Below are 121,896 nucleotides of genomic sequence, written 5' to 3'. Positions count from 1 at the left end.
GAGCCAGCTACTAGAGAAACTAGCCACATGTTTAACTCAAAAGAAAGATCAGCAGTAAACTGTACCAATGATGTGAGTGCTCAGACTCGATGGAGTTGTAAAAGCAGTGTCATTCAAGGGGATGCTTTGAAGAGATTTTTGTGTTTTTCCAAGTACATTCCATGGTATACTATGAGTGTGTACTTATATAATCATTTATTGATAGTAGCTACATATACATAGTCATAAGATGATATGCTATGTTTAGATAACAGCTTTAATTTTCTCAAGCACCAGAAAGGCAGTGCGTTCTGATGGGAAGAGAGATGGACTTTGAAGATTTGGATTTGCGTTTTGACTCAGCCACTTAATAGGTATTTGACCTTAGTCAATTAGCTTCCCAGGGCCAGTTTTCTCATCTATAAAATAGTAACAGTCGTGTTTGCCTTGCCTACCTAAAGCGCTAATTGTTAACATTGATTTGTAAACTGCAAGGCATCATATAAATGTGAGCTATTACTATCTTATCTATTATCATATTTTCACTTGATCCTACAAGTGGACAGGGTTGGGTCTAAAGCCTAGGTTTTCTGACTCCCAAGGCCAAGGATTCTTTATATTATATGCCTTACCTGAGGTAAAACATTTCCCAGGACCTTAGGACACTAGAAATATAACAATATGTATTTAACAATTGAATGTAGTTCCATTGGGAAACAAGAAATGATAACAAGAGAGATATTTAATGTTTAAAGGAACAATTTTTTTGAAGAGAAGAAAAACTAAACTTTTAAAACAATACATTTTTACTCCCATACAATTTTAGGGACTGTTTTTGTCCCCTACTCATTACTTCCCTCCCATCTCTCATGCTAAAATATGAATGAAATAATTGAATCAGAAAATGGATAGAACTTCACTCCCTAAGGTAGATACTGCTTTCCCTAATGTATGTGGCTGAGCTTTTTGCTTTCTTCTAAATGAAACTAGTTCCAAACCAAAAAAAAAAAAAAAAAGGTTTGTAAAATTAGCAAAGTTAGCATTTTTGTCTCTGCCTGTGTCCTCAAGCCTCTCTGTAGGTTTCTTGCATGTGTCTTTCTCGTTTCTAAGACTACAAAGCCCCTGCAACATGGCTGGTGGCCGGTAATGACTTTACAGCAGATTCTGAGTCATGGCTCAAAATAATTGACCCAACTGAATGTAAGGTCTAATGTAGCAAAGTGAGTAGAGGGGGTGAGGAGGAAGAGAGGAGAGAGATTAAGCAGCAAATATCTATTTTGCAAACCCCAATTTTTGAAATGGTGATTTAGACCTTTCAAATTATATTCTAAGAGTATGCTTTGGGAGGTGCCATTAACCTTATTCTTATCACATTCTTCTGCCAGAAAGTCAGTGAAAGCCAGGTACCTGCCAGCTGCCTGCTGTTTATGTACAAGGGTAAGGTGCCCCACCCCCAACAACAATCTGCAATGATGTCATTAACACATTGCAACCCAAACCCACTGGCAGTGAGTTGGGAAATCCCTCTGTCTGCAAGGGGTCATAGGAGAATGGCCCCTGTTGATAAATTTTTTTCTTAAATTCTTCCTTTAATGTGTTCTTTTAACATCAGTGGCTGTTCTTGTGACTGCTTTTATTTTATTAGAGGAAAAGAAAGATAGATGCTCCAGTCACTGACTCCCAGTTTTAGTCTTGGGACTGGCAGAGGTTATAGTTCAATGGGGCACACTGGTCTTTAAAACCTGCTGGGCCCCTACAGTATCTGGGCAGAGGGGTAGGGGTGTGTGGGGGAACATAAGGTACACTCTTCAGGGCTTTATTTGTCTAATTGAATCTGTTTCATTAGAATACTCAGAGTCTGCATGCTCAAAAAATTACATTGCAACCACCTGTGCCTAACCTCAAAATAAAGCATAAATGGGGAAGGGATTCCTAGGGTTTTGCAACATCGTTGGGGCTCTTTCCTTCAGGAATCCCTCCACTTGTCAGGCATGTTGCTGCTGCTTCCAGAAGAACCCATGAACCTGAGCGTGCTGGTCATCTAGGAGTCTGTGGTATAGCTGCGGGATTCTCGGATAAGTTGAGTTTTCTCATTTGCGCAGGTAGGCTGGAGGGTGATGGGGAAGTCTGCCTCTAAAAGAAACAAAGCAACATCCTCTTCATTAGATTTCCTTTCAAGGACAAATGATAAATGCTTTTCAAGAGAAACTGATTAGGTATATCATTAGGTGTATATATACCTATATATATATACATACATACATCATATATAGGGGCAGCTGAGTGGTACAGTGGATAGAGCACCAGGCCTGGAGTCAGAAAAATCTAAGTTCAGACATTTACTAGCTATGTGACCCTGGGCAAGTCACTTAATCTTGTTTGCCTCTCAGTTTCCCTAGCTATAAAATGAGTTGGAGAAGGAAATGGCAATCCACCCCAGTATCTTTGCCAAGAAAACCTCAAAAAGAGGTCATGAAGAGTCAACAACATTTTTTAATATCTCTGTGTTTGTGTGTGTGTATACAGACATATATATAGACATACATATACATACATGTATGTCTATACATATGCATACATAAATATATATACATATATGTACGATCTATCCATCTATCTCAAATACATTCTGGGTCTTCTTCCATTTGTTGGTTCCCTATGAGAAAGACAATGTTGGCTGGCATAATTTGTCCTACTGGCCGACTCTACATTTCCCTCATATTCTCAGTCTCTAACCTTAAAACATCACAGAATTTTAGAAGGGGCTATCTATTCCACTCCCTGCTTCACCCTTTCATTTTACTGAAGAGAAAACTGAGGTTGATAGAAAAATTACTTGCCCTAGGTCACACAGCTAGTTAGAGGCAGAGTCAAATGAACAAGTATTAATTAAAAGCTTACTCTGTGCCAGGTATTTTGCTATACCATGGGAATACAAAAAAAAAAAAAAAGGCAAAAGTAGTGCCTTCAAGAAGCCCCCATTCTAATGACAGTGACAACATGTAAACAACCCTGTGCGTTACAAGATCTATAGGATAAATTAGAGGAAATCTAGAGGAAAGGTACTAGCAATGGAGTGGGGTAGAGTGGGAGAGAACTGAAAAAAAAAGCATCTTGCAAAAGGAGGGTTTTGAGCTGTCTTTTTTAAAAATAAACATTTTTATTTAAAGTTTTGCGTTCCAAATTCTATCCTGTTCTTGCTCCTGGTTCTGTTCACTTCACTATACATCAGTTCATACAAGTTTTCCAGGCCTTTCTGAAATCATCCTGTTTGCCATTTCTTATAGCACAATACTATTTCATCACCATCATATACCACAGTTTGTTTAGCCATTCCCTAATTGATGGGTATCCCTTTGATTTCCAATTCTTAGCCACCACTAAAAGAGCTGCTATAAGTATTTTTGTACGAATATGTCCTTTTCTCTTCTTTTGGATGTCTTTGGAATATAGCCCTACCAGTGCTGTTGCTAGATTAAAAGAGTATGCAGTTTTATAACCCCTTTGGGGATAGTTCCAAATTTTGAGCTAAGACTTGAAGAAAGCCAGGAAGTAGAGATGAGAAGGAAGAACATATGGGGTTTAGGGGACAGACAAGCCAATCAAAATGCATGGAATCTGGATATGGAGTGACCTGTTCAAAAAACAGAAAGAAGCCAATGACTAGAACCAGGTCTGAAAGGGAATTTGTGCCAGTTTGAGGTCCTCACCTAAACATATTATCCTTTTAGATTCTCAACCCCATTTACTAAAGAACATTGCCAAGGTCAGTCATTAGCATTATCACATGGAGTTGAGTTTATCTCTAGCTCTTTTCTTGAGTTTTATCTTTTGTGAATTTCTAGACGTCTCTACTGCTCTTCTTCCAACCTTTTGGCTACTCTATGGTAGCTAGACTAGGTGATTTGCAGATGTTATTCCCCCTCCTCCATCTTTTTCAGTTTAAAGGCTTTTTTTTTATTAGATTTATGAGACTCCAGGGCAAATACACTTTTACCTGCCCTTATTAGGTACACTCTATTCCTTCCAAGAATCTGCCATATGTATATTTTAGTTCCTGGTCCAAATTCCAAATTGTGTTCTAAGATGCCATCTTCTTAAGCAACTGCTTCTCAAATCTACATTTCACTCTTGAAACATTTGTTGAATAGCAGATGTGATGAAAATACCACCTGTGGCCCTAAGGCTTTCGGTCTTTTTTTGCCTAAGACTTCATATTCCTTAACTGGGTTTTCTAGATTTCTTCTGACAGTATGATCAAGTATGACTCACCAGAAGTTGATATTAGTCATCAGGTTTGACAAGCCTTGGGAAGCCCTGTCACATCCTGCATAGATACCCTGAGAAGACAGTATACTTCTGTACTGTTATTTGGGAGATCGATAATAACTGACTCAGTACCCCTAAATGGGAGATCAGCAGTCACCCAGTACTCATTTCTTTTCCCCCTTAACTAGGGATTCTTAACCTGGGATCCTTGGACATTTTTTTAAAGCAATAAGCATATTTTACTTGTAATCACTTTTTTCATCTTCCTTTCCATTTTATTTTATTGTATGCAATTGAAAACATTCTTTTGAGGGACCATAGATTTTACCAAACAAGATTAAAAACCACTACCCCAAACCTTACTGTATGATTTCTCAAGTGAGGGTACCTGTAGACTATTCCTTGGAATTATTTTTCCAGCTGTTTCTTCCTCACAGTCTAATTCCTTCCTCATTAGGGAGAGCCCTATATTTATGCAGCCCTGTCCTAACTGGGGCATGGCTGGGCTGAAGGCTGTGGCCAAGAACACAAAAGGAGAAAGCTGAACCTGGGGAAAGAGGGAGTGAGCATGCCTAACATGAGGGAGGCGACATATCATTGTTGTGGCTTAGTCCTGAATGACTCTTCGGGATCCCCACTTACACTTATGTACACTGCTCTACTCTTTCCATGTAGACCCTGTATCAGACAACTGTAATAATAATTGGTGTTCCTCTGTGCCCAAAGGGCTATAGAACTGTGCATACCCTTTGATCCAGCAATAGCACTGCTAGGTCTATATCCCAAAGACATCCAAAAGAAGAGAAAAGGACCTATTTGTACAAAAATAACTTATAGCAGCTCTTTTTGTGGTGGCTAAGAATTGGGAATCAAAGGGACACCCATACATTGGGGAATGGCTGAACAAGCTGTGGTATATGATTGTAATGGAATATTATTGTACTGTAAGAAAGGACAAGCAGGATGATTTCAGAAAAACCTGGAAAGAATTACATGAACTGATGTGTGAACAGAACCAGGAGAGCATTGTACACAGGGACAGCAATATTGTTTGATGAAGAACTGTGACCTATGATTGGTTGAATAATGTTAATAATTATGTGATTTTTTTTTGCCTAGTCTTTCCTAAAGTTTGAAAACTTTGGATAGATATGGGTATGAAAATTAGAAATGGAATAATTGGTAGGATGGGACTGGAAAAGAATTCTTCAGCCAAGGTGGATGCCATCTTTGAATATACCCTGCTCTCCCAGTGGTCTAGAGGCATACAGCACATTTGTACTGTGGTCAACAGTAGGAAGACAGATCCTTAGGTCTTCTTTCCAATATTTTGGGAAATGCTTGTGGGTTTATTACTTTAAGGAGTTCTCCTAAAGTCTGGGTACACTGCATAATTTCACCTTGCTCACTAGCGCCTTAGCAACCTATGATTTATATTTTCATATGGAGGAAGGTAATGAATGTATTTTAGTTTCATTACAACTCTAGCCCCCACATAGGGCTTAAAAATCATTACTTTCTCTAATTCTAAGGGGATGGGGAGACATGTTTAGACCCCTTCTTCTGTCTTTTTCCCAGGGCAATAAAATGCCATGCTGAGCCTCAAATATAAAATATAGAGAGAGCTTAATATCTTGGCCAAGAGCAGGAGTTTAATTACACACCATACGGCATGACCTCAGTGGTTAGAGAACGGTTTGGGTCTTTTCCAGGGGGAAAGGCAAGAGTGAGTAAGCTATAAACATATTGCTGTGTGTGCTGCAACTGACATCTTGGGCACAAGGTCACACACTACAACAACTGTCTCTCCTTTAGAGACCATATCAAAGAAGTGTGGGGAGAGGGGGTGGAATTGAGGGGGTGGAGGGTGATGTGATGACTCTGTGAAGACAGTACTTCATTGAGCCCTGATGGGGAATTTTTGTTGCCTGATAATTTCCCCTTTGGGAAATTTAATTCAATTCTATATTTATTAAATACCTACTATGTGAAACCTTGCTCACACACACAAACACAAACACACACAGAGGCAATGTAGTGATTAGAGAGCCAGAGCTAATATTAGAGTCACAAAGACCCCAGTTTAAGGCCCATCTCAGCCTCTGTGACCCATGGGCACCCTCTAAAGGTATCAGCCATTACCAGTCATCCTGACTTTTGTCCTGCCACTGGATTTCCAATGGCTCATGAAGAGAGAGTGAGGTTCATAGCCTGACACAACTCTGCCTCACTTAAATCCAATTCACCAACGAATCAGAACATCACCCCATGATGTTATTGGTCCTATTTGAAAACGAAGGATGAACAACAACTACCAACCTGCATTGGTAGAGAGTTTCCTCATTTGGGGCATTCCCTAGATGAATGAAATCACAAATCCTGTCCCTATCCCTATGTGAAAGGGACTGTGCTAGATGTTGGGGGATACAATGATAAAGATATAGCATCATTTTGGTTCTCAAAAATCCTGCGTGCAAAATCTCATTTGATCCTCATAACAAGCCTGTGAAGCAGTTTATTCCCATTTTACAGATGAAGAAACTGAGACTGAGATGAGTTAAGTGTTTTGCCAAGGCACACAACCCAGCATCTGAGGAGGGATTTGAGCCTAGGTTTTCCTGGGATACAGCATGTACACAAAGAAGTACCACACTGGCTTGAAGAGCAGTCACCTTTCCAACTTGCTGTCCTTGTCTATAAAGATGACCCAGCTGACTCAGAATCAACAGAGCAAACCATCCACATCCTCTCCTTAGGCCCCTTCCCATCCAACAGCATGACTCTTCAGCAGGGCAGGCCAGAGTAAAGGATAGTGTGTTTGCGGGAGGGTGTTCCTCACTGTGGATTGCCCTGGGACCTTGCCATGGTCTTCCCAACAGAGTCAATAACAGACAAAGAAAAGGCAAGCAGGCTACTATCATAGACATAGGACTTCTGCTTCCCATTCCAGCATTCTTTCTATTATAATAAATGTAGGACCCTAAGTGGATACAGCTCTCAGGACTGCTTAGGAATCCTAAAATTACAAAGCCAACTTCTCCAACAGACGAGAGAGGCCAGGCACTTCTCACTGCAGTATCTAATGAGACTATAGGTATCATCTGGCAGAGACGTTGGTAAAGGGTTCATTAAATGCTAATAGCAGCAGAAGGCAGCTAAATGGGGCAGTGGATAGAGCACTGGGCTTGGAGTCAGTAGGATCTGAATTCAGTTCCAGCTGTGTGAGCCTGGGCAATGTGCTTAACACTGTCTCAGTTTCCTCATCCGTAAAATGAGCTGGAGAAGGAAATGGTGAATCTCTCCAATGTCTTTGCTAAGAAAATGTCATGAAGAGTCAGATACAACTGAATAACAACAAGAAGTAGCAGAAATATTCCCCCAACATAAAAAAAAGATTGTAAATCAATTAAAATTAAAAGTGTTAAGGAATCTTAAGGCATCTGGAAAATATTTTGAGTTGTTTAAGGTAAGTCAGTGGGGGAAAATGGGATTTAATATTCTAAACTTTGATTTGCATGCATTGAAGAGTAAGTATATAGTACATTCCATAATGTCTTTAGCAGGGAGATATCAAGCATCAGACTTCAAATTAGAAGCGTATGTCTATAGTTAGCTCCTGTTCAGCTTCATGTGGCTTGGGGAGACAACAAAGTGCTAAATGGATACCATTATTGGCAGCCCTGAGAACTCATCCTATTTTAGTTTTAGTTTTGCAAATTAGAGTCTCTGAATAACAGATAGGTTTATACCCACACATGTTTATACACATACACATTAACAATGCTTTTTTCAAAATCATTTCAGAGTGTGGAAATGAAATCATCAGTGGTCATCACAGGCTGACCACATCTCCACTGCATAAGCAAAGTGTCATTTGTGATTGTTATATGTACTCAAAACAAAATCCCAGCTTTCATTTGAAGGAACAAGCTGGGTAATTCATGTAAAAGCATTCCAGCCTTCCCTATATAATCTAATGGAAGTCTTCTTTCTCTGGTAATAGACACTGATTATTCTGTTCTTGTATCATCCTCACCTAATGTAGGTTATGAAGGGGTAGTCTGAAGGGAGAAAAGGAAGTGAATTTAAAGAATAAATTTCAAAAAATATAGGATATAGCCCATCGGGAGAAACCTCTCTATTCAGAATCTCCAAATGACCCTCTAGATGGGGTTTAAACTAGAAAAACAATTACTGCCACCAACATCATGCATTGGAGAGATTGCTAGGTTTGGAGGTATTGGACCTGCCTCTTGTTGTTTATGGGACTCTGGGAAACTCACATCACTTATTATGCTTCAGTTTTGTCAATATGTAAAGGGTACTGGTTAGAGTATAAGCCCATTGAGGGCAAAGACTTTTGTTTCACTTTTCCCTGTGTCCTGCCCAGTGCTTGGCATATACTTAATAAATGTTTGCTTACTGATTTACTAGGTGACCTCAAAAGTCCCTTCCTATGCTAAATCTTTGATCGCAGGATATTATATGCAAAGAACTGGGTGACTAGTCAGATATGCTATAGAAGCCTGTACTTGGTGAGAAGTTGGATTATATGCCAGCTAAGGTCCCTGCCAAGTGCTTGAGATCCTATGATTAGCCTTGAAATTAAATGAATGAACAAATTGATGATTAAATAGGAAACTCACATTTGCTGCCTTTTCCTTTTGCCTTCAGAGTCACTAAAGCAAAGTTCTCAAAGCCAGAATGTCATCTTTTTTGAGGGGGGTGGGACTATGGCTCCCTATCTCATCTGGCTGGAAAGTCAATGACCACTCACAGGCCCAGTACCCCACTACTGAACTACTGATTAATACCTAAACTTTACTCTGTGCTGTTTCCAACCTGGACCAGTTTGTTTCTCCTTAGGAAGTCTGGTGGGCCCTCTGCCACCAGGGGCTCACCTTATTAGTGCCGGACTTAGTGTGGATACCCAAACAATGGGCTTTAGCCCCATTATAGCTCAGAACACCTGAGCTCCTGTGATGCACCAGCCTCAGGCTCCCTGGTAGCCGGGACTACAGGTGTGTGCTCACAAGCACTTTGTAATGGGCTCATTAGAGGTAATTTGAGAGTTGTACTTCCTGATAGTCCCCTTTCAAAATTTCCTAAATGTCATCTGGGCAGGATTCATCTGGTAATATTTCCACACATGAGCTGAAATACATAGAAGGAATAGTCATCAGGTGGACTTCCTCTAACATTTTATCCATAGAAGAATTTTCTTTCATTGTGTATTAAACTGTAAGCCAAACTAAGTCTTTTGTAAGTTTTACAGGAGCAGGAAATTTCAGTCAGAAGAGACCTCAACAGCCATCTGGTTCAAACTCTACCTGGATAGGACTGACACTATAATATACCTATGTGGGCAGCTATTTGGTACAGTGGCTAGAGTACCAGGCCTAGATTCAGGAAGATCAAAGTTCATGGGGGCAGCTAGATAGGGCAGTGGATAAGCACCGGCCCTGGATTCAGGTGTACCTGAGTTCAAATCCAGCCTCAGATACTTACTAGCTGTGTGACCCTGGGCAAGTCACTTAACCCCAATTGCCTCACCCCCCCCCAAAAAAAAGATCAAAGTTCATATCCAGCCTCAGACACTTACTAGATGTGTGACTGGGGCAAGTCACTTAACACTGTGTGCCCCAGTTTCCTCATCTGTAAAATGAGCTGGAGAAGGAAATGGCAAAGCACTCTATCTTTGCCAACAAAATTCCAAATGGAGTCACAAAGAGTTGGATACAACTGAAATGACCCAACAATAATACCCATGTGGTCATCCATCTTCTGTTTTCAATCTTCCAATGAAGAAGAAACTATTACCCCCACCCCCAATTTTATTTAAAGAAAGCTTGACTTTTTAGGTTTCCCTGACATTAAGTTAAAATTTAGCTCTTTACACCATCCACCCATTACTTTTGGTTTTGTCCTGTAAGGCTAAATGTAGTTAAGTCTCATCCCTCCTCCATATACCCTTCCATACCCTACGAATATGGTGTTTTCTCTTTTCTTCTCTAAGCATCCCTAGTTCCTTCAGCATAATCTCATAGAGCAGGGAGGTAGGGCTCTTTGCCATCTTGGCTGTCCCCTATGGGTGTTCTCTGACTCATCAATGCCCCACCTAAATGGATTGCCTCGTAGACAGGAAAAATTCTTAAAGAAAGAAAGAAAAAGCATTCACACATAGCCCAAGTACACATAAAAAAAGGAATGGTCTTTTCCTTCTGGACAAAAATAACAATAGACAAATGGGACCTGCTCAGTTTCTTTTAGTCTATAATCTGACCTCTGAAACAAAATTGTGCATGTAGTCATGCCAGGTCTGAGAACAGTGAGGGGTATGCAGATTAATGACCAGTCTTTCCAGTCACCCTGGAGGCAGGAAACCTGTGAGGAATTTGGCTCCTGCTATGAATACCTGTTCCAGGAAGAAATCTGCCAGAGAGACACTTACAGCAGGGGCCATTCATTGGTGGAACTTTAAAAAAAAAAAACAGCCCACCAAAACAACAGATTTAACAAGAGGAAAGAACATGGCTTTTCAGAGAACTCTGCACTGCACCATTTACAATATGGAGTTAGATTTACTAGCTTTGGTTTCCCTACTACTAAAAGGAAGTGTAAGGTAGGGTTTAATCATGGATGGCAATACCATACTCTTCTAGAAACAATCCTTAAATTGAATTAAAGCCTGAATTTGGAGCCAGATAAATCACTGGCCTAAAGGTCTACTGACAGTATTTCTTATGTTTGAACATACAGAAAACTTTCAGATAATGAGGTGAAATGTCTTAGTTGGAGGGAAGAAAGGGAAGGGGGGAAGAAAGAAGGAAGGAAAGAAGGAAGGGAGGGAAGGGAGGAAGGAGGGAGGGAAAGAGAAAAAGAAGGGAGGGAGGGAATGAAGGAAGGAAGGAAGGAAGGGAGGAGGGAAGGAGAGAAGGAATGAAGGGAAAAAGAAAGAATGAAAGGAAAGAAGGAAGGATAGAGGAAGGAAATAAAAAGAAAAGAAGGGGAGAGTAAGAAAAGAAGAAAAAAGGAAGGAGGAAACAAACATTAAGTGCCTACTATGTGCCAAGCCCTGTGATTAAAAAAAAAAAATTGATCATTTGATCCATACAACAACCCTGATTTAGGTACTATTATTGCCCCCATTTTACAGTCGAAGAAATTGATGCAAACAGGGTGTGTTAAAATTGTATCTTGTTCTAGTGGCCCTCACCACCACTCCCCCTTCTAGTTGGTATAATAAGTAAGCTAATAAGTAGCCAGTGTGAAGGAACAATAGCAGGAAATAAGATTGCAAAGGGGAACCTAGAAGTCACATACAAACCATCCCAAAGATTAAAGGAGAATAACAATTTACAGACTGTATCATATATTGGCCAAAATTCACATCCTGGTAATGTGTGCTGAATCAGCAGATGCCACCGAGGCACTATCTGTCAAGGTTCTGGTCCTATAATATGTAAATTCCAGCCAAAATCCAGACCTCCACAGTTCCAGGACAACAGAACCTCAAAAGGTTCCAATAATTCAGAGATGTGACTTGGAAGTTTTATTGATTACTTTGAGATGATTCGGGTATGTTAAGGAGCTAATCCCAAGGTGGCACAGATAGTTGGTTTGTTTCCCTCCCCAAAAAAACCTTTATAAAAGTGAGACCTCAAACTTCCTGCTCCCTCAAGCGCTTATTCATTGAGTCCATGCTGCCAAGTGCTTCCAATTCTAAGCCGTGGTTTTGTTGTTGTTGTTGTTGTTGTTGTTCAGTCAAGTCCAACTCTCTGTGATCCCATTTGGGGTTTTCTTGGCAAAAATACTAGAGTGGTTTGCCATTTCCTTCTCCAGCTCATTTTACAGCTGTGGCAAACAGGGTTAAGCAACTTGCCCAGGGTCATGCAGCTAGTGAGGGGTTGAGACCACATTTGAACTCAGAAAGACGAGTCTTTCTAACTCCAGGCTGGGAGCTCTATCCGCTGCCTCACCTACCTGCACTGGTTATGTGAGTGATATTCTCTGCCACTCTCTCTTCCCCTCCTCTTCCTCATGTTACCTGACTTCATCCCCTATCCCCCTATTCCTGCCACCCTCTATCTCTGTACCTCTATTGCCTCTTGTCTCTGTATGTTTTGTGGTTATTAAAGTGCAATTGCTGGGGGCAGCTAGGTGTCACAGTGGATAAAGCACTGGCCCTGGATTTAGGAGGACCTGAGTTCAAATCCGGCCTCAGTCACTTAACCCTCATTGCCCTGCCCCACCCCCACCCTGAAAAAAAGGACAATTGCTGCCTTATTTCTCAAAGTCAATTGTGGTCTTTCTTGGCAAGTACCCAAATGACTTGGCATGCTTGCTCCCATTTCATTTCATAAACTAATCATCAATTTACAGAAGTTAAGTGACTTGCCCAGGGTCACACAGCTAGCAAGTGTCTACGGCTGGATTTGGATTCAAGTCTTCCTGACTCCAGGCCCATCTCTCTCCACTCCCTCTGCAGGAGTAAAAAGTTCTAATTATAGCAACATTGTAATTGTAAGAAGAGCAGAGGTGATGAAAAAATCTAAACCCATCTTGTTTATTCAGTGAGGTTTATTTGGGGACATGTTAGGTTTTCTTAGCATAAATTTTGTGAGATTCTACCTAACTTTTTTTTTGCCTTTTGTGGGGCAATGAGGGTTAAGCAACTTGCCCAAGGTCACACAGCTAGTAAGTGTCAAGTGTCTGAGGCTGGATTTGAACTCAGGTCCTCCTGAATCCAAGGCCAGTGCTTTATCCACTGGGCCACCTAGCTGCCTCTCTACCTAACTTTGAATTCTTTTACACCATGAAATCTAAGTGGGATGAGCCTGAACAATCAATTTATTGATACACACAGGGAGAGGTGGTTTAACAAAGTAAATTAAAATTAAACACTCTTATTCCTGCTTTCTAATTTAACGATGGGCTGTCCCTAGGAGGATGGATCCAGATTGAGAGAGGCCCTGAGGGGAGGAATCCGAGTTCCCGGAAATCTAGCCTACTCATGGGTTACCCTCAGAAATAAGCTCTCTGAACTTCCTGCTGCCCCTCTTTGAATATATTCCTTTCATTCTTCCCATGGACACCAGACTGAAATAATACAATAGAGAAACATCAAGATGTCCAGAAGATTTAGAGAACTTTGATTTTTTTTCCATTTTGTAGTGTTAGCCTGAGAATCTGAAATGGTTTCCCCCTGAGGAATTCAAAGCTAGGTCTGTCCTTTTCCTTCTATCTCCCCTTTCCCTCTCCCTTCCCCCATCATCAGGATCTTAAAATCTAGAGCTGGATGGGGCCTTGAAGTTTTCACAGATCATAGACTTGGGTTTGAAAGGACCTTGGAAACCATCTGATCCAACCTCCTTATTTTACAAATGAGGAAACTGAGGCCCAGATAAGGTAAATGACTTAGCCAAGGTCACTTAGGTAACAAGTAGCAGATCAGAATGTGAACCCAGGTCCTCCAATTACAAATCCAGTGCCCCATTATATTGTGTCATGTTGCCCTTCAGATCAGATATGTTCTGAACCAGGAGCTCTAAGTGATTTTCAAATTTATGAACAACAACCCACATGGTTTTGTACTTACCTGTGTTCAAGGCATATAGGTATAAAAATATTGCCTTCCCTCTCAAATTTACTTCTTATTTATCTTGTATAGAGCTTGTTTGTCTTATTCGTTGCCTGTTGTTTCTCACATTAGATTGTAAGTTGAAGATAGGGACTGACTTTTGCCTTTTTTTGTATCCCCAACATTTAGTGTACAATGCCTTGTACATTTTTTTTTGTGGTTGTTCAGTTATTTCTGTCATGTCTCACTCTTCATGACCCCATTTGGGGTCTTCTAGACAAAGATCCTGAAGGATTTGAACTCAAGTCTTCCTGATTCCAGGACTGGTGCTCTATCTACTGTGCCACCTAGTTGCCCAGCCTGGCTCATAGGAGATGCTTAATAAAGGTTTATTGACTGACTGAACTGTCATCTCCCTCTTTTCCCCATGTGCAGTCCCTACTATTTACCCAAAAGGAACAGCCAAATCTAGGATTCCATGAAGTCCCACCGAGTTTGGTGTCCAAATACTGTAACAGCACTTCCTGCCTGCCATAGCCAGGACTTCGACAGAACCACCCCAGGGTGATATACCTCCATCAAGGTCCATCTTATGGTACCTTTTTCCATGTCACTCCTGATTTGCTCCTCCAGGTCCTCCGGGGACACATAGACTTCTTCTCCTACCCTTGGGGACTTGGGCCGACAGCGCCCACAGCAGCAGTTACAACAGCAGCAGAGGCAGCAGCAAAAGTAGCATCCCGTCAAGATGCCAAAGAATACAAACAGAGTCTGGATGAGACAGGAAGAGAAGGGAAAATTCCAGAAGAGATCATTGGAGTCACAGCGTCATAGATTTAGGGTAGGAACAGAGCTCAGACATCACGGAGTTCAGTCCCTTGGCTTTACAGATAATGAAAATGAGGTCCAAATGATAAGTGTTTCTATAGCACCTACTATGTGCCAGAAACTGTTCTAAGCACTTTACAAATATTCTTTCATTTAATCTTCACCTAGGATAGGTGTTGTTATTATGGCCATTTTACAGTTGAGGAAACTGGGGCAAACAGAGGGTGAGTGACTTGCCCAGGGTCAAACAGCTATTATCTGAGGTCAAATTTGAACTCAGGTATTCCTAATTTCAGGCCAAGCACTCTATTCCATTCAACCACCTAGCTAAGTGACTTGCCTGAGGACACACAGGTAGTAAATCAGTAACAGAGCAAGATTCTTTTTTTTAAATTTTTTCAGAGCAAGATTTTTGAACCCAAGCCCTGTGATTCCAAATTCAGTGTTTTTTTACCACTATACCATGCTTCCAGAATACCGCTAAGTCGGGGATACATAGATGATTAGAGTTGGTAGAAGTCTTAGAAATAATGAGAAGTGTAGTTTCCCTTCAACATTGAGGAAGTTAGGAATGGGGCACCCCCTCAATCTGGAAAATCTGCATAAAATTTTGGCCCTCCTTTCATACCAGAGAAGAAGTATGAATTATTGTGGCATTAAAAGATAAACTATGTTGATATTATACAATACTATGCATATATTTTGTACATTTCTGAGTTTCTAAACTTTTCCCTGTGTTGTCTCCTGGCCTTTGCATGTTGTCTGCACCTTTCACAAAACTCCCCCAAAATTCCCATTTAATTTCTTATGCCAACCCAAGATATATCAAAACTGCAGTGGGGAAAGTTACAATGTGGAAGGGACAACGATAGTAGCTAGCATTTACACAGAGTGTCACAATACCCTGTTGAGCACTTCACAGTTTGCAAGTGCTTTACACACGTTATCTCATTGAATCCTCACAACTCTATAGATGCAATAGTTATTTTTTCCATTTTACAGATGAGGAAACTGAGACTGAGGTTGTGAGTGAGATGTTCCCCACCCCTTAAATATGAGATTTAATTGTGATATTAATCAGTATAATAGACTACAAATGGTGATTTACTCAAGATTAAGTGTTCTTAGATTTCTTAAATTAATAATACTATAGCATAGAGCATAGATATTATGTAATTATTCTTTATGTACATGTATTTTTTTTTTTTGGTGAGGCAATTGGGGTTAAGTGACTTGCCCAGGGTCATACAGCTAGTGTTAAGTGTCTGAGGCCGGATTTGAACTCAGGTCCTCCTGAATCCAAGGCCAGTGCTCTATCCACTGTGCCACCTAGCTGCTCCTACATGTATTCTTTATGTATATATTCCTTAGTGGCTTAAGCCAATGCAGTAATGTGTTTTCAGGTATCAATGAATTGTGGACTTGCTCTTGTTCTGGATAACTAAGTCCCTTTTACTGTGTTCATTGTGGTACATTGTGGTTGACCAAGGCCCTAAAGATAGTATCTTCTAAGCTGAAGGGACCAATCAGCATTAGCTATCATGACTGACCAGGCCACCTTGTCATGTATATGGACACTTACTCCTCAAGCTGATGTCCTAGATGGTAAACCAATCAGCTGAAAGGACATGACCTTTGCATCTAGAGATGATGTCCTCCCTGTCCATTAGCAGTTAAAGGAACATCTGTAATTGTCTCAGAACATCTATTGAATTCATGAACTGTACCAATTGACTTTGTTATGTAGGTGAAATGGGAGGAGTTATGTCTTAAAATAGTAAGGTATATAAGCATTTAAACCTCATAGGGGTATAAAAGTCTGAGACAGTACTGCTTGGGGTCTTTGCAGGCTTACCCCTAACAGAGACCAGCTTTATTGTGAGATAGGCCCTCTCTCAATAAACCTATTTTATACAGCTTGGAGACTTCTGTTTTCTTTTCTTCATTGGACTTAGAAATTTTCTTGACAAGGTTAAATGACTTGCCTGGGGTCACATAACTACAAAGTAGAAATCATAGATCTCAAGGTAGAAGGGACATCAGAAGGCATCGAGTCCAATACCTTCATCTTACAAATGAGGAAACTGAGGCCCAGAGAAGTTGTGACTTGGCCAAAATCACACACATAGTAAATCTTTTCTTTCTTTCTTCCTTCCTTTCTTAATTTCCTTCTCTTTCTTTCTTTCTGTTTCTTTCTTTCTTTTTCTTTCCTTTTTTTTTTGTGGGGCAATGGAGGTTAAGTGACTTGCCCAGGGTCACACAGCTAGCAAGTGTCAAGTGTCTGAGGTCAGATTTGAACTCAGATCCTCCTGAATCCAAGGCGGGTGCTTTATCCACTGCGCCACCTAGCTGCTCCTACATAGTAAATCTAAGAGCCAGGTTTTAAACTCAAGTCTTGGGATTCCAAGTTCAGCACACTCGCTGATATCAGAATCCCCCAGAGCTGGGCAAAGGTTTCAGAGATTAACATATTCCCAGTTTACATATCATCCAAGACACCGGCCTCCCCTGCCATCCTGAGCCTCACCCCTTCAAAGAAACCATAGATGCTAGTGGCCTCCAGAAACATGTGTTTCTCATCATAGAACATAATAATCAGCATTCAAATACCTCTGAACTGGGATATCTAGATCTCCTCAGAGATGTACTGGTAAACTTATCTGTAGTTCACATGCACATACATGCATACTCCACTATAGTTTTCACACAGGTCATCCCCTTGTGATCGAACCCTGGGCTCCACCTCCTAAAAAATCTTTCTGTGCCTTCAATGCCCAGCTCAGGCTGTGGACCTCAAACCCTCCACTCTCCAGCTGAAAGTGATCTCAGATCTCCTTTAAAACATAAACACTTGATGTGACTCTCTCCTTTGCCCTTATCACATTCTACCTCATTTCACACTCGTTCATCTCATCGGTACAAACGCATTTCCTCTTTTTATGAAAAGACACTTGAGGGGATGGACAGTGTTGCTTTTTTATGTTCCCTGGGGTGGGTGCTTAATAAATGTTTTTCCAAAGTAATTGAAATGTTCTCCCCTCTCCTAACACGCTCTCCTAGCCCAGATAGCAAGAGAAGCTGCAGGCATTCAGTTCTAAAAACAATGTAATCTGTTCCATGTTCTTCAGATTTTCTTGTAATATTATCTCTCTTTATATCTAGGTCATGTATTAATCTGGACCTTATCTTGGCAAATGGTGTAAGATATTGGTCTATGCCCAGTTTCTGTCATACTGCTTCCCAGTTTTCCCAACAGTTTTTACCAAATAATGAATTCTTATCCCCAAATCTTAAGTCTTTACACTTGTCAGATTATATTATTTGCTGCCATAAATTGTACATCTTCTCTGTTCCATTAATCTACCTTTCTATTTCTTAGCCAGTACCAGATAGTTTTGATAATTACTGTCCTATAATATAGTTTAAGATCTGGAACTGCTCAATTTTCTTCCTTTACGGTTTTTTCATTAGTTCCTTTGATATTCTTGACTTTTTGTTTTTCCAAATGAATTTTGTTATTATTTTTTCTAATCCATTAAAATAATTTATTGGTAATTTACTTGGGGTGGCACTCAATATATAAATTAGTTGAGGTAAAGTTGTCATTTATTCTATTTGCCCTGTGTACCCATGAACAATTTATTTCTCCAATTATTTAAATCTGATTTTATTTTATAAAATGTGTTTTATAATTTTATATAGTTCCTAGGTTTGTTTTGGCATAAATAAATAACTTTAAATATAAAATTTTAATCACAAAGGAAATAAAAAAGCCCATTTAAAAAATTTTTTAAATTATGTCTGGTCATTAAAAAAAAGCCATAGGCTAGAATGAACCAACTAGCCCAGGTTTGTTGGATCCCTAACAAAAGAGAATTGCTCTCCCCAAAGGATAAGAATATTAGAAATCCAACCAGCATCACCTATCAGCCACACAAGCATCAGGGCAAAAACACCAAGACAGGAAATTGGGAGACAAAATTCATTTTCCCTTTTTGATTTGGGCATGACTCAGCTGAAGCACATCTTGGTAGATAGGAACAGCACACACTTGTGTAGACAGGGGCACGGCTAGGTGAATGAACTCATTTAACTGAGAATGGGTGACAGTGGCAATGAGGCCAGGTCCCCTAAAACAACTCTGCAAAGGACCTTTACTCCAGGCCACTGTTCCATGGGGTAGGGGTGAATGGGGTGCTTCTGCTGTGCACCCTGAGAACTCTGTCCTTCTCTGTCCCCACCCCTGCCTCTGACAACTAATATTTCATTAGTTCTAGACTTGAAACTAGGACTTGCTGCCTCCAAGGAGCTGAAAGAAGGGGGAGAAGAGATGGGAAAGGGAACAAGCATTTATTGACTACTACACGTGAGGCACTCTGTAAAAATAGCACCTTACAACTATTATTTCATTTGATCCTCACAACAACTCTAGGAAGTAGGTGCTATGATTACCCCCATTTTACAGTTGAAGAAACTGAGGAAAACCTCAGGTCCTTGCGGTACATATTAGTTGCTTGTGCATAAACAAGTCACTTGCCTTCATGCATTAGGAAAAAAGCCATCTTTGCAGAAATATCATCTGGGTTCATATCTCTTTTGTGCCAACTTATCTGTGAGATGACTATATTACTTTCCCTGTGTCTCAGATAATGAGGGGTTTGGACTTAATGACTTCAGAGGTCATCTCTAAATCTATGATCCCATGTTTTTAGACCAAGGGAAAACAGAGGAAAGAAAATAATTAAAGATGCAAGGGAGGGAAATGTGATGGAAAAGTTCCCAGAGAAGTCTTGAGAGAAAGGAATCAAGAATACAAGGGAGGGGGAAGCTAGATGGCGAAGTGGATAGAGCACGGGCCCTGAAGTCAGGAGTACCTGAGTTCAAATCCAGCCTCAGACACTTAACACTCACTAGCTGTGTGACCCTGGGCAAGTCACTTAACCCCAATTGCCTCACTAAAAAAAAAAAAAAGAAGAATACAAGGGAAGGGGGGCAACTAGGTGGTGCAGTGGATAAAGCACCAGCCATGGATTCAGGAGGACCTGAGTTCAAATCTGACCTCAGACACTTGAGACTTACTAGCTGTGTGACTCTGGGCAAGTCACTTAACCCTCATTGCCCCACCCCACCCCCCCAAAAAAAGAATACAAGGGAAGGGTTAGCCTTGGGAAGGAGAAGGTTTACTTTTCCTTCTGAGGAAGAAATAAAGAAGGGAAAGACAAATGAAGATACAGAACATCTTGAGGCAGAGAAGAGGGAAGTTGAGGAAATTTATACTGACTGGCCTTGAACTCATTAGGTTAAGCAGTGAGATTAACCTGCCTTCTTCATTAAGGTTTATTAGTCGATCTCTAATTTATAAGTGAGTTGTGTTACACATGTTCATTTGTAAATCAAATTGTTTGGCACATTTCCATTCACAAGAAAAAAGATTATAAAGAGTAGTTGAGTAATGAAATTATGTGATACATCTCAAAAACTTTAAAGCACCAGATAAATGCTACTTATTATTACTGTCTAAAAATCCATTTAAATCATAATTTAATTTAACTAGAGTAGTACAGAATTTGTAACTTTATTACTTTATATAATTTTATGTGAAAACTTTATAAAACTATTGCTATGTAAAAACTAATTTAAAGGTCCAATTTGGGATGTTAGGAATGTACAGTAATGTCCCTCTGATGCACCAATATTTTGGATATTATTACCGTCCCTTTCTTTTTATAGATGAAGACACTGCAATTGCTTAGAAGTTCATAGACCATGCCTTGCCTATGGTCATGCAGCTAGTAAGTGTCAGAGGCCAAGTCTCTTCTGCCTCCACACACATTGCTCTTTCTACTATGCCTACTGCCTCTCTGGTGGCTACAGCAAGGAATGGTCCATATTCAATTCAGTGGGGACTTATTAAGTCTCTGCTAAATGGCAGGCACTACAATAAGTATTGGAGATACAAAAAAATGATACAATCCCCAGCTTTAAGGACCTCATTTAGGCTTTCGAAAGTTGGGGACTGCTCATATTTATTTAAATTAACCTTTCATTCATTTCCTCATTTTTATTTTAGCAACATTTGAGGATAAAGGTAGGAATGGGAACAGCATCCACAATGTGAAGTTTGTTGGACTCATACCAATTAAACTTGATCCCTGTGTAGATAAGAACCATCAAGGACTGTCTCTGTCTCTCTCTGTCTCCCTCTGTCTCTGTCTCTCTGTCTCTCTCTCTCTATGTGTGTGTATGTGTGTATATATATATATATATATATATATATATTAGTATCATGACTTTAGTCTATATCTATATAGAACCAGATATATAGTGATCCAAAGACGCCACTATGACATGAGTCTGTGCTTATAATGGGAATATTTTGGAAACCAAACCTGGTGGCTATTTACCCAAGTAGATTCTAATGACACCAGGTTCCTAAAATTCAGATTCCTCCTACCCCCCACCCACACTGTTTACCTGCCATTTTAGTCCTATATATATGTATTTCACATATCTGTCCTCCTCTACTTCTTAATTTTCACCTTTCCCCCACTTCCTTTCTGCTACCCCCTCAAAGAGGGCTCAAGGTGAGTGTATATGACACAATTACCACATACCATCTCCTTGATTATTGTTGTTTTTGTAGCCTGTGCTATATTTAGCAAAGTACACAGCTAAATTTGTTCTAAAATAATTTATTAAGCAGTTGTCACACAAATGGAAATTTTTTTGTCTTTATGCAATGATTCACTTTTTATTTAGTCATTACTGAAGGGGAAGGGGGAGTCTGAATTAACCTGAAGCTCCAACTTCAAATATAATTAATATCTTGAAGTGTTACAAGACATGCTGTGTATTGTAATTGTTTGATCAATTAAAGCAGAAAGGAAAGTTCCTCAAATAGTACCTTTTCGGGGAAGTGATACCTATGTATGTTTTCAAGACTTTAAGCACAAAGGTTTCAGAATTGGGGGCGGGGAAGAAAAAAAACCCCTATACAAAGCCAAGATTTTCCAGGAAAACCCTTCAAAGAAAAGAAGTATAGTCTTACCTTTGCCCACCAGCTAGACAGCATGAAGTAAGTGTTAACATTTTCCTCTCCAAACTGTTCTGCCACGTACAGTCCCAATGACCCATACTTATCATAAATATTTCTCTTTGTCAAATCTGTCAATATAGTGTGAGCATTGTTGATCTCTTTAAACTTCTCAGCAGCCTCAGGATTATCTGGATTCTTGTCCGGATGGTGTTTCAGAGCCAATTTTCTTAAAAATAAAAAAAGAAAGAAGCAAATGTTCTATTTGACCAGAGCCAAGTCATAAATGGTCTATTTAATGGAAATGTTTTTACATGATAGCACATGCATAACCTGTATCGGTTTGCTTGCCATCTCAGGGATGAGAGAGGGGAGGAAGGGATGGAATTTAGCACTCAAAACTTTTTTTAATGTAAAATATTGTTTTAACATGTTATTGGGGGAAAATAATATATTATTTTTTTAAATGGTCTGTTGTACCAGATCTGCAGACAGTATATGATGGTAAACTATATGGTCAAGGTATTATTACACTACTATTGATTTAGTGCTTTTAAAGCTTACAAAATATTTTTACATTCTATTATCTCATTTGATCCTCACAACAATCTTTTGAGGAAGGTGCTATTATTATCCCCATTGCACAGATAAGGAAACTGAGGTTGAGAGAGGTTAAATGACTGGACAATCCTAGAACTAGAAGTCTAACCCCCTCATTTTACAGACAGGGAAACTGAGGCCCAGGTCACAGTGGTAATAAGTAGCAGAGTGGGGATTTGAACTTAGATCCCATCAGCATTCTTCTTTTTTTAAAGGCAATCTGGGTTAAGTGACTTTCCCAGAGTCATATAGCTAGTAAGTATCTGAGGCCAAATTTGAACTCAGGTCCTCCTGAATCCAAGGCCTGTTCTCTATCGACTGTGGCACCTAGCTTCCTCTCTCATCTTTCTTTTTTCTCTTACACAGTCTTGCCCAGGGTCACGTGGTTAATAAGTGTCTGAGGAGGAAATTGCACTTAAGTCTTGCCGACTCCCAATCTTAGTGCTTTATCCACTTTACCAACTTCTTCTCTTAAAGGGAGAGAAGAATCTGGTTCATTATTCTAATGATTCTCTGGGGAGTCATTATCCCTCTTTGGCCAGCAGAGATCCCGAGGGGAGGCAGAACATTGCCTCTAGACCCAGGGAACTTGGGTTCAAATTCTTCCTCAAATTCTTGTGGACTAGTCACTTGGTCTCCCCTGGGCCTCAATCTCTTTAGTCTCTTAGGTTCCTTGCAGCTCCATATCCCCAATTCCCTGTATTACAAGAACAGGGGAAGAAAAGAACAAGCAATTTACTAAGGGCCTACCATGTGATGGTTATATGACCTCATTTGATCCCAGCAAACAAAGCCTTTGAGGGAGGTGGAGTTATCCCATTTTACAGATGAGGAAACTGAGGCAGGGATTACATTACTTTCCCAGGGTCACGCAGCCAGTGCCTGCGTAGCTACGAGGGGTGTCAAGGAGGCGATTAAAAGGAGATCGATCTTTGGCTCTCAGTCTAGATTCCCCACCCCACCCCCTCATATAATCCATAGAGTGACTCCTCCCTTGAGGCAGAGGGTCTCCTAAGTTCTAGGAAGGGTTGGGATCACACTTCTCCTGCTATTTCCCCCTGTGGTTCCCTTCTCAAAAGGCAATTGTTTCAGGAGACTTATGTGAAAACCAGGTTTATTACAAGAGTAATGAACATGCATGTGGAACTCATCGGTTCTGATCTTACAGAAGTTTACACTTTTATAATAGCAGGACAAGAGGAAGAGAGGATACCAGGAAGGGGCGGGACATGGGAGGGGGACAAGACCGCTCCCCGCGGGGTCATTTCAAAAGCTTCTTTTCCTTTGGGAACTGCTAGCCCATGAAGAAAGGAGGGTCTCCCTGCCTATCTGCAAAAGACTCCAGATATATAATCAGTATCCCAGGCTGACACGGACTGACTGACACCTTTGTTGCCTCCCAAGGACACACAGGGAGTCCAATGTGGCATACAACAACAAATCATGTCAGCTCAGAAGGAGCTTCATCCTAGATGCACTCAGGGCCTCCTGCATGCTCTCGGTCCAGTGTTTCTGGGAAATAGGGCAACTCAAAAAGACAAGTTCTGGGGACCCCTTAAACACCCTTCACAAAAGTGTTTTCTAAAAGATTAATCAATACCCTCTTAAGAGACCATTCTGATATTTTTCTAGCAAATTTGGGGTCAGGTTTACATTGGAGGACATTACCTCAAAAATGAAGTGGCTGCCCTATAATGTCATACAACCTGCTGATTCAACCAACACTTATTTTTTGGGGGGGAATATATATATGTGTGTATATATATATACATATATATGCATATATATGTATATGTATGTATATTGTGTATTTATCCATCCATCCATCTATCATCTATTTTTCTCTCTCTCTCTCTCTCTCCCTCTCTCTCTCTCTCTCTTTCTCTCTTCCAAACCAGGTTTTACATATCATGTAGCCACAGTGGTTCAGGCTGTATTCTCTTTTTAGTCAGTGGTATCATCATCCTGAAGATGCTGCCTAAAATCGAGGCTCAGCAGCAAAGTCTCTGCCAGATCCCTAGACTAATGCCTGACCTCCCACCGTCTTTTATTCTACAAACCCTCCTCCAGATTAGCTGACCTCCAGACTCTGGCTTCCTGTGAACTCAAATGCTTTCTTTTTTCTTTCTTTCTTTTTTTTTTTTTAGTGAGGCAATTGGGGTTAAGTGACTTGCCCAGGGTCACACAGCTAGTAAGTGTCAAGTGTCTGAGGCTAGATTTGAACTCAGGTACTCCTGAATCCAGGGCCGGTGCTTTATCCACTGCGCTCAAATGCTTTCTTAAGAAGGTCAAATGGATGACTTTTCTCTCTCCTTTTCTTTACCCGACAGTATGGACAGTGGCACCATACTGGTTCCTGGCATACAAAATCAGGTGATTTTTGTTCTTAAAATTTTATAAATGTATGTACAGCCAAAGGTAGTATATTTATTTGTAAATGCAAAACACAAAATGAGTAGGGCTGGTTGAGAGGGCCCATTGTGTGAAATGCACCTTTTTGGTAACACTATAAAACCATCTTCTAGTTTACTTATGATGAAAAATGCTTTCCAACTGGCAAACAGCTGGGGTGAGCAACGGGGTTTCCTTTTACCTTTCTTGAGAGCATTGCTGTTGTGCTCATGGCAAGCCTCTCAATCAGTTTCTGTTGAAATTGAATTTGTTGAATTTTGCAGTGATTTTGCTTCATTTGAATTGATTATAATTTTTTTGCAAAACAATTATTGGGTCTGATTATCCCTGTAATCTTAGCTATTCCAATTCCATTCCATTCCATTCAAAGCAACAAACATTTATTAGGCATCTACTGTGAGCATAGCCTGTGCTAGGAGCAGGGGGAGATACAAAGTTTAAAATAGTCCCTGCCTTCATAGAGCCTACAATCTAGTATGGGGACGTGACATAGACATAGATAATTATAAAATAATGCATGATAGATATATACATTAAACACATGGAAGTCAAGTAGGTCAAAGGGAGCAAATGACATTTCACCTTTTAATCCTGAATATGTTGCTGCTCCTTGGGACCAAGCAATAACCCATGTGCTATTAGTAGCTTGTCATACTATACTTTCAGAGTACTAAATTACACTCAGAATTGCAGAATCTCAGAATTGGAAGTGGCTTCAAAATCCATCTAGTTCAATCCATACCTAAATAAGAATCTCTTTTATTATTGTCATCTAGGTCTTGATTAGTGCTAATAATCCTACTGGGCAGCTGAGTTATGCAGATTTGCACTATTCAAAGTTATGATGACATAATCACATATATAATGTAAAAAGACACATATTATCTCATTTGAACCTTACATTATAATCAGTCCCAACCCAATGGAAATATGCATTGGAATTTTAATTATTTTTTTAAAATTTTTATTAATGTAACAACATCAAAGTATTTATGTTTATATATACATATGTGTGTATATATTTCTGATTCAAGCTTATTACAAAAGTAATAAAATTTTCAGAAGTTTTAAGTGACTGTATATTGTTCTTAAAGATAAGGCTAATATGTATAGATATATATAGATATAACCTATATCAGATTACCTGCTGTCTAGGGGAGGGGGGAGGGAGGGGAGGGAGGGAGGGAGAAAAATCTGAAATTGTAACACATGTATAAACAAAAGTTGAGAACTATCTTTACATGTAACGGAAAAAATAAATTATCTCATAGATAAAAAAAAAAAAAAAAAAAAAAAAAACATAAGGCTACACTAATAATACGAAGGAAACTTTTGCTTGTCATTTAAAATAGTTTAGCAACATAAACCAAATTGTCTTCCCTTTCTTTAAATCTTCATACATATACTGGTAGGTGCAGATAGCTTTATCCGCATCTTAGGAAACTCGAATGCTTACATTCTGACACAATGAACCAAGTATAGTTGGATGACTTGAGGCATTACCTAAAATCAGTAATGCTTTAAATGCAATATTGTTATTGTTGCTGTATTTTTCAGCAGATGGACTAAAATAAAGGAAATCATTCTTCAAAAACCGCATTAATTAGTCACCCATGCTTCCTTATTTGTCCACCAAAGAACTGGAAGCTATTGATGTTATAGCCTTTCAGAGAGTTAGGATTTCAAAGCAGATAAACATCGGTTTTAATTTTAAATCCCCTTCTCCATTACCTCCCAATAAAAGTATTAATTAGGTGATCTTTAGACACTTTAAATCCGGGTTTTTTTTCTTCCTTAGAAATGTAAATTCTAGAAGGCATTGTTTCTCATCGTAAGCCTGTTTCATTAACATTAATCAGTGTTTCCACCTTCTTCGATTATTTTCCTCAAAAAATCAGGATAGTTAGCTGCCCTGTCCTTACCTGAATGGGCCACCGCTGGTGTATTGATGGCAGTATTTCCCTTTGGTTGGTTTTAGGGCTGGGTAGACCAAGCAAGGCAAATACAAGGCTTGGGGCCTGTTCCTTAAAAGAAAACCAATCCCTATTTAACTTCTTGATGTCTATATACCTCTCCTTCTTATGGCTTGGCTATAGACTGACATGTAATTCCAAAGTCTGATAGAGCACTGGCTTTCTTTTACTTTTTAAACACTGTTTGGATCTCTGCCAGCTCAAAATGCAAAGAAATTAAATCTCGTTGAGTTTCTCACGTTCTTCTAAATACAGAGTAGGAGAAAAAAAAAAAAAGAGTAGAGGGACTGATCTTGAAGCAACTCTATGCCCCCTCGCTAGCAACACTCTGAGACCTCTTGGAAGACACCTGGACTTTGGGATCTCCACAGGAAATCAGATGAACAGAAATCCTTGTTAAGGATCCCCATGTCTTTTTGTTTGTTTGTTTTTTATTTTTTAAAGTTCAGGGCAGCCACTTCCTTAGTCTAAGGAGTTCCCAGTGTGGAAAGTCCCTTTGCCAAGGCCAATCTGTCTTAAAGTCTTAGAGAGCTGCCTGGGTGAGGGTGGGGTGGGGGATCAATGAGAGTTGCCCAGGTCACATAGCCTGACTGTGAAGATGGAAAATAAAGAGGAGTATTTAGGGAGAAGAAAATGTCTTGAATCAAACTCCAATTTGACAGATTGCCATTGAGTGCTATAGATCCTTTTTTCAAGATATTCCCTACGGTGAAGTCAGGAGGGGAAAAATGGAATCTTTGACTTCAAGATTTTAAGTGCTTATGCCCTTCACTGTTGCCCTGATGTGGGTTGGCTAAAGCCGGCATCTTGTCTGCAGTTATTTCATCCTACCTCTTTTATTTCTCCTTCCAAAATTCAGAGATGCTATAAAATTACATGTGGAAGCCAGTGATTTGGAGCCCAACATTTGTTTTTCTGCTGTGGACAACAGTTAAAACTTCTAGTCGTCGTCCTTGGGTGCTCTCCTATTTTCTCAGCCCATGTCCATCCACAATGATTCAACTCTGAACTGTCCTGCTCCCAACCCTAGGTCAAACCTTTTTTTCCCTTTGAAACAAGATTGACAGAAACAAGATCTCTGCTTACCAGGGTCACACAGCTAGTAAATGTTGAAAGCTGGCTTTGAACTCAGGTCTTTCGGACTCCAGGTCCAGCGATCTTTCCATCACACCACCTAGCTCCTTTTTGACAGCCGCTAGAGTCACTTCTTTACCATAGTGGCATCTTCTCTACGACATAGAGTCTTAGAGAGACACTGAGAGATTAAGGTCTTATCCAGGGTCACTCAGCCAAGTATGTATCAGAAACAGGACTTGAAGTCAGGGTTTCATGGCTGCAAGGGCAGTTCTCCATCCACTACCCCAGGTTGCCTCTCTGACTAATGCCATTAATGTATAAAATTGAAAGACTGTGGATCATAGGATTAAGTTCTGGAAGGAACCTTCAAGATCTTATTATTTATTAACACATGGGATGACAAGAGAAGCTGTCAAGGAAGGGGACTGAGAGAATTTGAAAGCAAAGTATTTGTCACTGAGTCAGACTAACCTGTACTGTAGGTTGTCCCTACTCTGTACCCCATCCCTAACTCCAAGAACAATTTCCCATGTGGAAATGTTAGAGACAGCAAGAATAGTGGGAGAAAAATCACTGGATTTTGAACCATTGCTAAAAATGCACATTACCTTGGAGGAAAGTGAGGGAAGAGAAGAGGCCCCTGGACATCTCTTCTAGTCTTCTCTCTTTAGTCTAGATGCATTTTTCATATTAATCAGTGGCTACCTTGAGAGGCACAAAGAACCTCAGGGATGAGATAGAGGATAGGCAAGCTTCAATGTGAGGTTAAAGTAGGACTAACCATGGGCCCTGAGAAGCCAGGAGGCAGTTTGGGGCATAGATCAGGGAGAGAATACCCCCTAAATTATGAGTGCGTCCACCTCTTAGTCTTCGTTCACTGTCCCACCATCTAACATTATAGAAACTAAAAACTTGGTAGAGCCCTAAGAGAGTCATTCATTTATTCACTTAACATTTATTTAGCACCACTGAGTGCTAAGCATTAAATATACAAAGACAGAAAGAAAAATTTCTGCCCTGGCCTGAAGGAATTTAAAGTCTACTGAGAAAATACATTTACCCAGATAAGTAAATGCAAGATAATTTTAGGAGTGAAAGAAAACTAGCCTAGGAGCATAACATGGAGAGAAAACTGAGAGTGCAGCAGAGGTGAAATGACGCGCACAAAGCTTGGTTAGTGACAGAGCTGGGGTGAAAACTTCCATCTTTTGCTGGATTCTATAAAGTCTTGCCCTTCCAACCCAAACTACAGAGATCCCTTCCTCCTGTCAATACTACTAAATTGGCATTGAGTGTAGACTACCTTGGGTTGTTAGTTACTTTTCCTCTATGTGGCCTGTCTTCCAAGATAGACTGAAGGCCCCTTGAAGGCAGACACTCTAGCTTTTTTATAGCTCCAACAGCTGTACTGAGTAGACACTTAATAACATTGATGGTGATGAAGACAGCAGGCCTTGTTGGGGAGCTCATGAGGACAAACTACCATCAGATCTGGATCTAATTCTAGTTTCACTGGAAGAATTTCTGGTCCACTGCCTCCATTCCCTTTATAGTCAGCTATTCCAAAATTCAGTCTCCCGACTCTGATACTTATTATCTCTGTGATCTTGAAGAAGTTCCATTACATCTCTAGGCCTCAGTTTTCTCATATGAAAAGTGATAATAAGTAGGTGACCATGCACTTGTCATTTAATCTTTCTGAACCTGTTTCCTGATCTGTAAAAATGGGGATTATAATAGTAATAATTCCTACCTCATAGAACCATTATGAGGATCAAGCAAGATAATGGACAAAACCACATTTTTTTTGGTGAGGCAATTGGGGTTAAGTGACTTGCCCAGGGTCACACAGCTAGTAAGTGTCAAGTGTCTGAGGCCGGATTTGAACTCAGGTCCTCTTGAATCCAAGGCCAGTGCTGACAAAAACACTTTTTAAACTTAAACACTATATAAATATCTGTTGCTACTGTTGTTATTGTGTCATTATAATTATTAGAATAAGGGGATTGCACTGTATAATCTCCAAGGTTTTTTCCAGTTCTAATTTTATTATCACTCAATCCAATGATGATTTTATGACCTTTAACCACTGTACCCCATAAAACTCTTAGGGTGCAGCTCCTTCTGTATCTCCCCATTGCTACCACTCGACTGTGCCTTTCCCAGCATCAATGCCCCCTACTTTCCCTTAGCTTACATAGAAATAGGAATTGGGTTTTATAAAATGTTTAACTATCAACTAAGGGAACAAGGTACAAACATGACACAGTACAGAAAGGTCGGGTTACAGCTGCAAGAAATCAGATCCTGGGATTCCCCTAATCTGCCATAAAAGGAATAGCGAACTATTGGCTAAACCCACCTGCTCCTGTTTCCCTCACCTTTGGCCTCGTTCTCACATAGAGTTTTCAACAGGTTATCAAAGGACATTGCTCAGGTCAAACTCATAGCCCAGCCCAAAATGAATTCTTGGCTCTTCTTCCTAAGAAACTACCTATAGTTTCTGCTCAGTCACTATGATAGAAAACTACTTCCCACTTGATTTAGGGAATATTGTATATATCATATTCTGTTCTTGTAGTCCCTCTACCTGTCGTGTGTCATGAGGAAGATGGTATGTTTCATTGCCATTCTCTAGGGCCTTCCCTGGTTTTTCAGTTACTCAGAGTTCTCCTTCCTTTGAATGATATTTACATTCACAATGGGCACCTAGGTGGTACAGTGGATAGAGTGTCAGGCCTGAAGTCAGGAAGACCTGAATTCAAATTCAGTGTCAGACACTGTGTGAACTTAGGCAAATCACTTAACCCTGTTCGCCTCAGTTCCTCATCTGTAAAATGAACTGGAGAAGGAAATAGAAAACCACTCTAGTATCTTTGCCAAGATTACCCCAAATTTGGTCATGAACAGTCAGAAACAACTGAAAAAGACTAAAGAACAGCAATATTTACAATGCTGTAGACATTACACATGTTGTTCTCTTAATTGTACTTATTTCACCCTGAATCTGTTCCTACAACCTTTTCTATACTTTTTTGTATTCATCATAGGTATCAATTCTTACTGAACACATATTCCATTACATTCCTATATCATAGTTTTTTCATCTATTTCCCAACCAATGAGTACATACTTTATTTTTCATCCCTTGCTATACTACCCATTTTTTCCACAGTGATAGAAACTCTTCTGATAGTAGAGGGATGTCAGGGTTATCATATACAAGCCAATTCAAGAAATATTTTTTAAGCAACTACTTATTTGCAATGATCTGGAGATACAAAGAAAGGAAAAAAAATAATCTCTGCCCTCAGGGAGCTTACATTTTATCATCTTAAATTCTATGTATACTTGATAATCACAAGGAACCCTGTCGAATCCTGAGTAAGGCCAGGAACCTGGGAGAAGTGCTAAAGAGGGAAGTGTCTATGTCTCAAATCTGATTAGAACCACACCTTCGTTATGATATCATTACCTAACAAGTATTTTCCTATTAGCATTTGTCACATAATCTCTAAATTGAGAATCATCAGAGAGTATGTGATATATACTCCATGACATCCATACTTCTCAATTATTTCATCACATTTGCAAATGTAATCCCTAAACAGCATCATCCCCAGTGATGGTTAATATTTTCTTTGGGTTTTTGGGATCCACATATTCATGAATCCAGTCAGATAAAATGGATTTACACAACAGAAATGATTTTATGTCTTCTGAAAAATCAACTGGTTTTCCCAGATGTATTTAATATCACGTACTGCCCCCTAGTGGCAGTGAAGGTGACACTTCTTTGTTACATTAAATCATTTTATATCTCTATTTTCCCAGGAATCTATCTAACCTCTTTAACAGGCACTATGTTTAGAAATGCAGATTACTATATAATAAAAGTATCCAGTGTAATCACCATTTAAAAAAATCATTGTAATAAATTATACTTGGATCCTTGGATGGCTTTGGATTTCATTCATGTAGGTACTCCCTCAAATGATGAGGCTTATAATCCATTTACTGCTTCTCATCCTGCATGACTCTTGTCCATGTCCTTCTATAAATCTTCCACAAAGGGTTCATCCAATGTGCTGGAAGCAGTTTTCTAGATCTCTTGACACTACAGGGAGAACATGGGCTAACCCTTGATCATGCTACATGATCGGCACAGCTCTTTTTCTGATTAGACATATCCCTCATGGAGTCTTTTACTTAATCTCTTCTAAACGATTTTTTGCTGGTAATAGTTTGTAGTCTACTCATGCTTGCCATGTATCTTTCCGCTCCTTTTTGGATGATCTTCAACTTTCAGTTTTTGGAGACTGATATTCCATGAATCACAGCATAACATGGACTGATTTTGTCTCCACTCCTTTAGGGTTAGGTCTGTTATATTTTACTCCTACTAGATGTTATTTGTGGTATCCCAAGGGTGTTTAAAACTCTTGCTTCTCTGATGTTTGGCTCAAGCCAAAGATTTGCCATGGGTAAAAGCTCTGTTACAATAGCCATTCAATATCATTTAAAGAATAATGATTTTTAAAATGTTGAATTCAGGTCTTTGATTTATAGAACATCTTGAAGTCATTAAAAGCACTACACAGTATCTCAAAGACAGTATAGCCCACTCCATTGTTGTTCAGTTCTGGGCCTAGATCATTGTCCATTTGCAGAATCTTCTCAGGATGTGTGGACTGATAACCCAAATCTAAGGATTATTCATCTAAATGCATGGTAGGCATTCTACATCCAATGGGGTTTTCAAGTATAGATAGGCCAAACTCCTTCAAATGATTATGTGTCTCTTAGCAAGGTATGTAATTTTCTAAGCTTTGACATAATAGTAGTATGTCATCTCTAAAAATGGGAAACTAATCTTATCATCCATAAAGAATCTTACTACTATTTGAACTCTACACTAAACATCCCCAAGGATAGGGGGAAATGCTTTTAGTGAGCATACATCTCTGTTTTATGCCTTATTTATAATCAGAGGGTCGTCAAATCAAGTTTTCTCTTGTTACAACTTCTAGTGAATCATAAATTATTTCAATATATCCATGAGAAATACCTTGTGGGAGGACAGACTTTAAGGCAGCATTTTGTTCTTTCTAATCAAATGCCTTTTTATAGTCAACGATAACCAAAGTGGGATTATGTGTTTTTCAAATCTTTTGGTCATTTATGTGACTGTAATGATAACAGTTTGCTATTGAATACCATTTGAAAAAAATATCTCTATTATTCTCTTTGATTACCTTCATGAAGGATTACCTCTACAAATGTGTATACTGAATTTTTAAGATGTTGTAAAGCTAGGAAAGTAGGTGTTTGGGTTAGCAGTAATATTTTCTTGGTTTTGCCTTTTCTTTTGGTCAACAATAAAATTGAAAGTTTTTTTTCTAAACCTCCTATATCTTCTCTTCTTTCAGATTTCTTGAAAATAATTTCCTTGAAACCCTCAAAACTGCATTATCTCTAGTACAGACTTCTTTTTTATGTCCTTGACCTAATTCAGCTTAGCTCCTTTTTTCTTTTTTTTTTTCTTTAATGTAATTTCTTTTTCTTCATACAACACTGCAATGTTAGGGACTAAATATGTTATATCCACTGTCATTTATAGAAAAAATTTGTTGTAAAAAATCTTTGCAGATTTTTCCCATTTTTTTTTTTTTGCTGTTCACTGTTTTCCTTTGAGTTTCATTCTTGAATATTTTGGGGATTGTTTGGCTTAGTCATGTCTTTCACCAAGCTTTCTATAAACTTGCCCCTTCCCTTCCCAAGGCACACCACATTTCTTTATAAGATGATGCTCCTCATAATCTTCCACCATCCTTCTCCATAGGATTTTACAAATGAGTTTGTATTCTAAGGAACTATTGATCTTAATTGCCAATATTTTTTCACTTAGCAAGAAGATCAAGTGAATGCTTGGATAGGCTTAGCACAGTGTCCAGCACATAGGAGGCACTTAGTAGACATTTACTGATTGATGAGGCAGTTTCTAGGCACTTTTGGTCTCATTGTAGGAATTGACATGTATAAGTTAATTTCCTTAGGAAATGGAGCTATTCCAAATCAATATCTGTTTTTTATCCATTTCCTATTTTTGGCATCCACAATTTATTTAAAAAGATCAAGTTGAAGTTGCCCTAATTAGAGAGCATATATTCTCATTTTTAGTCTTCTCATTTGGCATTGATTTTGCTTTAACAAGTCAACAGTCTGGCTGTACACAAACATCTAATTCAGAAATTATTCTCACATTCATAAACAAGCACTTTCAATCTCTTCAAATATAACCATTTTCATTTTTATTTGTGATTTTGTTTGATGCTCATATCCAATGATTCCCAACTCTCTTTTCAAAGAAAGTATTCATGATAAATAGTTGAGATTTCTGTATAGTTTGTGAGCCTTTGGTGTTCCTCATTTCCTGTACTTGAATCATGTTTTTCAGCATATCTTTCACTATATGCTCAGTGAAATACTCACATTTGTATTGCAGATTTAATTGAGATGTTTTTACTGAGCTCCCTGCAGAATTTCTCTACCTTCTCATTCTTTGCAAGAGATGTTAGTGCAAAAGCCACAATTATTTTCAAGGTGATGTTTTTACAAATATATGAGCACTGCAATGAGGTGACCAAGTATCCCATGAAAGAGGCTTCTTTTTAAAATATATATATATATGTTTTATTTATTTCATTAAATATTTCCAATTATGTGTAAGATTGTTTTAACATTCATATTTTTAAATGTTGGGTTCCATATCCCTTCTCTCCCTCCTGCCCCTCTTCCTTAAGAAGATAAGCAATTTGATTTCAATTATACATGTGAAGGCATTCAAAACATACTTCCATATTAGCCATGTTGTGAAAGAAAGCATAAACCAAAAAAATCCCAAGAAAAATATGCTTTAATCTGAATTTAGAGTCCATCAGTTTTCTCTATTCAGGTGGATAACATTTTTCATCATGGGAATTATCTTGGATCATTGTCTTGATCAGAGTAGCTAAGTCTTTCACAGTTGATCAGAAAGGATTCTTCTTATTGCCTTTGGATATACAATAAAGCCAAGTCCAACAACTCCTTAATTTGTCTCTCTAAGGAAACCCTGAGAGCCATCCTCCCATTTAATTACAGCTTTCTTTTGTCTTCTGATTTATTTACAACAAGAATGTCAGTATTCGTGTATTTCAATTCCTCCATGTTCAATGGGTAAGGATCTCACACTTAAAGAGTACCAACAGCCAAGTTAATGCTTATAGACTACCAAGAAGGGATGATTCTTATCACCATCTGCTCAGTTTTCTGCCATTTTCTAGCTCACTAAAAGAAGCTGAAGTGGAGTTACTCAGGACTGAGATATTTTGTATTTATTTATTTGTTTGTTTGTTTCATGGTTTGTCATTGCCAAAGAATTAATCACCAATGATGAATCTATACTCATCTAAGCTTGTCTTCAGAAAGAAATATAAACAATTATAACAATAATAATGTAAGGAAAAAGAGAGCACCATACATAGGAAAGACCACCACATGTGGGGTAAGGATGCTATCCTTGTGTAGTTTGAAGGGACGCAGAATAGACATCTCTAGCCTTTTCTTCCCTTTCTCCTCTGCCTTCTCCAAGAAAGATTTATATTCCTTCCAGGAAAGGAAACATAAGGTTGGCTGTGGAAGCTACCACTCTGTTCTCCTCAGAGAGAAAGTGTACCAGCCAGAAGTATATCTATCTGCCCTCTTAAATATTTTTCATCTGTGGGATATGATCAAGTTCTGATTAACTTTTGTTTTCTTTGTCATTTGAGGTGGAAGGGAAGCTCTCAAGCTCTATAGCCAAGGCTTGACCCCTTACCCTAATACCAGTTCCATGATGAACACACATAGCAATAAAAGCCCATTTATCCTAATCATAGCAAAACATTAATAAGAGAAGGTATACTTAGGAAAATATACACCAGACAGAACCAAGTGAAGAGCTCTCCCATTAGGAACAAGATAACTCAGTTCAACCAACAGATTGTCCTTGACCTCACCCAAGGGAAATTCTCTGAAGTCTGTAGAATAGACATGATAGAGACTGTGAGATCCTTTCATGTCTTCCTAGAGTCTTTTCCTTTAGCAACCCCAAGTGGGGTTAGTTATTCTCTCTCAAAGCTGGAAGCTCACTCCACACTTGAAGAAGACTCTCACTTGGGGAGTCCCAAAGGCGGAATCCCTCTTGAAGAATCCTCAAAGGGGGAATGGCTGAGAAATGAAGCTCTTCTGCTCTCCACAAGTCCACTCTGCCCTTCAAATAGGTTAGAGAGTCCCATTATCAATGGGCTTTAAGACAGGGGTTACATTAATAATAGCTAACATTTACATAACACTTTAAGGTTTGCAAAGCACTTTGCAAATATTACCTCCTTTTATCCTCACAACACCCTTGCAAGGTAGTACTGGTATTGTCTCCATTATACAATTAAGGAAACTGAGGCTGAGGGAAGTCCCAAACTCTATCCACTATGTCATCTAGCTGCCACAAAAGTAGACGTAATCTGCTGCCAGGACTATACTAAAAAGCTTTTCAGTCTGGTGAAAACGTCCAGAGCTTATGTTCTACATACACAACTTTTGAGAAGCCAGAATCAACTCCATGCCAGGATCTTTTGTAGTAGGATGTTGCAGAGACAAAATCAGCTCCAAACTTTTGAAAATCTTAAGTGCCAGTGATGGAGGTTGATTTCAGGTAGTCTTCATCAACAGTCACTGGTCCTTTGGGAACGTCCTATCCCAGGTTTTATTCAGTTATTCCCATACCATATATAAAAGAGAGTTATGAAGCTCCCTGAAACAATGAAGATTTATTTGTAGAAGCATAATACATTAATATTTCAGTGAGATAGAATGAATTTTCCATTAATATTTCAATGAAATAAATGATATATTGTAAAGCTCCTCAAACCAATGAAGAAGATTATTTAATTGGAGAAATATAACAAATGATATATTTAATATTAGAAACATGTATTTATATCAATCATCATTTTCATTTACTGGGGGATGGAATCCTAGGGTTGGAAAGGCCATGAAGAGGTTTCCTGTTCCAACTTGTCCACGCCTGATAAATTAATCCTTTCTATAGCACGTCTATGTTCTGTTTTCCCACTTTAGTAATGAGGTCCTCACTTCCTCACAAGGTGATCTGTTCCATTTTCAGATGGCATATGTCCGAAGTCCAATTGTTAGGGAATCTGTGCTTTGTATTGAGCTGAAATCTTTCTCCCAGTAATGTTGACTCCCTGCCTCTCTAGAACCAAGCAGAGTATTTCTCATCCATTTTGTTCATGAGGAGGATTAAGATTTATGAGTTGTGACATTGATCCACTATAGCTATCCTCCGGCAAAGCCTCTTAGCTGCTCTTAAAATCTTTATCACTGAGGGTTTGTTCAGCTGTAAGCTTTGCTCAGGAATAAAGTGATGCACATGAAGTCTCAATATGTGATGAAAGGGATGGCTTTTGGCCCTGTTCTGATCCTTTGCTCTAGTTCTAAAGTGTTGCTGGGCTCTTGGATGCTATGCCAGCAGAGAGTTCAAGCTCTGCTGAGTTTTACCAAGGTAGAATGGGCCGGTGACAGACTCTGTGCTTGTCATCTAAGAACCAGTCTAGTTAAGTGTAGAGAGAGTTTCACCACCAGAGGGTTGATTGGTAATGCATCATTAACTTTTTTGTTTTTATCATGGCATCTCATGAAACACAGAGAAGCCATAGTTTATACCAAAGAAAGCACTATCCATAGCCCCAATCTTTCAAAGTATAAATGTAACAATATGTCACAGATGTCATGACCATTTGTTTTTAAGATTATGGACCAAGCTGTTTTGCCCCATAAGACACAAACACATATACACATAAAATAAATTTCATCAGAATGATAATGATAATAATAGCTAGCATTTATATAATATTGTAAGGTTTGCAAAACACTTAACAAAATTATCTCCTTTTATCCTCACAACAAACCTGGAAAATAAGTGCTGCTTATTATTATTCCCATTTTAAGTATGGAGAAACTCAGGCTAAGAAGTTAAGTGACTTGTTCATAGTCACACAGCTGATAGAAGCCTGAGGCAGGATTTGAACTCAGGCTTTCTGGACTGCTAGTCAAGCATTCTATCTACTGTCACCTCTGCTGTCAAAAGCTGCAAGAAGGCACACCCATTTAAAACTATTTTCTGACCAACATTTTGTTTCAAAATAGTAGACAACTACAAATCAAACATAAGGCTTATTTTGATACCCAATAGACATAACACCAATTCTTTATCTGAAGATCTTAGTTCAATTGTTAGTTTACTTGGACATATCTAACTTCTATAACAACCAAGAATACAGGTATGCTCCTTCATGCTGATGACATGGCTGTTTTGTCTTTGACTAGCAGAAGCACCTTAGGAGTTATATTAGAATTATGACTAGAAGATTTTCTATACAGTCCAGTAGAATCAACAACAAGTAGAGAACCTGCTGTGAGAATTAGAGTGCTACCAACCTGTTGAGAAAGATACTGCAGGGAAACTCCGCCATGAAAAGAGAACACATGTGACTTAGAGTCCGGAAGGTCAGATTGGTGTCCGGAAGTTACCGCCTGTTAGTTGTGTCAATCAGTGCTACCAGCCAATGAGATTGGAGCTGTGTGTGTGGACAGCCCTGCTTCCAGTTTGACAGAGGGCTTCTGAGAGAAGCCGGAGAGAAGTGAGGGTCTTTTGGCTTTGCAACAGGGACAGGGAGAAAAGGGAGAGTAGACAGATCTCATACTTTATCCAGATGTTTCTCTTTACTAACCCCTAATATACTTTAATAAATACTTAATGCCCAAAGATTGGTGCTATACATTTCTAATTTGAGGTGACCACTCATTAGATTTTAGACATCACAGCTAGAATTTTAGACCTTACACTGCTTCATACATGGAGTACCCCAACCTCGATTTAAGAGAAGGCTCTTAAAACCCTGTAGAGGGTGATAGTCATATACCACATATACAATTCTGTAGACCCAACTCCTTGGTCTAGGGAGCCTTAAACATTGTTTCTAGTCTTCTGACCCGTGTGTGTGTGTGTGTGTGTGTGTGTGTGTGTGTGTGTGTGACTTGAATTTGACCTTTGCCTTTATAATGTGAGTACACCCTTGTCTTGCCCAACTTGGACCTGTAAACATTGACTTAGAATCATAGAATTGGGACCTCAAAGCCAATCTAGTCCAACCAGAACTTTCCTACAATGTCAAGGACAAGTGATCATCCAGCCCCTGATAGCAAAACCCAGCGAGAGAAGACCTACCACTTCCCTACAAGTTATATACATGGTAATTGGGGGATGTAGAGAAAATGGGAAAAGTCTTTTGGAGAGAGTGGAATTTACCCTGAATCTTGAAGGAAGTCAGGAGGCACAGGAGAGAGGAAGGAAAACATTCTAGACATAGGGACAACCAGTGAAAAGGCTTGGAATCAGAGGCCATGTTTGTGGGGAACAGCAAGACCAGTGTCATTGGATTGTAGAGGATACACTTTACTCTCCTGTAAAGTGTAAGAAACCTGGAAAAGTTAGGAAGGAGCTAGGTTGTACAGGGCTTTAAAAACCAAAAAGAGAATTTTGTGTTTGATCCTGGACGTAATAAGATATCACTGAAGTTTACTGAGGGTTGTGTGTGACACATAGTAGGTACTAAATAAATGAATGAATAAATGAATGAATCACTGAATAAATAATCTATATCTGGTGCTTAACTAACAGAAAGGGATGAGAGGCATTGACAAGATCAAGGACCTGAACTCAAAGAGGAGTGAGCACAGCGTACCATCCTTCCTTCCTTAATGGAAACATTTAGGATTCAGGAAACAAATTAGTACTTGATAAAGGATTAATTAAAATTAATCTCTGAGCTTGAATCATCATTTGATCTTGCAAATATTTACCCTTTTCCCACTGGATATGAGTCCCTCTGACACCTCTACTTTATTCATGAACAGCCTCTCTCTTTACCTATAATGACTGATAAATATGGGTAAAAACACCTCAGACTACATTTGTCTCAGGCAGGGGAGGGAAGATGTCATGGTAATTGAATTTCTTCCTGCTCAGGGTGGAAGCAGAATTTCCCACACTTTGCATGGTTTGGTGACACCTCAGAAAAGTTTAGTTTGTTGTTTCCAGAAAGTTCAACATGAAACAGGGTGAAGAGTGATGAAAAGAGTTGGAAACGTTCTGAACCAGAAGGTGCAATTCTCTATCAAAAATGGAAGCAAAATTAGCCTTGTATGGGAAGCAAGGTAACCTAGATGTCATTCTCCAAACACCTTTTCAATATCCCAATACCAGGCAGGAAAGGGCCAAGATTTAGAGCCGGAAGGGAGCTTTGGTATTGTCTAACCCTCTTGTTTTATAGATGAGAAAACTAGAATTTGAACCCAGGTCTTCTGATTTTAAATCCATTGTTCTATCTGCTACCCTATGAAACTTGGTGAGACACTTAAAGCCAAGCAGCGTAGGGGAAGCAAGTCAAGTTTATTCAGCATGAGGTTTACCCAGCTACCCAGGACAGACATCAAAGGCCTAACATTATGTCATGACAGGATAAAGAACCTTCAACTCTTATACTGAAATGAAATAAAAATGCTCCATCCCCTTGTTCAATATTTATTAAGTAACGATAGGCTTTAGGTAACATTTGGGGGAGGAGAGGGAACTGGTTTTAGCGTCAGAAGACCTGGGTTCAAATTCCTGCCTCTGGCAATAATTACCTTGGTGACCTTGGATCCCTGAGCCACATTTGGCAAAATGAAGGGATTGGATTAGATAGCTTGTGAGGACCCTTCTTGCTTAAGAACTGTGATCCTACATGCAAAAGAGACTGAAGAGAAGGCAAGGAGGAGGGGGGGGAGAGAGAGAGAGAAAGAGAGAGAGAGGGAGGGAGGGAAGGAGGGAGGGAGGGAGGGGGAAGAGAGAGAGAGAGAGGGAGGGAAGGAGAGAGGGAGAGAGAGAGAGAAAGAGAGAGGGGGAAGGAGGGAGGGGGAAGAGAGAGAGAGGGAGGGAGGGAAGGAGGGAGGGAGGGAAGGAGAGAGGGAGAGAGGGAGAGAGAGAGAGAGAGAGAGAGAGAGAGAGAGAGAGAGAGAGAGAGAGAGACAGAGAGAGAGAGAGAGGGAAGGAGAGAGGGAGAGAGGGAGAGAGAGAGAGAGAGAGAGAGAGAGAGAGAGAGAGGGAGAGGGAGGGAAGGAGAGAGGGAGAGAGGGAGAGAGAGAGAGAGAGAGAGAGAGAGAGGGAGGGAAGGAGGGAGGGGGAAGAGAGAGAGAGGGAGGGAAGAAGGGAAGGAAGGAGGGAGGGAGGGAGGGGGAAGAGAGAGAGAGAGAGGGAGGGAAGGAGAGAGGGAGAGAGAGAGAGAGGGAGGGAAGGAGGGAAGGGGGGGAGAGAGAGAGAGGGAGGGAAGGAGGGAGGGAGAGAGGGAGAGGGAGAGAGAGAGAGAGAGAGAGAGAGAGAGAGGGAGGGAAGGAGGGAGGGGGAAGAGAGAGAGGGAGGGAAGGAGGGAAGGGGAGAGAGAGAGAGAGGGAGGGAAGGAGGGAGGGAGGGAGGGAGGGGGAAGAGAGAGAGAGGGAGGGAAGAAGGGAAGGAGGGAGGGAGAGAAGGAGGGGGAAGAGAGAGTGGGAGGGAGGGGGAGAGAGAGAGAGGGAGGGAAGGAGGGAGGGAGGGGGAAGAGAGAGAGAGACAGAAAGAGAGAGACAGAGAGAGAGAGAGAGAGACAGAGAGACAGAGAGAAACAATCTATATCCAGAGAGGAGATACCCACACAGATGAAATCCCAGATTCTTGAAGAATTGCAGTACCTTGTCATTCACTCAATATACTGAACTGACTTGGACTAAACAATAGCAAAGGGGTATTGCCAGTGTCCTATAGCCATGCACAACCCAGCAAGAGGATGGAAACAAAGGCCTTTTGCTTTGAAATTGTGATATTCTTAGAGAAACTAGGACAAACCTAGTGACTGCTAGGTATTCAGATCTGCCTAACTGGCTGAGGCCTATAATTAGGTAGCAGCAGGTGGTATATATTAACAACCTACTAACTTTGGAATGAAAGCACAGCATTCCTCTTCATATGGGGTGTCACTTAACAAGTATAATAGGGATTTAATCAAATGGAGCCAAAGTATCCGTTGACCCATATATTGCCTAAAGGCCTACTGACTGGTAGTAGAGGGGCCAAGAATATTTACCAAATTCAGGTTACCAAGAAAAATATGGAATCGGATCAATTTCTTGTGCTGAAAATCACCTTTGAGTCATACATTTGAATATTAATTACATATGTAGAATGACTAACAAACTTTGGATGCATTGTACTGTCTAATCACTATGTGTCTTAGCTCAAAGGCCAGTGGAAAATCAACAGCAACCAAATCACAACTCTTCACTGCTTCAGTTTTTTGCCACTGTATGAAAGTAGGGCCTCAGAAAAACTGAGAAAGAAGTAAAATTATCTTTGGTGCTTTCCCACTTGCCTTTTCTTGATCTTCTCTCATCCCCTTTATTTTCTGTCTCCCAATCTCATGGGCACCTGGTGTGTGAAAAGTCTCTGATTTTGGCTTTCTGTCTTCTAGGTTTTCCCTCTCCTTCAGTGTGTCCCATGCCCCCAAATAACCTCTCTCTTCTATCACCTCCCTAATCAAAGCTCTAAACTATAAGTCTTAACTCAGTACATGTAGCAGGACAATCTAATTAAACAAAGTAAAAGGTGTGAATGATTAGTGGGCCTTAATTTTCTCAGGGGTATTTGTCTTATGAAATATTTGCACATGAAGGATTCATTAACCCAAATGAATTGCTACTTGGTAAAAATTTCAAACTGTGTCAAATGAAGAATTTCAATCAGAGTAAAAGAGACTTGGAGGAATTTCTGAGTCTCCTTGTATAACACCCACCAAACCCAAGGATGAAACGTGATGTCTGCTCCCAAGTAATTCCACTGTTGAGAAGATTAAATGAGATGATGCTATTAATGAGATATTGGGATTATATTAGCAATTGGTTTAAGGATCTTAGAAATCCAAAAGAGGAATTTATTTCATAATAAAGTCTCCTAGACTGTCAACTACCCAGCCATCATGGGTCATATGACACTGGACGAAAACTCAGCTTTATACTACACATTGAAGCAGTGTGCTAAAACACAAGAGATCATGGAAATATTACATAGATCTGCTCATTAATAGTATCTCCTATCTGTCTTGTGCTTTTTATCCACAAAAAGGCTCAAAGTTCTTTAAAAAACATTCCCTTATTATCTTTATTATCCTTTATTACCTTTTCTTTTTCCCTCTTCAGAGGTAGACCTTTGAATTAGCATTCCAAGGACTGACTCGGTACTAGCCTGACTAGGGTCAGCTTTAAAAGCTAAGCCATTTGGGGGGAAAGAAGAGATCCATGGCTATCAGATGATTACTCAATTTAATCTTGTTTCAAATGATGTGTGCTTTTACTCCCCCAGAAGACTCTATGGCAATAGGAAGGTTTGAGTTTGAGTTCTAGATCAGACCCCTTACTAGCTGTGTGACCCTGGGATTTTTGTTCTTCAGTTTCCTTATCTGTAAAATGAGACTACATAACATCCAAGATCCTGTTCACCTCTAACCCCATGATCCTAGAAGAATTCTTCAGGTAGATAGACTAGCTCCCTAAAAATAACTGAAGGGTGGGGAAAAGGGACCTCTAGCTACATAAATTCCCTGAAGGAAGAATAGGCAAGTCAGTTTCTTGCTCTCTGAAAATAGTTTATGGAGATGACCTTTAGAGGGTCAGAGAAAATTAAAGACCTAAAGAAAAATCTATAAGGTAGAGGAAAGTAGAATATTTGGATTCAGAGGCATAGCCATCTTTCAGAGAATAAAACACATACAGCATCATCTAAAAAAAAGAAATTTCAGGTTTCCTACATAACCTTATCTTAGAAGTACATCAGGAATCATGAGACAGAATCAGGAGCATTTGCATTTGCAAGGGAACAAAGAGGTCAGTCCAGTCTAACTTCCTACCCAATGTACAAATCCTTTCTACTACAACTCCCTCCTTTCAGTCAGAAATACAAATCTCTTTTTGAATTTCTCCCACTTCTCCACTTTCTACTCTTCAGAAGCCCAAGCAGAGTTTTAAGGGACAATCTTGTGCTCCAACTTGGTTTCCAGGGATATCATCCCAGTTCACAGAATAAAGTTATACTTTAAATGGAAGCAGAGTGGCCTATGGATCAAACAGTTGGCAGTTTTATTATATTTGCCTGGCTTTTAATTTTACTATATTGCAACTGCTTTAATCCAGATCTCTGAATGTAAGAATGATATTCTCAGTGGATTTTCAGCCCCCTCATACATTATGAATACCTAGCAGAATACAAATGTACCACTTAGGCAGATGTGAATGCTTTTGGCAGCATACTATTACCCCAATCAGAGGAAAAAATAATATTTGTGTGATATTAAAACAAAATTAATAGCAAGATGTGAATTACATGAAAAGACTTTATGTTGTAATTAATAAAACTTGTAAACAACCCAGCACAATTAGCAACTTAATTAGGAAATGACCCATAATTTTTTATTAAAAAACAGTAAGGAAAGCTATTACGAGTCACATTCACTTGAAGAAGTGAGAAACCGAAGATAGATTTTTAAAAGATATTGTTTGATATATCAACATTTGCTAGTTTGGGGCAGGGGCAGGGGCTGCTTTTGAAGCACTCCTTTGGGTAGGAATGATTTGTTGGTATGGAAGGGTGGTCCAAACCAGGGATTTGGGAGTCACTTGTAGTGGGTCAGGATAGGAGAGCCACAGTAGACAGGTATCAAACCCCTTAACCCCCAACATAAGGGGCTATTTGCTTTGGAAAGATTCAGCAAAACACAAAGAAAAGGTTTTTTCTACTTTAGGCATCCATGGAACAGGAAATGAAAATCCCTAACCACTTGGGTCATCATTGCTATTGTAACAGTTTTTTTCTGTAACCTAATTGGCCTTTCCACATCACAGTGGAGATCTCATTTTGTGCCCTTTTGTAATGGTGGTCTGAAACCTCCAGTTCAAGCCAGAGCCCCTATAGAAAGGAGTTTCTGATCAAATTGTGTTACATCTTTGGTTTCTAGTTTGAGTCATTTTTCCCACATCGTTATAGCCTAATTCATTGGGTTTTGGCCTTTTGGCTAAGAGCAAGGATTTTTTTTTCCTTTGAATTACTTGGATCAGATCAACATATTGTCTCTTTCTTTTGAGATGTATAAATATAACCTGGAAGAGAGCTTCCTATTGAAAACAATGTGGTATAGTGGAAACAATACTGATGGGAGCCAGAGGCCCTGGGTTTAAACCCTAATTCTAGTACTCACTATCTATTGCAACCTCAGGCAACTAATTTATCTTTCCTGTGTTCTTCAGTTTTCTCTGCTATAAAATGGGACCAGATTATTTGACTTCTTAGGTCCAATCCAGCTCTTGATGTATGATCCTTCCTTCTTAGAAGTGGAGAAAGCAAGGTATAACTGGGCTAAGTTCCTCACTTACACCCACACAGCTGGTCAGCAGAACCATACTGCAATAGTTTTTATCAGAGACAGACCTCTGCCTCTCAGTGATGAAGCTTCCCAGATCTCCTTTAGATAAATGGTCTAGATTCTTTGTTATTTACTTCAGGTCCCTTCTTCCAAATAAACTGAAGGGAAATAAACTTTAAAATTAGTTTAAGGTAACTAATGTGAATTAATTTCTATGTGAATCAGTAACTACCAAAATGAGAGTTGCCAGGGGAAAAAATGTAGGTTTCTGACTGGAAGGAGGAAAATAAAATGATCACAGAATTGTTAGATCTGCCAGATGCCTTAGACATCATCAAGTCCAATTCCCCATTTAAAAAACAAGGAAACCGGAAATGTTTAAATGCTTTGCAACATTTTAGTAATGAGTATGAATTGGTTTAATTCGAAAATAACCATTCTAATAAGGTTTTAAGAGGAAAAACAAAATGTTGGTGCTGAAAAGGATCTGAGAATAAACCCCTCACTTTACAGATGAAGAATTGGTCCCAGGTGACACAGTTCACAAATGTCAGAGCCAGACCTTGAACTTGGGCCTTCTGACCCCCCCCACCCCAGTGCTTCTTCCCCATCCATAGCCAAACCCTAGAGCTCCCACAAGCACAGAATATTACATTCTTTGGTCAGGATAGAGCCGACTGGAAGACCAGGTGGGGTGTGAGAAACTTAGGAAGATCTCTGCTATTAAATGTTGTGGGTAAAGTTATTAATTACTGATTTTTAGATAAAATTATTAAGTGCTGAGTTGTGGGAAGGATTATTATTTCATTGTTTAAATCTAGCCTTGCATGACAAGAAACCAGACGTGTATAGTTTAGATACCAGACTAGTTTAATACTTAACTAGGACCCTGGGTTGTACTGACCCCAGAAAACTTCAAGGTACCCAAAGATTGATGTTTGGAAGGTTCAGTTAATTTCTGGTTTCCTAAGAAGTACATTTTAATTAATCTCTGTGAAGTTTAATCAACCTATATCTCCTATTTGGAAAACTTACTGTTTTAACCAATCAGTTATCATTTCTTTGCTCTTTTGATTGTGTCCTATATAATGTGCTACTTTTAGAGGTTTGGGGGCAGCAAGCTACCTATTTTGTTATTATTATTTTATTCTTTTTGCAGGGCAATGGGGGTTAAGTGACTTGCCCAGGGTCACACAGCTAGTAAATGTCAAGTGTCTGAGGCTGGATTTGAACTCATGTCCTCCTGAATCCAGGGCTGGTACTTTATCCACTGTGCCACCTAGCTGTCTCCCCCCCCCCCAAGCCACCTGTTTTGTCTCTCCCCTCTGTTGGGCGATGTAATTAACTTTTATCTAGGAATATTTTGTTCTTGGATCACAGTGTCAAATCAAGCCCCATATGCTGTGCCTCTCCCTGCCATAGATTGCACTATACAGGGGAGAAAACCATGCTTCTTCAGCATAGAGTCTATCTGTCTTAAGATGCCTATTAGCATAGGCATCCCCCAAGCCTTATCCTTGTCCTCTAAGGTTGAGATTATAACAGAGTTCTACTGTGAGACCGGTTTTTCTGGATCAATTAATCAAGGAGCACTTCATTAAATGCATTCTACTAGATACTGAGGATCCAAATAGTAATAAAATGAAATAAACGGTCCCTATTCTCAAGGAGCTTATGTTGCCGACATTGCCAACAGTCCTAGAACAGCTGGGTCATGAGCCCCTAAATTCAAATGACCCGAGGCCAGAGATTCATTTTTTTTTCATCAGTGGCACCAAATCAATTACAAAGTAGAAGTCACTAGCCCCACAGGAAATGCCATCACGGCACCTCATCTGTACCTGTAGGTTTTCTTAATTTCTTCTTGTGATGCCCCCTTCTGTAGACCAAGAATTTCATATAAAGCTTCTCCAGATGTCGACATAGTCCGCTGTCTTTGGTCAGCCATCTGACTTGCGTATTGCCCAGACTGCAAAACCGGAGAAAAGATAACCACAAGGTTTACTTCACATACACTGGGTTCCGCTTTCTGAACAGGGAGGTCACTTTTGCTTTGATTTTGGTTTTGTTTTTTTTCAATCCCTTTGTAAAATGACAGTCTTGGAATGGGTTTTATGTACCTGTAGCAAAACAACCATGAAAAAGAGCTGGGGGGAACCTTGGGACAAGACACCAAATGGAACACATGACTGCAAATTTCATCAGCCTGAGACTGCATACAGATAAAGGAAAAGCATTGTGCTAATAAAAGCCATTCCCATGGGGTCAAAGTAGATTTTGGTTGTTACTGTTGTTCCAACTTATCTTTTACTGGCCATTGAGACAACTCTGCATTTATCTGATGATCCTTTGCTTTACTTTGTCTGTGGCTTTTAGAAATGCAGTCATTAATAAAGGGATTGCTTTTTTAAGGGATCACTTAAAAAAAAAAGCTGTGCTTCCTTAGATGCCAAGGAAAGAAAATATCTTTTAACAAAATCCCACTAAGGAGCCAGCTTAGATTTTCTCTAGAGGTTTGGAGTCTCAAGATCAGAGCCATAACTAGGATTGGGTGACTGAGGCTTTGTCCCAGGTTGATGAAATTAGATTTTAATTCATATATTTAATATGATAGTCCTTATAGCAGTCAGCAGTATGAAATAACAGCTAACTAGAACAACTAGTTAAAATAGAAGGCTGTCAGATGACAGGCTAGGGGTGAAGTTCTTCACCATTCTGCACTGTCCTTCCACACCCCACCCTTTTTGTGGCAGCCTCTACTTATCCTGGGGATGCCAGGAATCTCTGTCTCCTTCTGACAAGGGGGTAGCCCTTGCCCTTATTTTTCTCCTGCCACCTCCCCACAGAGGGCATACTTTTGTCACCTTGTTCCATGCATGGGTTATTATTATCATACTTGGCACAACGTACTGATAGTAATTTCTTTTTCTTTTGGTGAGGCAATTGGGGTTAAGTGACTTGCCCAGGGTCACACAGTTAGTAAGTGTCAAGGATCTGAGGACAAATTTGAACTCAGGTTCTCCTGAATCCAGGGCCGGTGCTCTACCCACTGTGCTACCTAGCTGCCTCTGATAATAATTTCAAGCTGAGTCCACCTCCCCCATCCTACTCTCCCCCCACCCCCCTCCATTTTACAGATGAGAAAGCTGAGGTAACATGTATAAATGTCATACAATAGTAACTTTCTGAGGTGGGATTTGAACTCAGGGCTTCCTGACTTCAATCAAGTCCAGCACACTAGCCCCTACCCTACCCTGCCATGTTGAAGGCCTGTTAGAGTAAATCAGTTCTGGTAGGGTGAAGTAGCAACAGAGAGACATGCCCTTGGAAGGTGGGGGAAGGAGAATGGAAGAGGGCCCCTCAGCTTCCCCCATCTTGGGGCAGAAGCCCCAGAACACCTCATCTGGCCTTGCAGACATCAGGTAGGACCAGGTCCTGGCAGAGGACGTGCTGGCAACCTTCCTGTGCAACCTTGGCCATGGCTGTCTGGGGTGGCTGAGTGGGATATCTTAGTGCCTGATGCTTGTGAGCCTTGGGCCTGGGGAAGAGGGAAGGCGAGGGGTAACCCTGGCTTTCTGTGGTTCTCACCACAGGGAAGGGTCCTGCCCACTAGTTCCTTGGGAGGATTCGAACACAAACCTGAGATACTGTCCAGAGTACATCAGAGGGTTTTGTTGGGCTCCCTTCCTGTTCTCCCCCCTCTCTCTTTCCCTCCCCAGCCCAGTTGCACCTTGGAGGGTCAACTCCCTCCCCGCCCCCCCCATGGTTGGAGAAGCCCTAGGTACAAAAAGGAAAACAGCAGAAAGAAAACCCATCCTTCACTCAGGGCCCTAAGAGGGGTGGGCACTGGAGCTGTCGCGCCATGCCCCCAGCCACAATAGCATAGTTTGGGAGCTGGAGGGGACCTTAGAAGCCATCAAGTCCAACCCTTTCATTTTACATATGAGGAAACTGAGGCCCTAAGATGTGAATCAATGTGCCCAGGGTTGTTTGAAGGAGGATGTGAACTCAGGTCTCCTTGACCGCAAGTTCAGCACTCTTTATCCGCTACACCATGCTGTCTTAGGGGACACATAAGGGATGCCTCTCTTCCCATCCTCATGCTCTACCCCCATTGCCCCTGCAGTTCCCAGGGTCCTCCAGTAAACCGGGTCTCAGAGTATCTAAGTAATTTTGCCCAATGCCACTTCAGTAGGGGTTAGCAGAGCTAAGATTCAAACTCAGGTCCATTTACTCCAAATCCAGGGCTCTTTCCCCCACATCAGGGGTTTCCGTATCTTAAGAAGAACTCTACTGTCGATAAGATCCAGAAGTTCTGATGCTGGAGCCACAGAGCTCTGCTATGTGCAAGCAACAGGCAGCTTGGGGCATTGGAGATCCTGCAGCGTAAAAGCAGGGATCTCTCTGGGGCTCCAGACAAGAATCTTTCTGAGCCAAGGATCATAGGGGCATTGGATTTAAAGCTAGAGGAGACCCCAGACATCTCCTGGTCCAGGGGCTCTGCCTCTTTTTCATACTTATGGCAGACTGCCGAAGACTGTGGCCCCCTTCATAGAAGGATATTTTTAAATGTATAAAATACAGTTTATAGGATATCACAAAGGAAACCAATTATGTTGACATACAGTTATCAAAACATTTTTTAAGAATTAAGTTCACGGACCTCAAGTTAAGAAACCCGGTTCTAATCCACCCCCTTCATTTTACAGATGAGCAAATTGAGGCACGGTGGATAGAGCTTTGAGCCTAGAGTCAGAAAGACCTGAGTTCAAATGTGGCCTCAGACACTTACTAGCTGTGTGACCCTGGGCAAGTCATTGAACCCTTTGTGCCTCAGTTTCCTCATCTGTAAAATGAGCTGGGGAAGGAAATGGCAAACTACTCTGTTATCTTTGCCAAGAAAATCCCAAATGGGGCTACAAAGAGTAAGGCTTGACTGAAAAATCAACTGGACAACAACAAACAGTCTCAGAGAGTTTAAGTGATTTTACCCAGTGCTGCACAGGTAGGAATTAGTGGAGCTAAAATTCAAACTCGGATTCTTTCATTCCAACTCCAGGGTTCTTTCCACTACATGCTGGGTTTTAGTATCTTAAGGTTATCTCAGTATCAGGGGTCCCCCAAGCCATCGGATGCCATGGCTAATTACGGCCACAGCAATGTTACCGTGCCTCCATGTCCTCAGGATTCTCCTTTTGAGCTCAGGACAAGCTGTTTAACTTCTTTTCTCTCTGCCTCCGTTTCCTGCTCTTTACAATGAGGTTCTAGTCCTAGGAATACAGAATCACAGAACTTAGAGATGGAAGGCCCCACAGAGCTCAGGAGTCCCCTCCGCAACAGCCTTGCCTGGGGCTCTTCCTGTCTCCATTAGACTTCCAATGACAGGGAGCTCATCAAGGCATTTCATTCTATTGCTGGATAAATATAAATATAGGCAAGTTCTTATGTTGAAACAAAAACCTACTAAATTGTAAGCTCCATTAGGAACCAAGTCAACTTTTGTTGTTGTTGTTGTTTTTTGTTTTTTGCGGGGCAATGGGGGTTAAGTGACTTGCCCAGGGTCACACAGCTAGTAAGTGTCAAGTGTCTGAGGCCGGATTTGAACTCAGGTACTCCTGAATCCAGGGCCGGTGCTTTATCCACTGTGCCACCTAGCCGCCCCCTAAGTCAACTTTTTAAGTTACTTCAATCAAAATGCTTTGCATTACAGTAGGTGCTTAATAAATGTGTGCTTGGTGGCGCTAGTTTTGCCTTTTGGAGCAATAATGAACACATCTAGTCCTTCTAACATGATAGTAGGCTTTTTTCCTCTTCTGTAAAATGAGATTGAACGAAACGATCTCCCTGGTAGATTTCATTTTTTAAGTTCCATTATTCTGATAAAGGGGCAGCTAGGTGGCTCAGTAGATAAAGTACCCGGCCTGGCATCAAGAAGCCTCTTCTTCCTGAGTTCAAATCGGGACTCAGACACTTACCAGCTGTGTGACCCTAGGTAAGTCACTCAACCATGTCTGCTTTAGTTCCTCATCTGTAAAATGAGCTGGAGAAGGAAATGGCAAATCACTCCAGTGTCTTTGCCAAGAAAACCCCAAATAACATCATGAAGAATTGGACATGGCTGAAATGACTGAACAACAGGGTCCCTTTCAACTCGAATATGCTATGTTTCTAGGAACTCAATCTGCAGAAGAAATAACTAAGGGTTATTTGATATGGGAGCTGTATTGAAATATCTGGAGTGTTATCAAAATTTGTTGTAGTCATTTCAGTCATCTCTGACTCTATGTATGACCCCATTTGGGTCTTCCTGACTCCAGGCCTGGAGCTCTATCCATTGTGCTACCTAGCTGCCTCTGAAAGAGACCTTAAAGATCATCTCATTCAAATCCTAAATTTTTTAGATGAAGAAACTAAGGCTCAGAGGAGAGATGCAACTTGCTTAAGGTCACATAACTAGTGACAGAACTGTTCCTCATAAGAATGACAATTTCTGGATCTCATTTCAATGGCCTTTCTTGATGCATTCCAATTTGTCAATGTCTCTCATAAAATGAGGCACCCTGAACTAAATACAATAATCTAGGGATAGTCTGATTAAGACCAGAGTGAGTGGGACTATTACTAACCTTAATTTGAAAACTTTATCTCAATGTATTCTAAGATTGTTAGCTTTTGAATATATATATATATATATATATATATATATATATATATATATATATCACAATATTGGCTCACATAAAGCTTTTGGTTAACTTCCCCATATTTGTTCATATTATTATAAATATTACATAACGATGTAGTGCTTTACAATTTTTCAAAGTATTTTTCTTGCAACTTTATGAGATATGCAGTGCATGTGTTACTTTCCCCTTTGTGTATATTAGGAAGTTGAGTCTCAGAGAAGATTAAATGATTTCTCCAAGTTCACATGGTGGTAAGTAGTAGAATAAGGACTAAATCCAGACGGTCTAATTCTAAGTCCAGCAGTCTTTTCTTCTATAACCGAATGTCTTTCACATGAATTGCTATTAAGTCTGATTTCACCTATCATCATGGTGGTTTGGTCTCCATGTTCCACCTTAAATCCCAAGACAGGATGTTGTCAGGATGAATTGAATGAAATTGTCTCCCACCACTCATCCCTCCACTATAATTTTCAGCATCATATTTTGGTGATCCTTAGTAAAATGCCACACAAACCATTCTATAGAAAAAATCAGAAAAGCATCACATGAGCCAGTTTAATCTTCAGAAGAAAAAACCTTATCAGTTGTTCATTAGACACCCTAATGAAAGAGATATGACTAGTGATATCAGAAAATAATTAGAAATCCTAAAAGTATCTCTGTGGTTCTGTAACACAGGCATACATCGTCAACCTTCCCACACGCATCTTATTGGGGCCCCTCCCATCTTGGCCCTACTGTTGGTAATCCAGAGTCAAGCTGGGTGAATGAGAAAAGAAGGGATGAGTTCCTGAAAATGGTCCACAAAAAATCGACCATTGAGAATTGACCCTTGGTCATACGTCAGACGAGAAACTAAAGAAATAGAACCAACAGCTCAATTCTCCCCTCCGTGGCTGAAAAGAGAGGAAAATGTCATAAGGTCTAAAAATGTTAACATATGTATGACTCTCTCTGGTCTCTCTGGGTTTTGCAAGCCAAATGAGCATTATAGGTCACTAGTGACTATAAGATAACAATGGTATCAGTTAACTGTACACTGATTGACAGAACCTGACTACCTTCCTATTCCTTCCTGGAGTGTGGAGTAATCATGGAGAATAGCACATGAGAGTCTCTCTGGTTCCTCCCTTTCTGCTCCTTAGCTTGACTTTTTGCTGGGGACCTAGAACCAATGATGCGGCAGAGTAGTGCCTGTCTGTCTGTCCTATATGGAAATTCCCTTCCCTACATAAATGTATACTGGCTTTATATTTATGATACCCTAATCCTGTTGACCCAGTGGAAAAAAAGTAGGACTGACCTAGTTTCTCCATAGATTTAATTATACTGATAATACTGAACTACTGATATTCTCATTAATAGATACTGCTAATATGCACACATTTTCATCTTCAGAGAGATACTGAGCAGCTAGTTCCTTTTCCTCAGTTCCTAAGGCCCTGTCTTCATTTAAATACCATCTTAGATGATGAGGCAGTTCTGCTAAACTAGACTCAGAAATTAATTGCTGTTTTATAAGAATGTTTATTTATATTGGTAATACTGAGTTCCTAGAAGAATAAGAGACAAACTCTGACACATTGGGTGGTTCCTCTACAGAAAATCTATATAGAAGATCTATGGTAAAACATGGGCGAGAATCACAAAGACCAAGCAGTTATGGAGGTAGAGGTATTTCGATGTGTCAGTGGACAAGGCAACTACACCTGTGAAATCAGGGGGACTTTAAAGTATTAAAGTATCAGTGTAATCTATCCATCCTCCATTTAGCTGTCAGAGTTAGCTTCCTAAGGTGCAGCTCAGACCATGTCATTCCTCCTCTTCCACTCAAGAAACTCCAGTAGTTCCTTATCACTTCCAGGATCAAATAGAAAACAGAATCTCCCTCTCCCCCTCCCCTAGTCTTTTTTTTTTTTTGGTGAGGCAATTGGGGTTAAGTGACTTGCCCAGGGTCACACAGCTAGTAAGTTTTAAGTGTCTGAGGTCAGATTTGAACGCAGGTCCTCCTGAATCCAGGGCCAGTGCTCTATCTACTGCGCCACCTAGCTGCCCCTCCTCCTTCAGTCTTTTTACACTTTATTGCTTCCTCAGGTACTCTTTGATCCATTGACACTGGCCTCCTTGTTCCTCAAACAAACCACTCTATTTCCTGACTCTAGGCATTTTCTCTGGCTGTCCCCCATGCCTGGGATGCTCTCTCTCTTCATCTCTCCCTCCTGGTTTCCCTGGCATCCCCCATTGATTATTTCCAATTTTTCTTGGATATGGCTTATTTGTACATTGTTATTTGCACGTTGTCTCTTCCCTTAGATTGTGAACTCTTTGAGAGTAAGGACTGTCTTTTGCCTTTCTTTGTGTCCCTGGGGAGTAGCAAATGCTTGGTATGTAGCAGTCACTTAATAAGTGCTTATTGACCTACAGATTGGCTGAAAACACAACGTATCATAGAAACACTGTTTATTTCTCACATTTCAGCTTTTTTGCTCTGGTTCCTAAAGTGCATTTCTTTTTGTTCAGATTAGTTCTCCATGGAAGAACATAACCGAGAAAGAATACTGATAAACACTGAGTTGTCTCCAAGGAGAGACATATTTAAAAAACCAAAGGGTTGCCTTGTGAGCTGAATAAAGTCAACTGTCTGCTTTCTACTGTCTCCTTGGTGCTGCACTGGAAACCAGACCCTTCATATATTATTGATTTAGACTACATTTCGTTTCAGATTCAATGGAGTAATACATTAGAACTCTGTAGTTGTTTCATTAAGTTATAGAAAAGTGGAATATCATCACTGGGAGTATACAGGTACTCTTCAGTCAGTCAAAAGATGCCACCAAAAAAAAAAAAATACCTGCATAGGTGTCCATTGAACTGAAAAATGTAACCACATTCATTTTTAGTTCCTTAAGTAAAATGTATTTTTTATGAATTCTTTCTCTTTGCTCTTTCTAATTCTAGCAATCCAATGCAAAATTAAAGTCTTTATCATTTATTCATAGTCAGTAATCCAGGAGCCATCTAGCCAAAATAAAATGTTGTAATGCAAAATCACCTCTTCCTATACTGGAACATAATCTTCTTTCACTGGAAAATAAAAGCCATTTCAAAATACTTAAGGTCTTCTCTTCAACAACCTGCCATCTCTGTTGCTGTGCTATTAATGAATTCTATGCCTTGATGATCTAATTGATGATGCCAATGCTCACTTCCAAACCAGATCACATCAGTCTGTCTCTAGAAGATATTAGAATTGGAAGATGGCATAGCTCCCTGTAAGCTGCTTCTGCTTAAATCATAATTTTTAAGCCCTGGATCATAAAATAGTTGTCATTTCAGAGGCCCTGATGATAATAACAAACCATCCTAAAGTTTCCTTAAGGAGAAAATGAAAGTTTTCTTTACAAAGCAAAAGAATCCATTTGTTCGATCTACCTGAAATATAAAAAAGCCCAAACCTAGTCTCCTTCAACAGATTCCTTTCATAACTTAAAAGAAAAAAAAAGATTGGGGGAGGGAAGAAATAATGAGCAAAACATTTCTAACTCACTTTTAAAGACTAAATTAACTTTTCCCTTTATGCAGTTACTCATGGAAGAAACAAGATCCCTCATTCTTGGGGCCTTTTCCAGGACAGAAAGCCACACTTGGTTTCCTCTGTTTCCATCTTTTCCAATGAACAAAACTCCTACATTTAAGTAACGCTGCATCTGACAGCTAAGATCAGATAAAAAATGCTAACTATTTGTTTAAAAAATGACCATGTCACCATTGAACAGCATTACCTCTTATATTCTCTGGAAACATTTAATTTTTCCAGAATTGCATAGGCACTCAGGTAAACACACCGCAAAGCCAAACACGCTAAAGTGTCAAGAGGGACCCACAGTACCTGTTCCTAAAAACACTGACGGAGAGCCTTAAACCGGTAATCCAGTCCGTCACCTCCAAATGGGAACGTGTTGCTGAGTTTTATGCTGGTGTGGAAATAACTGTGCCAGAGAAATGTGGGACAAGGATGATGGAAGAAAGACTTTCCATACCTGTCGCTCAGTTTCAAAGCAAATGGCTGCTCTTTTCCATCCTTCCTGTGCAGGGTTAAGCAGGTCAATGGAGTCAGGTTACTTTTCATTTGTTAGCCTAGCAGCCAATTGGTTATCCCTCTGGAAAACCTAAGAAAGCATGAATAAAACATGCAAGACCATAAGGGTTGCTATTACAGGACAGCCAGTGACACCAAACTGTACATCATTTCCACTCCTTATGAATGTTCAACCATTGTCCTACATAGCCCTGCCACTCATGGCTATTGTGTCGGTCGGATTTTCTCCATCAGTTTTTTCAAACACCAGAATATGCTGGATTTTATGTTGTTTAGACTTGAAAAGTTGAGTCCCCCCACCCTTTGACCTAAGGCTTCTTTTCTTATAAAATTTACATTTACCTGTTTTCAAAGCAACACCTACACAGTTTCTCAGGTGCTCGAGATTTGGAAACAGGAAACCTAGACTCAGACCTCACTCTACTACTATCACACTCACAGCAGAACCTTGGACAAATCAAGACCTCAGTTTCCTCCCTTAGAAAATGAATGCCTTGGACCAGATAATCTCTAAGGTCCCTTTCATCTTTCAATCCTGTGATTCAAATGGAAGCCCAAAGACGGTATAATGAGAGGTCATCTTGCTCCTCCTGATCCCCTCTGTTGACATGACCTGGGTGCAGAAGCCGCAGAGAGTTTGTTCAGTTGCACATGCAAAGGAGGGTGCTAAGGCCACCTGGAGGCATCAGGTTGATTCTCCCCGCCCCCCACACCCCCCACCCTCCCCCACATTTGTAAGAAGATAACAGTTTCCAACAGATAGGATCATACTTTTGGAGCTGGTAGAGATCTTATGGGTAATCTAATTCAACCCCTTAATTACCAAATTGAGGAGGCTTAGAGAGTTTTAAGTGATTTGCCCCAGGTCACATCCAAGTAGGTAGCAGAGCCAGGAGCCCCATGATTCCCAGGTCTTCTGATTCCATTGCAAACATATGAGTACCTATATTTCTATTCAGTTTTCATAAATCAATCCTATTTTTAAAGTACACTAAGGGAGCTGGTTATTTGAAGGACTCTGCAATGAATCCTTTCCCCCCTTCTTTTTTTTTTCCTTCAATGAATCCTACAAAATAAATTGTTGCTCTTCAGTAATACCTGACTCTTTGTGACCCTATGGACCATATCTCAACAATACTGTCCATAGGGTTTTCTTGGTCAGGATACTGGAGTGGTTTACCATTTACTTTACCAGCTCATTTTACAGATGAGGGAACTGAGGCAAACAGAGGTAAGTGACTTGCCCAGGGTCACGCAGCTAGTAAGTGTCTAAGGCCACATTTGAACTCAGGTCTTCCTGACTCCAGGCCCAACACTCTATCCACTAAGCCACTTAGCTACCTCACAAAACAATAGCCATTCCCTAATTTGTCTGTTTTGGACATTTAGGTTTATACTTGACTACTTGTTCCCAAGGCACAGGAAAGGGTCTTCATTCTTTCAAAGAACTCAATTAAGATCTGCTTTAGTATTCCTAAATTCTACTTTAAGGTAAAGCCCTTGCTTTGGGTACCACTGAACTCACTTGGTTCTTATTGTCATAGCGTTGCTGAAATCAGTTGTACATTAAAATTGTCATGAAAAAAACATTGCACACTGGTTGGGGGTATTGAGCTATGGTGGGCACTATGACATTACAAAGGCAGGGGAAAATGCAATCTCTGTTCCTGAGGATTTTATAATTTAAATAAGAAGCAAAATAGATACATTTACTGCAATACATAAGAATGGTTCTGAGATCTCAACAATGTAGAAATTCCCTCCAGTGATGCAGTTTATAAACCATCCATGCCTACCATGCTGTGTAACTAATTTTTTTTTTCCGGGACAATAAGGGTTAAGTGATTTGCCTGGGGTCATACAGCTAGTAAGTGTCAAGTGTCTGTGGCTAAATTTAAACTCAGGTCCTCCTGAATCCAGGGCCAGTGCTTTATCTACTGTGCCACCTAGCTGCTCCCACTGTTAACTATTAAACCAAAGTTGAGAACAATGAGTCCCCCCAATGTGTTAGAGGTCTTCTTTTTTTCCCTCTTAACATCATGTGGTTACCAACAGCACACAAGGAGTATCCATTCTTTGCACTCAGCACATAACCAGCCCAACCCTTTTTTCATCAATACATTTCTTGGGTGATATCCCCATAATTTTTTGTAATGTGTCAGAGCCCACCGATGTCCACTATGCACATCTTCATGACCCTTGGGATTATTATCAATTGCATTTCTTTGGAAACCATAGTGTTCTATGACTCAGAGCGATATGACACCACTTGAAGAATGTTGGTATTAAGATGACAGGCCTTTGTGTCAGGAAAGTTTACAGGCATCACAATAACTTTGCTATTGGCCAAAGACAATGTATCTCATTTTCCTGTTCAATTCTGAACCCAACTCACATCCATTTGTGATATCTGTGCAAGATAAATACTGATGGATGAGTTCTATAGATATTCCATCCAACTTTATATCATAGATGCTACAATAGTCATCCTTCATTCACTGGGCTCTTTCCTGAATAAGGGGTTAGATCAAATACTTTCACATGATTATGAATCTTCATTTAGGAGGCTCTGCAGTATTCCAGTACTTAATGCAATCAACATAAGTTAGTCCATAAATAAGAGAATGTGGAGAAACTAATTATCTGTAGATAACCCCTCCTTAACTTGGACTCTGTTGGATCTCATCCCCGCCTTTGTAAAAAAAAAAAAAATGCTTCTATTGATATTAATGAACAGAGCATCACTGCACAAGGTTAACTCTGTTGCAACATTTTTCCAGGTATTTTATATAATTTTGATATATTCATAGAAGACAACTTATTGGGGGAGAGCTATAAAGGTAGTGTTTTGTTCTCCTCAATCAAATGCATTTAAATGCATCTTAAAATGAAGAGAATATGAGAACCTACTATTCTCTTCATTTTAAGTCAAATGTGTGATGGTAAAGCTGTATTCTATTGTAGAATGAATATCACTTGTGAAAGTCTGCTTGTTCCTATATAACACTTTCACCAAGGATGCCCTCAATGTATATAAAGATCATTCTCATAAAAATTTTATGTAAATATGCATGTAGATGTAAATATTGTAGAACTATGTGCATATATTACAGTGATCACAGTGTCACCATATTTTGGGAAGATGTGATCATAAGGGAATTATTAGTATCATAACAGATTGCTGGCCTTGGACTCATAAAGACCTGAGTTCAAATCTTGTTTCAGACATTTAACTCTCTATGTGACACTGGGGCAGGTCACAAGCTCTGAGTCTCAGTTTCCTTATCTGTAAAATGGTGATAATAATAACACCTACCTCACAAGGTTGTTGTGAGGATCAAATGAGAAAATATATGTAAAATACTATATTAATCCTAGCTATTGTTATAATTTCTATTTAATTAAGGAAAGTTTCCTAGAAAAGGTATTTTAAAAGCAAGTTTCTAAAAGAAAATGCTCATGCTAGACACTTAAATAATTTTAAGTTGCCATTTATTTTAGGTAAAAATAGCTAATGAACTGTTAACAGTATAATCTTAGAAGATTTGGAATGAAAAGACAGAAAAGATAACTCCAACGTTGAGCTCCATTTCCTTTTTTTTGCTTATTGCAAGGGCAAAGAGATCATGAGAGGAAATACAAATACCAAGATCTCTCACAGTGATCTGTATGTTAGTATGACAATAATGCTTCCATCTCTGTGTGGATGTATCAGCATTAGAGCTTGTTTGATGGGCCCATGAAGTACTAGTACTAAGCCTGTGTATTCAGATGCTCATAGATATAAAGCATTCCTTCATTTCACAGACTGAACACAGAAAATGGTCAAGGGAAAGGCATAGTGTAGGATGCCATTGTGTCCGTCCAAGGCTGCTGGGTGGTGCACAGGTTAGACTGCTAGACTTGGAGCTAGAAAAACCCAAGCTCAAATCTAGCCACAGATATTTACTTAGCTGTGTGGCCCTGAGTAAGTCTCAAATTCCTCATCTGTCAAATGAGGATAAGATTTGTATCTACCCCTCGGAGTTGTTGTGAGGATCAAATGAGATAATATGCAAAGTGCTTTGAAAACCTTTAAGTTCTACAGACATTAGTTATTATTATGGTTAAGTGCTTATCTACCTCACCTTAAAAGTCTGTTCATAGTGTAGCAGCTGTCACCACCTCTCTCTGTTCACCATCTGTTTTGGCCCAGGAAACCAGAAGGGTAAATTAAGCTCTTTCAGAATGTCATTGTACTAACAGGAAGCTAACAAACCACTGGAAAGTCAGATACCAAAAACATTTTTTGAATCTACTCAACTTTGCATTCTGGGGTTACTTTAATAAGGTTGATTTGTAGATGCCTTTCAATTTAACTGTGAATTATCTTTCTTCTAATGAAAAACTCTGCATAATCAGATCTATATTTGAATGTTAAACCTTCTACCTCCTCTAGAACCTTGAGTAAGGAGGGAAGGGGAGGATTGGTCAATGAGGGCTCAGTCTAAGCAAAATATGTCCTGCTTGGAATCAACCCACATGGATGGAGGTTTGATAAACTCCTTTCTGGACATGTAAATGGTTGAAGAGACCCTTTCCCAACTTCAGAGAGTGAGCAGGTATTCTGACTATTTTTCCTGTCAGCTTACTGGGTGGTAACTATTTGAAGGACTTGCATCGATTATATCCATTGACAATAATATTTTTATAATTTTACTATAGTTTACTGTAATTTTTCCATCTGCATAATATACTTTAAATACAAGCAGATATTATGATTTTACTTTAATAAAGTTTTCATCCTATTATCTCCAATATCTGCAAATTCATCATTTGGCACAGGTTGGCCCTACCATGTATTCTTTAATTCAGGTCCTTGAAATGACTAGATATTTGTAGATAAATATTTGTAGAAAAAAATATAAATTAACAGTACTCTCTTGATAAGCAGTGGGGGGTAAAGAGGTGGCAGCGGTCCAGTGCAAAGTGGTAGAAAGAGCCCCCTGCAAAACACAGACCCAGAAACAAGGTCACCAAACTCCCACCATACCAGGCAGGCCATACTGTACATATTCTAAGGACTGGATCCTCTTTGGCCAGTTTTCCCAACACTCCCACACCACCCCACTTAATAGCAAGCTCATGGATGTCTGAGAGTAAGAGGACAGTCCTTCAAGTAAAAAAGGCCTGGGTCACCTTAGAGAAACAGCTTAATCTCTCTAAGCCTCAATGTCCTGGTCTGTAAAATGGAAATTATACCTGTACTACCTAATGCACTGGGTCATGGTAAGAGTCAGATGAACTAACCATTCTGCAAATTGCGGAGCATGATGTTTCAGATTTTATTATCATAAGTAAGAGAGGTAAACAAAAGTGGATTTTAAATACTCCTATAGTATTAGGGTATCTGCCAGTTTGACTAATGAACTTATCACTGAGGAAAAAGAAACTATAATATGCCTATAATATGCCTGTTAAAAGACAATTTAAGGGGGCGGCTAGGTGGCACAGTGGATAAAGCACCGGCCTTGGATTCAGGAGTACCTGAGTTCAAATCCGGCCTCAGACACTTGACTTACTACCTGTGTGACCCTGGGCAAGTCACTTAACCCCCATTGCCCAGCAAAAAAAAAAAAAAAAAAAAAAAAAAGACAATTTATCTGGGGGCAGCTAGGTGGCGTAGTGGATAAAGCACCGCCCTGGATTCAGGAGGACCTGAGTTCAAATCCAGCCTCAGACACTTGACACTTACTAGCTGTGTGACCTTGGGCAAGTCACTTAACCTTCATTGTCCCACAAAAAAAATTTTTAAATAAAAGGCAATTTGTCCCATGCTGTTATCCCTAATTTAGCTGACACATCTTCGTACTTTATTTTCGGAGTCCTGAATCAAGTATATCTTTTTTAAAAATTTGTGATAACAATTGCCTAATTCCCTTATTCTCAGATGTGCATTCTTTATCATTTTATTGCTTTTTCCTTCTTAAGGGGAGCCACCTGAGACTTATTACACGATTAGAGATCACCTCCTTATCTCAGCTCTTTATCTCCAAATTAACTCCTCTCTTCCCAGAAGAGAAAATGATGTTGTACCCTTTCCTTAAAGCTTGTGCAAAGAAAGCTCTCCTCTGGGCTGACTTTGAGTGTATACAGAATTGTATACTTAGAGGTTGCTCTGCTTGGTGGATAAAACTGTGAAGGTCCCTTCCTGGACTAATGGCATTGTTTGCAGGTTCAGTCAATTCATATGTCAATCTAGGCCATGAAAACTGTGCCCAGCCATTCCCTCCTATGAAGATGCTATAAGATGCGCTTATCAGTGGCTAAAACACTATAAGGAAAGGATAAAATTTTCTATCCATCTGATCCTATTTAACAGACAAGTGCCCAGTATGGTTTTTAATTTTTTTTAACTTCATTTTAATTTAATTTTAATTTTTCAAATGCATTTTGTGAAGAAGTGATAGAAATGACTTAGTTAATTCAAGAGGCAACTTCACTGACTTGATTTTTTTTAAGAAAAGAATTTGTTTCATTGATTCAGCAACTATTTATTGAGTTCTTCCTATGTACTAGGCACTGTTACTCTGTTTTAGGTAATAAAAAGAGGAATAATGCACAGTTCTTGCCTTTAAGAAGTTTTATTTATGTCTTATAGGTGAGACAGAGGGATAGGAATTAGACCTGGGGTTTGATTTGTTATAGGAGCTTCCAGTCAAGAACTTTCTTGACCAGCACAGGTTGGCACTTTCTCTGTAATTTATAATCTTAGTCAATTGCCTTGAGCACTGAGGTTAAGTGACTTGCCCAGGGTCACACAAGTGGTGTCAGAAACTGATGTGAACCCAAGTCCTTCTGTCTCCAAGGCCAGTTCTCTACCCAATATTCAATGTTGCATCTTAAGAAAAAGCTTACCCTGGGACACTAATCCACTGTTGGTGGAATTTTGAAAAAAATCCAACTATTCTTCAGGGCAATTTGGAACTATGCCCAAAGGGCTATAGAACTTTGCATATCCTTTGATCTAGCAATACCATTGCTAGGTTTATATCCCAAAGACATCCCCCAAAAGAGAAAAAGACCTATTTGTACAAAAATATTTATAGCAGCACTTTTTGTGGTGGCTAAGAATTAATTGGGAAATGGCTAAACAAACTGTGCTATATGATGGTGATGGAATATTATTGTGCTATAAGAGATGACAAGCAGGATAATTTCAGAAAGGCCTGGAAAGACTTGTATGAACTGATGTGTAGTGAAGTGAGATGAACCAAGAAAACATTGTGCACAGTGACAGCAATATTGTTAGATGAAGAACTGTGAGTGACTTAACTGTTCTCAATAATACAATGATCTAAGATAATCCCAAAGGACTACTGATAAAACATACTATCCACCTCCAAAGAAAGAATTGATATTGATTGAACACAGACTAAAGCATGCTATTTTTCACTTTCATTTTTTTCTTTTATTCAAATTTTCTTATACAAAATGACTACTATGGTCATGTTTTACATTATCATACATGCATAACCCATATCTGATTGCTCAATGCCTCAAGGAGGGGAGGGGAAGGAGGGGAAAAATTGGAACCCCAAACTAGAAATAAAAATATTTATTACTTTAAAAAAATGTATCATCAAAATTAAAAAATAATTATAAGAAAGAGCTTCCCCATAAATTAATACAAGGTAAAATGTTATGAATACATAAGAGAGAAACAAAGTGATATAGGACCATAGATTTAGAGCTAGAAGGGAGCTTAGAAGTGCTTAAATGCAACAACAATAATAGCTAACATTTAAATAGAGCTTATTATGTGCTAGACCCTGTGCTAAGCACTTTACAATTATTATCTCATTTGATCCTTGAAACAACTCTGGGAGGGAGATGCTATTATTATGTCATTGTTGTTCAGTCATTTTTCATTTGTGTCTGACTTTGTGACCCCACTTAGAGTTTTCTTGGCAAAGACACTGTAGTGGTTTGTCATTTCCTTCTCCAGCTCATTTTACAAATGAGGAAACTGAGGCAAACCAGGTTAAGTGGCTTGCCCAGGGTCACACAGCTAGCAAGTGTCTGAGGCCAGATTTGAACTCATAAAAATGAGTTTTCTTGACTCCAAGTCCATGTAGCTGCCCTTATCTACTTATACCACTAAACCATACCACCATTTTTATAAGGATTCATATTAGGGTGAGATTACTTCTGCCTGGAATGTGGGAGGAATCAGGGAAGGCTTCAGAAAGGAGGTGGCATTGGAGCTGGGTCTCAAAAGAATGGCTAGGGTTTCAGTGCACAGAGGTAGGAAAGAGGGGCATTGCAGATGGATGGAGCTATGGGATCAATGGTATGGACAGCGTCCAGAAAACAAGTAGTCTGGTATGGCTAGAATACAAGTGTTAGGGCTAAAATTCTAGCTAGTCTGTCTAAAATCTAATGAGTGGTCGCCAATAAATTATAAGCTTTAGCAACAGTTAGACTTTTAAGCATTTATTAAGGAGAATAAGTATTTGGTAAAGAGAGAGAGAAAGGCCTACATTCATCCATCTATTAAAGGGAGAGAGCATTTCTAGCTCCCTTCTCCACCAGAGTCCTCAGAAAAGAGTGAGTGAGTCAGAGTGCCAGGCTCCCCCTTCTTCCTCCCACCCACAAACATCACTTCCTGACACCAAAAAAAAAGACTCATGGTCTTTCCCTCAGAGACCTTCACCTCATGGCAAGCTTTTCTACAGTAAGTCTCCAGCAGGTGGCGTCATTCCAATCGTTACACAAGGTACATCAACAATTCTCAAAGTATAGTCTAAGAACCGTTTCAGGGGGTCCTTGAGATCAAAATTATTTTCTTAATACTAAAATATTTTAATTTATAATATGGTAAATATTGATAGCTATCACTCACATAACCAAGAGCTCTTGGAGCATCCTCAATAATTTTTTTTTGGGGGGGGGTTGTTTTTTTTAGTGAGGCAATTGGGGTTAAGTGACTTGCCCAGGGTCACACAGCTAGTAAGTGTAAAGTGTCTAAGGCCGGATTTGAAACTCAGGTACTCCTGACTCCAGGGCCGGTGCTCTATCCACTGTGCCACCTAACTGCCCCCCTCAATAATTTGTAAGAGTGTAATGGGGTCCTGAGACCATAAAGTGTGAGGATTGCTGAGGTCCATTATGGGGCATAGTATCACACAAGACTGGGAGGGCAGGTCAGGGTCAGATTCTGTAAATTCTCCAGAGGAAAGATAAGGAACTCAGATGCCATTCACTTGGCAACAAGTTATTCCAGGAAGTATTGTGAGCCAGGGAGGCATATGATCAAAGCCCCAAGCTAGGAAAATAAGCTTATTAGTGGATTAGGGGGAGAAAAACACTAGCGTTGAGGAAACATTTTAGAGGCTGTTGTCTCCAAGCCCGTGGTAATGAGGGACTAGATCAGAGTGGTAGCCGTGGGAGGAGAAAGGCAGACATAGGAAGAAGATACCGTGGAAGTCGAACTGACAAGATTTGTTGACTAATTGGATGTGGGAGATGGCTAGCAGTAAAAGATGACTCAGAAACTTCAGGCCTGGGTGACTGGGAACCAGTATCTGCCTGGGTCTGCTATCCCTGATAGAGAAAAAGAGTTGGCTCCTCAGTGGAGGGCAAGGAAATATGTCCAGTCTCTATTGCTCTCCATGGTGTTTCTTTCCACTAAGCTCCTCCAGGTGGGATCTGAAGTGGGGGGAGGGAAGTGTGGAAAGGGGTCTACTTGGTCAGGTTAGTCTGGGAGAAGCATCCCTGTTATGAAGAGTACGGAGGAGACAAAGAGGGGACTGGGCCCATCCAACCCACAGGCTACATGTTGTGGATGGAAGAGAGCATTTTACCTTCAAGAACTGACCTTCCCCCAGAGAATGTTTCAGGGGATTGTTATAGGGAGCCAGGGCAACTAGGTGGCACAAAGGAGAGAACCCTGAGTCTGGAGTTAAGAAGACCAGAGTTCAAATCCAGCCTCAGATACTTACTAGCTGTGGGCAAGACACTTAACCTCTGTGCCTCAGTTTCCTCATCTGTAAAATGAGGTGGGGAAGGTAATGGCAAACCACTCTAACATCTTTGCCAAGAAAACCCCAAGTAGGATCACAAAGTATCTGATATGACTGAACAAAAAAAAAAAGACTGAACAACCATTTAAGGGAGTGGTGGCTAAGAAGGGATATTTGGGTTGGAAAGTAACAAGAGTGGGGAGTAGTAGATTAATATACTCTTTCCCAGAGAATTGATCTAGTTAATTTGATTATCATCACAGAACCGGAAGAGGGGAGAGGGCGAGGCTTGGGTACTAACGAGATGGTCTGGGAATGAAATGAACCTAGGCCTAGATATCTGTACATGACTGAGGCAACCACTGCTCAGTATAGTGGGGTTGTAGGTATGAAAGGTGGTATTCTCGGTGTGAAAGGGTTAAGTCCTTTAACCACGATTAAACAACTTTTATAAACCTCCTGTAATTGTGGACTAATTACTGTATAAAACTTCCCCACTACTGACTTCCATTTATCAGTTTTAATATCTGCTTATCCATTTATTACCCTCTCCAGTGCCTAACACAGTGCCTGGCACAACCTAGAACTGCTTTTGAAACACCAACAATATCTCTCCCTTTCCATCTGATGGCTCCAGCTATATCAAAGATAAAGGCAAGGTAGAAAAGAGGGCACTGAGCTAGGCATCAAAATCATTTTAATAAGGTGGTGAGTGTTCTGGAGAAAATAAGAATGGGAAAAAAGGATATTTTTAAAAGAGGAACAATCATTGTGTGATGTTGGTGGACCATGTTTGGAAAGAGACAGCAGTGGAGAACAAAGGGTAGAACAATAATGCCTTATTCTGTATTTATACAACAATCTATTGTTAGAAAGCCATTTCTTCACAATAGCCTTGTGAGATGCATAGTTATCCCAGTTTGGAAATAGCTTCAGAGAGATTGATATGATTCAATAATGGTCTCAGAGCTAGTAGGTATCTTTGAGGTCTGAATCAAACCCAGGTTTCCTAACTGTAAGTCCAGTAATATTTTTCCACACCATGGTTCACTCTCCCAGTCAGTAGAAGAAAATGAGTGAGAGTGATCTCTGTTTTTGAGAGGATATTTTATTCAATTTCAGTTGAGCAAAGGGGTAGAAAGAACACTTGAAGGAAATGTCAAAGGCATTTTTTGCCTACACTGAAATGGGCAAATATATAAATGAATGAATGAATGAATGAATGAATGAATGAATGAATGAAATATGATACTGTTTCTATTTCCATATTATGAGTGGTAGGGAAATTTCTAAAACTTTATTTAAAAATTGCTATTTTTACTGATCAGAATATGTCACATTATTTCAACATTTAACAAGAACCTATAAAAGCAAAAACATTCCCTTGCCCTCAAGGAGGCCATTCTCCTGTGGGGGATACAATATGCAATCATAGATTTAGAGTTGGGAAGAGCCTTAGATGACATTGGCAAAGGATTGCCCAGCATGGTGCGCCCACATCAATAAAGGTGCTATGCCCTATGAGCAAAGCAGAATTGTAGTAGCTCAAAAGAAACATAAAATGCACAAATTCAGAGACATATGCACTCCAAATCTTCATATGGACTATTTCTGCCTGACCTGTGGAAGAGCCTTCCAAGATTGTATTGGTCTGATCAGCCATAGTCAGACACACTATACCTTGATCCCAACATAGTGATATCATTTTGGTCCTCTTCAAGAACAAAGGACAATAACCAAACAAACAAACATTTATTAAGGACCCACTAAATTCCATGTACTGTACTAAGTGTTAGAGATACAAAAAGAGACAAAAGACAGTCCCTACCCTCAAGGAGCTTTCAATCTAATGAGGGAGACAACATGCAAACAAATATGTACAAAGTGAGCTATATGCAGGATAAATAGGAAATCATTAGAAAAGGGAAAGGCACTGGAATTAAGAGGAGTTGGGGAAATCTTCCTGTAGTAGGTGGATTTTGGTTGGGACTTAAAGGAAGCTAAGGAAGTCAGTAGTTGGAGTGGAATAGGGAGAATGTTCCAGGTATGTGGTGCGGCTAGAGAAAATGCCCAGAGCCAAGAGATGGAGTATCTTGTTCATGGGACAGCAAGGAGGCCAGTGTCACTAAATCAGAGACTATCTATTCAGGTATAAAGTTAAGTTCTTTATTTGTTCCCCCCAGGAGAACCCATGTAGCATTCTCCCATTGAACTGTAAGTTCTATATATCTTCCTAATTTTATTTCCAGTGAGAATGTCACTATTGTTATGACTGAACTTCTCCAGTATGTCAACTCACTGTTTTTTGGGCAAGAACTCGCATTTATAGTACCAATGATTAAATTGGTAATGATGTTCATTTAAAATTTTTTAAAAATGTTATTCTTTCCCCATAACTATGGATTATAGAAACTGGGGGGAAAACAAAAGCAAACAGACTGAGTTTGGAATCAGAGATAATGGTGTGACCTTAAAGATATAATTAGAATAAAGATATAAGAATTTAATATCTAAATAAATTAGAATTTAAGTCCCTTGAAGCAGGGACTATCTTGCTTTTGTATTTGTAAACCCAGCACCTGGAACACAGCACTTTGTAGCTGCACTCACCTCCACAGTGGTTAGTGGTGTTTCTTTCCTCGAACTAGTTTGTTTTGATTATCTGGGTACAGACTGAGGGCACTGGTTCTGTGAAAACAAGGCTGCATTTGGAGTCTGTACTACTCACTACTTAACTGTTAGGTATTATCCAGGGTTTTCAGAGAACTTAAACGATTTCATTACAACAAAGAAGCAAACTATTTTAATCAACAAAAACTTGACTTTCTTACCAAGCAGGTTTGTGGGACCATAAATGGCCACCAAGGGCAGTGCTAGCTGTTCTTACTTTCTTTTGTACGTTGGGCACTTAACACAGTGCCTGAAGAATAGCAAGTGCTTAATAAGTGCTTATTGAATATAAACCTATTTACAAAACATTATGGAAGAGGAGGATGAAAGATTGTGAGGAGTGTTGCTTCGCAAACCAGAGAAAATCAATGGAGGGGAAAATAAATCTGCATAAAATTTAGCTTAAGACCCAATAACCAATTCATAAGGGCATTTATAGATGAAATTAGAGGAACAAGCAGATAAAACGTGGAACAAATCTGTCCACATTTCCATAGCAAACAATTTGCATCATTTGGTGCAAATGAAATTTGCATTCACCACATCTGGATTCTAATGCCTTCATCCATCATGGTCATATAGTATATGAGGAAGTAGAAGTAGCACTAATGAAGAAGACAGGAAGAATTGATTAGTTAGACAAAGCATGCCCAGAAGTGTTGCAGAAGGCATCTATGCTGGAGGGGTCACAAATTTGGATGCTTTGAGGGGCAGATTTTCAATGTATCTGGAAAAGGAGAATATAGTGAACCACTAGAAAAAAAGTCGTTAGATATTTTTAACCAAAATATGGTGAGTGACAGGGCATCATTAACTACCTATTCATAGATCTATTTTCTCATCTTTATAAACATCTTTATGATAATAAATTAGAAGATTCCTTGAGGAAGTATGAGAAGGGAATAAGCAGACTTTAGTGAATGATTTTTATAGGTCACATTTCTATACTCATACAAATGCTTGAAAGGTGTAGAGAATACAAGAGCCCTCTGTTTATTGTTTGAATGGTTTTTTTTTTAAAAAGTATTTGGTTTAGTAGAATAAAACATAATCTCCTCCAATAAAGTGTCTCCCATGCAGAACTTAAGATAATTTAAGATTTTTTTTGATAGCACAAACACAGAGATAAATTTGTTCAGTAATCTTATTATCAATGTCAAGGGAAGCATAAAACAGGGAAACATGCTCACCAAGGGTATTCACCAGTGTCATAGTGGATGTCCAAATGGAAGTGGGGTTCCATGTAGCTGGCAGGATTCTTCAGATGGTCTAATTTGCAGATGCCTTTGTGTTAATTACATCAAGCCCCCAAGTATGATTGGGTCTCTTTAATGAACACTCAAAGGAAATCAACTTAACCTAAACAGGAAGAACCAAATAGATGGAGATTGTATATTGCTCACACTGTGACAAGCAATTCAATGGACAACCCTTTGAGTTAGTCTATTAGCACATATTTTCTGGACAAGCACTGCAATGAACAAAGAGCTGAGCTCAGAACTAAATGGGAAGAAAACAAAATAAGTTGTCATCCATTACCATCATCACTCTCTTCTGTTTTCTCCCCCCTGCTGGAATGTAAGCTTCTTGAAAGCAGGGACTATCTCACTTTTATATTTGTATCCTCATTACTTTGAGTATAATAAGCACTTAATAAATGTTTTTCATTCATTTATTAGGAAAATTGTTCAGTGCTTTCTCTAAGCTCAAAGCTATTCTATGACACAAATTCAAATCTTTTCATTCTAAATCTTTTAATGATATTATATGGTAGTACATGCTACAATAGTAATGTCATTAAATCCTCAAATTTCACAGTTAGCAGGAACCTCCCAAGTCTTCTAGTACAACATATAACTGAACAGGAATCTTCCATACAACATGCTAGTCAAGTGGTCATTCAGTCTCTGCCTAAAGACTTCTACTAATGGTCTACAGCCTGCCAAAGACATTCAAGTATATCAGCTAGTTAGAAGAGATTTGAGAGTCAGGGGAAATCTTTTAAAAGACAAGGACGGCTTTCAGGCCATCTTATTTTTATAAAGATCCTTTCTAGGATCCAGCCAAGAGCACTGCTACAACACAATGAGGAGTGTGTTGAACTTCAAGGGCCCAGGGATGGGATGGGCAGGCAGTACAGCTGAAGTGGAGGGTGTGGAAATCCCCTCAGGCCATCGTCCCAGTTTCTTTTCTACTTTAATCTGTATTAGATTTGTTGCTGAGTAGTTTTTCAATCATGTCTGACTCTGTCTGACCCCATTTGGGATTTTCTTGGCAAAGATACTGGAGTGGTTTGTCATTTCCTTCTCCAGCTCATTTTACCAAGGAGGAAACTGAGCCAAACGATGTTAAGTGACTTGTCCAAGATCACACAGCTAGTAAGTAAGGCTGAATTTCAACTCAGGTCTTCCTGACACCACTCTATCCACTGCCACACCTAGCTGCCCCAATCTGTATTACACGGGCTGCCTTTCATTCAATAAAGGCATATATATATATATATATATATATATATATATAATATATATACACACACACACATATATATACATATATATATTTTTTAAACTGCATCCTATCTAAACTATAACTTTCAAGGCCCTCAGCTAATCAAGCCCCATCTGTGTTATCCAACCTCATTCCTCCTTTGTTCCCTAATGAACTCTCTACTCCAGTTTCACTATCCTGAAATTTTTCCTGTCCTTCAAAGCCCAGCTCAAGTTCTACCTCTTCTTTAAAGCCTTCTCTGACTAATCACATTGTAACTCTTCAGTTCCTCTCAACTCCTACAAGATTTACTATTTATTCCAAGTTTAAAACTTAATTATGTGCTATCAGATCTTCGAGTCACTGCCTCAGAGCATTGAGAGGTCAAATTACTTGGCTAGGGTCACACAGTATGTATCAGTGCGCCAGAAAAATCTCTGACCATAAATTGCAGAGAGAAGCTTCTCTGCAATAGAGGATATTTCTTCAGCCAGAGGTTCCCTAAGCCAATGCATTCACAGGTCTAGATCCTCTCCCTATGACTTCAAACACTGGGCTTGGAGCTGGAGGACATGGGTCAAGCATCATATAGGATAGCAGAATCTTCACTTCTAGGGGAGCACACAGCAATGAGCTGCATCATGAATCCACTGAAAATTTGAAGAATAAATTATCATAAGTATAATAGTAAATAATTATTAAAAGGCTTATATCGAAAGAGCTTAAAGCACATTGTAGCATTATTATTAATGTTGATCACAACCCTTTAAAGTGGCTAAGTGCTGATATTTCTCCATTTTTCACTTGCCAAAAAGAAACAGGCTTATGTGGGTTAAGAAGCAGAAAATGCCAATAACCAAGAATGCGAAATTAATCATTATCAAATGAAATAATGTATATTAAGTGCTTTGAAAACCTTAAAGCACTATGAGTGTCAGCTATTATTATTACTTACGTAACAATGGCCATTAGCAAATTGATATAACAGTACTTAATATCAAAATTCTTCTAAAGAATTGTTCTTAAACTAGATTTCAGTCCTGGATCAGGACTGATTGACTATTTTATATGGTCTTGCTGCCCTCTGGTGGTCCAAAATAAATTTATTTTAAACCTAGAGGTTTTTAATTTTCAACTTTTCTGACCATAAAGCACCCTTTAATTCAATTTCATCCCATTAAATTCAACAAATATTTATCAAGCACCTACTTTGGCCAAGAATCTTGTGTGAGTCAATGGAGAAAAAAAGATGACATAGACTTCCTTATCCCAAATGTCTTGACCTAAATCTGAGGCTACAACAAGAAAGATATCCTTGGAAAATTTTAGTTTGGATAATTTCTGGAAAAGGGACCCTATTTTTTGTACATTCATATTAAATTGAAGTTTCACATAGTGTTAAAAGGTTGGCTTTATTTGGTTTAAATTACATCTTTTTAAATCCTTTCTCCATACTTCTGGATGAATTGGGAGCCTGGGAATAGAATCTTCTGAAGATGCCAAGTGGTCAGTTGGTCAGTGACTAAGCCAAGAAATGCCCAAGAGCTATGCATTACAAGGAACCAGTCAAGTCTTTTCCCTGTAGATCAATTTATAAATATTTATTGAGCACTTCCTCTGTTGAAAGCACTGTGCTCAATACCATGGGGGACACTTACCAGGCAAGGACACCATGACCTGGAAAGTTATTTTGCTAAAACATAGCTCATCCATCATACTCTGGCTATGCTGATCCCTGCATATCTTCCAAATGTGGGAAACTCAATTGCCAGTTTCTGATGGTGGAGAACTACATTTACACAGAATTTGGGTGTGAAATTGAATTAGACAACTTCTAAGCTCTACGGTTCTATGATTCTAAGGAGTATAAGGTCCCTTAAGTGACTTACAACCCAATTGGGGAGACAACAGCATGTATGTAAAAATATAACTAAGCAAATGAGTTTGTATAGGTAATGAGTTGTATAGGTAATAGTCAATATGTTGTAGAAAGTTCAGAGAAAGGAGAGATCATTACGAGCTGGGCTGCTCAAAGAAGGCTTCATGAAGGAAACAGGAAAGCAAGGACCCAAGAAAAATGAGACAGCGCTCTCCTTGGTACCAGCCATGTTTTGAAGTTCTTTATTCAGAGGTGAACAGGTTGGAGGCTGGTTTTGTTTTTTCCCATAGAAAATAACATCATTGACTGTAATCTCTGTAGTCTTCAATTGTTTGGGGAATTATCATCCTTCTGTATACCCTTTCCCAGTGTAAATGTGTCCACAGTTGTCCAACTGTGTCCAAGATCTTGTGTGAATCAATGGAGATAAAAAGATGAAAAATGTAAAGGAGCCTGACCCCTTGATTTCATGTGAGTGCTGAATTGTGCTAAGATGTACTACCTTCTCCTATTCAAATATGTCCATCGCTGCTCCCAAATATTTTATTTAAAAAAAATTTTTTTTTAGTGAGGCAATTGGGGTTAAGTGACTTGCCCAGAGTCACACAGCTAGTAAGTGTTAAGTGTCTGAGGCCGGATTTGAACTCAGGTACTCCTGACTCCAGGGCCAGTGCTCTATCCACTGTGCCATCTAGCTGCCCCACTCCCAAATGTTTTTGTTCCAAATGAAATTTATTTCTGTAATGCTAAGGCCTCACGAGACATTGTGAAATAGGGGCAACTGGGATGATTTTTAAAATTTTGTTTACAAAAATACCAAGGTTTTGGGGTAAAAATAAAATGTGTCTTTAAAAATTCACGGACTAATAGAGCTGGGGAGGAAGCTCTTCCAATGCCCTTGCCTAGTGTGCTTTCCCCTCACCACCTCTGCCTCAGAATCTCTCACTTTTTTCAGAGTGGCTACTGATATGGGCCTGGGATAACTCAGAAGTTTTCTCCTTGAGAAGTCAAACTAAAGGAGGACCACACCTAAGAAGTGTAGCAATTGGAGTGACACCACCTGCTAGAGAGTTACTGTAGGAAAGCTCCGCCATGAGGAGAAGGCATCTGAGGGCAAGCCATGTGGCTTGGGAGGTCAGTTCCTTGGTGTCAGGAAGTGACGTTTGATGTTTCTGATTGAGTCAAGAGGCTTCTGGGAGGAAGAAGGAAGCGTTGGGTCCTCTTTGTTCCTGACCTCGCTATGACAGGTCGGATGATGGGGTCTCTTAGAAATAGTTAGATTTTTACCTCTCTCTGATCATTAGATCCTAATGCTCTTTAATAAATATTTTAAAGTCTAAACTCTTGCTAAAGTTTCTAATTTATTGGCAACCACTTATTAGATTTTTAGACAGTATAGTTACATAGCAACTTTACAGAAGGGAGATAAGTTCATTAGGCATGGCTACTACTTGAGGTGCCAGGGAACAAAGATAACTCCAGAAATCAGGAACCCCCCCCATTCAAGCGTTTCCCACCCCACCCCAAAAAGGAACTTTCCATTGTGAGGTGGTCACCCCATCCATCCTCTATAAAAGCTTTTGCCTTTATTCTGTTCTCAGAGGACAATGTTTCTAAGCCATGTCCTTCCCTTGAGGTCTCTTTCTCTAGCCTCCAAATAAAAGACCATTTTATTCTAATTGGACTGTGCGCAAGAGTGTAATTCTTTACAGAGGAATACCTAAGGACCCCCACCACCTATTGCCCAACTCCCCTAGGTATCAGTGTTCTTTCCCAACCTTCCCCCAACTATTTTTTTATTTACTCAGTATATATTTCACATATATCTGAAGTAGTGTTGTTTGCCCCAGGAGGACAGAAGCTCCTCTGGGAAGACTATGACAATTTTTTGATTCTCTTTTTGTATCCCTAGGTCCTAGCACGGTGCTAATAGAAAATGTTCACTAAATGCTTGTTGTTGTATTGAGGGAAGGAAATTGAGGCTCAGAGTGGTTGATTGCATTGTCCAAGGTCATGTGACTAAGTAGTGACAGAACCAGGCCTGGGACCCAGAACTCCTACTTCCCAGGCCAGTGCTCTGAATTCACATAGCCCACTGCTATGAATTCTGACTCAAATTATGTAAAACAAAATAAGAATCATGTTGCTTAAGAAATTCAAAGTACTTTTCATTTAATAACAGCACCTTATATTTATTCAGCATTTAGCAGCTTATAAAACATTGTCATAGACCTTGAATTATTTCATCTTCACAATAACCCTATGAGTTAGGCAGTATGTTCCTCATTTTATGGAGAAATAATAAACTGAAGCTCAGGGAATTTAGCTCCATTACTAGCTGTATAGCCTCGGGAAAAATCACTTATACTCTCTGGGCCTCAGTTTCTTCATATGTAATAAGGTAAGGATTGAGAAAGATCATTTTAGCTGTCTCTTTCCATTTAAAGTTTATAAGCCACAGAACCAACACAACCACCAAGATTTTCTGCCTCCAAATCCTATGATGTTTCCACTAGATTATGCTTTGTTGTTAGTTGTTTTTCAGTTATGTCTAATACTTTGTGATCCCATTTCAGGTTTTCTTAGCAATGATACTAGAGTGGTTTGCCATTTCCTTTTTCAGTTCATTTTACAGATGAGAAAACTGAGGCAAACAGGGTTAAGTGACTTGCCTAGAGTGACATAGCCAGGAAGTACCTGAGGCTAGATTTGAACTCAGGTCTTCCTGACTCCAGGCCCAGTGCTCTACTGTCCCATAGCGATATGCTGCAAAACAAAATTCAGACTAAATTACCGAGAAAGTAATTCTGAAGTCAAAATGGAAAGATGTTGTCACTGGAGCCAGAGTACCTGGTTTAAAATCCTGCTTCTGCCAGTGCCTCTGTAAATTTGGGGAAGTTGCTTAATTTCTTTGGCCCTCGGTTTCCTTTTGTTGAAAAAGAGGGGGCTGGCCAAGAGGGCCTCTGAATTTCCTTCCTGCTCCAGCTCCATGATCCCATGATGTGATGTTTCATATTGCCTATTAACTTTTCACCCCTCCAGGAGCCAGCCCTAGATCAAATGGTGACCCACAGTCACAGAACTCGTTAGTGACAGAACCTGGTCTAAAACCTGTCTGCCCTCCTGACTCTCAGTTCAATGCTCATAGTTCTCTGCCAGACAAGTTCTTTTATCGCTTCTTCCATGCTTGGCCTCTAGGGTGTGCTGTTTTCTTAGTAATGAGTCCATGACTTCAGGAGACTTGGTGAAACATTCCTTCCAGCTCTGGAGTGGACAGTGGACTAGCAGTGTAGAATGAGACATACGTTTTCAGACATCAGCAATGAGACATAGATTTTCAGACATGAGCAATGAGTTACTTTGTTTGGCTTGACTGTAATTATTTGTTATAAGAGAGTTCTGTGATGGGTTGGGGAGGAGTCAGGGGGATGTGAGACATTTTTTTTTGTAGTTGTTTTTAAAAAGACCATTTATAACAAATTTGTATTGTCTATCGCCTCTGTACTTCTACCCCCAACACTATAGCAGCTGCATTTATGAGTCTTTATATTAATTAAAGAGTAGCAGAAAATAAATATTGAAAAGGGAGACCTTCAAGGCTTGATGCATTGCTGATTTTTTTTTTTTGAGATTTTAAAGTCCCCTATTTAAAAATTTTAATAATGTTTTTTCATTAGCCTTAGGTTGGACCAAGCCCCTTAATCCTACATGGAGTTGGGAAAGGGTAGGAAATATAAGTCAGGGGAAACCCGACCTCATTGACAGCTAGTGAGGGGGCCTTGGTTTGGAAAATTCCCCCAGTGTAGCTAAAACAAATGTTAGCAAACATAGGTGTGTCTAGAGGCAATCTCATGTGAATCCCCTCCAGCTGTTAGATGAACTGGTTTTGTGGTAAACAAATTAAATGAACCAAAGTTCACATCCTCCCCCTAATAGCCCCATGAAAAGGATCTGTACAGTACTCTTAGCACTTCCTGGGATTTGGTTGTGATTCATATTGAGTTTTTAAAAACCAAATGTAAAAAATTCCTTTCTGGATTCCCCCTGTTAACTAACATGTAGGGAAAGCTTACTCAGTGTCAGCTCCTAAAGGTTCCCTGTATCTCCTTTCACTTGTCCATTTTTTCCCTTTAAGGGGCCTCTACTGAGATCATCAAACCTACTCTTCTGATAAGATCAGAGATGTTTTTCTCTCTGGGAAGATAGGGAAACAAAGGAAGGGAAAGTAAGTAAGGCTAAGAGAGGTGCATATGTAAATTTAGTTACACTACCACAGGACCACCCAACATGGTCATGCCCTCCTCAGAGAAGGTGCTGTGCTCTGGGAGCAAAGTAGAATTGAAGTAGCTCAAAACAAACACACAATGTGTAAATTTAGAGGATCCAACCCAAATGTTCACATGGATTATTTGTGCCAGACCTGTGGTAAGACATTCCAAGCTCATATTGGTCTGGTCAGCCACAGTCGGCCATGCTGTAACTTGACTCTAACATAATGATGTCATTTTGGTCCTCTTTGAAAATGAAGGATGACAGCTAACCACCCAACTTGGAGACTGGAACTCACTTGACCACTCTAGCTTAGTTTGTATAGCTTTTAATTGGTCAAAAGAAGCTTGCCATCCAATGGGATTCTCCAGCTCCAGTATGGAAAAGTTCTCTCTACAGTATCTAGAAATGAATTGTTCACATAGTACTTTTAATGTTAGCAGATGTTCCCTTCACATGTTAATGACTTGTGATTTTGTTTATAATGAATTTGAACCCAGATCTCCTGGTCCTAAATCCAGCATGTTATCTACTAGGCCATACCACCTCTCATGTAAAGATATAAAGATACAAAAATGATGCATCAACAGCTCCTGGAACTAAAATGCACATGGAAAATTACAGATTTAGGACTTGGGACCACACAGGCTATCCACGCCTACCTATGATTGAACAAGAATCTCGGTTACAAAATCCCCCCAAATGGTCATCCTTCTTTTACTTGAGAACTCCTAATGAAGGAGAACCCACTATATCCCAAAGTAGCCCACTCAAATTTTATATCATTTTCATTTTTTAGGAAGTATTCCCTTTCATTAAAGAAATTGGAAAATGAAAAGTATCTTTTTTTTTTATACAAGGGCAGTGTATTGATTTTTTTTAACTGTGTTAATTTGGAGAAAGAAGGGAGTCAGTTAACCATAACAGGTTGTTTTAAAGATCAAAGGAAATAATGTATGCAAAATGCTTTGTTGACCTTAATTTGCTATATAACTATAAGTTAAATCTGCCTCTTTGCAACTTCAACCAATCCACGCTAGCTGCTCCTTCTTGGGCCAAGTAAAATATATTAGATCTCTTCCACATGACAGCTCTTTGAATACTTAGAGATAGTTATCATGTCCCAATGTTCTTCAGGCTAAACATCCATAATCCCTTCAAACAATCCTTATATGGGGTCATTCCAAGGCCCTCCACCATCCTGGTTACATTCTTATAACCACTCTCCAGCTTATTGCCTTTAGGATCAAATATAAACTCATTTTTGGCCTTTCCAACACATCTGTTATCAGTTATATTAGTTCCTTTAATTTCTCATAATGTCATGAGGATAATTAGGCAGATGATGCAAAAAGTGATGAAACAAAGATAAAAATTATTTTCTAAATTAATATCACAATTGTCTTCTCAATTTATTCTCCACAGGGGGGAGTGTAGTAATATTAAGTTTTAAAGAATGTTTCAATTTTTGTTTTTATTATATGTTTCATATGTAACAACTGGACAATAATTGTAAAATCTCTAAAAGATTCTGAATTTCCTTAGACATATTTTTGAGAAGTCTTATTGTTTCATTTGGTTATTGGTAAAGCTATTTAAAGTTGTGTTAAGATCAGTTTTGTAGGAAACTTTCCAGCTGATTACCAGTATCTGAAACACTGGAGAGACTTTATAATCACACCTGAGACTCTACAGCTGAAACTTGTTACTTGATCAACAGCATCCACACCTGAAAGACTTTCACTCCACAACTACACCCAGAGGACCTCCCAAGAACCATATGAGATAAGACTTTTAAAGACTTAAATGGACATTTTCCTGTGTTCCTTTTCCCCATTGCATACACTATTTATAATGTTCACTTGCTAAAGGGGAGTGCCCCCTTTTGTTTTTCTTTGTAATGTCTACCTGCTAAAGGGGAATGCCCCCTTTAGCTTTTGTCACTGTCTTCTCTCTCTTTTCATTCCCTTTACTTCGTTATTCATTAGTATCTGTAATTTTATTGCTTCATGTAAGGAAACAATGTTTCTTCATGAAGTACAGGGGGGAGTATAAGAACCAGGGTACCACCCCCTGTTGAGAAAGCATGAGATGATCTTTCTTAGGTCATCCTGGCATTCTAGAAGTTCATGGACCACCTGTAAGTCATGTCAATCAATTGACTTGAATGCTACCAGCCAATTAGCTTGGAGCTGTGTGTGGGGACTGCCCATCTTCTGGTTTGACAGGGGGCTTCCAGTAAAACTGAGGGGAATTCAGTCTCTTGGATAGCTAGGTGAAAGTTGCTTTCTCTCTCTCTTTTTGCTAACCCCTAATATACTTTAATAAATGCTTAAAAGCCTAAACTTTTGCTGAATTTATAAGTAAACTTAATTAATTCTCCCTCACATGCTGGGGGCAGGTAAGGCAACCACATATTAGATTTTAAACATCACACTTCACAGGACTGACAGTGAAGGATGCCTCCCCTTTTCCTATTATACAGAAGTGGTGAACCATAGGGATGGAATGAGACATACTTTGTGAGACATAGGCAATGTGTTCATTTGTTTTGCTTAACTGTTTTGTTACAAAGGAGGGCTCTGTTGGGGAGGAGAGAGGAGTAATTGTGAAATGACAGTGAATGAGTTTCTTAAAAAAAGATATGATACCTCCCTTCAAAATTGGAGAATACAGGGCAGCTGGTTGGCAAAGTGGATAAAGCATCAGCCCTGGATTGAGGGGGACCTGAGTTCAAATACAGCCTCAGACACTTTTCACTTACTAGTTGTGTGACCCTGGGCAAATCACTTAACCCTCATTGCCCCACAAAAAAACAAAAATTGGAGAATATAATAACTTGTAAATTATATGTTGGAAAAAGTCAAAGGCTCTACTATGAATTAGCTGGATCACCTTAGGCAAGTCATTCAACCCCATCTTTAAAATGTGATGGAGATGTTTTATCACCCAAGAAGCTGCTAAAATACTTGTGGACCCACGAAAAGGAGAGCTTCCTGGGCACATGATGAGTGAAGTTGCTTCCAAGAGAATAGAGCAACCGGGCTCAAAAAGAAGCTCTGCAAACTTTTGCTTTAGGGATCAAATTTTAAACTTGTAATACTGTTTGGTAACAATAGTGAAAGATGAGGTGGAACCAATTAAAGCAGCAAGTCACTGGTACCCACACCCTGACACGCTACTAGCTTGCCATGAGGTCAATCTTTTCTCAGATTACTGATAGAAATGGGAAATAAGGAGCAATGTGTTTGCCATAGAATGAGGAGCAAGCAGAAGAAGGGAAGGCCTCAGCTTGTTGTTTAGGTGAATCAGCAGGCAACACCTACTTGCAGAACACTTGATTTATGACCTCTGGAGGTAAGTTTTAGGCTAACTCTACAGACAGAATTTTGGGAGGAGTCAGACAGGATTGGACTCGTTCACTGAAACATCTTGGGGAATTCTTCTTGGCTCCAAGGGAAAGTAATCATTGTTTTATACTATGATCTCTATCAAGTTCACAGAATCACACATTTAGGGCTATAAGGCATCTGAGAAAACATCTTGTCCAAACACTTCATTTTGCAGATGAAGAAACTGAGGCCAAGACTAACCCAAGATCACACAGCTGGTAAATAGTGGAGCTTGGATTCAAACCCAGGACCTCAAAACTAAACATTCTTTGCTAGACCATGCCGCAGACATTCCTTAAATTCCCCAACAGCCCAGCTTGCTCATTTCTATTACTCATTCTCTGTAACAAAGAGAATAGAGAATCCACCAGTTTTCTCATGTCCCACCCAATCCACCAACAGGATGATATTTTGCAGCTGCCTTCAAGAGTTGAGTCACAAGAACCCCCCCTCCCATCCCCTTACCATCAATCAATAATCAGCAAGCATTTAATCAAGTGTCATCACCACAGCTGCCCCTATAATATAACTGCTGCCTCCTCTTCTCTTCTAATTCATAAACTTCTCCTTCTTCATGAAGAGTGCTCTTTTAGGAAGTGTGGCAAAAGGATTGGTACCCAAAGGGAGTCAGGATTTAAATTTTTTATTGCTGTTTCTTTGGACTACATAGTGAGAGGAAGAGTAAAGAGCCTAGGGCAGGAGATCTATGGAGAAAAGGCACTTCCAAATAGGGATGTGTATGTGTATACACATGACTATTTGGAAGCCTCTTTTAAGCTATTAAAGGATATAAAGTTTTCAACTGCAAATCAAATGGAAAAGTCTCATATGTGGGGTATAGTAGAAAGATAGGCACACAATGTACAGTTGGTATGATTGTGGTCCATGTTTGTTGGTCCAACCTTTTTGTAAAGCAATATGGAAAAATGGTAAGAAAGTGAATAAAATGTCTACAATTCAGAAATTCCACATGGGCAGCTAAGTGATGCAATGGATAAAGTACCGGGCTTGGAGCTGGGAAGACTCATCTTCCGGATTTCAAATCTGGCCTCAGATACATACTTGTTGTGTGACCTTGGGCAAGTCACTTAACCCTGTTTGCCTTAGTTCTTCATCTGTAAAATGAGCTGAAGAAGTAAATGGCAAACCACTCCAGTATCTTTGCCAAAAAACTCCAAGTGGGGTCATGAAGAGTTGGACATGACTGAACAACAACATTAGGAATAGATAGACACACATGTAAGAAGATTTTGGTGCAAGGTGTAAGGGGCCAAGGAAGAAGCTCAAAGAGTCAAAGACAATTTGAGATACTTTCCTCAGAAGTAAGACTGGCCTGGGTGTGGTGGTGGTGTTTGTCCTTTGTTTTCTAAGAGGACCAATGATATTGTCTTGTCTTGCATGTGAATGAAGCAGAGTCAAACAAAGCCATCAGCCTCACTCTCTCTTCCTAAGTCATCAAAGTCCAGTGGATGACCTTTGTATCTTCCATGCCCGATCAAGCTTTAGCACTACAAAGCACCTGCTTCAGTTGCCTTCATGGCCACTGGACCAAATTATTCTCATCCACTCATTCCACTGGTGAAAGTTTTGTCTTGTCATGGTTGAGGTAGACATTCCCCTAACTCATCAACAGGTTTGATGCCGGTCGGTTACCCTCAACCTGAATTAGCCCAACTGCTTAGATGGTTTACTGGGCTGTGGTAGCTACACAATAATTTGTTCCAATGGCCATGAAGGCAACTGAAGCAGGTGCTTTGGAGTACTAAACAGCTTTTTGGAGCCACAGGGGAGAGTTGGTTGAATGAGGTGGACACCCAAAGTAGATGAGCAGCCCCAAAAAGGGCTTGGTAAGCCCTCACACTAGAGGTGCTGGTCTTCCTGAACACCCCATACACTATATACTTGGGTGTAGTGGCACATGTCTGAAGTCCCTGCTGCCGGGTAAGCTAAGCCTGGTGGATCATTTGAGTTCAGGAGTTCTGAACTACAGTAGGCAATAGGGCTAAGGCTGATCAGATGTTCTCACTAAGTCTAGCACCAATATAATGAGCCTCGGGAGTGGAGGGTCACAAGACTGTCTAAAGAGGCCCAGATTGAAAAAAAAAACAGGTTAGAGCTTCCATGATTTTCAGCCTAGAGGAGGAGGAGGAAGAGGAAGAGGAAGAGGAAGAAGGTGGTGAAGGAGAAAGGAGAAAGGAAGAGAAGAGAAGGAGAAAAGAGAAGACACAAAAGAGAAAATCATAAAAGGAAAAGCAATCATCAAAGAAAAACTATCCTTTCTTTGTCAAGGAAATCCCTCCATCTGTGCCACTGATCCCATCCATTTCCACCTTATCCAGAACCTTCTTCTATCCATCATCTTCTGTCTTTCAGACATTGTTAATGTTTCATTCCCTGCTGTCTTTTTCCTATCTCTACACAAAATATACTCATCTCCTTGATCCTAAAAAATAGCACAAATTTATCTTTCTACTGTAACCAGCTATCTTCTAATTTGAGTAGAGAGATGGTGGGGGCGGCTAGGTGGCGCAGTGGATAAAGCACTGGCCCTGGATTCAGGAGTACCTGAGTTCAAATCTGGCCTCAGACACTTGACACTTACTAGCTGTGTGACCCTGGGCAACTCACTTAACCCCCACTGCCCCGCCAAAAAAAAAAAAAAAAAGAGTAGAGAGATGGTGGCAGAAGGCAGATTGAAAGGGGTTGAAAAAAGAATGCATGATGAGGAAATGAGAACATTGGATAAAGACTTTTTTAACATACCTTTGACATTTAAGGGGAAGCCTCTATCCAATGTCCCCACTTCCTCACCACCTACTTCTTCATGACCTCCTTATTGCCAAATGTAATGACTTTTTCTCAGTCTTTATCCTCCTTGATCTCTGTACAATACTTGACACCATTAACTTGACTCTATAAAATTTCACACATGTTCCACTATACCAAGACAGGCCTGGGCCATACTGCACATTCTACCTGTGTACCTTCCAAGCTATTGGACTTTGCCATCTCCACAGGTACCATGTTCATACCTTTCCCCTTTCCCTCCCCAACCCCTGCTTTCTGGTTTCGTAGCCATAATTAAATTAGTACTGCCACTGCTACTAGAAAGCAACTAGAAAGCAATTCTCCTACATCATCATTCCCATTCCTGTGACTTCCCAAAGCAAAAGACCCTTCCCTGCCCACAACTTCTTTATGTGTGTTGGCTGTTCCATTAGAATGTAAACTTCTTGAGGTCCTGTCTTGGTTTTGTATCTGTATCTTCAGTCTTTGGTATACATTAAGTTTTTAATAGACCATTCATTCATTCATTCATTCATTCATTCATTCATTCATTCATTCATTCATTCATTCATAATCTATTTAACCCTACAGGAAAATAGGAGGGGAAGAGGATAAGGAGGGAAGGGTGAATGAAGGTAGGGTAGAGCAGGGGAGGGGGCAGTCAGTAGCAAAACACTTTTGAGGAGGAATAGGGCAAATAAGAGAGAAAATAAAATAAATATCATTGGAAGGAAATAGGATGAAGGGAAATAGTTATGATGATTGACTACAATGTCAAAATGTCTGATACCTACTCTGCTGGGCTATTGTGAAGAAAATTCTTTGTCAAGTTTAAGGTACTATATAAAAGTTATGATGAACAGGATGCTATCAGAAAAACCTGGAAAAACCCACATGAACTGAAGCAGAGAGAAATGTATTGTATACAAAATAACAGCATTACTGAATGCTTAATAAGTGCCTGTTGACTTGACTTGATGTAATAAATACTTGATTTGGTGAGATCTGTGGGACTTTAGGATTCATGATATTTTTAAATGCATGAAATAAAATGCATAGGTTTGCAAAAGGAATCAGTTATATTGAAATAGTTATAAATTTCAAAAAAAAAACCCATGTTCATAGACCCCAGGTTAAGACCCCTGAGATAAAGGACCTGGATAACACTTTACAATACAGAAGATAAAACTAGTATAAAGACAAAATAGAAGGATAAAGGAAATTCAAAGCTTTGGGTGGGGGGCAAGGGGGTTAAGTGACTTGTCCAGGGTCACACAGCTAGTAAGTAAGTAAGTATCGAGTGTCTGAGGTTGGAACAAAGCATTTATTAAGGACCTACTGTATACCAGGTACTGTGCTAAGTGCTGGGGCTACAAAGGAAGTCAAAAGACAGCCCCTGCTCTCAAGGAGCTTACAGTCTAATGGAGGAGACAACATATAAACAGTTGCATCCAGACAAGCTATATACAGGATAAATTTGAGATATTAAGTAGAGAAAACTCAGTAGAATTAAGAGGGATCAGGAGAAGGTTCTAACAGAAAGTGAAATTTTCACTGAGATCTAAAGGAAGTCAGGGAAGCTAAGAGGAGGCAGAGAGGAGAGAAAGCACTCCAGGCAGAGGGGACAGCCAGTGAAAACACTCGGAGCCAGGAAATGGAGGGCTGCACCAGCAAGGAGGCCAGAGTCGCTGGATCACAGAGTACAGGAGTAGGGAATGTGGAGAGGATGGGAGGTGTACGAGAACTGGAAGAGTGGGGGGAAGCAGGCTATAAAGGGCTTTGAGCACCAAACAAAAATTTTTTATATTTGATCCTGGAAGTAAAAGGAAGCCACTCAAGCACATTGAGCAGGGATGACCAGGTTAGACCTGTGTTTTAAAAAGATTCCTTTGACAACAGAGCAGAGGATAGAACAGAGTGGGGAAAGACTAGAGGGAGGCAGCCCCACCAGCTGACCAGGTGATTGGAGTTTACATCAGGGTGTTGGCAGGGTCAGAGGAGAGAAAGGGATGTATGCAAGAGATCTTACAAAGGTAAAAATCAACAGGCCTCAGCAACAGATTGGATCTAGGGAGTGAGAGAGAACAGAGGAGTCAAAGGGGACATCTAGGTTTCAAGATTGGATGTTTAGGGGCATGGTGGTGTCCTGAACAGCAAAGACTGACATTAGATCACAGTGTTCCATACCCATAGCCCCATTTCCTCTACTACAAAAAATATTGCTATAAATGATAAATAAATAAATATATAGGAGCTTTCTTTTTATCACTGATCTCCTTAGGATATGGTTAATTTGTTGTTTTTCAGTTGTTTTAGTCATGTCTGATTCTTCTTTACCCCATTTAGGGTTTTCTTGGCAGAGATACCAGAGTGGTTTGCCATTTTCTTCTCCAGCTCATTTTACAGAGGAGGAAACTGAGACAAACAGGGTTAAGTGACTTTCCCAGGATCACACAGCTAGTTAAGTGTTTGAGGCTGGATTTGAACTCTAGAAGATGAGTCTTCCTTACTCCAGGCCCAGCACTATATCCACTGACCCACCTAGCTACCCATGTGCCTAATAATGAGTGGAATTTCTGGGTTTTAGACATTTTAGTCACTTTCTTAGCATTTTTCCAAATTGCTTTCCAAAATGGTGGGAACAACAAATGCGGACCACAGTTGTACCAACTTTGTACATTAGTATTCAAATCTTTCCACTACATCCAAAGGACTATGAGACTTGTAGCTGGAATTTGCAGGTGTGTTGTCTCTCCCATTAGAAAATGAGCTCTTTGAGAGAACGGACTCTTACTTGTGTATTTGTGCTTTGCACATAAATGTTTTTTTTTTAATTCATTCAAAATTTCTCTACTGTTAACTAGTCTCTTATTTTGTCATCTTTACCAATTTTCTGGGTGCAAGGTCAAAATCTCTGAAGCATTCTGATTTGCATTTCTCTTATTATTAGAGATTTGGAGTGTTCTTTCATATGGTTGTTATTAGTATGCAATTTTTTGAGATTATTCATTTTTTGACCACTTTATATAACATATTACTAACAAAGAGAAAGGACAACTACTTAACTTGAATTTAACTTCTATTTTCTCCCACCAAAATGAATGATTTTCAAATGGGGAAAAGGAAAAAAACAACATGAAGGAATTGAAGGCCAAGGTAAATGAGGAAATGGTAAGAAAATAACTGACTAATTTAAAAGACTTTAGACCCTAGGAATAAGAAATTTCATCTCAGGATGCTGATAGGGATAGAAAATATGATCATGGAATCACTGTCTTTGAAAAATTATAGTGAATAGAAAAAGGACCAAAAGACTGGAGAGAAGCAAATGTTATCCTTATTTCCAAAGAGAAGGAATGATAATTCCTGAAAAACATAGTCTGGTAACTTGCCATTGGTACTTGACAAAATTCTAGAGCAGATTATTAAACAGATGGTTTGTGAGCATTTAGAACAGAAAGTAGCAATCACTTAGAAGCCAACATAAGCTGAATAAGAGCAAGGCAAGCCAAATTAACTTCATTTTCTTTCTTTAAAAAAAAAATTAGGATTACTAGATTGGAAGAACAGAGGAATGCCATTGACTCAGTGTATCTGGATTCTGATAGGATTAAATGGTTTTTCATGACATTCTTAGAGACAAGATGGAGAAATGTGAGCTACATAATTGTTCACCTTTGCTTATAAAGCATTCAGAGAGCCAATATATCCATGGTATCAAATGAAAGGTGTTCAGTGGTGACATGCCACAGGACTTTGGGGTTAGCCTGTTTTGTTTACCATTTTCATAAACAATTTGGGTAAAGATATGGCCTACCAATTTGACAGCTGATACAAATATGGGAAAAAGAATTTGTGTTAGATGTCAGAAACTTGATTCAATAAAATCGTACAAGGATGGAATGATGGGCTGAATCTGACTAGATAAAATTTAACAGAGATCAATCTAAAATCTTGTGTTTATTTTCAAAAAGTTAATTACACAAGTACAAGACAGAGGAGAAATGGCTTAACAGAAGGTAATATAAAAAAATTAAAACAGCCAGCAGTTTTCATCAATCAAAAGTTCAAATAGTGTTTGTTATATAATTGCTAAAAATGTGACCTGTATTAATGGCATTATTTTGACACATCAAGGGAGGTCATAGTTCTGATTTCTCTGTACTAGGGAAACAAAACCTTGGGTACAGTGTTCAGTTTTATGTTCAGTTTCACATTTTAAAAGGGAGTTGAGGGGCAGCTAGATGGCACAGTGGATAAAGCACCGGCCCTGGATTCAGGAGGGCTTGAGCTCAAATCTGGCCTCAGACCCTTGGCACTGTGTGACCCTGGGCAAGTCACTTAACCCCAATTGCCTCACAAAAAAAAAAAAAGAAAAGAAAAGGCTTAGCGTAGAATGTGGTATCATATATGTAACCAGGCTTCATCAAACATCATGCTTGTGTAAATACTTCATAGAGCATATATGTAAACCTGGAGTCTTTTGCATGTGGCTACACATGCAGAAGAAGTAACTCCTGATTGTGAAAAGGAAAAGACTTCGGAAGCTACACACATAGGGGAAGCTGGCTCTTATATGTCTTTAATTTCCAGGTTGTCAAAGAAAAAATTTCACCTTGGGTGAGTCAGAGCTTCTCTCTGGTTTGAGCCAAGATTTTTTCTTACTCTGCAAGAATAGTTCATTCATTCTTGTTCATTTTATGGTATATACAGAATTTGTAGACATTCAATTTCTGTTTGCTATTTTTCTTGGATAAATTAATATATATGATATTCCCTACTTGTGATGTTCTTTTGCATAACCAGCATTTGGTGGAAAGGGGCTCAGTTGATGAGTGTAAACTAAGGGCTATCCATCCCCTTAAAAGTGACCAAAGAAGCAGTTTTCCTTTGGAACATACCAAAATCCTGCCTCTAGCCTACCAATATTTGAGGGAATATAAATATAGGTAGATGACTAAGTCGAATGTCTTGGGGACATGTGAGAGGAAGAGCATGTGCTCAACTGTGGCCCTGCTTTCTCTTTTCCTCAAGGCCATCTTCCTTGGAGAGAAGTGGGCCAGATTCCAGAGATATCTATCAATGCCACCTATGAGCCACATAGCTATACATTTAGACAACCCATGTGGATATATCCTAAGGGTACAAACAGCCTACATATGGAAAGCAAAAAGAAAGAGAAAGGCAGAGAGAACTATCGATGTGCTGGATAAGAACAAATGGCTGTTTCTTCCTCATCCTGAAACAGTAAAAGAGAAATTTAAATAAGGGTATTGCAGAATGGAGAGATAAGAGAAGAAAGTTCAGGACAGATAGTCTTGAATTTCTTGGTAAATAGGTGAGACCATCTGCTTGCTGAGAGAGCAGTGTGAGTGAGTGGCTCAAGGAGACAATTTTTGGAACTATAGGGAATGTGATTTTTAAAAAAAGAATAAAAGTATTGCTATGCAGCAGTGAGAGCCCAGATCAGATTATAAAACATGAATTGATAGTAGAGCTGGTCAGCACAGTGATTGCATGACTTCTTCCAGGAGCATCCAGCAACATGCCAAAAGGAATAGGGAGCTAGATATTAGGGGACTGACAGGACTGACAAGGTATGAACAACAATAGGACAAGGGAGCCAGAAATTCAAAGGTGGCAGACAGTATATAATTGAACTGGTCAATTATAAGATCAAGACTGAAAAGCAGAAAGAGATTCCAGAGCAGGGATGTTGGGCTGAGAGAACTAGAAGGGGTAAAAAGAATCAAGGTTATGGTGAGGACAAAAATATACTTAGGAGGGATAGGACTGAGGGAGACATGAAAAGCAAGGACATTACAATCAGATGGAGGAATTTCATAGTTCAATATCATTGAGGTAATACAATGATAGAGCACATAGATGGTACACTGGATAGAGCACTGGGTCAAGATTTAGAAAGGCCTGACTTCAAATCCCATCTTAGATGCTTACTAATCGTATGAGTCTGGGCAAGTCACTTAACCCCTTTCTCCTTCAGTTCCTCATCTGTAAAATGGGGACACACTGAAGAAGGAAATGGAAAACCACTCCAGTATCTTTGCCAGGAAAACCCCATGTAAAAAGTCTATGGGGTCATTTAGAGTCAGTCACAACTGAAATGACTGAACAGCAACAAAAAATACAGTGATAAACGATTGTGGGACCACCATGCCTTCACCTACAAGTGCCTGAGGTAAAGATAAAGGTCATGTGAGGAGAATGGTTTCAGAAAAACTTGGGAAGACTTATATGAACTGATGAAAAACAAAATGAGCAGTACCAGAACATTGTACACAGTAAGAGCAACATTGTAATAATGATAAATTGTGAAAGACTTAGTAACTCTGATCAATACAATGATCCAAGATGATTCCAAAGAACTTGTGATGAAAAATGCTATTTACCACCAGAGAGAACTGATAAACGCTGAGTAAAGATTGAAACATGTTTTTCCACTTTCTTTTTAATAGGTATCATATTACTTGCTTTCTTAGTTCATTGAGGAAGGGAGGGAGGGTGACAATTTGGAACTCAATTTAAAAAAAAATGTTTTAAAATATACATATATACATACATATGTTTGTGTGATGAGAGTTGTGAAGTTTGACAAAATGGAGAATTCAAGGAAACAACCTTTCAATCTATTGAATTCTTCAAATATTATGTGGGAAAGGGAATGGGAAGGGAAGCTGGGAATTGGTACTGAAATCCTTGAAAAAGGACAGTGACTTAGAGGCTGGTAGATTACAGGGATATGGATGATGTGAACTTCAAAAGAGGAAAGGTTCCAGAGTGAAGGAGGCAGGGAAGAAAATATATTGCCAACTCCTCCTTCTGGCCTATTGTATTGGGGGCATGAGAGTTGTAACCAGCTAGTACTGAAGGTGTCCAAAGATGTGTTATCTTTTGGAAAAAATCCAGGCTTTTATGAGTGCAAATCAGGAAAAAATGGTCAGAGGAAAAAATATAGGATGAAGTGGAGTTCATTAATAATAGAGCAAAGGGCTCTCTGGCAAGCATAGTGAAAGGAGAGAGCTTAGAAGGACAGGGATTAGGGAGAGTGCTTGACACTAATGGAAATAAGAATTCTGGAAGAAATAATAGGGTGGGCAGCTAGGTGGCACAGTGGATAAAGCACCAGCCCTGGATTCGGGAGGACTTGAGTTCAAATTTGACCTCAGACACTTGACTCAGACACTAGCTGTGTGACCCTGGGCAAGTCACTTAACCCTCATTGCCCGAAAGAAAGAAGGAAAGAAAGAAAGAAAGAAGGAAAGAAGGTAAGAAAAGGGGAAGGGGGAATTTTGCATCATAGGAATAAGGGGAAAGAAGAGGTAAGAGTTAGCAAGCTTTAGGATGAGGGAAGTATCATTTTATCATAGTCTCTACCCCTCTGGGGTCCTGTGATGAAGTAAGACCTCCCAGTAGAAAGGCATCATCAGTATCAGTCATGCATTCTCTCTCTACACTCCAGCTAGCTGGGGATGGAAGTGGTAAGGATTTCAAGGCATATTATACCAAGTAGAAATAAAGAAATCATGTCCTTAGAGATAGAATCAAACTCATATGTAATGCCAGCTCTGGAATCTCCTTCCAGGATAATGGGAATGAAGTACATCTAAACTCTGAAACATCCACTAAGCTCCTGGTCCTGGGTCTGGTCTAGGTAGGGATCAAGCAGCATGAGGTCTTATGTGGGCAAAGATTCTGAAGCAAGGTTTCTAGTGACTGAAGTTCAGATCCAGGTTGGGGCTAGTCAATATAAGGTCTGGTGGCTTCCCCCACAGTCTAGGGTTTCAGCTTCAGTCCGGGTTAGAATGCATGCCCATGATTCCACAGATAGACATGGATAATACCAAGATATATGGCTCCTAGCAATACTAAAGTAGGCATTCATACTCAGTACCACATGCTCTGTAACTATGCATACTTTCTACTTTTTCTTCAAAAAGAAAATTAAAAAAGCAGAGATGGTGAACACAGAACACCATAGCTTAAAATGGTATCATCTATATCTTAATGCAATTTCTCCACTTTGTATCTGCTACCCTGCCTAGATTCAACTCCACAGAACAAGATGTCCCTCCTGGGATAGGCTCATTACTTCTAAACTCACCACCACGATGCCAACTCTAGCTTTTATTGACCATACTCCTCAGCCTCCCCTTCCCTCTGAATGGGTTTAAGGATAAAGAATCAGACTCCTCCCAATGCCTTCCATTATAGAAGGCAGAAATTGGACTCAGTTTATTACACTCTGCATCTGCTACCCTGCTTTGTTCCAACTCCACAGAACAAGATGCCCCAAAACAGGACTCCATGCCACTTCCACTCTGAAGTCCTCCCACTTTTGCTCTCCTTCCTCCTTTTGTGTCTCTTGCCTTTAGATTGTAAGCTCCTTGAGGGCAGGAACTTTCTTCTTATTAGTATATCCCCAGCACTTAGCATAGTGCCTGGCACATAGTAGGCACTTAATAAATATTCATTGGATTGCATTAGCTTAATAGTCAGACAATGACTGATTATTGATGTAGGAATCATTTCAGAATTGGCTACCTACATGTAATCATATCATCACTTAATCAGAGCAAAGATCAAATCATCACTCATTCAGGAGAAAGAATATGAAAAAACATCACATGCAATTATAATAGTTCCAGCCTGACCTATTTAAGTAAATTGTTTATTTCAAAAATGGGAAATAGATAAAATTCAAGATATTGACTGTTACCATTTTATAGGAAATTTTAATTGATATAAAATAGCGCTATGGGAAGGTCAAACTAGTCAAGAACTCACTTTAACTCACAAACACAGATCTCATTGTCAAGCGGGAAAAAAATGGCAGCTGAGGTCAACACTGATTTAGAATAAAAATTCATTTGCAAAACATTCAAAATAAAATGCTTGAAGTTTATAGCACTAGAGGTAGAAGGAACCTCAGAAGCCATCAGCAAGCAATTTTGACTTATAAAACAGCACAAAGCAGTAGAGGGGAAAACAAGTTTACAGAAAACTTTTCAAAAGAACCAAATGAGCCCAAGTCATTCTGAGAGTACTCTTGGGTGAAATCGGAGGGAGTTAACAAATAAGCATGAAATTCAACAGATTTGACAACATTTCACTAATTACGAATTCCCAACAACACTGAAAGTGGAACCACTACAATGATGTCCCAGACCTTAGTGATGATATTGTGTGAAAAGTGAACATAGCACTTAGGAAGATGAAGTTAGGAATAACATCTTGATCTTACCACATACACACACATATACATATGTATGTACATAGATATGCATATATGCATACACACTTGTGTGATGGAGGTAACACATTTTTTAAAGTATTCAAGGACTGGTTTTCAAGATATCTAAAATTGAGGAAGAATTCAATAGAATAGAAAGGAACTTGAAACTTGATATCTATAATAGAGGAACTGCTTAAAAGTCCCAGCAGTAACTGCTTCTACACTGGCTAAATATTCAAGAAATATAAACAAATTTCAAAAGACCAAATATATATCAAATACTAATAATAACTTGACAAGTCCAGTACTCTACCATTAATCAGAGAAGCAAATCAGCACACCTTTGAGGAATTATCTTAAACCCATTAAATTGGCAAAAAATAATTAAAAGCAGCATAATTCAGTGCTAGCAGGGATATGGAAAAACAGGTGAATTCATTAATTAGCGATGAAATTATAAACTTTTAGAAGTTTTTGGGAGAGCAACCTGGCAGAATTAGTACAAGTTACAAAAATAACCATACCTTTTGATTTAGTAATTACCATTGTATGGGAATATACATCAAAAGTATTATCAGAAATTTAAAAAAAGTATTATCCATTAAAGGATTTTCAGGGCAGAATAATATTTATAAAAAACAAAAAACTGAAAGCAAGCTAAATATCCAACAACAAGGCAGTGGTTAAATAAATTGTGGTACATTAATATAATGGAATATTGTAATGCCATTGATTGACAAATATGAGCAGTACTAAGGAATCTGGAAAGCCTTTTTATGAAATAAAGTGTAAATAGTTACTAAGCAAGTTTAGTTTTTTGCATTGATGTTCGGTGCATATGATAAAACATTTCATTTTAAAACTATTTAAAAATAGATTTTGTATATATGTGTTACCTCTCTGATAGAGGGGAGGGCAGGAATTATTTCATTTCTGTCTTTAAATTCCCAATGCCTAACACAGTGCCTGGTACATAATAAGCAATTAATAAATATTTGTTGGTTCACTGATTGAAATAGCAGAACTCTGGTTCAGACACAGGTCTTCTAAAGCCAAATCTAGAGTTTCGTCCATGAAACTAGGCTGTCTCAGTGTAGCAAGATGAGGTGGAAAGACTAACACACTCAGAAGGATTTTAAGAGGCTAGGAAAAGGCAGTGGAAAAAATTTATAATTGTTTCCCCTGGAAATATTGTTAAATCACCTGGGAAACAGAAAAAGAGCTTGATTTGAAGTATATTTTCTATTTTATATGGTGAAATAGACTGGAAGTCTCACCATCTGAATGCCCCACCAGAATTCTCTTCAGTGGCCTGGTATCAGGAAAACTAACCAGCTTGCTTTAAATTAAGTAGTCTAGCTCACATCTGAACAAGGGCAGGACTATTGTATCACCCCAAAGCCTCAAGATCCATGTGCAAGGCCTTACGAAATAATTTTCTTACAGAATAAACTTAAGTTTTCCTTTGACCTAGTAACATATGGTAAATATGTTCTTAGAAGGCCAGGGGAAAAATAGGTTTATTTTAGCACTTTAAGAAAACCATAAGGTTATTACCTGGAAGGAATCTTAGAGATCATTTGGCTCAAGTACTTCATTTTACAGTTGACAAACCCAAGACCCAAAGAAATAAAGTCATGCCAATGGTAAGTGGCAGGGCTAGAACTTGAACCCCGGGCTTTCTACCTCCAAATCCAATGCTGTATCCATTATACATGAGACTAAGGTCATGCCATCTCTAACCCAAAGATTCTTACGTGTAATAGCTGTTTTTATCTATTCAGAAAGAAATTATGATCTAATAAGAAAAGAACTAGGGGCAGCTAGGTGGCACAGTACATAAAGTACCAGCCCTGGATTCAGGAGGACCTGAGTTCAAATCTGGCCTTAGACACTTGACACTTACTAGCTGTGAAACCCTGGGCAAGTCACTTAACCTTCAAAAGGTTAAACAAAACAAAACAAAATAAAACAAAACAAACACAACAAGAACAACAAAAACAAAAACCACCCTAATTAATTAATTACATTTAAAAAAGAAAAGAACTAGATTTGGGAGTCAAAAGACAAGAATTAAAATCTCAGTTTTGCATTTCCCATATATATGGTTTTAGATACCTCATTTCACCCCCTTTTGACCTTATTTTATTCTTCTTAAAAAAATTAGGGAGTAGACTATATGATCTCTAAGGTCCTTCACAACATTATGAGCCTATGATACTAAATGTAAACAGGAACAGAAGGCCAGAAGATATGTTGCTTTATTACCTATATATCACATATATTAGTAGGTCCTCCTTCCCCCCAAAGCTAGGTCAAGCTGAGAGCAACTTCATCTATGTTAAACATCTGCAGAACCTTTGTCAGGTTGAGTATGGGTCCATTTTAGGGCATATCACAGGGGTGTGCTGCTGGTTCCAGAGACCTGATTGTTAAATTATTGCTAAATTTTCAATATGAGGATTTACACCTTGGACATTACACCTTGGGACTTGAGTTACTATTATTTTTTAAATATCTAGACTTAAGAAAATAATGGGGGAAATGTTAATAATTCAGATTAAAGTATGTCTGGGTTAGGATTTTTTAAATAAGAGAACAGGTTGTTAAATATTTATCAGCATACCTCTGGGGTAATCCAAGGAAGGTAGAAATTGAGCCCTCTGTAATTTGGCTTCTGCCTTACCATTCAAATGAAACTGCTCCCTCCAAAGTTACCAATGATCTCTCCATTGATGAATGTAATAGTCTTCTCTCAGTACTTATCCCTCTTAACTCCTCTGCAGCATTTGACACTGTTAATCACCTCCTCCTAGATTCACTTTCCTCTCTGAATTTTTGGAACACTGCTATCTGCTTGTTCTGTCCAACTATTCCTCTATTTCCTTTGCTGGATTTTCATCCATATCATGCCCACTGACCATTAGTATCTCCTTCCATTCCTGCAAGACTATCCTGATTCCTCTTTGTCTCACTCAGTGTTCCCATATTATAATCTCTCTGCAGATGATTTGCAGTTCAATATATCCATCTCTTGTCTCTCTCTTGAGCTACAGTATATTGTATCAAACTGCTTTTTGGACATCTTGAATTGTAGATCCCATAGGCACCTCAAACTCAGTTTGGTCTTATGAAACTAGCTGCCCCCTTGTGTTGTTTCTCCATATCTATTTTCATAGAACCAATTAACTTTTTTTAGGCTAGATATACTCACATTTTGAAAGGAAAAATACGATATGAGATAATATATTGTTTATTATGTAACTCAGAAAACCAATTACTGTGAACACAAAAGGAACATTTTTAAATGAATGAACAAATGCATGCAAAAGCATTTATTAATTCTTTTTTTCATGGCAATGAGGGTCAAGTGACTTGCCCAGGGTCACACAGCTAGTGTCAAGTGTCTGAGGCTGGATTTGAACTCAGGTACTCCTGAGTCCAAGGCCAGTGCTTTATCCACTCAGCCTCCTAGCTGCCCCCTATTAATTCTTTACTATGTGTCAAGGACTATGCTAATCCCAGGGATACAAAAATGAAGACAATGTTGACTTCAAGGAATTTATACTCTCAAAGGGGAAGGCAGCATGTATCATGGAGTGGTAGCCAGGGAGGAATATTTTGGTTTGGAAAGTTGCAGAAATGATGATTAGAGCCATAAGGAGAGAAATTGTCATATTATTTCCAGGAACAACAATAGAGATGATCTGATTGTGGTTTAAAATTTGTAGTGGGAGGAGGAAGGTGCCCATGAGTGGGCCGGTGAAGAGTTGACTGAGAACTGAAGCATAGGATGGCTCAATCAGGGCCCAGATGTAGTAGAAGACCAGGGAACCACAAATCTGGACAGCTAGGCTCTAGGGCATAAAAAAGCAAAGCCCTCTGGGGCTTTATTTCTGTTCAGCCAGGGAGTGAAATGAAACTTGACTAGAATGAACACATAGGAACTGGAATCAGAATAGGAACATTTTTTCCTTATATTTAGTCATTATTTTGAGTGCACATTTCAATCAATTCATGCCTTCTCATACTATGCAATTCTTGTCCATGTCTTCCTACAAATCCTCCATATGAACACCATCTGATATACCGAGGGTGTTCCTCTAAGTCTTTCAATGTAATATGGGTCTCTGGTGAGCACAAAGGCTTTCAGGCTATTGTCCTTCCTTCTTGCTACTTGACTGGCCTATCTCCTATATACTCTCAGGTAATTTTTGGTGTCTGGTGCTTTGTTGGAAATTCACTGCAGCCTACTGACACTCATCATTTGTCCCTTCATTTTAGTTGCCCACAATTTTTGCTCTTTGGAGATTGTGTTTTTCCATGATTGGCAGCCATACAGCAGTGCTAAAAGAATATCAGATTAGACTACTGGGTCTTTTTCTGCTTGGACACATGGAGGTGGAACAAAGGTTGAAGTTTCAAAGAGGTAAACTTAGATTTTATATAAGGAAAAATGTCCTATAATGAGATTTATCCCAACCAAAAAAAACTGCCTCCAGTTACTTAGCAATGAAGGTTTGCCATTCCTAGAATGAATGCTGCTCCTTTGTGGAGAGCACATGCTGAGAGAATGTGACCCAAGAACAATCATTTTAACAGAGGGAGAGAGTCAGTAGGAAGGATGAGGGCACTATCTGTATCTGGATAGGACTCTGTACCACATGATGGAATTCCAAGTCGCCAAGGGTTCCCATTAAATATACTAGATATTAGGAAATAGGGAAAAGATTTCCCACTTCCCAGTTGTGTCTGTGTCTGAACCTGCTCACTTTAATCAGAGGATTGCTTATTCCTTGTGTAGATACTCATGAGACCTAAGTGGAAGGGACAGCGGGAAAATTTCAGCTTTGCCCTTGGTGGCTCCACCTGGGATAATGTAGGTTGGCCTGAGGCTCCACCTCTTTTCAGGCTTCACAGGCCAGTTTGTGACCTGGGTTCCATTGCACAAGCACTGGATGAGTGAGTGGGAGTTTGGGTGGAGGTGGGGCAGAGGAAGGGAGATATGGCCAGGATCACAGAAGCCTGAGGAGGTACTAGAGTCACTATGACTGAAAAACCTCAGGAAATCTAGGAAAGTATGCGTGCGTGTGTGTGTGTGTGTGTGTGTGTGTGTGTGTGTGTGTGTTTGGGGAGAAAGGGGATATTGTGTTTTGTTTTGTTTCTTTCTTCCTCTCCAAAGCTACTTTGTGCAAGATCTACCTCTTCCACAATGGAAGGGAAACTTTCAAAAACTCCTTTGCCCTGAGGGAGAGAAGGATTTGAAAGTTCTCAACCTCAGCTAGAGAGACTGAAAATAAATCCCATCTTTGTCCATTTTCGCAATCATTCCAACAGTTTAATGCCATAGGATGTGAAGAAATTGCTCAACCAATTACACAACTTTTGAAATGAATGCTAAAGCTGAAAAATATTACGACAGTGTGTTTAAACTATGTGCCATGAGTGAGGGTTCTTACTTCTTGGCAACCTTTGAAAAAAAATTTTTTTTTCCAAATAGGATCTGTCTGGAAAACCAAAAACATATGGAAGTACCTTCTGTTGCATGCAATGTATACATCATACAACATATATTACAAAGCCTTGTTGTAGGGTTCTTTTTTTTAATCTATCAGTCTGCTAGCTATTCACCTCAATCAGTGATATGTGCAAGAAAAGGGATGACAAATGTGATCCTTCTATCTTCAAATATTTAAAAGGCTATCATGTGCAAGAGGGACTAGGTTTTAGGTTTGGGGTTTTTTGTTTTATTTTTTTTCTGATTGGCCCCACAAGGCAGAACTAGAAACAATGGATGGAAGTTTCGAAAAGGCAGTCTTAAACTAAAACTTTCTAATGCTCAGTTAGAATTATCCAAAAATGAAATTGGTTATCTTAGGAAATAGATGGTTTCCCTTCACTAAAGGTCACCAAGTGGATGGCCACTCAACAAGGATGTTGTCAAGAAGACTCCTGGTCAGATTGGATTGGATGACCTCTGAGGTCTTTTCCAGTCCTGAGGTCCTGTGATTCTATTAGCCTGAAATGAGTAACACCACAGATGAGGATAACCTGACTTCCTTCAGTCATTTAACCTTTGAGCTCATGCTGGCTTGCACTTGTTCTGATTCAATGAGTATTAATTAAACACTGATTGGGTTAGGCAACGTAGGTAATAACTGGAGAAAACACCATACCTGTTTTGTAGCAGCTTATAAACTACTCGTAAAAACAAGATATACTTGAAGACACTGCCCTGCCCTTAGCAATCAGTAGTTTGAAAAGCCTTATCAGAGAACACACCAAAGCTCTCAGGAATTAGTGTGGCAGAGTAGAAGGAGCCCCAGATCAGGAGACGGGAGTTTTCATCTCAGCTTTGCAAAAAGCTCCCAAGGTGACCTCAAATTTAACCTCTTTGAACTTCATCAAAATGAAGGAGAGGATTTCTTTTATCCCTTCTAACTCTAAAAATGTATGATGGTGTGATTCTTTACACAGTCATACTAGGGAACATTTCTAAAGCCATGCATAAGATGCTGCTGAGGAAATTCAAAATTAAAAAAAGAGATCATTGCAGGGAGGAGTTAGTCAAAGGTAGCAGCATGAAAGAGGTCTGTTAGGTAATGTGGGTAGGTCCACTTACTGTGGATGAGTATAATAGCCCCACACCTGCCTAATAAAATGTGAGCATATATTTATTCATATTTTCATATATATATACACACACATATATGTATGTGCATATGTGTATATGTACACAAATAATGTTGAACTCTATTGAAAGTTTAATGATTGAAAGATTGTAAAGAATCACCTTTTGTACATTTATGGCAAGGGAGAGAGCTTTATTGAGTGAATAGTAGCCACTGAGAAACAGAATGTCGCAATGGATAGAGCACAGAATCACAAAGACCCAGATTCAAATTCCTCCTGTCATTTAACATATAACTTCCTTGGGTCTCATTTTCTTCATCTGTAAAATAGAAGTAACAATACCTAAAATACACAGCACCTACTGTGTAAGGTTGTGGAGATGCTCAAATGAGATGATGTATATAAAGCACTATGCATACTTTTTTTGATTAGATCTGTGATTTCATAGGTGAAGGGAGCTGCCAGCGAAATATTTTCTCTATGGATGCATATTGCATTTTCTTTGTAACTTATAGTCTTATGAAGTTGCCTTAAAAGTTTTATATAAATGTAATTTGTCATTATTATGCCAAGACAGCATTGTTTTTGATCCTGAGAATGCAAAAGATCTAATTATCATTATTTTAAAAAGTCAATCCTAGAACCTTGTCCATCCCATTCAGAAGGAATTCTTTGCTTAGATCTAAGGTTTGCTTCTTGGTAATTCTTTTTTATATTTATATTTACCAAATATGGAGCTCCTGGAATTAGTTTACATGGACAATATAGGTGGATTAAAAGTTTGGTCCGTTGAGAGTTGAACAAAAGGAAGAGAACAGATTGGATCATCTTCAGAAAATTGCAAGGCTCCTTTAATGACCCCATAATTCCCATGAAAGCAAAGGCCCTACCACTGTTACTGTATGTCCTTGAGACTCAGAGTCTCCAAAGAATTTAAAATGAATATCAGATAGAGGTCAGTGGAGAGGCATGTGGTGGGTGTGAGCAGGTCACAACACATACTCAATGAAGAATTGTGTGGAAGAACAGGAGTAAAAGATGTTACCAAGGAATTACAAGATGGGAAGAAAATATGGGTTGGCCAAGTGGAAAAGGCAAAAGATGACGGAGGGACAGAATATTCTGCTAGTATTCTTACAAGGTCAGAAGAAGTTGAGGAAGGCCTCCAACAAGTTGAGTGAACCCTTCATGGTAAAGTTACTGAAAGACATGGACAAGATGAATAGGCATGCCTGGGGTTGCAAATTGCATCATTAGAGTGGGCTTCCAAATTGAAAATATTGCAGCTCCATTTGAGTATCACTATTATTATTTTTCATCATAGCTAATGATTTGAGAGGCAGCTCTTCTACTTGAATCATTTTCATGCCTGGAGCCATAGAATCCTAAGCCCGGGAGAGATCTAGCTGACATAGTAGATTGCTGGGCCTGGAGTCAGGAAGACCTGAGTTCAAATTCTTAGACACTTAAAAGCTGGGTGACCCTGGAAAAGTAATTTAATTCCTTTTTGCCTCAGTTTCCTCAACTGTAAAATGAGGGTAATAATAGTATCTGCTTCCCAGGGTTGCTGTCAGAAACAAATGAGATATTTGCAAAGCACTTAGAACAATACCAGGTACATTGTAGTTACTTAATAAATGCTTGTTTCCTTCTTTTCACCTAATCCAATGTGATTATTTTACAGATGATGAAACTGAGACATAGAAATCAAGTGACTTGGCCACATTCTCTTTGTCCTTGAAAACAAATAGGTTATTTGCAGTAGAAGAGCTGCTTGACAGGCAGTATGGTCTTTTTTTGGGGTGGGGGGGTTGAGGCAATTGGGGTTAAATGACTTGCCCAGGGTCACATAGCTAGTAAGTGTCAAGTGTCTGAGGCTGGATTTGAACTTAAGTCCTCCTGATTCTAAGGCTGGTGCTCTATCCACTGCACCACCTAGCTGCCCCTGCAGTATGGTCTTGCATTTAGAGTCAGCAGATTAGGGTTCAGATTGTTACCCCAGGTACAGAATTTGTTGTGATTGTTAAGAAGTTTTAGTCATGTACATTATTCATGACTCCATTTGGGTTTTTTTGTTTGGTTGGTTTTGGGGTTTTTTTGACAAAGATGCTGGAGTACTTTGCCATTTCTTTCTCCAGCTCATTTTACAGATGAAGAACTGAAGCAAATAGGGTTAAGTGACTTGCCCAGAGTGACACACAGCTAATAAGTATCTGAGGCCACATTCGAACTCAAGAAGATGAGTCTTCCTGACTCTAGGCCCAGCACTCTATCCACTTTGCCACATAGCTAAGTAGGTGTCACTTAACCTCTTTGTGCTTTGGTTTTCTAATCTATAAAACAAGGGATTGCATTGTTGGTGGAGTTGTGAATTAATCCAACCATTCTGGAGAGCAATTTGGTACTATGCCCAAAGAACTATAAAACTGTGCATACCCTTTGATCCAGCAATAACACTGCTGGGTTTATAGCCCAAAGACATCCCAAAAAAGAGAAAAAGACCTATTTGTACAAAAATATTTATAGAAGCTCTTTTTGTTGTGGTTAAGAATTGGAAATCAAAGGATTGGCCATCAATTGGGGAATGGTTGAACTATATGAACTATATATAGCTGTGGTATATGAGTATAATGGAATGCTATTGTACTATAAGAAATAATAAGGGGGCAGCTAGGTGGTGCAGTGGATAAAGCACTGGCTCTGGATTTAGGAGGACCTGAGTTCAAATCTGGCCTCAGACACTTGACACTTACTAGCTATGTGACCCTGGGCAAGTCACTTAACCCTCATTGCCCTGCAAAGAAAAAAGAAAAAGAAAAAGAAAAAAAAGAAAGAACAAATAGGATGATTTCAGAAAGGCCTGGAAAGACTTATATGAACTGATATATAGTGAAGTGAGCAAAGTCAAGAGAACATTGTGCACAGAGACAGCAATATTGTTTGATGAAGAACTGTGAATGACAACTTTTCTCAGCAATACTATGATCCAAGACAATCCCAAAGGACAAATTATGAAACATACTATCCAAAGAAAGAACTGATATTGATTGAACACAGACTGAAGCATGCTATTTTCACTTTATTTCTTTCATTTTTTTCTTTTATTCAAGTTTTCTTGTACAAAATGACTAATATGGTAATGTTCTACATGATTGCACATGTACAACTTATATCTGATTTTTTTACTGCCTCAGGGAGAGGGGAGGGGGAAAAGGCAAGGAGGGATAGAATTTGGAACTTAAAACTACAAATAAAAATGTTTTTTATACAAAAAACCCCCCACCAACCCTCATAGCTGATAAGTGAATCTCCTTTATCTTAAATTTAAATCCCCTTGGGACTGGAAGTACTACACTAAATTAAAGGTGAATCAGCAAATTCATCCTATAATGAATACTCCCTGTGGGGTGGTGAAAGCCTTAGTGACTCCTTAGGAGTCAAAAGGGGGTTGGGTTCTTGCTCCATCTGTCTATCTCTATGACTCAAGGCAAGCACTACACCTCCCCAGGTCTCAACTTCCTCATTTTCAAATGAAGAGGCTACATAAATGAAAGAACTTAGTTATTCCCTAGTTCCCTTCCAGGCCTCAAGTTCTGTGGTATGTGACTAAGACAACAGTAATATAGATATATGACATACATATTAGACATACAAACACATATCACCCGACCCCCAAAATCATATAACTGTTGTGTTAATCACATACGTAAAACACATCCATGTATACATGTATATACACACACATGTACATATATACACATAAAAATACACATATATGTATGTATTCCATAAATTTAAATGGAGGAGAGTTAAAACATTCTGTTAAGGGTGTCTTATGAATCTCATCTGAGGTCAGCTCAATTTTCAATCATTATATTTAAAATAACTCATCCTGACAAGTTTTTTGTTTGTTTTTTAAATGAGGTTCCTATTTCCAGAGACTTTAGAGAGGACACGTAGATGAGATAACTGGGAAAATAGTCTTGTATTCCCTGAATGAAAGTGGAATGTAGCCTATAAAGCTACATGCGCATCTTATTTTTATCTAGCCTTCTGGATATATTTACCTGTTTTGAGAGTATTGGCCTTATTACTTTGATTATATTTGTTCATAGTGTGCTTAAGACCAGGGACTTTTAAAAATTTGCTCCTGCAGATGGAAAGTCAACTTTTATTATTATTATTATTTTTTTTTTTTGCAGTCATTTTTTGCCCTTTGGGTCCAGGAGGGCTAAGTAATCTACCTGTCACAACACTGCTTGGGAGCTGTCTGTGCTCCAGTGAGTGAACATTACAATAAAAGCTAATCCTCAGAGCTAAGCTACAAGTGGTGGAGCAGCCCTACAATCCTCCTCTGGGGGCCCTAGCACATCAGAACTGCTGTCCACCTTAACCCTCAAGGATTCCAAACAGAGATGAGTCAGGACCTGGCACAGGGTGAGCATTCCCTCCCTGCTTGGTAAACAGAACAGCTCTTTGCCGTCACTCGGATCCTTTCAGTGCCACAAGACTCCAGGAAGAAACAAATACTTTGGAATCCAAAACCCCAAGGCAGGGTAAGAAAACAGAATTGTGTGCATCCTGAGCGATGATTTCATTGGCAGGAATTTCTTAAAGGAGACACTCTGGATGGTTCCAACTAAATGCCCGCTCTTGTTAACTTCCACACTAACAATTAAGGTCTTCTCTTCTACAGTTTCTAGGGGGTGACCTTTGGCTTCTTAACTTTGCCATTTCTAAATGAGAATTTTAAGAACCTTCCTTTGTAGCTAACATGCACTCAGGTTTATTCTTTTACCCTTGTATGTTTTGTTTTGTGTCTCTCAGGCTACCTTCTGATATTACACTTCATTTAAATAATTGCTTTTTTGTTTTTCCTTTCTCCCCTCCATCTTATTCTTTCCAGCCATTCTGGGAAGGACCTATTTAAAATACACACACACACACACACACACACACACCCACACACACACACACACATGCACATTCCTACTGAGAAGAGTGACTATTGAGCAGCCTGTTGTTGAGAGTAGAGCACTGTACTCAGACTCAGTAAGGCCTGTGCTTGAAACCTATCTCAGACACTTAATAACTATGACCCTGGGCAAATCATTCAACTTCTCTGAGCCTCAGTTTCCTCATCTGTAAAATGGGCGTAATCATAGCACCTGGTTTATGGAGCTTTTGTGAGGATCAACTGAGATGATCTATGGACTGTACTTTGTAAACTTGAAAAGTGCTCTTTAAATGTGACCTCTAGAGTAACATGTACTTTTTGTATGTTTCCAGTCATCTAAGCAAAAATCTATGTTTTACTACCTCTCTCCATCCTTTGGGAAGGGGAGCTTCTGCCTAATGGAAATTCTGCTTAATGGCCAGATCTCCAAGTGGCCTACCTTGGGGAGATAACTCAGTCATGTTCTTGGGTATCTCCTTCCAAAGCCTTATCTGGATAGTTCCATGTAGGTTCATGGGCCTGTCTTTTTTGTCCCCAGTTAGTCAAAAGACTTTATATTTAAGCACCTTGACTGCTAGTTGACAAGGGTCTTATGATTCTAATGGTCACTCAGCCTTAATAGAATAATTTGAATGTTTAACTCTTTTCCTCCGATTCCTTTAAATGCCTGTTGCTTCTGTTCTGGACTTAGTAGAAATCACTCACCCTGTTGGATGGCATGGCTGGCTAGTGCCTTCGAACTTCCTCTGGTAGAGTCACACCTCTGGTCTACCAATAGCTGAAACTCCTACTAAGGCCCACTTTTCTCATGGGTAAAGAGAGAGCCATGCTCTGGATATTATGATGTCATAGAGTCCAATTCTTGCTTTTCATGAAGGCCCCACGGAGACCTAGAAGCTATTGGGCTTCATCTCCTATCTATGTTTAGATCATAGCATAGATCATCATCATTGTCACCCCTCCCCTGCCATCATTCATGCTTACCCTTTTACTCAAAACCCTCTTTTTATTTTGTTTTTGTTTGTTTGTTTGTTTGTTTTGTTTTGTTTTGGTGAGGCAATTGGGGTTAAGTTACTTGCCCAGGGTCACACAGCCAGTAAGTGTTAAGTGTCTGACACCAGATTTGAACTCAGGTCCTCCTGACTCCAAGGTGGTGCTTTCTCTAATGCGCCACCTAGCTGCCCCTCAAAACCCTCTTAAGAACCTCATGAATGAAGGACTTCTCAGAGTCATATTCTGACCCATAGAAACATAAAACTTCACTAAGAGCTGGAAGGACTTTAGATACCAAATCCCTCGTTTTACAAATGAGTTAGGGTTAACCAAAGAAGTTAAGAAACTTGTCCCAAATTGCACAGAGACTTAGGAGCAAAGCTGGACTTAGAACTAATGTCACCTGATCCCCAAATTCAACTTTCTTTACAATAAACTACATTGACTCACTAGCCAATTCTCTAAATTACATCATCATTGTGGTTTTCTGGTAGGTAGCTCATCTGTCAATCTTCCCAAATCTGTCTTCTGCCAGGAACTATTAGAACAGTTTACTGTATGAACAAGAAACAAGAACATAGTGAGGTTCAATGAGCTTTCCCCAAACAGATTATTATCAGAGCTAGCTCTGACTAGGACTTGGAGTTCCTGACCTAGAAGAGCCCAGTGGTAGACTAAGAAATAATATAATGTATTGATAAATAACAGAACATATTGACATGAAGAAGGGTTGAAGCAATTGGATATATTTAACCTAGAGAACAGAAGATTTCTGCAGGACATAATAACTGTTTTCAGATGTATGAAAGCCTTCAAACTTATGAAAGAGGGAATTTTTGTTACGTATAATTTTAGAGGGCAGAGATGATGAGTGGAGGTCCCCAGGAAACAGATCTTATCTTCTCATAAAGAATAATTTTACAAGGGTTTGACATCCCATGGAACATTGGAGAAGTTGAGCTCAGGGCATTCATGGCCCACTGGAGACGACGAAAGGGGATGGGGTGGGGGAGGGGAAGTGGGGTGGAGCAGGAATGGTTTGCAAGTAGACATATTACATAAAGATATGCCAAAAAAAGAAGAATATGAAGTAAAAGCTTTTTAAATAGTATCAACTACTTGTTCTTGAATGTATTGGGAATAATCAGTAGAAAACATATTTTCACTAAAATTCAGTATTTTACCTTTCTTTTTTTTTTCTTTTTTCTTTTTTTTAGTGAGGCACTTGGGGTTAAGTGACTTGCCCAGGGTCACACAGCTAGTAAGTGTTAAGTGTCTGAGGCCGGACCTGAACCCAGGTACTCCTGACTCCAGGGCCGGTGCTCTATCCACTGTGCCACCTAGCTGCCCCTATTTTACCTTTCTTAAACTTCAAATTGCACAGAAAATAGCCATAAATGGAATTCTTTGTGATACAAAAAGACAGTTGAATTTCATATGACTAATGATAGCTATGATGCCAGAAAGTGGTGTTTTGAAAGTCTCCAAAAAGGGAGACAGAGCTTTTATCCTTTTGTTCAAGTTTGGAATCCTAGAATATCAGATTTTTTTTTTTTTTTTTTGGTGAGGCAACTGGGGTTAAGTGACTTGCCCAGGGTCACACAGCTAGTAAGTGTGTAAAGTGTCTGAGGCCGGATTTGAACTCAGGTCCTCCTGAATCCAGGGCCGGTGCTCTATCCACTGCGCCACCTAGCTGCCCCTCAGAATATCAGAATTAAAGATTTTACAGAGATTCTAGTTCAAAAATTATCATTTTCCCAATGTAGAAACTAAGGCAAAGTGACTTGGTTAAGGTCATACATCTGATAGATATCAAAACTATTGGCTTGAATCCAAGTTGTCTGATTCCAAGTCTAGTGATCTTTCCCTGACTTGCTACTTATTCTCTCCTTTGGTACCTATTCTACTCTACTCTTTTCCAGTTGAATTTCTTTGTTTAATTCAATCAGTAAACATTTACTATGCACCTGTTATGTTTGCTAAGTGCTGGGGATACAACAAGAGGCAAAAGACAGTCCCTGCCCTCAAGGAGTTTGGAATCTAATGGGGGAGATAATATGCAAACAAATGCAGTTATACTTTCCACATGGGGAGGTTAGGGGTACAGCACCCCTTGATCTGGAAAATCCACGTAAAATTTGTTGTCCCTCTCTTCATATTAGAGAAATCTGAATTATCATGGTATTAAAAAATAAAATATGTTTATATTATATAATACTATACATATATTTTATGCACTTTGGAGTTTCTGAACTTTTTCTGTGTTTTCTGCTAGATTTCATGTTTTGTCTGCAGCTTCCACAAAATTCTCCCCCAAAACCCAATTGCATTTCTTACACTGACATTAATATTGAAACCACAATGGAGAAGGTCAAGATATGGAAGGGATAACTGAATATACAAAGTGAGCTATATACAGGATAGATAGTAAATAAATAACAGAGGGAAGACAGCAGAAATAAAAGGCGTTAGGGCCTTGGGCTCCCTGTAGAAGATAGAATTTTAGTTGGGACCTAAAGCTAGCCAATCAGGTCAATATTCGAGTCAGAGGGAGAGAGAGCATTAGGAACAAAGAGATTGAGTGTTTTATTTGTGGAACAGTCAAGAGACCAGTGTCACTAGATCAAAGAATGTATGCTGGGGGGCAGCTAGGTGGCGCAGTGGATAGAGCACTGGCCCTGGAGTCAGGAGTTCCTGAGTTCAAATCCGGCCTCAGACACTTAACACTTAACTAGCTGTGTGACCCTGGGCAAGTCACTTAACCCCAATTGCCTCACTAAAAAAAAAAAAAAAAAAAAGAAAAAAAAGAATATATGCTGGGATATAAGGTATAAGAAGACCAAAAAGGTAGGAAGGGCCTAGGTCATGAAAGGCTTTGAATGACAGCATTTTGTATTTGCTCTTAGAGGCAATAGGGAGTCATTGGCATTTATTGGTTGGGGGCTGGGGGGGGTGACACAATTGGACATGTGCTTTAGGAAAATGACTTTAGTGACTAAATGGAGGATGGATATGAATGGGGGGAGATTTGAGACAGGCAGGCCCAACAGCAGACTATTGCCATCATCTAGCCTTGAGATGAAAGAGGAGTCTACACCAAGGTGAAGCAGTGGCAGAAGAGAGAAAGGGGCATATTTGAGCAATATTTCCAGGGTGAAATTCACAGGACTTAACAACAGATTAGATATGAGGGGAGAAAGATAGGAAGTGTTGAGCCAGAGGGACTGGGAGGATGGGGTTGCCCTTCATTGTTGTTTTGTCCTTCCTTTTTTGAAGAGGACTGTTGATGTCATGGGATGCTGTCTTGACTTGTGGGTGAATTGGTTTTAAGTGAAGCAGAGATACACAAAGTTATCAGTCTCACTCTCTCTTCCAGAGTTATCAAAGTCCAAAGACAAAAGTCAAGACAGTGGCAATGGCAGAGGATACAGTGGATGACCTTGGTGTTTGACCAAACTCTAAGCACTCCACAGTGCCTACTTCAGCTGCCTTCCATGGCCACTGGAACAAACTATACTCATCCACCCATTTCTCCAGGAGAAGTCTTCACATATGTGGGTGATGTGAGAAAATAATGGGATTTGGCAGATGCCCAGGGGCCCCACCTGAAAACTGATTTGGAATTGATTAAATTGGGTGAAACTGAAAGACTGACTGAGAACCTACTTAAGGTTGATTAAATCGAGACCACACCTGGTCAGCCCTGAGTGGGGTGTTGTTCTCAGAAGCTGTGGACTATGACATCAACACGAGACCACCCTCAACCAATCAGCTTGAAGGACGGCCCCCTTCCAGGGAGGGAGACTGGAAGTAGGAGGTGAAGCAGGTTCCGTGGGTCTGTCTCTTTTATTCCAGAACCTCAGATTGGTGGTTGAGGAAAGGAGAAGGAGTTCATTCTGAACCCTGGGTTAGAAAGGTTTTCTTTCTCAATTCTCTGTACTCCATGTGTTCTATCTTTACTAACTTCTAATATACTTTAATAAATGCTTAAGGCCCAAACACTGTTGCTGAAGTTTCTAATTTATAATTAAATCCTATCTAATTTCACACACACACACACACACACACACACACAGGGTGGAGGGAGGGGCAGGTAAGGACACAAACATTAGATTTTAAACGTCACATGGGGTAAACACCCCTCTAACTCATTGATGGGTTTGAGAACCATTGGTTATACTCAGCCTGATTTGGCTTGTCTACCAAGATGGTTTACTGGGTTGTGACCACTGTATATGCTGCAACTTCTTAGAACCACAGGTAGTTGAGTGCCAGGTCGACACCAAGGGTAGATGAGCAGTCCTGAAAAGGACTCAGCAAGCCCTCACATCAGAGGTGCTAGTCTTCCTTGGACACTCCATATGCCTGTGTAAAGTAATAGGGAGGGTAGCAGGGGGAGAGGGTTTAGGAGGAAAGACAATGAGTTCTGTTTTGGATATATGGAGCTTAAGATCTCTATTGGACATCGAATTTGGGATATCTGAAAGGTAATTGGAAATGTGAGATTGGAGGTCAGCACTGAGTTTGGGAAGGAAAGGTAGATTTAAGAATCATCAGCATAGAAATAGTAATCAAATCAATGGGAACTGATGAGATCACCAAGTGAAGGAATCTAAAGGAAGAAAAGAAGAGGACCCAGGACAGAACCCAGAGAGACATCTACAATTAGGGGGCATGGTCTGGAGGAGGATCCAACAAAGGAGACAGAGAAGGAGCTTTCAGATAGGTAGAAGGAGAACCAGAAGAGAGTGGTGTCTCACAAACCTAGAGAGAAGAGAATCAAGGAAGAAAGAGTGATCTAGGGCCAAAGGCTGCATAGAGTAAAGGAGAATGAAGGATTGAGAAAAGGACATTGGATCTAACTACCAAGAAATCATTAGTAACTTTTTTATGTTTATTTTTTTGGTTTTTATTTTATTTTATTTTATTTTGGTGAGGCAATTAGAGTTGTGACTTGCCCAGGATCACACAGCCAGTAAGTGTCAAGTGTTTAAGGCCAGATTTGAACTCAGGTCCTCCTGACTCCAGAGCTAGTGCTCTATCCACTGCACCACCTAGCTGCCCCAATAATTTGTAACTTTGAAGAGAACAACAACATAGATAGTGATCCAATCTCAGACTGAGGAAAACCTGAAATCAGGTTCCACCTTGGTCACATCCTGCCTGGCTGAACCTGGACAAATCAGTTGACTTCATGGTGTCCAAGACAACTCTCTGAACCTATAAATTCCAGAAGAGGTTTCTGATCTGCATTGATAGATGGAATTTCTTGTACTAGGAGTTTCTAACATCAATGAAATAACAGGACTGAACCAAAATTTCATAATTTATCCCTTCTCTCCATCCTTTGAGTAGGGGGCTTCTCCAATCTCAAACCTCTTTTTCAATCTCCTTTGGCCAGCCCTGTGTATACCACCCCCCTTGTCAATTTACTTCCTCACAAGCAAAGTACAGACTAAGATGGTGATTAGCCAAGAGACTTGAAAACTAGGCATTAGTTTTCCTGGCAGAGGTACTCCTGATTGGTTAGAAAATTATCCTTTTTCACTGGCTATAGATGATCCATTCTAACCACCAGAGAAATAAAATATTTTGTAGCAGAAGAGGTAAGACTTGCAGGTTAACTTGAGGGCTGGGGCAAATGAGGCCAGACCTATATTTTCAAAAGTAAAAGGAGTGGGGCAGCTAGGTGGCACAGTGGACAGAGCACTGGCCCTGAATTCAGGAGTACCTGAGTTCAAATCCAGCCTCAGACACTTGACACTTACTAGCTGTGTGACCTTGGGCAAGTCACTAAACCCCCATTGCCCCACACAAAAAAAAATAGTAAAAGGAACTCCCATTGAGTACGCTCCCCAGACCAACATAGCTGTGTAATTCATTGTTCTAGAGAGTAGCCTTGGGCCCTGAGAATTTAAGCGACTTGTACTTTCACAAAGCTCCCCTGTATCTTAAGCAGAACTAGAATTCTGATCCCACTGAGTACAAAACTGACTTTCTATCCACCAAACCATGCTTGATGACTCAAATTCCATGGCAGCCAAGGAATTTTCATCCTCTTCAATGAAGATGCTAACCAGGCCATGGTCTTGCGTGTGATGCAATAGCTCACTCAGAGACCAAGGTGTCAGAGAAATAGTTCCTTTAATAAAAATGTGTCCAACAACTGCTGGATAAAAGCAATTCCCAAAGCTAAAAATAAAAAAAATAAAAATAAAAATAATAAAATAAAAATAAAAGCTTAAAAATAAAAATAAAAATTTAAAGGCAGTCTAGGAAGGTATAAGAAACAGCAATATATGCTGGCTTGTGGTCCCTTGGTCTAACAGGAACCAGAGTGGGCATACCTTATCCTTTTCTTTTATTCTAGTTAACTTTGGTTTTCCTAGGTACCCACAATTCATTGAAGGAATTCTGAATAATTTTCCTGAAGGCAAGTGCTTATAGAGGTTTTCGTGTTTGTTTGTTTGTTTGTTGTTGTCTTTTTTGATGGGAAGTTAAGTTATGGGTCTAGATCTTTGATTTCACCAAAATGGGGGGATTCTCAATATGGAACCTCCCTCTACCAATACAGATCAGCAACCATATAAAATTAAACTCAGAGAGCTGTCTGAAGCATTGAAACGCTAAGGGATTTGCTAGGGATCACACAATTAGCAAGACTTGAAACTAGGTTTTTCTGATCCTATCCATCTATTCATTATACTACACTGCCTCTCATTTAAGCCTATAGTATTCAATATGCCCAGGTAGAATCCAATCTAAGTACTAGGCAGGCCACATCTTGCTTAATTTCTAAGATCAGAAGAAACTGGTCATTCAGGGTGAATGGTCCTACACATACTAATCTAATGCTATGGAGAGCAAAAAAGGCAGTTGAAGGACACAAACAAGTGATATGATGCCATAAAGTTAGCTTACTTACTCAACCCTGGTGGTCTCCTGATTTATTTTCTCTGAAGCAGTCATTATGTCCTATGCATCCCCTCACTGAACAAAGACAACTGTAATGCAACAGTGTGTCACGTGGGGCCCAAATACCCCTTTAACTGAGGTACCAAAAGTCTCCATAAATATTTGAAAGAACTGTTTGAATTCACACTAACAGCTGCCTTCTAAAAGAAGCTACTCATAATTATAATGAATGGGCACCAATTCCTTGTCAGTTGAACTATAAGCAATTTATCTGTGGCTTTTCTGACATGATGAACCAAGACGGCTTGTTTTTAAATCATCATTTTGACTCATTTTCAACTCAGTATAAGAAAATGTTTACTGACCCGGTACTAACCCACAAAATGAAAAGCAACAACAAACAACAACAACTCTCCATAGAAAACATAGCATCTCCCAAGAGGAAGCATTAAAGGAGTAAACAGCTGCCCCAGTCCCTTGTCCATGTTTTCACATACTGCAAGGGATTTAGTAAACAGCCACTTAAACAAACATGCCTCAAAGGCCACCCATGGATTCATGAGGGTGTGCCCACTGAAGGGAATGGCCACCAAAAGTTGGTTGTCCTACCCTGAGCACTCTGCCCCAGGCTGATAACTCAGGAAAAACAAAATTATGTCCTTTATAATAAATCTTGGTTTAACATTTACTTAATGCTTAAGACATTGTTTATAAATGTCTTTAAACTGTTTTAAAGCACAAAACACTGCATTGCTGCATAGAAACCTACTGTATTTACAAGAACCTGAGCAGGGAGATGACAGATAGGAGTTTGTTTAGGTTCTTTTTCCTTGTGTGTGTTTGGGGAGTGTGGGGAAGGAAGAAGGAGCAAGGGAGGGTTGCAGTCTTGGATTGGTAGGCATTTCAGAGGGGGGAGGGGGATAGCTGTCCTCAAATAACTGTCCTCAAAGAGCTGCTAAGTAGAAACAGTTTGAACCTGAGGATGGAGAGGCTTATCATGATCAGATTGACCCAGCACATTGTGCACATTAGGTGGCTCATTGCATAGAGTGCTGGACTTGGAGTCAGGAAGACCTGAATTCAAATCCAACCTTGTATTGCCATATGGCCTTGAACAAGTTACTTGACCTCCCAGCCCCAGTTTTCTCATCTGTAAAGTGGGGATAATAATAACATCTACCTCCCAGGATTGTTGTGAGAATTAAATGTGATGATATAGACATATATATTTACACATGAGTATACACACATATATAATACTTTGTAAACCTTAAAGCACCATATAAATGCTAGATATTATTTGTATTATTACTAGATTATAAACTACTTAAGGGCAAGGACTATTTCATATTTGTCCTTGAGGTCCAAGGGCCTGGAATAGTGCCAGGCAAAGAATAGGCACTTAATATAGTCTTGTTGATTGAAATTTGTTTATGAATTTCCTTTTTTTTTTCTTGTAATGACTCATGAGGAACCATCCAATAAGTCCTGGAAGGACTGCTACCTTCTCATTGGAGGGAATCACCAAACCCCTTAAACACTGGGTCTTTGAAAGGATTTTAAAGAGTTTACATTCATGCTTTATGGTTCCAGTGGATAGGACATTTACCAATGGGTACAGAAAAGCAGATTTTAGTTCAATATGAGGAAGAAGTTCGTAAGAGAACTCTCTGCATATAGAATAGACTGCTTCAGAGGTAGTGAATCCTCAACATAGATGCTGGCCAGAGGTACCATTCTTTTCTTTCTGGAAATCAAAGTTCTGAGGCGTTTCTGTTTGCTTAACTGAGAATTAGGAAATGGAGTGTCCTGGGAAAAGATACACACTAGATCTTATGTTCAAAAGAGTCCATGGGGAGACAATGAAGCCATTTCATAAGCCCTCCTGGGAAATGTCAAATTTCAACTCTGGTTACTGATCTAAGCCTTAGGACAATAATTTATGTCCCAGGAAATATTTCTTAAAAGTTTAACAGGAGTTTGATTCAAACACTAGAAAGCTTGCTGTCTATTTCTTCCAACTCAGCATTCTTCAAGGTTAAATCCACTCATGACTTCTATTCTGTCCATTTTACATTTGAGAAAGGTAACAAACACCATTCACTTCTGATTTTCCACTTGTCTGCATTAATTTGATCTTAATGTCTGATCGAGCTACAAAGAGAGAGCATAACAACAGTAACCAGGTGCTAAAGCTGCAAAGTGGTCACTGGTGGATGAACAGGCAATGTGAGAGAAATTATAATTAAGCATTAGTGACACCAGAGCTGGAGCTTTCCTTTAGTAAAAAATGTGAGAATTGGGTTCAGCAAACCTGCATGAGCCTTGAAAAAATAAATCTAAACCTAGGCATGTTTCCAAACCAAACTACTTAGGCTTAATAGAAATGTAAACACGTTTGTAGAATCAGAAAGATCTATAAGACTGGTGTTTGTTCCCATGTGAACCACTGTATACACTTGTGAACTCATCCTTTTTTCTTCAAAACAAAGCACACAGAGTCCATTCTAGTATAACTCATTTTAAAGCAGCAATAATGGCATTCTAAAGAGAAGACGTGATCTGTGCTCCAGTAGGCCCTTTTTTATGTTAGGATAAATGAAAGTTCTTTAAAAGGTCTGAACAATAATTGGCTTTGAAAGGTTAGAATAATAAATGATTGCTGATGCAAGACATATAAGACTCATCATTCACAGAGGCATTTTTTATTTCTACTAGAGCATGATTAAAGCATATATGTCACACCTCTTTTTTAGATTTTGCAATGTAAACCCTATGAAGCCTTCATTTAACTTTGGCCTCTAAGTCTTCTCTGCAAAGCTTTAATGGATCTTTGGTCAACTAGTTATCCATCATTTATTTACTTTTTTAATTAATTTTTTAAATTTATTTATTTATTTGTGGGGTTAAGTGACTTGCACACAGTCACACAGCTAGGAAGTGTCAAGTGTCTGAGGTTGGATTTGAACTCAGGTCCTACTGAATCCAAGGCCAGTGCTTTATCCACTGAGCCACCTAGCTGCCCCTTAAATTTATTTTAAAATTTATTTATTTATTTATTTGTATCATTACTTGTCCATCAATTATCCTTAATATCCCAATGATCTCAAATTATGGAAAATCTTTATTGGGAAAACTCTGGATGCAAGGATTTTTTATTCCTAATTTGGGAAAACCCCTTGTACTTGTTCCCCAGCTTTCCTGAATGTTTATTAGATGGACTAAATCCATAAAGATTCAAGCTTTAAGAGGAGCTAAACCCTCTAGGACACACACCCTAGATAAAATGCTCCATTGAAGCATTTTCTTGGGACAAGGAGCAGGGGTGAGTGGGAAGAGTAGTGGTGCATACCTATGTAAAAAGATAATAGAGCAGTAAGGAACAAGAAATAGAATGATTACCCTGGATATCGGGACTGTCACAGGACCCACTGGAGGGAGGAAGCCATGACCTTGAACCCTTAGAAAATAAGGTTTCCCCAAATCAGTATGTTTGCTTTTGCGAATTGTCTTTAGTCTTTTAGAAATGCTGATGAATTCCATAGGTTTGAAACCTGGCTGTAACCATCCAAAAAAGCTTTTGTAATTGGTTTTGTGATGTCTTTATGCTTGATATGGTGGTGTTTGGTGTTCTGTAAATGTTTCAAACAAAATAATGAAAGTATACCATAAAGACATACCCCAAATGGAGCTGCAAGGGTCCAATTTCTCTATACCTGCTACTTCCCTTAGACTCCTTTCCTATGCCCTCCTCTGTGATAGAAGTTTGTCTTAATGTAGACTTGGGAAAGTTTGGCAAATTGATAGTCCAGTAAAATGAAAAATAGAGTATATATGCCAGTGAGGTAAGCCAGATTTATTGAGAAGACATACTTACAAAATGAAGGGAAATCAGGGAGAATGAAGGAAACATTTAAGTCCATTGGAGCCCTGTTGGAGCCTGGGTAGAATTAGGCACACCTAGCTGGGGCCCCAGAGGAAATGGGGCACCCTAGTCAATAAAGTCTGGTGGATTTTCATTGAGTTCTTATCTGGATCTAGCATGACTATTGTATTGGGGAAGAGAGTGAGACACCTGGACCAGAGGACTGGTGATGATTCATGCTACTGAGGGGGAGGGAAGATTCCTGGAAAATTGGCAGCTAATACATATTCAATCACACGCCCCCTGCCAGTGAGAAGGGGTCTCTTTTCTGCATATTTTACTTTGAACCTCCCTTGGGTTTCTTTGTTAGGCAGAGTAGGAAAGCTACTATTAGGATCACTACAAGGTTTTACCTTTCCAGATAAAATGAAGAAACTATGGTAAAAAATAAACTGTTTAAGCTTTTCTTGAAATGTAAGTTATTTAAACCTTTCTTGGATTAGAAATAGTAGTACAATGTGCAATCCTTTGTGCCATTCATTTCTAGATTCACACAAATTAGGGATCAATGTGTGTGTGGGGCTTTTAAATGACCAAAGGGGATCATGTATGTAAAGAACTTTGCAAAACTTGAAGTCTCTATAAATGTTTTGTTATTATTCATCTCATCTGGTTAAATCATCTCTCTCTGCCTCCATCAAATGTCTTCCTAACTGATTAAGTGAATTCAATTTGCACCATATTAACAGACCAAACAAGGCATATGGATTCAAATAGTGAAATCTTTAATTAAGACAGATAGTAAAATAACAAGAAACAATCCCAAACACATTCATAGGGTTTCGTTGAGGTGGAAGGGACCTCAGAAGACACTTAGTCCAAATGACTTGCTCAAATCTACACAGGTACTAGGTAGCAGAACCTAGGTTCAAACCCAGGTCCTCTTGATTCTAAAGCAAGCACACTTTCATTATACCAGTATTTGGAAAATGATCCCCTCTAGGACCCCTGCCTTTGACTTCAGTTAACCTTGTGAGCCCTACGGCATGGCATCTGGCCACACACCATACCCTCTGTTTTACCTCCAGGCCTTCTTATTGATATTTCAGTCAGCCCAGCATCTGGCCAGCCCAGTCTCCTTTGTCTTCCCTCCAAAACTTTTACAGGAAATCTGTGAGCCCTCCCTCAAGGGAGCCTTCACAGAGAGCCCTGAGTCAACCTGGAAGCCAGCCCCTGGCCTTTGGCCTCAATTTTCCTTCCAGGGCCTTTCCAGGAGCATAAATCTTACCTCAAGTCAGGATCTAGTCCTCAACCCAGGACCTTCTCTAGTTCTCCCGAGTCCATTTCTCCAACCACTCCTTCCTCTCACTGCAACCTCCCACCTTCTGACTCTTGACTCTATTTCCCTGGCCCAGTTACTGACTGCTGTGATAAGGGTCTCCTTACCACCTGCCACAAGTGTGGATGAACTTTGAATATTCTGATCACCTGCCTCCCTCAACAAACCTCTCTCCAATCACAGATCCCTTGGTTAGACTATGGTTATAACATCCTCCTACTTCCTCTCCCAATTCCAGTGATTCCTAACGCCTGACAGCTGAAATATAAACCCCATTCTGCATCCCCTCCCTGCCTTCCACTGTGTTGTTGTCTGGATTCTCTGCTCAATAATTAATTAACTTGCTTTCATCTTAAATCCTTTCTTTTGTTACTCCTTCCATATTCTGGTTCGTACTGAGACCTGGTTTCCTGATGACAATGCATCCCTGGCCACCCTTGCCCACAATTCATTGATCTAAGTAGAGGAATTGGAATATTCCTTGCTCCTCATTGCTACTTTTAAACTCTTTCTACCATCATCACTTAGCAACCTCTTTCTTTGAGGACCAGGCTATTTAAATTCATCACCCAAACCAAATCCTAGTGATTATGATCAATTCGTGGGACATTCTCATTCCTTCCTCTATGGCTTCAGTACCTGGTTCATAATCTTTCTACAACTCCTACCAAAGTGAGTTCAGTTTACAGATTGATGCTCCCTCAAATGCCCTAACCTTTCCATCTCCTCAGCCTGCTCAGTGCTCATGACTTACTCCTTCATACCACTTCATCTACACCCACAGATAGTGAGACCCTTGATCTGGCAGATATGAAAAATTGGAGAAAAGAATTGCAAAGAGGCAGATTTAAAGCTGATAAAAGAAAATACTCCATAACTGGGAAAATCTACTTTTTTGTAATTTCTAGATATTGTTCTTTCTTTGGGCCTATGCAATCTAGGATTAAAGTCTAACTAATCCCTCTTCAAATTCTTAAAGACAGCTATTAGGTCCCATCTAAGATGCCTTTCTCTTTTGTAGGCTAAGCATTAGCATTTCCTTCAACCCATCCTCAATTGACATGAAATTAAGGCTTTTCACCATCCTGTTCATCCTTCTCTGGATACCTTCCCACTTATCAATGCCCTTCTTAAAATTCAGTATCTAGAACTGAACACAATAATGATAGGGCAGAAAAAGGACTCTCCCCTTATGCCTCTCTAGAATTGATTGGTTTTTTAAGTGAAGGAAAACTTATTATAGCATTCAGATTTACTTCCCAATAATTTCAATTATCTCAACATAATTTCTTGATTAAGACCGTAAAGTGTTTTTTTGAAAAGCTAAAGTACTCTCCATAGGCATCTGAGTCTGTAGTTAACAGTGGATTCTATTAATATTTGTATATACTATATATTACTGCACTTAGGGATTAATATGCAAGAGGTAAAACTGACCAATTCATTTGTGATTGTGCTGAATTTGTTCATTTATTCGATAAGTTTCCATTTGCATCTTTGGTTTGAAATTGATCTTTCTTATTAAATTACTACAATGTTCACAGAGCCAGGTAAAAGCCAAAAAAATAATCCTATTTCAAATGAGTTGTATGGTGAAATTACTTTAACGGGATGTACTTGTTATTAATAATAGCAGTTTTATTATATACTTATTAGACTGTTATCTTGTCTGGGAAATACACATTGTAAAGACAAAATATCAGGTAATTATGTTTCATATGAAACATCAGATTGAATGTTCCTTCCCTTTGAGTTTGAAAAGTAAGATTGTGACAAATTGCTTTGTGGTAGTAATGTGAGGAAAGACTGAAAATGAATTGTTTTTATAATGCCTACTGGTTAAAAACAACAACTAACCAACCATTAAAGCCCAAAGGAATTAGCATTATTGGTCAATTTTCACTGTGAGAAACTTCAGGGGACTATTTAAATTCCTTTGTTATACAGGAATTTTGTTGTATAAAATATTCCTTGAACTGATCTACTTGTAGGACTTGAAAATTACTTTGTGGGAAAGTGCTTTTTTGTTCTACTAATACTTGTAACAGAAGTAGCCCTGCATAGGGGTATACTAAAGCCAGCTTTCATGAGTCATTGTTAAATTTTCAGTGTAATCAACAAACATTACAAATCAAACCTTGATTTATTTTTTTGTAGATTATCTAGACTTAAAATCATAGAGGAAATATTAATAATGCAAATTAAACTTAAAAGTAGGCCATGTGTACATGGCGGGGGATGAGGATTTGGAGAGTTAGTTGTTAAACAATTACCAGTATACCCTGACTATATCTTTTGAACTTTTTTTTTTCATTTCATCTACTACTTTTTTTTTCTTTTTCTTTTTTCTTTGCGAGGGCAAAGAGGGGTAAGTGATTTGCCCAGGGTCACACAACTAGTAAGGGTCAAGGGTCTGAGGTCAGATTTCAACTCAGGTCCTCCTGACAACCAGGCCCATTCACCACCTAGTTGCCCCCACCTTCATCTGCTACTTTAATAATTAGTTGCCTCTAAACTATCTGAATACACCTAATTCTTTTAATCTTTTTTAAGTTAAGGGCATGTCGGGTACATTTGCAAATTCCATCTAAAAGTCTTTTTAGTGTGTTCATTAACATTATACCATTCAAATGATTTGTAGGCCACTTATTTTAGGACCTTCCATATTCAAGATGTCACCTTGTTTTTCGGGTTGAGACTTAAATACTTAGTCATTATTAACCTTTTGGAAATTTTGCTTATTCCTCTTGTAGAAGTAATAATATTTAAAAGACAACGAGGATGGGAAAACGATCGTTTTCACAGATATAACATATTTTATTCAGATTTCAGGGCTCTAACTGGTATGCTTTCCTTGTGTTCAAATTCTGACTCTGAAACATTAGTCATGTGACCTTGGGCAGGTCACCTAACCTACTTCAGTCTGTTTCATTATCAATTAACAAGAGAAAATAATACCCGTAGTACTTTTTGTACACAGTTGTGAGAATCAGATGAGAAAATGCATACAAAACACTTCAACCTTCAATGATAGTTGGACTAGCCATTGTGTAACTCCATTAGAAGAGAGATTACTTTAATTTTTCATTTTGTACCTCCAGCACCTAGGACAGTGTCCTATACATAACAGACACTTAGTAAATGTTTGTTGAATTTGATTGACTTTCACTAGTTATGTTTATGTTTATGTAGCAATTGTTTATGTAGCTGTTTATGTAACTGTTGTTTCCTCCATTAGAATCTAAACTCCTTGAGGGCAGGGACTGTTTTTTATTATTCTTTGTATACCTTAGCACAAGTTCCTGGCATAAACTTAGTGCTTAATACATGCTTGTTGATTGATTAATAGAAAAGTTCCACAAATCACATTGGAAGAAAGGGCAGAAATTAACAAATGGCTATAACTGTACATGTTTCCTTATTGGTAACCTTCTCCCATTTGTGGGCCCTAAGTTGTCCAAGGTGGGATATTGCTTCAAAGGTCAGCTATTGAGGAGTCTAGTCTCCTTTTTTTTGCCATTAAAGCTCAGCACAGTTATGAATCAAAACAACGACCACTGAGGCTTTCTTTTAAAAAAGAAGTTGGGGAGTAGCTGGGTGGTACAGTGGCTAAAGCACTGGCCCTAGATTCAGGAGGGTCTGAGTTAAAATCTGGCCTCAGACACTTGACACTTACTAGCTGTGTGACCCTGGGCACTTAACCTTCATTGCCCCCCCCCCAAAAAAAAATTTTTAATTTAAGTTTTTTAAATTAAAAAAAAATAAGTTGGTAGAGTTTAAATACATCAAGGACCTGTGATCTCATTAGTGTGGATACTCCCTCCATTAAACAGATTCCAACCCCTCTGATCTCTAGTAGATGTAAATTACTATAATTGGAGAAAAATTCATCACTTGGTGCTCAACTTTCTGTTTCGAGACTTTTTATACATAACCAAGTTGTTCCTGGAATGGTAAGACACATTGACAATGGTTGGGCACATACTCAAAGACATCCCACATACCCAAAGACCTTCCTATTGCTACATAGACTTTAAGAACTCAAGGTCAACTTCATTTTGTGATGCAGTATTAGAGTAGAACTTTAGAAAAGGGACCAAATAAATGAGGATAACAATATTGCCCTGAAAACTAGTTTTGACCCATAAACAAATCCACTGGGTTGTAAGGTTTTGGGAAGCAGGAATCATGTTTTAGGCATCCTTGTATCCCCACAGCATCTAGAAGTCACCAAAAAAAAGTGTTGAGATTATTGAAATTAGATCATCATTAAAAGAAGTCCTACCATGAGAAACGACATTATTTTAAAAATGAAAACTGAAAATGTCATTT

At 39.4% G+C, this 121,896-nt stretch overlaps 1 protein-coding gene across 1 annotated transcript; it reads right to left on the bottom strand.

The window, feature by feature from the left end:
• Window positions 1–720: 720 nt before the first annotated feature.
• DNAJC5B (DnaJ heat shock protein family (Hsp40) member C5 beta) lies at window positions 721–47,463 on the bottom strand. Its single transcript, XM_043976604.1, has 4 exons — window positions 47,175–47,463; window positions 21,705–21,918; window positions 14,428–14,599; window positions 721–2,112 (listed from the first exon to the last, which is right to left on the bottom strand). The coding sequence occupies exons 1-4, from the start codon at window positions 47,279–47,281 to the stop codon at window positions 2,021–2,023; spliced, it is 585 nt and encodes a 194-aa protein (XP_043832539.1). The 5' UTR covers window positions 47,282–47,463; the 3' UTR covers window positions 721–2,020.
• Between the last annotated feature and the right edge of the window lie 74,433 nt (window positions 47,464–121,896).

This window comes from Dromiciops gliroides, chromosome 1, assembly GCF_019393635.1.
Source record: "Dromiciops gliroides isolate mDroGli1 chromosome 1, mDroGli1.pri, whole genome shotgun sequence".
NCBI classification, from domain to species: domain Eukaryota; kingdom Metazoa; phylum Chordata; class Mammalia; order Microbiotheria; family Microbiotheriidae; genus Dromiciops; species Dromiciops gliroides.
The sequence above is the reverse complement of the archived record's forward strand: the minus strand, read 5'-3'. Positions and strand labels throughout refer to the sequence as shown.

Bases quoted from the DNA above. Each gene is read 5' to 3' on its own strand.
- DNAJC5B (XM_043976604.1), bottom strand. From the start codon at position 47,281: ATGGCTGACCAAAGACAGCGGACTATGTCGACATCTGGAGAAGCTTTA. The intron at 21,919-47,174 runs GTACAGATGAGG...TTTATTTTTAAG, and splicing joins GAAATTAAGAAAACCTACAG to AAAATTGGCTCTGAAACACC. The intron at 2,113-14,427 runs GTACCATAAGAT...TGTTTCTTTTAG, and splicing joins CAGGAGTGACATGGAAAAAG to AGGCAGACTTCCCCATCACC.